This window comes from Podarcis bocagei, assembly GCF_964188305.1.
Source record: "Podarcis bocagei genome assembly, chromosome: 11".
NCBI lineage: Eukaryota > Metazoa > Chordata > Lepidosauria > Squamata > Lacertidae > Podarcis > Podarcis bocagei.
Window position 1 is genome coordinate 9,304,763 of NC_138136.1, and position 144,179 is coordinate 9,448,941.

At 44.1% G+C, this 144,179-nt stretch overlaps 4 protein-coding genes and 1 long non-coding RNA gene across 13 annotated transcripts in view; 1 reads left to right on the forward strand and 4 right to left on the reverse strand.

Moving 5' to 3' along the window:
- Nucleotides 1-5,798, reverse strand: part of ZNF367 (zinc finger protein 367) — a 7,540-nt gene extending 1,742 nt beyond the window's left edge. Inside the window, exons 1-2 of the mRNA XM_081213843.1 lie at nt 4,706-5,798; nt 1,791-1,941 (exon numbers count right to left, since the gene is read on the reverse strand). Coding sequence (XP_081069969.1) covers nt 1,791-1,941; nt 4,706-5,080 — 526 coding nt within the window. The 5' untranslated portion in view covers nt 5,081-5,798. The remainder of the gene's footprint in view (nt 1-1,790; nt 1,942-4,705) is intronic.
- Nucleotides 5,799-12,317: 6,519 nt separating this feature from the next.
- On the forward strand, nt 12,318-31,501 carry HABP4 (hyaluronan binding protein 4). Its single transcript, XM_081213767.1, has 8 exons — nt 12,318-12,767; nt 20,480-20,630; nt 23,831-23,992; nt 24,161-24,232; nt 25,779-25,862; nt 28,121-28,289; nt 29,850-30,035; nt 31,186-31,501. Exons 1-8 carry the CDS (start codon nt 12,449-12,451, stop codon nt 31,240-31,242), a joined length of 1,200 nt encoding a protein of 399 aa, XP_081069893.1. The 5' UTR covers nt 12,318-12,448; the 3' UTR covers nt 31,243-31,501.
- Nucleotides 31,502-37,011: 5,510 nt separating this feature from the next.
- Nucleotides 37,012-91,309, reverse strand: CDC14B (cell division cycle 14B). 9 transcript variants are annotated; one of them, XR_014013119.1, is made up of 16 exons: nt 91,114-91,309; nt 75,187-75,280; nt 72,858-72,933; nt 70,206-70,298; nt 59,449-59,525; nt 57,539-57,605; nt 56,784-56,846; nt 56,327-56,414; nt 55,526-55,756; nt 53,751-53,889; nt 50,631-50,784; nt 50,044-50,144; nt 44,524-44,640; nt 37,914-38,011; nt 37,581-37,637; nt 37,012-37,297 (listed from the first exon to the last, which is right to left on the reverse strand). XR_014013119.1 is itself a non-coding variant. In XM_081213747.1 (15 exons), exons 1-15 carry the CDS (start codon nt 91,292-91,294, stop codon nt 37,261-37,263), a joined length of 1,575 nt encoding a protein of 524 aa, XP_081069873.1. In that variant the 5' UTR covers nt 91,295-91,309; the 3' UTR covers nt 37,012-37,260. The 9 variants fall into 9 exon arrangements, 5 of the variants coding, with proteins under 5 accessions (XP_081069873.1, XP_081069872.1, XP_081069876.1 ...); XR_014013120.1 differs by having other exon boundaries at nt 37,012-37,300; XM_081213747.1 differs by lacking the exon at nt 37,914-38,011.
- A 3,651-nt stretch (nt 91,310-94,960) lies between these two features.
- On the reverse strand, nt 94,961-95,425 carry LOC308597855. Its single transcript, XR_014013210.1, has 2 exons — nt 95,395-95,425; nt 94,961-95,357 (listed from the first exon to the last, which is right to left on the reverse strand). It is a non-coding gene; the product is annotated as an uncharacterized lncRNA (long non-coding RNA).
- Nucleotides 95,426-95,487: 62 nt separating this feature from the next.
- On the reverse strand, nt 95,488-104,931 carry PRXL2C (peroxiredoxin like 2C). Its single transcript, XM_081213885.1, has 6 exons — nt 104,725-104,931; nt 103,800-103,868; nt 102,834-102,887; nt 101,144-101,249; nt 98,290-98,421; nt 95,488-95,996 (listed from the first exon to the last, which is right to left on the reverse strand). Exons 1-6 carry the CDS (start codon nt 104,914-104,916, stop codon nt 95,869-95,871), a joined length of 681 nt encoding a protein of 226 aa, XP_081070011.1. The 5' UTR covers nt 104,917-104,931; the 3' UTR covers nt 95,488-95,868.
- Nucleotides 104,932-144,179: the final 39,248 nt, after the last annotated feature.

Genomic DNA, 144,179 nt, shown 5'->3' on the forward strand with positions numbered 1-144,179 from the left:
TTTTAAAATGTTTTTAGTTGCTTTGAAATACAATTAAGGGACAACAACAAAGATGTACATAAAATTCAGAATGGACCAAGTGCTGATGCTCTAGCTGGCATGCTACTTGATTACACATCTTTAATTAATCTCTCTGATATACATTCTCTGCTTCTAAGTTACTGCAAAAGGTACATCCTATCACGGGCATAGGCAGGATTTTTGTTGCGGGGGGGGGGGGAGAAGCTCAGTTTGCTCTTTTTATTGCTGGGGAGCAGCTGCCCTTCTTTGCCCCCCACCCCCCGGGCTGGCTATGCCCATGCATCCTATATTTCTTCATTCAAACAATTCAACAGAATGGGCATCATTCAAAGTTAAGATTCTTTGAAGTCCCATTGGTTTAAAGTTCTCCCATTGAAAGGACAATCCTATAGCCCATGGGTAGGCAAGCTAAGGCCTGGGGGCTGGATTGGGCCCAATCGCCTTCTAAATCCGGCCCACGGACGGTCCGGTAATCAGCGTGCTTTTACATGAGTAGAATGGGCCCTTTTAATTAACATGCACCTCTGGGTTATTTGTGGGGCATAGGAATTCGTTCATTTCCCCCCCTTCAAAATATAGTCCAGCCCCCCACAATGTCTGAGAGACAGTGGACCCGCCCCCTGCGGAAGAAGTTTGCTGACCCCTGCTATAGCCCTTTGGAGGGTGCCAGAGATCTGACACAGCGGGGAGTTTTGCTGTTGGATTTCCCTTCCGCATCACCCCTGAAATCTCAAGTGTGTTAGTCCAACATATGTCAGAGCTTTGATGCTGTAGGCCTGATACGAGGCTTCTTGGGGGCATGCCAGGGGAGGAATGAGAAAATGCAGAATGCACAAACATTCCTCCTTCACTTCTGCTCTGCTGGGTTGAACCTAGCAAGCCTTTGTATTGGGCACCTGAACTGCCTTAGGTTCACTCCCAAATCTTAGCTGGCTAGTGGCCATAATTCCAAAGCAAGTGTCAAAAGCTTCAGAGTGTCTTGTTGTCACCTTCTGCCTGGATGAACTTGAAGAAGCAGAATCCTTGTGACCAACTTAGGAGTTTAAGGAAAGAGGAAAAAACAGAAGATTCAAACCAACCACCTACTTCCCACCTCAAAATGACAGGTCATCATCTTGTGTTTGTTCACTTGGAAGCAAGACCTAGGCCTATTATAAATGTAATTAAAAGACTATCACAGTATTTCATACTGCCGTGAAGCTACACTGTTTATTAAGAGACAGGTTTACAGAAGAGCAACAAGGAAATATGGAACACATGCAGTTCAGGGGAATTATTTGAGCCTCCCCACAAATTAAATGCATCTCTCACAAAAAGTTATAAGCAAGGAAGAAACTAAAGAAGCCTCTATTACATGATTAAATGTGTGAAATACTTGCTCTCATTTCTTTAAGTGTCAGCGATCACAGAGTTGGAAAGGGACCACAAAGGTTATCTAGTCCAACCCCTCGCAGTGCAGGAATCTTTTGCCCATTGTGGGGCTCGAACCCACAACCCTGAGATTAAGAGTCTCATCCACTCCCAACTGATCTATCCCAGTCGACACCCTAGGAATGAATACTTCCAAGACTACTTCACCTGGATTTCAGATTGTTGGTGAAATGCGATTGTTGTACTATTACAAACTGTAATGTCATGTTATGAAACTCCACCCTATCACAAATTCCAATTAGTTCATAACAAACACCTTAGCCTATTTTTCTCCAGGACCCATGCTTTGACAGAATATCCATGCTTGATCTTCCCCCTTCTTGACTTGTTCCACTTACCAGTGTGAGTTCTTTTGTGGGCCTGTAAAGACTTCTCTCGTGGGAATACTCTGTTGCAAACACTACAACGAATCCTGCTTGAAGAGTGCTCTCCCTCGCTTATTAGATCTCGGACGGTGTCTGCTCTTGGTCGACCTCTTCTAGTCCCATCCTGGTACATAAACAGGCCATTATCAAATGCTTCCCAAGAACTACTTTATAAAAGGTGGTGGGGCATTAGACCTCAGCTCATAGGCCAGTGGAGCTGTTGCAGGCATTTCCTGGCACAAATCTACGGTATTCATCCGTCACAACCTGCTAGAGCCCAAAACACTGGCATTTTTGTCTGCACCTGTTTGCTGAATGTGCGATCAATACATTTAATAGATACATTATATCTAATTGTGCTTGGTATCTTACTGGGCACTTTGCACAATGCCAGTCTGGCATCGCATTGCATACTGTCCAACATTTCTCCAATGAAAATAGGGCCATATTATTCTATAATGCTGCCGATAATTTTTTTTATTTATACCACGACCATCTGACAGGGTTGGCTCAGCCACTCTGGGTGGCTTCCAATATAAATAAAAACTAAATAAAACATTAAACTTTTAAAAACTTCCCTATACAGGGCTGCCTTTAGATTTCTTCTAAAGGTTGTATTACTTATCCCCTTAGTTAAATGCTTGCCTACAGCTGAAATAAACAGATTGAATTGTATCTCCTTAGTTCGGGGATCACATTTCTCCATACCCTCCAACACAGGGGGACTTGGAGGGACTGGCATTGTGAAGATGCTCGCGCATAGGTCAGCATGTGGCTCCCTTATCCCTGCCTTTCTACTAGTCTCAAAAGAAAAAGAACAGTGTTAAATTGCGGCAGCGTTCGCAACCACTATCCAGGGGTATGTGTGTGCCACTTATTCAGGAAACGTGTTCTCTATCAAGCTGGTGTGGTGTAATTTTACACATTACTTGGAAAGACAGGCGAACTAATTCCAGCGTACTGGAAGAAGCAAAGATCATCAGTGTTGAAGCAATGATTCTTCAGCATCAACTTCGATGAACCGGTCATGTTGTGCGAATGCCTGATTATTGTCTTCTAAAGCAACTACAGTACTCTATTCTGAACTTAAAAATGGAAAGCGTAAAGCTGGTGGTCAACAAAGGAGGTTTAAAGAACAGCATTTGGAGAACAGCATTGACCAAAGGTGTCATGGGCTTTGAAGACGATTGAAACATGCTAAGAGGAAGGCACGCTTGGCAAACCCTCACCATGATAAACTCGCGCCTGGAAACCAATGTGCCTACTGTGGAAGGACGTGTGGATCCAGAATTGGCCTCCACAATCACTTACAGACTCATTGTTAAGACTGTGTTAATGGAAGAATGCGGCAGCTAGACTGGTGACGGCCGCCGAGACCACATAACACCGCCGAGACTTGAAAGACCTACATTGGCTCCCAGTACGTTTCCGAGCACAATTCAAAGTGTTGGTGCTGACCTTTAAAGCCTTAAATGGCCTCAGCCCAGTATACCTGAAGGAGCATCTCCACCCCCATCGTTCTGCCTGGACGCTGAGGTCTAGTGCCGAGGGCCTTCTAGCGGTTCCCTCGCTGTGAGAAGCAAAGCTACAGGGAACCAGGCAGTGGGCCTTCTCGGTGGTGGCACCCACCCTATGGAATGTCCTCCCACCAGATGTCAAAGAGAAAAACAACTACCACACTTTTAGAAGACAACTGAAGGGAAGTTTTTAATGTGCGGCATTTTAATATTTTTGATGTTTGTTGGAAGCTGCCCAGAGTGGCTGGGGAAGCCCAGCCAGATGGGCAGGGTACAAATAAATTATTATTATTATTATTATTATTATTATTATTAGGATCACCAAAGAAGAAAGAAGTGAGCATCAGGTTGGGACCTGGGAGGTCTGGGTTCAAACCCCAATTCAGGTGGGTTAAAAATGTAAAACGTAAAAATAAAACGTGTCTGCCAAATATTCAGGAAGCAGGAGTTTGCCGTTTATTTAGGAGTTGTATCAACCGGACATAAGGAGGCGAAGAAGAAGAATGGCAGATAAAGATGATGGATTTTTTGGAGCTAGCTGAACTAACCGGAAGAGTCCACGACCAGAAGGAGGAGGAATATCAGGAAGATTGGATCAAATTTAATGATTAGTTAAACATGTTAAGTTAAACTAACTGAAAACAGCTTACAGATACTTAATTGGCTTAGGATTTTGTTTAAGTTAAGTGATGAATTAATAGGTTTAATTTCATAATGTGAAGATCTAAGGATGTTAATGTTTAGGTTAAATCATTTTAAGAACTATGATTTGGAAAACCGTTAAAAGGACATGCAATGAAATTCAACCAAGGGGAAGCGAGCAAGTCACTTAATAATGTTAATAAGTGTAATTTTTAATAGGGTTATGATTTATTTATTTATGTTTGTTTGTTTATAAGGTTGTAAAAATCAATTAAAAAAATTGGGAAAAGGGGGGGACATAAGGAGGGGAGGTTGCTACCGTCGTTGTTGTTATTTAAAGGGCGCAGAGAGCGCGCGCGCGCCCCCTTGAGCACCGCAGGTGCCCAAGGGAGCTGCTCCTGCGCGCCCAGCCGCGAATTTCGAGCGTGCGCGCGCGATACCACGCGGAGGCGCGCGCGGGGGGGGACCTCTCAATACACACACCCACACCCGCTTTTGGCGCGCGGAGGTGTCGTCACCCAGAGCGTGAATCACTCGCGGAAGTGACTTAACTGCACACATACATACCAAAAAAAACAGAGCCCCCGAGGGGGCGGGGCCGGCCGTTGGCCAGAACCCTTTAAAAAAAAAAAAGGATTCGGGATCCCTTTCCCCTCAACCGCCGCCGCGCGCGCCTTTCCCTGCACCGCCCCCTCCAGGGGCTCTTAACCCCTTCGGCGCCGCACTCACCCTCAAGTGCCCGCCGCCCCCGATGCCGCTGTCCGGGCTGCCCGCCTCCTCGTCCTCTCCGCCCGAGCGCCCCGCGGCTCCACGGACGCCGCCGCCTGCTCCTCCTCCACCTCCTCCGCCATCGCGGAGAGGCTGCGGCGTGGCCGACGGGGGGCTGAGGGTGACGTTGTGCGCGTTCTCCCCCCAGCGCCACGGGTAGACCATGAAGTCGCTGAAGCCCGGGCTGGTGGGGATGGGCGGCGGCGGCGGGGCGCGGCCGTCGGCTCCGCGGGGCGGCTTGACCGGGGTGGTCTTGATGACCGAGACCAGGACGCGCTTGGGGGAGTCGCCCGGGCACAGGAGGACGGGCGCGGGGAGGCCCGGCCGCTCCGACATCCTGCGCCGGGAGTCGCCCTCTCGCACGGTGCGCTCCGCCGCCGCCCTCGGCTCTTCTCCGGTGCCTGAGGGGACGCCTCAGGGGCGCATGGCCGCGAAGCAGGCAGAGCTTTTCCCCTCAGGGACGCCGCCAATCCCCAAGCAGCCGCGGCCTCTTCCCACACGCGGCTTGTCGCCCAGCAGCGGCCGCAACCCTGACCGCCGCTGCCGCCGCCGCCACCGAATCCAAGACTTTCCCGCGTTACATTTCGCGCCTGGGCGGAACCAATCACCAAGTCGGGCGCCGACGTCAGGAGAGTGGCGGGCTGCCGCGGCCAATGACGTGCGGGGAAAGCGCCCAGCTCCCTCACTTCAAAGGCGGGCGGCTGGGAAAAGGTGGGACTTAGCCGTAGCGGAGCTCAGCCATTGGCTGGCGCTTGGCCGTCTCCGGCCAACAGAATTCGAAAGTCTCCCAGGGTGGGTGGGCCGCCGGCATCCCACCAAGGCCCGCCCCCGGCTGTCCTCATGTGAAGAATTGTGCTTGGTGCTGATTGGCTGTGGGCAGGAAAGAGGCGGGTTCTGTCGCTGGCGGTTAAATGCGCAGTAAACAGGCTTTGGGCGCGTTTGGCGCGTTATTTAGTCCCAGGCGTCTGGCCAATCACAACTGCCGACGCAGCTCTCTAGGCGCGCTAAGCAAGAGGCCACCTGAGCGCTTATCACGTGACAATCTCTATTTAAATGTAATTAATGAATCAGAATAGGGACGCAGGTGGCGCTGTGGGTAAAAGCCTCAGTGCCTAGGGCTTGCCGATCGAAAGGTCGGCGGTTTGAATCCCAGCGGCGGGGTGTGCTCTCGTTGCTCGGTCCCAGCGCGGTCCCAGCGCCTGCCCACCTAGCAGTTCGAAAGCACCCCCGGGTGCAAGTAGATAAATAGGGACCACTTACTGGCGGGAAGGTAAACGGCGTTTCCGTGTGCTGCGCTGGCTCGCCAGATGCAGCTTTGTCACGCTGGCCACGTGACCCGGAAGTGTCTCCGGACAGCGCTGGCCACTGGCCTCTTAAGTGAGATGGGCGCACAACCCTAGAGTCTGTCAAGACTGGCCCGTACAGGCAGGGGTACCTTTAATGAATCAGAATAGGAAAATGTGCAGTTGGACGGAAACACGCTTATGTTATTAGCTAAAACTGTGATAAACAAGAAAAGACGTTGTGCCAGTCTAATATATATCTTTAAAGCCCTGGTTCTCAATAGAATGGAATTATTCCCCAAACCTAGAAGGAAATTGTTGTGGGTGAACATATCCGACGACACAGCTCTTATTTATTCACAGAACAGAACTGAACTGAAGGGTTCAGCCAACCTGGTTATATAGAGCTCCACTAGAACGCAACTGTAACACTTTCTGTAACTATCCAATCACTGAATGTCACTTTCAATCCCTTATTTGCATATGTGGACCAGAGTGAAAACTATCTACAGTATCCCCCTGATGGCCCTGGTTGAGAACTTCAGTACATAACAAAAATACGTGTGCCAAAGTACAGTGGTACCTCGGGTTACATACGCTTCAGGTTACAGACTCCACTAACCCAGAAATAATACTTCAGGTTAAGAACTTTGCTTCAGAATGAGAACAGAAATCGTGCTCCAGTGGCGCGGCGGCAGCAGGATGCCCCATTAGCTAAAGTGGTGCTTCAGGTTAAGAACAGTTTCAGGTTAAGAACGGACCTCCGGAACGAATTAAGTACTGAACCCGAGGTACCACTGTACATTCATCGCGGAGGCAAGATAACAGCCCAGCTGGATCAAACCAAAGGCCTGTCTAGTGCAGCCAGGGATTTGCTAGCATGCTCAGGCACGATTCTGTCAGCTCTTTGTTATATGCTTCTGGGACAATGCACTCTCATAGTCATGTACTGTATAAGAAAGTTGAACTTAGGATTTATGTAGCACATTTGTAAAGGTGTTTTTTTTTTTTAATGAATACAGTCATAGGTTTTTTTTTTCATCTGGAACGCACCAGAACTCAGTTCCAGCACCTCTCAACCGGACTCCATTATAAGAGAACAAGGGAGGCATTCATGATGAGTTCCTGCACCTCTTTTTCTAGAAAAACAGCGGTGAAGACAGTATTGTCCGGATATTTATTGCATTTCCTTTCTGTGGATAAGCCAAGCAGAAATTCATTAAATATGTATCTGTTTAAAATCACCACATTTATATTTACATTTCTTCCAAGGAATTCAAGGTGACAGGCATGTTTCTCCCACACCCCATTTTATATGCTGAAAAGTCCTGTGAGGTAGGTTAGACAATCATTATTTGCCATGGCTGTGCTCAGCTTTTAGTACGCTTTTGAATCCCAGTGGCTGGAAAGCAAGGAGAGAGTGCTATGTGTTCAGGTCTTACTTACTGTTACAGATCTGGGATACCAGAGTTTGAGGGTGCAAGGGCACCCAGAACTACTAGAGTTAGTGAATGTTAGAAATCAGTAAAGGGGTAGAATTTAGCTGATTTTTGGAGTATGAAGGAACAGTGCCAGAAACTAGATTCAAAATACAGGCCGAACCAGTTCTCCTGTTCAGGAGATTGCTGTTAGCGATGACATTAAGAAAACAAGAAGAACTAAGTAGCGGGCCGTTAAAGAACCACCCAGCTGCTGTCCTTCCACCTCAGCTGTGTGTTACTTATAGCACAGTTGGAAGAGGCTGCAGGTGGCGTGATGTCACACAGGGAAAATGTGCCCTTTTTGGAAAACAGGTCTCAAGAAGGGGAGCGAACAAAGTGAAGGGGAGGTGTTGCGCTTTGCAAGGTGTTCTGGGAACAAGGAAGAAGTAGAAAGAATTTCATGCGCTGCTGGCTGGAGGAGGTTCTGCCGAGAGACTGGAGGCCATGACTCCTTTTTGCTTTAGACCCAAAATCACCGAAGATATGAGAGGAGCAATGAGGGACACTCTTGGGGTGCAATATTCTGTGTCCCATCTGTTGAAGGCTTTAGGTGTAAATATCTTTAAAATAAACCATACAGTGGTACCTCGCAAGACGAATGCCTCGCAAGACGGAAAACCCGCAAGATGAAAGGGTTTTCTGTTTTGGAGGCTCTTCGCAAGACGAATTTCCCTATGGGCTTGCTTCGCAAGAAGAAAGCCCATAGGGAAATCTCCGGGGACCTCTTTTAAATGCTGGTGGTGGGGAGCAAAGCCTTTCCCCCCCTCCGGCCTTCAGAAGAGGTCCAGGAAGGCCGGCGGGGGCCGAAAGGCTTTGCTCCCCACCGCCAGCATTTTAAAAGCAGTCCGGGATAGCAGGGAAGCGCTTCCCGCTATTGCGGACGGCTTTTGAAGGCAGGCGGGGGGGAGCAAAGACTTTCGCCCCCCGCCCGCCTTCAGAAGAGGTCCTGGACCTCTTCTGAAGGCGGACGGGGGGCGAAAGTCTTTGCTCCCCCCTGCCTGCCTTCCCGGGAGAGCGGAGAAAGGCAGCGCGTTTCTCCGCTGTCCCGGACGGCTTTTGAAGGCGGGCGGGGGGCGAAAGTCTTTGCTCCCCCCTGCCTGCCTTCCCGGGAGAGCGGAGAAAGGCAGCACGTTTCTCCGCTGTCCCGGACGGCTTTGGAAGGCAGGCGGTGGGGAGCAAAGACTTTCGCCCCCCGCCTGCCTTCAGAAGAGGTCCAGGACCTCTTCTGAAGGCGGGCGGGGGGCAAAAGTCTTTGTCCCCCCTGCCTGCCTTCCCAGGGGCTTTTACATCGCCCCGGACAGCGGAGAAGTCCTCCGCTGTCCCGGGCGATTTTAAAATGCCGCCCGCCAGCATTTTAAGATCGCCCCGGACAGCGGAGAAGTCCTCCGCTGTCCCGGGGTTTTTTAAAATGCTGGGGGTGGGAAGAAAAGCCCTTGTCCCCTCCCCCCAGCCTTCAGAAGAGGTCGGGGGACAGACTGTCCCCGGACCTGGTCTGAAGGCGGTTTCCATAGGAACGCATTAATTGATTTTCAATGCATTCCTATGGGAAACTGTGCATCGCAAGACGAAAAACTCGCAAGAAGAAAAAACTTGCGGAACGAATTAATTTCGTCTTGCGAGGCACCACTGTATTTCTTAAAGGCACTAGTCTATGCTGCAGCGTTCAAAACTCCCATTGTTCTAGGCGTGTTTTGAGACAAGGAATTTCATTAGCGAGAGCAGTTTCTGAGCTCTGAGCGCAGTACTGCGCCTATGATCTCAGATTAAAACTGCAGAGTGGAAGGAAGGGAGGACATTTTTCTGCCACCCCACTCCAAGCCACTCTCTGAAAACTGGAGAAGAGACCCTCTTAAGTATATTAGGGGGACAGACAGGGGAAGCATGGCTTTGTTTTTGCAGTCTTCATATGAGGACTAGTCTATGTGAAAAATGAATATAAGATTTTAGTTGCAGTTCATTCATTTTCAGCTTTGTATTCTTGTAAAGAAAGTGTGTCTAGACATTCCGTTGTTTCACCCATAACCTAGGTTTAAGGTGCCATTTAGCTTCTAGCTTTCATATCTCAGTTTTTAACATTGCTATGCTGTGCCTCGATTTCCCAACACAACCCTGTTGCAGAGTTTGGGGGTGACATGCAGCCTTAGTAACAATACATTGCCTCACACATGCTGTCATCCTCCACACCTTTAGGGAAGGATTTTCCCCTCTCCCTGCCTGAAAGGAAATTGTACTCTTTTCACCCCAAGTTACAAAACATGCTCTGCATCAAATAAATAGTATGGAGTGTGTTGGTTAAGTTCATATTTCTTATAAATGCACTCTAGCCTACTTATTTGCACAGTGTGGCATCCATTGAGGGCTTTGTACTAGCAGAAGCACTTCTGCTAACACAACACTTTTACCAATCCTCCTTTTTGCATTTGCTGTCCTCCGTGTCATATGTACCATATATTTAGGAGTAGGTTTCAGGGAGCAGGAGCAGATGCGCTGGTAGGTGGGGACAGCAGCAATCAGGTGCAGAAGTGGAAGCGCTTCTAATGCAAAGCCACGGTTGGAGACAAGCCCTATATTGGCTTATACATGTTGGGCATGAGAACTAGAGGAGTAAGGAAAAGGCATCATAGAAAAGATGGGTTCCGAAATGCGACTGAACGAAAGTAAGAAACATAGTATTGCACAGGTGTTCTGGGAAGCAGTTCAAGTACATGGAGCAATAAGGAGGAGAGGCAGATTTTTTACCCTAGATTGTAGGATTAATCTACACTGGTGAATTATAACATTAAAATATGTTATAAAAATGTGACACCAGAGAGTGCTGTAGAGCAGCGATCTGTGGCCAATGGGAAATTGCACTGGAAGCTATATTTTTAAATAGTATTTTTAATAGCGTTTTCCAGATCAGTGTAGATGCGGCTGTAGTCTCCCTTCCATATATTATAACAGAGACCTTACGTACCATTAGCTGCAACTGAACCTAGGAACTCAGTTTTTATTTCACCTTCACCACATAGCCAATGTCAAGTATTGGTATATACCAAGTTTTACAGCAAACTAGAGTCTATGAAATACTGAGTTGACATCAGGGACCAAGCCTTGGAGGAATCCCTAGTCTGCTGCAGCAAAAACAAGTCTTGTGGCACAGTAAAGATTAACAAATTTATTGTGGTATCTGTTTTTTCAGATCAGATTCTCTATCAAATGACCAAAGGTTTTCCTTAGTAGGCAGTTAAATAGGCACAGTGGGGGGGGGACTGTAAGCCATGTGTCTATGAAATGCAAGAGCTACAGTTTGTGATATTCAATGTAAAAGTGTATATAAGTAAAACACAGTGTCTATTTACAACAGCATTCATTTGTGATATCTTTTTTCATAGCTTTTAAATGTTAATTTAACATCTGAAATGGATGGGAAGCAATTATCATGAGCCAGGGCTAAACAAATATAATTAAAAGTTACTGATAAACTCTAGTCCAGCAATTTTTCATTAGAGACTTCCTTTGAAGTGGTTATACTAAGTGTTTATACTAACTTAGACAGTATAGAAGCGCTAGGACTGGGAACTTCCAAGTTCAAAGCCCCACTCATGGATGAGGCGATGGGCTGTAGCTCAACAGCAGAGCACAAGTTTTGTGAAGGAAAGGTTCCAGGTACAATCCCTGTCATTTGCAAGAAGGCCTGAGAAAAGACTCCAGCATGACAGCACAGAGAGCTGCAGTCAGTCAGTGTAGACAACACCAAGATAAATGAATGGTATTTATAGTATTTTCCTATTCACAATGGCCTTCGGTCTTCAGGGAAATCAACTTAGTTATAATCCTAAAAAAGCAGAGACATCACCTTGCCAACAAAGGTCCGTATAGTAAAAGCTGTGGTTTTCCCAGTAGTGATGTATGGAAGTGAGAGCTGGACCATAAAGAAGGCTGATCGCCGAAGAATTGATGCTTTTGAATTATGGTGCTGGAGGAGACTCTTGAGAGTCCCATGGACTGCAAGAAGATCAAACCTATCCATTCTGAAGGAAATCAACCCTGAGTGCTCACTGGAAGGACAGATCCTGAAGCTGAGGCTCCAATACTTTGGCCACCTCATGAGAAGAGAAGACTCCCTGGAAAAGACCCTGATGTTGGGAAAGATGGAGGGCACAAGGAGACGGGGACGACAGAGGACGAGATGGTTAGATAGTGTCTTCGAAGCTACCAACATGAGTTTGACCAAACTGCGGGAGGCAGTGGAAGACAGGAGTGCCTGGCGTGCTCTGGTCCAGGGGGTCACAAAGAGTCGGACACGACTAAACAGCAACATAATCCTATCATTTGCTACATTAGCACTTTAATATCCAAGCTGTCACCTACAGATATATATTCCAAAATATTCCATAGGCCACATGGAGGATTTCTGATAGATTTTTACCCATCAACTCTAATGGGGCCATTCTAGTTCATTTGCTCATGTACAGTAATTAACAGTTACTAATTACTGAGACATCTCTCCCCCCCCCCCCAGTGTAGTCCTATCCATGACATTAAAAAAAAAACCCGGCCCTCTCTGCTTTTGCTTCCAAAGCCGGGCACGTGACGCCACAGACGCTCTCCGTCATAAGCCAGCGGCGTGGGAAATTGTGCGAGCGGAAGGGGGATCCCGCCTTTTCATTGGCCGGCCGGGGAGGGCCCGAGCTCCCTGATTGGCCGGTGGCTCTGAACGTCGTCGAGGTGCATTATTGGGTAGGGCCATGAGGGACGGAGCGCGCGGATTGGTCGGCGGCCAGCGCTTGCGGGGGGGGGGAAGGGGCCGACGCCTGCGCGCGGATTGGGCAGTGCAGTCGGACGGGGCGGGCGAGCGGCCATGGCGTGGTTACTTGGGCCGCGCTGAGGCCGGCTCGCTTCTTTCTGTCGCATTCGGGGAAGGGGCGGCCGTCGGTGCCGCCGCCGCCGCCAGGGCAATGATGAAGGGCGCGCTGGCCAGCCCCGTGGCCGCCGCCACAGCCATGCAGGAGACTTTCGGCTGCGCCGTCGCCAACCGCTTCCACCAGCTGCTCGACGACGAGTCCGACCCTTTCGACATCCTCCGCGAGGCGGAGCGGCGCAAACAGCAGAGCAAGAAGCGCGAAGAGGCGGCCGCCGCGGCCGCCGCCCCCCCGGCCGGGAGGAAGCCCGGCCCGGGAGGAGCCGCCGCTGCCGCCGCCGCCAAAAGGGAATCCCAGAAGGAGCGCAAAGGCGGCGCCTCTTTCCCGCAGCCGGAGAGCCCCTCAGCAGCGCCCGGTAGGGAAGGGACCCGGAGCGGGGGGGGGGAGCGAGGCTTCCCTCGGGCTTTGGGTCGGCTGCGCTGCCCGCGACGCCCTTTGGACGAGGGAGCCCTTCGGAATGAATGGGCCGGGGCGGGGGAAGGAGAATCCGATTTCGCGACTGCGAATGACATTGGACGGGGCGGGGGGCGGTTCGGATTAATGGACGCGATCCCCGCGGCGCACCTGCCCTCCTCTCGCCCCAGGCGGCTGCCAGCGCGCGCCTTCCGCGCTCGCCTCGTGGTCGGCTTCCGACTCCTCCCTGCGCGGGCCGTGGGCGAGTCTTGCCGGCTGCGGAAGGGCAGGGCCGGGCCGCCGCCTGCGTGCAAGGCGATTGTGGCGTCGGGCGGGGAGAGCAGGCGCTTGGGATGAGGGCGCAAAGTTGCGGCCGCGGCGCCTGGGCTCCGCCTTCCCGTTCCGGTCCCGCGGGCTGGCCGGCGCCAAGAGGCAGCGAGTCTTTCCCCCGCCCGGCCTTGTCCCCGATTAATTCCGTCGCTTGACGCCGAGCTGTCAGAAAGGGCTCGCTGGGCTGCCTTCAGGGCTCCTTGATTCCTTGGGGATCAAGCCGATCTCCCAAGCCCTGAGCTCAGCAGTGCCCGGAACGAGGGGTGCTCGTGCTAGAGAGCTTTCTTTGCTGCTCTTCAGCTGAAGGTTTTGGAACAGGCTCCAATCAAGTTTTTGCTCTTCGCATTCCAGACCTCACGTGTGGCAGGAGTGCCAACTTGAATAAAAAATGGGGGAAGGGGCAGATCACAAGCACACACCAGTTGAATTGTAATGCTATAATAATAATAATAATAATTTATCATTTATACCCAGCCACTCTGGGCAGCTTCCAACAAAATATTAAAATGCAATATTCCATTAAACATCAAAAGCTTCCCTAAACAGGTCTGCCTTCAGATGTCTTCTAAAAGCCTGGTAGTTGTTGTTCTCTTTGACGTCTGGTGGGAGGGTGTTCCACAGGGCGGGTGCCACTACCGTGAAGGCCCTCTGCCTGGTTCCCTGTAACTTGGCTTCTCGCAGCGAGGGAACCACCAGAAGGCCCTCGGCACTGGACCTCAGCTTCTGGGCAGAATGATGGGGGTGGAGATGCTCCTTCAGGTATACTGAACTGAGGCCACAATGCCCATCAACTTGGGGGGGGGGCAACCCCCCTCAGATATTTTATTGGAGGGGCTGAAGGGACCTCTGCCCCTAGGAGTTGGCTTCTGTGATTTGTGAACAACTCAGTTTGTGCAAGAGCACGTATGAGTCAGTGGGGGCAGTTGTATCCAACCCATGTGCCTGGATTGTGCTGAGAACCTAAGCTAAAACTTGACGATTCTCAGAGCAGGGCCGAGTCATGAAACATTGGTGTGTTTTCCACCCCCACTTGCCAATTTATGAATAATGGCATTATTCCAAGGGAAAGATGCACCAGGTTCTTTGATGTAGCCCGCGTTGTCATTGCCCACAAAAGATTGGCCATTCCAAGTGATTGGGCAGAGGGGATGTCTTAAGCTGGCATCAGAAAATCATTCATGAGGAGATGGTCGTATCTCTGTGGTGAAGGAGTTCCACAGGCAGGGTGTCACCTCAGAGAACATGCTATCCTGTGTTGCCACAAAGGCTGTAGCCATTGGTGGAACCATACAGAGGGCCTTTCCCATAGATATCAAGACCCAGGCAAGCAAATGTAGGTGCTCCCTCAAGTACTGCTGATGAACAAAATACATGTATTTCTGTGAGCCTGTCTCCAATTTTAATCCAGAACAAAAATGTGTGCCTTGTCAATCACTTGAAAAACATTGCAGCTTGGGATAACTAGCGTAGTAAAACCTAATACGTATTTTTACTGCACACAGCTTAATATAAAATTTCCTGATGTCAAGATTTAGGTAAAAAAAAATGCACTGCAGAATGGTTTAGCAGGTCACTTAAATGTAAAATTGGGTGTAAGACAAATTCATTCATGCTTCGGAATACTTCTTGAATGTTCAAATTACATACACAATATATATTTTTGCTGGCTGTCCCCAGTCTCTCACTTTCTATATCCTGACTCTTCAATTTAACCAATTTGTACTTGGGACTGCCCAAAATCTTCATATGCCATGTCTCTCCCTACAGACACATATATGCAGAGAGATGGGATATCCATGGACTATGGCAATTGTTTCATCACAGCAGCACAGTTTTTCTGTCACACAATAACATGAGTTGCTGCAGCTGGCTATGGTAGTGTGCTGATTGTTTTCTGTCTGAACCCGGGACAACTGGGGTAGATCAGATGGAGAACATTTTATCATGTCTGAAGTGTCCTTCCTTCATTCTCCGTTAAATTTACTGTTCACACAGAAGAGCAAAGGGGAAAGTATGCAGACTCCTCTTTAGAGATTTGAATGCCTAAACTGTCTAGGTGTAAACTAGAGGCCGAGGATCACATTCCCTTCTGGTTAACTTTTTTGGGGGGTCCGGAGGCTGGTGGTGAGCAGCTGATGCAACTCTTAATATTTGTTCAGTGAGGTACAATCCCCCCCCCACAAGTGAAGGGCTTCCAGGCAAGCAATAGGTGTTATCAGACTGCAAGGACACCTTTTAGCCAGGCAAAACAAAAGACTGCATAGGTTGCTTATAAGGTAATGTGGTTCTGCAGAGTATCCAAAAGGGCTGGAGAGAGATGGCTGAAGGGCCACATTCAGCCGCTGAACCTGAGGTTTGTCACCCTTGGCCTAAATCATTGGTGTCCAAACTTTCTTCAGAGAGGGCCAGATTTGATGAAGTGAAGGGCCATAGGTGCCGACCAAAGTTGCTGACTTTTTAAAAGGATTTTACCCCAAAGTTACTGAGTTTCTTTTTGGATTGAAGTCGTTGAGGTGTTTTATAGGATTTTACCCCAGGAAATAAACTTCCACAGGGGCCGGATTAAACTGACCGGCGGGCCAGATTAGGCCCCCGAAAAGGACTTTGGACATGCCTGGTCTAAATGGTAACATTGTCCAAAATCTGCAGGATTACGATCTGCTCTCTTCCCCTTTCCACAATGTGTGACCCAATTAGTAATTGCGTCATATACGTGCTAACGTTGGCTATGGAACTGCCTAGCACAGCTGACTGATTGGCAGCTGCTGTTGAGAATCCCTGGAAGAGCATGTTTCTGAGACTTGCTACACAAGACTGTTGAACTGAAAATCGATTGATTGATTGCATTTATAACACACCTCCCCTCCCCCCACTGAGCGCACAAGGTGACATACATGGTACTTAGTCCCCTTCCTCATTTTATCCCCACAACAGCCTGGTGAGGTAGGTTAGGCCAGGAGGCCCAAGATCATCCAGCGAGTTTCTCAACCGAGTGGGAATTAAAACCGTGGTCTCCTAGGTCCTAGTCTGACACTCAGTAACCCTGACACCACACTGAAATGAACCTTGGAAGCAGATCTCCCTGCAAATCACATTCCACTTTAGGTTAGGTTGATACCTCTTAAGTCACACTATGTTCATTCCCCCACCCCCTCGAAATGTTGACATGGTGAAAAGGGATTTGAATATTATTGGCTAAAAAGCAGTTGGGATTTGGTCATTTTAGAACTTTGTCCATTCTCTGTTAGTGCTGCTTTACTAATAAGTTCCCTTATATCTTCTCCCATCATATCAACAAGATGGGTGTTAGTCTTTGGTAGCTGTTTTCACATTTAATTTGTTAACTTTTTGTCTGTTTCCCTGGGTCGTTTTTCTCCCTGGAAATTAGTGGCTCTGTGCTGTTTTGATCCTTTCAGATGACGACAGCATCTGAACTATCTCTTTCTGCTATCAATACATTTACATACAGGTTTGATAAATCATGCAACTAGGACTGTTTAGGTAGCGCAACACTTCCTTCCAGCTGCAGTGTTCATCAGAATTTGGAAAGCGTGGGATATATTAAAGCCTCATAGTGTTACAAGACTTCTATACTGGTTTACTGGGATAGAATCCTCTCCTTAGAAATGGCTGGGTTAATATTGGGTTTTTGTTTTGTGAACTACCATGTGCTCTGTTGGATGAAGAATTGTCTAAAAATTCAACAGATAAATAATAGGTTTTGGCCCTAGTCCGAACAGTGGTCTGAAAGAGATTTGGGAGAAAAATGCTTCAAATCATCTCTCAATATAATGGCAAATTCAGGGGGGTCTTTTCTTTGTGAATGCAGTTTACCTGGTCACATGCAACTTTAATCCAGACATCATTGCTGATTTCTCCTTCCCCCCTCTTGTTTTTGCTGCTTTGCATTCTCCGTGTGGAGGGTGGTAAACATTTGAAATCTAGGACTGCTTAGGTTTCTTTCTTGCCAGTAGTTGAGATGCTAACTTACATTAATGATAAAAACTGCAATCCTTTTTCAGGGTTGTAGAATTGGTTACACGTTCAATTTCAGCTGTGTAGTCATAAGCACAGGCTTATTTTACTTGTAAAAATTACAGTCTTTAAAACATAGCTCTGTGTAATTATCTTAGGGTGTGTGTACACAAGCCTTTTAATATGTATGAGATTCAGCTAACTCAAATAGGAAACCATATAATTATAAAAGTAAACCTCTTGGGTTGTAGAAGAGCCCTTTGCTCGCTAAAGAGCTCTTAGTTCATTAAAATGTTTCTTCTTTATGGCTTAAAATGCAGCTTCCTACATGATTATATAATGCAATATTATAGTGGGTATAATACATACTGAAGACTTTGAATGAATTGTTTGCCAGGACTTATTTATAGTAAACACACACATGCTATTTCCTTAATTTCTTTAGACAATTTGTAGGTCTTAGCAGGGCTGGCCCAAGGCATTTTGGCGCCTGAGGTAGACCCCAAAATGGCCCCTCTCCTCGCTGGGGAAGAAGGGGCAAGGGAAAAATCAAAATCAGGAACAAGGGGGAAGAAAGGTTGACATTTGGATCTGCTGCCCCAGTGGATCCTGCTTCCTGAGGCAGTCGCCTCACCTTGCCTCGTGGGTGGGCTGGCACTGGGTCTTGACATCCTTTGGACTACTGCAGCTGATCAGCCATTGAAATAAAATGGCTTCTTTTGGATTCTAGAAAAAATGGCTTGGCTCTGCTTGGTCATCAGTTGTTGATTCTGTGAAATGGCACTTTAGATGCCTTCATTCCAGAAAATTGCTGGGCTACAGAAAATGCTAGCACTGTGGAATAAGCCTTTCTACATGCTGCTGCTTGGATTGTGGTCATTGGTAGCATGGCAGGATTCCTTTATGAAACATCTCTGGAAGAACAAGTTTTTCTTCCTCACATCGAAGGCTTGTAGGTAGTCACAGAAGATGAGAGATCTAACAAATTATGCAGAGAGGCCAAGATGAGGTAATGTCTCCCAACAGCCATTCCCATTATTTTTTCCATATATTGAAAGCTCCAAGTTCACTGGGAACAGGTCTCTTTCAGCATGGTATCTCATTATGTCCTTCCAGTTGTTTTATGACTCTTTAACTATCAAGCAAATAAATAAATAAGGAGGGTGTGATACTTAGCTGGCTGAGTGGTGATGCTGTAACTTCTGATGCGTGATCCATAAGAAATCATTCACAGCAGCTGGCTCAGGGCACTGATTCAGAAGTTGTTGTTGTTATTATTATTATTATTATTATTATTATTTTCTTTATACCCTTCCCATCTGGCTCGGTTTCATCAGCCACTGGGCAGCTTCCAGCACATATAAAAACATAATAAAACATCAGACATTAAAAACTTTCTGATAGAGGGCTGCCTTCAGATGTCTACTAAAAGTCGTGTAGTTCTTTATCTCCTTGACATCTGATGGGAGGGCGTTCCACAGGGAGGGTGCCACTACTGAGAAGGCCCTCTGCCTAGTTCCCTGTGACCTCACTTCTCACAGTGACAGTGAGGGAACTGCCAAAAGACTCTCAGAGATGGACCTCAGGGTTGAATGATGGCGGTAGAGATGCTCCTTCAGGTATATCAAGCCAAGGCCATTTAGGGCTGTAAAGGTCAGCACCGACATGTTGAATTGTGCTTGGAAACGTGCTGGGAGCCAGTGAAGATCCTTTAGGGCCTGTGTAACCATTCTTGGCTTGCCCATTAAAAGTACAGATTTACCATATTTTTCGTCCCATAAGATGCACTTTTTCCCCTCCAAAAATGAAGGGGAAATGTGCCTGCGTCCTATGGGGCGAATGCAGGCTTTCGCTGAAGCCTGGAGAGCGAGGGGGGTCGGTGCGCACCGACCCCTCTCGCTCTCCAGGCTTCAGGAAGCTCTGCGCAACCCTCGGGAGACCGGCTCCGAGGGTTGCGCAGAGCTGCCTGCAGTCCTGGGACCAGCGCAGCTCTGCGCTGCCATCCAGAGCGGGGCGCTAAGCTCCGCCCCGCTCCCGGTGGCCGCGCAGAGCTGCCTGCAGTCCTGGGACCAGCGCAGCTCTGCGCCGCCATCCGGAGCGGGGCACTAAGTCCCGCCCCGCTCCGGATGGCGGCGCAGAGCTGCCTGCCATCCCGGGATCAGCACATCTCTGCCCATCGCCAGCCCCACAAGCTCGGGGGACAGCGGGGAGGCAGAGCATGCCTTCCCACTGTTCCCCGACCTGGTTCTTCCAGCCCCGCACCTGGGGGGGGGGAATAATTTTTTTTCTTTATTTCCCCCCCAAAAAACTAGGTGCGTCCTATGGGCCGGAGCGTCCTATGGGGCGCAAAATACGGTATTTCCTGCATAATCACTAGCACATCTTCCTTGTAACCTTCAAACTTTCCTCATTTTCTTGCTAAGATTTTTGCTGTGCACCAATACTTGTATTTCCTAAAAGGCGTTTAGTATTGCTTGTTGGAATTGTTGGAATACTTTCATGCATCCGTGGGAGTATGAATTTTATAGGGGTTTTCACAGTTGTCCCCACTAGTTGTGATATCCGCAGCTTGTATATTTTAGTTGGGAGTCCTACATTCTGAATATTGGGTATGCTTCCTCTGTTTTCATATAAATTGCACAAAAACTGCCCCCTTTGATAGCTGAGCTTTCTTGCTGAGTTGCTTGTATTGAATTTGTAAAGCCCAGTCAACAATTGTGAATGTCTGTTTGCTGTCAGTGGTACCTTTGAACCAGATTTGGGCTTGAAAATAATTTTCCTTTTTTTATTATCAGTTGCATACTGTCAAGCTTTATGTTGTACACTGAAAATTGTAACACTTAACAATGGGCTGTGAAATGAAGCTGAACAATCACTTTTTCCTATACATTTTGAAGTTTTGTTTAGCTTAGTTTATTATTTGTACCTTACATTTTGACCAAAGGTTAAACAATATAAAATGGTAATTTAAAATAATTCAAAATTATTAATTTAATTTAGCATGAAACTAAAAATGCATTAAAACAAATCAATATATTGCATATTTTATTTATTTTACTTTGTAAAGTATTTATTAAGTATTAAATGTTAACAGATGGTAGAAAACAAACTAGCAGACACAGTTCAAACTACTGTACATTACAACAACCTTCACTAACCTGATGCTTTCCATTGTGTTGGGCTCAAGCCTCCATGCTGACTGGCGCTGATGGGCTTTGTGATCCAGGATATTGGAGGGCACTAGGGTGATGAAGACTGCTTTCAAATACCATTGGAATCTAGGTTTCTCGGTTACTAACAGCCAGTAGCATTGTGTGATTCTCATAGTTCATCTGCCTAACAAAATCATGTTTTTTCTGTACCCCACAGGCCAGAAGCGAGCTCCAAAAAGGGGAGAACAGCAGGGATGGAATGAAAACCGAGGCACAGAGGTAAAGCAAGATAAAGCTGAATGGAGACCTTCTTTCAGGGAGTACCGTCCTCATGAAATGGAAAGACAAGCGGAGTTAACACTAGAAAGGTATGCGCTGTTGGAGGAGGTATAAAAAAGGCACCCGAAAGGACTTTCCGGGTTCATTTTTCAAGCCACCAGTTGGCTAGACCTGTGACTGATGGTTCCTAGAGATGTTCAACCACAAAGCCAAGTCTTTGTTTTCATTCTGTTCTTGGTTGGGTGTCCCCACGTGCGTGAGTCTTGGAATTCTAGACTGCATTATTCCTTTTCGTGCTTCAAACTTGCTTTCAGCTAAATTGATTGCTTACGTGACCTGGACTCGCTTTGTCTTGTAAATGTGACTCTGGTTTACGTATCTGGAGCAGAATGTTCTCTTGAAAAGACAATAAATTCAGGCGGTTGTTTTATCACAGCAGTATGTAAAAAACAAAGAGAAAGCTCTTGGCTTTCTGAATTGCTGTATCATACTTTGTGGTGGTGGGACCGCACCTAGATTTGTGGGTTGGTTTTGTTTCTGTTTAAAGCGCATCTTAGTGGGAGGGGAGTGAAATGTTCCGCAACCTCTCTGAACCACTGGCTGCTTATTAGAAAAGAATTCAAATAGCAGCTCAGAACCAGAGTTGTCTTATGTGAGAAGAAAGGACTTGGCTGCAGCAGCATGTATCAAGACATCCCAATTTGCTTGTATCCTTGCAGGCCTCCATGCCCCCATCACGCTCTGTTCCAGAGGGTTCCTTAACCTTTGAGAGCAGATTACAGTAGGGTAGAAGAGCCAAAAAGGATAAACGTCACAGGCAGAATTCCACTTCTTAAGATTGTGGCCTTTGGAAGAAATCTTCACATTTGCTTATGTTTTCTAGGTAATAGCAGCTGTGGCGATCACACACAGGGCCCCGGACGTTTGACGGTCTATTGACCCTGTGCCGCCACTGCGATTGCTTTTTCCGCTGCCACCACCCCGTATCTCACGGGGACACACGGAGTCCAGTCAGTTGTTAACATAAACAAATGATCAAGTTTATTTTTAAATGCAGGAACAAGCTTATGGTTTCAGTTAGTTTCTCTTGACAGTTTCTTAATCTTAGTTCCTAACAACTCCAAACTGATTATTCCAACTATCTGTCTGACTCCACCTAACAATTCCTCTCACTCTCTCACAATACAACTGTACCAACCCACACCTAAACCTCTCTCTTCCTTCTCCAACTCCCAAACCTCAACTGACTTTCAAAACCTCCCACTCTAACTTTTATTCCCCCCTTGCATTCTCACTGGCCAATCACATCACACCCATTTTAACCCTTTCCTATGACCCATCCTAGGAGGCAAACGCCACAGCAGCAAAATGAAATCTGCTCATTACCACATTGGACAAAAGGAATGCAGTTGCAGCTTTGATTTAGTTTTGTGAACTTTCATGAGGAAATCAACGTGCTGCAATCTGCCTTATTGCAGGGCAGATATGTGGGTAAACCACATACGGAGCGAGTCTGTCCCTGCGGCCTGATAGAGGTGGAAACCGTCTCCCATGTCTTGCTACAATAGCGTTTTTATGAGGATTTACGCTCGGTCTTTATCACCCCTGTTATACAGAAAATTCCAAGTGGGTCTGAACCTCAATGCTTAAAATCCCCGATAGAGTATAAGGATCCAGAGATCACGCTACAGTTGGCCAGATTTTGCGTGGCTGCCATAAAACTCAGGGAACAAGCCTTGCTGTTAAAAAGACTAAGGCCTCAGATGCAAACCCTAGATAATATTTTAGAAACTAAGACCTAAACCACATTTCTAATGGATGTCATATTTGTATTGTTTATTGTTATACAGTGGTGCCCCGCAAGACGAATGCCTCGCAAGACGGAAAACTCGCTAGACGAAAGAGTTTTCCGTTTTGGAGGTGCTTCGCAAAACAAATCTCCTATGGGCTTGCTTCGCAAGACGAAAATGTATTACGAGTTCCTGCGGGTTTTTCCCCCTCCCCCCCTTTTCTAAGCCGCTAAGCCGCTTATCAGCTGATCCGATAAGCCGCTAAAAGCCGCTAATAGCACTAATCCGCTATTCCGTCAATGGGCTTGCTTCGCAAGACGAAAAAACCGCTAGACGAAGAGAATCACAGAACGGATTCTTTTCGTCTTGCGAGGCACCACTGTATTTGATTGTAAATTTGAACTTAATTCTGTTGTGTTTTATGTTCGTTTAGTATGGTATGTGAATCTGGTCTGGGACCACAATAAACTTCGTTTCATTTCCATGGGGAAAACATCAGAGCTGTAAGGTTAAACCCTGCTGGATTGGGGCAAAGGCCCATGTAGTCCAACATCCTGTTTTCACAGTGGTCAACCAATGAGAAACCTGCAAGCAGGAACTGGGGCCAACGCTGCTTTGTGGTAGCAGCTGTTACTCAGAAACATACCAATGATGGTCATCTTTTCCTTGGATTTGTTTAATACCCCTTTAAAGCCACCCAGGTTGGCAGCCACTGTCTGTCCTGAATCATCCAATTTCATTGGATGGCCCTGAATTTGAGTACAGTCAAACCTTGGTTCTCGAATGGCTCCATTTTTGAACGTTTCGGCTCCCGAATGCCGAAAACCCGGAAGTAAATGCTCCGGTTTTCTAACGTTCCTTGGAATTCGAATGTCTGACGTGGCTTCTGCTAGAATGCAAGAAGCTCTTGTAACCAATCGGAAGCCGCACCTCGGTTGTCGGAACGTTTCGGAAGTCGAACGGTCTTCCAGAACAGATTACGTTCGACAACCGATGTTTGACTGTATAATGAGGCCCTATCTGCTTTTTCAGTCTACGCTGTGTATAATTTTAACGCAATTACAGTGGTGCCTCGCAAGACGAAAAGAATCTGTTCTGTGATTCTCTTCGTCTAGCAGTTTTTTTCGTCTTGCGAAGCAAGCCCATTGAAGGATTAGTGGATTAGCGCTATTAGTGCTATTACAGGCTTTTAGCGGCTTATCTGCTGATCGGATCAGCTGATTAGTGGCTTAGAAAAAGGGGGGAAAGGAAAAAAAAACCAGCAGGAACTCGCAAGACATTGTCGTCTTGCGAAGCAAGCCCATAGGAGATTTGTTTTGCGAAGCACCTCCAAAACGGAAAACTCTTTCGTCTAGTGAGTTTTCCCTCTTGCGAGGCATTCGTCTTGCGGGGCACCACTGTAAATGTCTTGCATGTAACGCTTTGCTTTTCTATTGGATCTCAACGGTGTTAACCTATTGAAGATACGCTGGGTCAAGCTAAGGTGAATTGTATTTCAGACCGATAGACCGATTTGATCGGGAAAGGCCAATGAGAGGTCGTGGGGGAGGAAGAGGTGGAATGAGAGGAAGAGGAAGAGGTGGTGGAATGAACAGGACTTTCAACGGCTTTGATCAAAGAGGGAAGCGGGAATTTGACCGACAAAGTGGGAGCGACAAAACGTAAGTGTGCTGGTCTAGTACCTTAACAGCATCTTAGTAATACTGTGTGTGTGTGTGTGTGTGTGTTGTGAATTTGCATCTGTAACCAACCTTTTGGACAACCATTGTATACAAATATTTTTAATTTCCAAAAACGGGGACTAAAAAGAATACGATTTATGTCTCTAGAGGAGTCCGAGCAGAAGACAAAAGGGGTGGAAGTGGACCTCGCAACTGGGGAGCAGTTAAGGATGATGTGAGGTATGACAGTGTTTTAGTAGTTATATCTGGATTGTAGTCTTGTTGGAACATAGTTTCCGAGTTGTATGGTCATAATTTATCATGTACGAATGCCGCCTCCCAGCTTTCAGATCTTGCATCTAAGAAACTGGCAAAAATTCCAAAATCTTGATGCTAGTGTCAGTTGCTGAGTTTTTGGATTCTGTTTAACGTCCCTAAAATCTCTGCTAAAAATATTGTGATATTTCTGTCATCAAGTTACTGGCATACAATGCAATGTGCTAGTTGTCAAGACTGATGTTGTTTGAGCATGCCCCCATCTCTCCAGTGAGACACTAAGTAATAATATAATAATAATAATTTATTATTTATACCCCGCCCATCTGGTTGGGTCCCCCTAGCCACTCTGGGCGGCTTCCAAAAAAACACTAAAATACAATAACCTATTAAACATTAAAAGCTTCCCTGAACAGGGCTGCCTTTAGATGTCTTCTAAAAGTTTGGTAGTTATTTTTCTCTTTGACATCTGGTGGGAGGGCGTTCCACAGGGCTGGTGCCACTACCAAGAAGGCCCTCTGCCTGGTTCCCTGTAACTTGGTTTCTCACAGCGAGGTAACCGCTAGAAGGCCCTCGGCACTGGACCTCAGTGTCTGGGCAGAACGAGGTGGAGGTGGAGACGCTCCTTCAGTATACTGGACCAAGGCTGTTTAGGGCTTTAAAGGTCAGCACCAACACTTTGAATTGTGCTCAGAAATGTGCTCGGAGCCAGTGTAGGTCTTTCAAGATCGGTGTTATATGGTCTCAGCGGCCGCTCCCAGTCACCAGGTCTAGCTGCCGCATTCTGGATTAGTTGTAGTTTCTGGGTCACCTTCAAAGGTAACCCCACGTAGAGCACATTGCAGTAGTCCAAGCGGGAGATAACTAGAGCATGCACCACTCTGGCGAGACAGTCTGCGGGCAGGTAGGGTCTCAGCCTGCGTACCAGATGGAGATGGTAAACAGCTGCCCTGGACACAGAATTGACCTGCACCTCCATGGACAGCTGTGAGTTCAGAATGACTCCCAGGCTGCGCACCTGGTCCTTCAGGGGCACAGTTACCCTATTCAGGACCAGGGAGTCCTCCACACCTGCCCACCTCCTGTCCCCCAAAAACAGTACTTCTGTCTTGTCAGGATTCAACCTCAATCTGTTAGCCGCCATCCAACCTCCAACTGCCTCCAGACACTCACACAGGACCTTCACTGCCTTCACTGGTTCTGATGTGAAAGAGAGGTAGAGCTGGGTATCACCCGCATACTGATGAACACCCAGCCCAAACCCCCTGATGATCTCTCCCAGCGCCTGCATGTAGATATTGAAAAGCATGGGGGAGAGGACAGAACCCTGAAGCACCCCACAAGTGAGAGCCCAGGGGTCTGAACACTCATCCCCCCCCACCACTTTCTGAACACGGCCCAGGCGGTGTTCAGAAAGGTGTAGTTATTCTGAACAGCCTGTATGAGTACCCTGCAGAGTATAGTTTTTTGTTTCCAACGAGTTCACTTGATGCGCTTAATGTTTCTGCAGTGAGCTGGAACAGACTGCTCCTATGGAAGAGACCGCAGAAACAGAAGAGAACGCAGGAGCACCTGAAGGAGAATCTCCAACCAAGTATGGGCTGGTTTTGAACATCTTGCTCTTGTTGTTAAGTCATTATTGGGAAACACGGCCCATTGTCTAGCATCCTGCAAGTGGTGCAGATATTTGGGCAAGCTGCACCTTGCATAGAGTGTCAATGCAACATTCTGCAACAGGCTTGCCCAAGTTGTGACCCACACTGGGTGACTTCATAAAAAAACCACGTATAAGTACCTGGCAATGTTACATTTGTAGCTGATCTTAGTCCTATTTGGACCCCTTGAAATTAATGGATATGAGTAATGTAGGTTCATTAATTCTAATGGACCTGGCTTGAGTATGACTTGAGTTAGATACAAACCTTGGTGCATATAATTCCTTGTGCAAATTCTGACTTTATAAGACTTGCATTTCTTTCCTTGGCAGCTAAACCTAATTTCCTGTTTTAAAGATTTTCTGATAACTGAGTTTTCATGAAACAGTTAAGGCAGATAATGCATCATCAATCAATCAATACGCCCCAGCCACTCTTCTCTGGTTGGTGAAGATTGCATTTAGTGTCACATTTGATAAGACTCCTCTCCCAGTTAGCTATTTCCATTGTGTAACTAGCAGCTGAATTACTGCCACAGCCATAACATATCCATGTTCTATTCCATCCAAGTACTCTATCAAATACCTGTATATATTGTTCTGCAAAATATACCCATCCAATAGAATATGTCGAGCTAATTGCCTGCAGGGAATAAGAACTATTGTCTGTTTCTCTTTCCTGTGACAAATGGTATATAAGAGCATGCAAGCTCTTAAAGCGGTTTGTGGGTTAGATAGATATCTCAGATGTTTCTTGGGTGTGCTTGTGTACAGCTAGTAAACCTAATGCACTTATAACAGTTTTGATCTTGGACTCGCTATAGCAATACTGAACAGCAAATGTCAGTGTTTTAGAAACTGGTGAAACGATAGGCGTCTGCTGCTGTTGCAGTATGGAAAAAGCAAGGTTCAGGTTTATCTTTGACTTGTATAGTAGGTTAACAATAGTGGTGGAATCCTATAGATCAGGAGTGGCTAACCTTTTGGGGGCCTGAGGGCCATATTTACTTTTGGCCAACTTTCTGAGGGCCTCATGGCATCAGAGGGTGTGGTCAAAAGTTTGTGGATGTGAACACTTACACAAACATACAGGCACATGTGGGTTGAAACCAAGGTGGATAAAAATCAATGATTTTTGAAATAAATTCCGTTCCAAAACCAAGGCACGCTTTCCCATAGAAAGTAATGCAAAGATGGATTCATCTGTTCCAAACTTTTAAAAACAACCCCTAAAACAGCAGTTTAACATGAATTTTATGATCTAATGCGAAACCATCGTTCCATAAAATGAAAGCAATAATCAATTACTGCAGTCACACAAGCAAGCAATCAGTAGCTGAACTGGGTTCCACAGAGTCACAAAAACGCAAAATAAATAGCAAAAACAGACAGACCTCAGCATAACATTCAAAACGGAAGCATGGCACTCAAAACGGAAGTGTAACACTCAAAACGGAGCACATTTGGCTTCTGAGAAACGTTCACAAACTGGAACACTTACTTCCGGGTTTGCAGTGTTTGGGTTCCAAGTTGTTTGAGTACCAAGGCGTTTGAGAGCCAAGGTACCACTGTACAGTGGACGCTCGGGTTGCGAACGTGATCTGTGTGGGATGCACATTCCCAACCCGCAGCGGCGCGTCTGCGCACGCGTGGGTTGCGATTCAGCGCTTCTGCACATGTGCAAAGCACAATTTAGCGCTTCTGCGCATGCACAACCGCCAAAACCTAGAAGTAACCCATTCCGGTACTTCAGGGTTTCGGCGGTCCGTAACCCGAAAAAACACAATCTGAAGTGTCTGTAACCCGAGGTATGACCGTATTGGAAATCATATTTTGAGTTCCAGAAGTTTGAACGCATGAGGGAAGTATTGACATGCTCAGGGGAACTTCAAGGTCTGCAGGAGTTGAAAAGAAAAATCTTCAGGATTCCGTTCAAGTTACCCTATGAGTTCTCTGGATACTCAATGGAGTGCAGTCTGTTGTGGTGGAATGGAGTAGCCTGGAAGGGGGAATGGCTGGCTGGAACAGGAGCATTCCATACTGCAATAGTTTGTAGCATCTTCCACTCACTGGCGCAAGCTGTGCTTACCATTGCTTAAAAAGGGAATCTCCACTTTCAGCGCTCTGTGCGTTCAATTTTCCTCTGCCTTTCCCTTCTTGCCATCCTAGAGGCTAATGGTTTTTACTTAAACCCTTAGAGTTGCTGAAGGAGAGCCTGTGGAAGAAGTAGTTCAAGAGATGACATTGGATGAGTGGAAAAATCTTCAGCAGCAAAGTCGACCAAAGCCTGAATTCAACATCCGGAAGCCTGAAACCACTGTTCCTTCTAAAGCAGTGGTGATTCACAAGTCAAAATATAGAGATGATGTAAGCAAAAATTTAGGTTTTAGAGGGTTATTCCTTTCAACCCTATGTTTTTTTAAAAATGGCTTTATTATGCTGAATCATACTGAGAGATAGTCTGAACAGATGAAACATTATTAGAATTCTTTGGAATTGCTCAAGTTTGTTTAACTTCCAGCAGTAGATATTTTTCCGTTCTTGATGGCTCGGTCGTATTGACCAAACAAGCTTTTTTCATTTGTCTTGTTTGCTACTTTGAAGACTTGTGATCCAGAGTATGAAATCAAAATTGAAATATTGGGGTTTTCTGAAGCTTTTTTGAGTGCCAGGTGTCTTCATGATTTGTATTGTGTGACTGCCAAAAATTATGATAGGCACAGCCCCTACATATTAGATGTTTCCTTAGCCCAGCTTCATGAGGGTTTTTCTTGCATTAGTCACTATAACAGTGTCATTGAAAATAAAATGGTTGTAATTCTTCATAGTTGCATTGAGGATTAGATGATAGGCAGATTATTTTCGAAAGCAACAAGATTTAAGTTTATAAGACCCAGGTAACATCCTCTGCAACACTTGGTAAACCACAACACTTTGATTTAAGGTGACTTTGTCTTTTGCTTGTATTGCGCTTGGAGCCCAAGAAAAAGCGTTATGTGAATTGTCAATGAATATTAATAAAACATATATTTTTTTAAAAAACAACAACCACCAACAATTTATCAGCATTCATTTCTGTGTTGTACAAACCATGGTTAAAAGTATTTACAGTGTAGCATCTTTGGCAGAGCACATTGACTACTCTTTTTGCAAAGGACAAAAAGTTGGCTATGAAAATGCCAAGATAATAGGCGTGTTGTCGTCTCTGTAACATAGAGACAAATTATTGTGACCACTGTGCTAGTAAGGTGTGATATTGTTATACAGTGGTATTGTGGTTTTTTAACAGAACGCGTTCTGGGAGTATGTTCGATTCCCGGAACCATTCAAAAACCCAAGCGTGGCTTCTGATTGGCTGCAGGAGCGTCCTGCAGCCAATCAGAAGCTGCACAGGATGTTTGGTTTCCGAAAATCGTTCTAAAACTGGAACACTTGATAGTTCAGGAGCCATTTTGTTTGGGAGCCAAAGTGTTTGGCTTCCAAGGTACGACTGTAAAATGTTTAACGGTATTAGTACACTTTTCAGAACGACTTGTCATTAGTGGCAATTTAAATAAAAGAGCTGTCTTCTCTCAAATACAGGCATAGGCAAAGTCAGCCCTCCAGATGTTTTGGGACTACAACTCCCATCATTCCTGACCACTGGTCCTGTTAGCTAGGGATGATGGGAGTTGTAGTCCCAAAAATATCTGGAGGGCCGGGTTTCCCTATGCCTGCTCCAAACCCCCTTATAGGTCTCCATGGGTCAAAAGGTGTGGTGAGAACATTGTAGCAATTTTTTGGTTGGTTTTCTTTTTTTTAAAGCTGCAACCGTTTCCTTTTCATGTCCCCCTTTCACAGCTCCTAGGATGCGTCTGGTGGGTGCTCCTTTTCGGGGGGGAAAGAATTCAGGTTGTGTGTTTATAATCTAGATCAATTCTGTTCCAGGTGCTGAAGGAGGATTTTGAGGACGATGCTCACTTTTTCCGGAAAGCAGCAAACGACATCACTTCTCAGCTGGACATTAATTTTGGGAACCTGCCTCGTCCGGGGCGTGGAGCCAGAGGAGCCCGGGGAGGTCGCGGGCGTGTCCGGAGAGTTGAGGACTCAGGAGGACACAGGCCGGAAGTGATGGTAATCATTAGTGTGTTGTGTTAAGCCCTCCTTCCCAGATCTAGCGAATGCAGACTGACCACTTCCCTACAGTTTAGGCCAGGGGTCGGCAAGGTTTACCTCGCCTGGGCCGGTTCACTCCAGGCAGAGATCTCTCCGTGGGCCAGATTGCGTGTGTGCCCGCGATTTCTGACATCTGTGTCTGCGCAGATGTGATTTCTGGCATCTGCAGAAGCGAGTCCCTGCGCTGGGCTAGTACAGCGTGTGGGGACTTGCCAAGTGGGTGACTCGGTTTGGGGGCGGCTCGTGGGCCGGTTAAACGACCCCTTTGGGCTGCTTGTGGCCCATGGGCCTTAGGTTGCTGATCCTTGGTTTAGGCAGATCACGAACTCGATTATGTAGATTTGTCAAATTCTCATGAACTTTTTTAAAAAAACAAACAACCCATTGGAAATAAAATGGGTTAGGAATTCATCTGAGTTCTCTAGTAGTTTGGAGAAAACAGAGCGACCTGTCTGTAGACTCAAGAGGCAAGGAAATCTAAATTTATGCGCCCGCTGCTCTTTCAGGACCACAACCACCTGATGGGCTCACCTGTGTGGGTGGAAATTAGGAGTTCTAGTTGGGAGGATGCCATAACGTGCACTGTTGGTGGGGAAAAGAGCAATATAGGAGGCAGAATTTAGAATAAAATGAATAATTCCACTTCTATCCTGCCATTGCAAAAGTTTGGCCATAGATCTTCCCCCCACTTTTATTCCTACAGCTGTTGAGGTAGGCCAAGAGTGATTGACCTAGGGACACCCAGTTGAACTTCTTGTGGTTGAATTGTGGTCACTTTTAGTTCTAATTCAAATTGAAATGCTATAGTTGTGAATTTTCAGACTCTTCAGAATTTAAGAACTTGGGTTTTACAAGTATTTTTATTAAAAATAATAATAAGCTGAACATGCAAAAGAAATCCTGTATGCCTAATGTACACAGACACTGCCCATCCATTGTTTAATAGAGGCTTACAGTAAATAATATTTGGGTTTGAAGGTTGCGGCGCCAAAATAGAAACTGAGATGAACAAGAGTCAAATTTTATGGGCATCTCAGGATCTAGATAACACCGCCAGTTATTACCTAGCTAGCAGAAAGGTTTTGAGATGTGCTCTTCTTCCTTTTAGATGCACGTCACTGCTCCAAACCCCGACGACCCTGAGGATTTCCCTGCTTTAGCTTGAAAGAACTGAATAATGGCGCCTCAAAAGTAGCTGTGACGATAACAGCTCTATGTTGCTGTGGAAGAATATCATCCAAGCCTACAGAGAGATGACTTATGTGTGTGAATTTTGCACTTCTATTGTGTTAAGCGCCTAGACCTATCCTGTGGGCTAGGAGGCAAGGTTGAGCACCACTGTTTGGGGATTAGCTTTGTGAAGGCTTATGGTATCGTATGTGAGGGCTTTCAAATAAAGGTTCAAGGTGATGGTGTCAAAACAAGTACAGAGGGGTGTCTCTTTGTCTACGGTGTCACAAATGTAAGCTAAACCAGATTGGGTGGTTTTTGGGTGGTTGTTTTTTTGAAAAGAGAGGATTGTTTTGAGACTTGATGGCAAAACCCCATAGGCACTTGGCAGCTGTTTTTCTGACCTGAGTGAAATGTACCTTCGCCTATGCAAAGCAATTGCACAATTTCGAGAGGTTAGCAAATAAACAAAAGCCTGCTCATTGGTTGGGGTGTGAGGTGGTATTTTCACAGCGATAACTCTTCTTACTCCATAACCCTCGGAAGCTGCAAGCTGTAGTGTTTACGGTTTCCTTTCCAGTTTGGAGAGTGGGTTTCTTGGGAGTGAAGTGTGACCAGAGAAATAACTGAGAAGCCCTGTGGGTGGGCTGGATCCCTGCAGACTGCTGGCAAGGTCCCGCAATGCGGGAATGTTCCCTCCATCAATAAACATTCATACACGCAGAAACTTATCTAGTTAAGTGAGTCCAGGTTAGAACTCTTGTTCTCTGCGGAGGGTGCTTTTTTGGGGTATGGCAGTGTGTTCCTTCCTGTGAAACCATACTTGAAGCTATCTGGCCTTAGACAACTTTATACCACTTCAGTGAGGCTACTGACATATCAAAGTTTTATACAGGATTAATCTACTGGATCAAGCCATCACTACCTGTTGGCATTTAATCTACAATTGTAATAGCTCCCATGTGCTTTGTTGACCCTTCTGAAATTCCACCAGGTTGTGTTCATCCAGTTTGGGACTAGACTTGAAGGCTTTGCAGCTTCCTTGCCTAATTAATGAAAAAAATGGTTTTTAAAAGCCCGTCTTACTTTGCAAGAGTTGCACTAATCACTGTAGATAATTTAGGTGTGGGTACTTGTGTGAGTGTTGTACTTGGGCATTCGCTTTGAAATACAGAATTCCTCAAGTAGCCCCAGGTAAAAGGGTTATTCTGTAATGCATGTGAATTTAATTATGGCTCCCTTGCAGCTAAGGCATGGATACAAATTCCTCCAGAGAGAGACAGTCTACCAAAAAATTGTTTTCCCTTGTATGGAAAGGACCAGTGCCTTTTTATACCAACACTACACATTGCAGAGCCTGATATAAGCAATATATTTTATTTGTATACAGTTCTCTTATATGTCAGTATTTATATAATCAAATTACACTGGTTTAATAAGAAACACACACACTATCAGATCAAATTTCCAAGATAGTATTAATTTACCCTTAAAATACCTTTAGCAAAATAAACTTCCTTTCTTGATTTCTTTAAAAAATATCATTTTTTGCTTTAAAAAAAGATGAGCAGTATTGATTACACCACATATTTGGAACAAATGATCTGTACAAGAGTTTCCAAGGCAATACATGTAAAAACTATAGGGCAACCTATATGGGAAATACAAGTGGTGACTTAGGTGGGTTGGGGAAGGCTATGTTTTTGTCCAGTTTTGAAACAACACAGCTGTTGTCATAGCAGGTGGATGTTTGAGAATGACCTTGCCCTAAGTTGGCAAGTTTGAAAATTGTGCCGCAGTTGCGATAAACCAGTACTGACTTGGAATAATTTCAGGGGGTGGGGGTTGGTGTGTACGTAGAAGGCAAAGCCAGGAGCTGAAATGGCATTCATTTAAATAGCTCTATAAAAGCCCAAACTAAAGCAAATGATGCAGAAGAATTGTGAACCCTCTTTGGTTTACAAGCCTGGAAAATGCAACAAGCCCCACTGTAGGCATGCAAAAGGCTTGAGAAACACAATATATTTTCCAGCTGACTTACCAGACTGTGTCCCTCAAAGATGGTTTGAGATGTGTAAGACCTGGAACTAGAGCTCTGCAAAAACTACCAAACTTAACATGAAATAAGAGGTGCCTTAAATTGGAGCAGTGGTTGTCAAGTGGCTGTTGTTGCAATGGCGCTCCCATCATTTATATTTGGGTTATTAAGGAACAGGAGAATTGTGTGTATAGTAAAATGTTCAGGGCTTAAGAGAAGTCCTCTCTCCAAAGTTTGGTGGCTAATAGCAAATGCAATTCTGTACACACATGGCAGTAAATACCGCTGAAAACAGTGTTGCTTCTAAGCAAACATGCCTAGGATGGGGCGGTTAATGATTGAGCTTCTCCATGCAACTTAAAGGTCTTCTAATCTTTATAGGCCAACATTTAAGGTTTTGAGTGTGGGGAGTGGAAGTGTGGCTGAACAAAATTTGGAGAAAAGCCAGCTAGTAAAACAGTAAGTTTTGTGGACTAACAACAGTTGTGGACTGTTAAGTAATCTTTTCTTCCATCAAGGCCTTGCTGCTAATCTAGTTAAGTGAAGGCTCAAGCATACCTTGCAATTCTGTCTTTGGTGTCAACCTCCCAGGATCGGTCTGTCATCTCCCATGGGACATCTTAAGCATTTCCTCTTAAGTTAAAGCAAAAGGCTGACATGGGTCTACCCTACACTGCAAGAAGCTACCAAATAACAACTTACGTTCAGGCCTCCGATAACTGAAATATTGCCACTTGTCTGTTTTTAGTAGTATTTGTATTTTCTACATCGGCAATTAGTGCAATATTTTGCACTAATTAAACTAGTGCAATATTTTCAAAGACAACAGGAGGAACTCTTCTAAGGTTATGTTGTAGAGAGGAATTACAGTCCCAAAGTTCAAGGGAATATTTGAGTCACTGAAGGAGAAACCCCACTAAGTAAAATGGGGGGGGCATTGATTATCTCTTTTGAAGATGAATACCATCCCTATGCCTTTTGCAGTCCCATAAGATCTGAATTGGCCCCAGACTGATTAGTAGACAATAGTTTCTTTTTCCCCAGCAACTCAGAGAATTGACAAGCCAAGGCTATATATCTAGTAGGATGAGATCTTGGCTAATCTTCATCCCCTGCCTAATGGGATTCAATAGGCTTACATTTTGGAACTCACAAGGTACCGTAATTAACAGAATCATAAAGTTGGAAGAGACCCCAAGGCTCATCTAGTCCATGTACTGACCATAACTCTTTGGAAGCAACACCCATTGTATGGAAAGGCCAGAGTTGCTGTTCTAAAAGCAAATTATATTCCCATGAAGCAACTCAGCTTAGTTTTTATATATAGAAAGTAAGTTATGGTTCCAAATAAACTTCCTTCTCACACCCTAAAATTCAGGCCCCTATGTATGTATATACTGATCTTGAGTATCAGTCCATTTGACACGATCAGGGGTTGGCAAACTTTATCAGCAGGGGGCCAGTCCACTGTCCCTCAGACCTTGTGGGGGGCCGGACTATATTGGGGGGGGGAATGAACGAATTCCTATGCCCCACAAATAACCCAGAGATGCATTTTAAATAAAAGGACACATTCTACTCATGTAAAAACACACAGATTCCTGGACCGTCTGCAGGCCAGATTGAGAAGGTGATTGGGCTGCATCCGGCCCCCGGGCCTTAGGTTGCCTACCCATGCTCAAGATTAACACGGCACATTTTCTCATTACTTTTAGCAGACTATCTATTTGGATCCTTTTACTCACCTAGCTATACTAGACAAGATAAATGCCCAATATGAAATGAGTAGGAGCAGGCGACTAGACCTTGGGAAGCTTCCCAGTTACTTGCTGTAGATCCATTGGGCAGAAGGTGGTTTGGTCCCATGACCAAATAGCTGGGGATGATGAGAATTGTAACCCAAGCACTGGAGGGCCACAGAGACATTACAAAGTCCTTACTCATAAAACACTTTTGCAAAGTAAGAGGGGTGGGAACTGTAGCTCACCTTTTGGTAATTCTAGTATTTGGTACCATGTACACAGGCTGTGAAACCAAATATTGGCTCTATCAGTCCAGCATGATGTGGAAACATCACATTCTTTCAAATATTTTCCACGCATAAAGTCTGCAGATTCTTAAATGAAAGCTGCTACACCATGGAGAAATTTTGTGGTCACATGAAGCAGCACAGTGATTTAAAGTAAAATGCTGGAAGTTACAGGGCATGAATAAGGGAACCAATTTTACCGAATGTGTCTGTTGTGGCAGTGAGAATTCAATCATAACATATTCATGAAACTATAGTTGCATTTCTTGGCAACTGTTAGCAGCAACTTCTTCACTGAAACTATGATGGTTAGCAGCTTGCTCAATGTCAAGTGGCTAGCAGTCTCTTAGTTTTAGGTTTCTTTTGCTAGCCCCACAGGGGCAACTACCCCCACCCCCAAGCCAAATCCTAAGGCACAAAGCCAACGCCCTACTTAAAAAGTAGTAGCAACTGCCCTCAAGTAGACAGGTGTTCTTGTGCCACTTTCTTGCTCCCACAGCAATTTTTCCCTAGGCAGAAAAGAGCCGAGTGGAAGAAAGACAGCATTCCTGGAGCAGGATTGTACTGCGCCTCCTGTCCCTTTAAGATCTAACAAGGTGGCCAATGCAGCTGTCAAAGTGCTATGTCCAATAACAAAAGGGCAGAAAGCAGCATCATGGTGCTTTGGCCCCATTCTTCCAACTTTTTAAAGCCACAAATGAAAATTAGCTTAGGATGCTCCGGGTACACTTGCCTCCAGAGCTGCTACTACTGCTTCTCCATTAAAAAGGTAATTTAAAACTGCAGTGTGTCAGACAAGGGATGCAAAGAGGCTACTGCAACTCCAGTCAGAGCTCAGTGTTAGAGCCCATGCAATTCTATTCAGAAGGTCCAGGTTCAATCTCTGGCTTTCCCAGGTAGGGCTGGCGTATAGACTTCTGTCTGAACACCTAGGTAATGCTGTAGGCCAGGTAAGGCCAAACTTGGCCTTCCAGCTGTTTTGGGACTACAACTCCCATCATCCCTAGCTAACGGGACTAGTGGCCAGGGATGATGGGAATTGTAGTCCCAAAATAGCTGGAGTACCAAGTTTGGCCATGCCTGCTGTAGGCTGTAGGAGATCTTGGAGGCTGCAGCAGCCCTAAAGGCTTGGAGAGAGACATCCCTAGCATTGCTTTTATAGACATGAGATGGTGTGTGTAAATATCTGCCCCCCCCCAAAAAAAGAAAAGTTACTAGGAAGCTCACCGTGTTAGGATAGTTTTTCTCTACCTGCACAGGAGGACAACTTTCCAAAGTGGCCCTAAAATACGGCACATGCAATCTTTACATTTAAATTAGAAGCAGTCTAAACAGACAGTGGTGTAACTTGGAACAGAAAAAAATAGAAACCCCAGAAAACAAAAACATAAAAATAAATCACAATTTGATGGACGCTAGTTTAGTAGTCTGTTACCACTTTATAAAAATCCTACTAAAATTAGGATAGTCAAACTTGTATGGAGCTGTTTATGGGGCGGGGGGAAATGAAGTATCACTTCTCTCCACCTAGGGAGAGAAATTACATTGATAACTTACATTTGTCATTCCAAATAGCTGAAATGCCACAGTTGTGGTGGTGGTTGACAGAAGCTAGATGATTGCCATCACATTTTAGACATGAGCGCTGTACAGAAAAGAAAGCTCTTTTGATAAGAAGAGTTATTCAGACCGAAGGCTAAAATTTACACGCTGCTTTTTATATTTGGGAATAATTTCCTAGCATTAAAAGTAAAAATGGTACAGTTTACAGTAATTTAGGGTCCTCACACAAAAGTTCTCTTCACAAAACTAAAACGTCTTCCAACTAAATATAAAAAATAGACCACCGCTTTTTTTATATATATACAAAAAAGTTTCTTCCAATTGTTTTAATTGGCAGTCATGTCCTTTTGTTTCCTTTGAATCCTCTTCCACTCTGATTGCTTTTAACGCAACACAGTTCTGGTTCTTGGGTTGGGAGCACTGCTGAAATGATAAAAATGAGGTGTGCAAGATGTCAGATACACATGGCAAAACACAAACCAGTAATTTGAGGATTGTTAGCCAATATAAAACTAAGCAAGCAAACAAAATAGGAGCTCGGGGACGGAAAGGATCACTCACAGACGGCATTTTTGAAAGCGATGCAACATCTGTAGTAAACAAAAGCACAGGCCAAGCAACTCAGATTACAAACAGTGAAGCAAGGGAAGGGGGGGCAGGGAGAGTTCAGGTCTATAAAGGGATAGCAGTGGGAACAAAGTACCATAAGCGCATTTGTTGTAAAGCATCCCTTTTCCTCCTTTCCCTCTGAGGCACCAGACTGTAGGAAAAGTAGAGAAAGAAAAGGTAAAGGGAAAACAGTTCTTTCAAGACCAGCCAGAGTTTAATGCATGAAGTACTGTCGTTTTACTCAGCTTTCAGTTTAAACAAGGAAGACCAAATGCAACTAATGATATTAAAAGCAGATGGAGATCTTATAAAACAAGGTGCGCGTGTGTGCCGCCTCCCCGCCTGTTTCTCATGGTTAAATGGTTAAACTATCCCTGAAAGAAACTAAAAGTATTTCTTACTATTTAATTAATAGTGTAGGACTTACGGTGTATTTGATCCTATTCTTCAAGTGCCTTTTAAAATCCATTCTCTCTCCACTCATCGTGCTCCCTAAACTGCTATCTGTAGCAACATGGGACGACTCTTTCATTTGTAGCAAAGGTTTCCAGCCATTTTCAAGAGAAAGAGGGGAGGGAGTTACGTAAGCACTCTTGAAAACTGCGTAGGAACTTAAGATCCGGGTTGTTGCTTTTTTGAACTGGCTGAGGCAATCAGATGCACCCGCCCCGTATAAGCGCTTGTGAACAACCCCGATATAGAAGCAGTTCTACATATATGTAAAGTACTTTTCTAACAACGGTTGTTTCCCTTACGATAGAATTTCTATGCTGTCACGACCCAAAAAATGCCTGGTGGTAGCATAGGGCTTTCTCTGTAGGGCACTGAGGGACCTTACACAGAGCACCTGCTAAGGCTGATACCGTATTTTCCGCTCCATAGGGCGCACCGGACCATAGGGCGCACCTAGTTTTTCGGGGGGGGGGGAATAAAGGGGGGGAAATTATTCCCCCTCCCCCAGCCACGGGGCCGGAGAAGCCCAAGCTTCTCCCGACCCCAGCCCCCAGAACAGGTTCAGGAGCAGCGGCAAGATTGCGCGCAACCTCGCCGCCGCTCCCAGAGCTTGCAGGGCTGGGGATGGGGGAAGCCCGAGCTTCTCCAGAACAGGCTGCTATCCGCAAGCCTTCAGAGCCCGAAGGCTTGTGGATAGCTGCCTGAAGCCCCGGGTGCGCAGCGAAAGCCTGCATTTCAGCGAAAGCCTGCATTCGCTCCATAGGACGCACACACATTTCCCCTTCATTTCTGGAGGGGAAAAAGTGTGTCCTATAGAGCGAAAAATACAGTAAATGTGGCCTAAGGCTACCTTACAAGATCTGTCACACAGGTGTGTCTTGCGTATGTACAACGGATCAGTGTCCTTAGAGGTTCAATCTACTGACCAGACCAAGGACTGTGGCACAATGCAGATTATGAGACGGGGGTATGGAAGGAGGCAAGGCTTCCAAAGGAAACACACTTATTTTTTACCACAGGGGCATTTGCTTGCACTGCACCAAGGGATACATAAAACTGCTCTGTGGCCAACACTGCAAGTTGCTTTTGAAAACAACTCCCTCTATGCCCCATTTGGGTCACCTGTAGTTTCTAGGGTTTGTTCTGACTTTTCCAGAATTATAGGAGTCAGTTCCCACATCTCCAAAATTCACTTCTGTGTGCCTTGCTTACTTCTGCGTGGGGAATACAGTGTGCAAAACCCCCCTCTGTATATAGGACTTGAGAAAACAAGTTATAGAATTACTGGTCTTCACCCTTTACTGAAGAGAGGTGTGATCATCACTAAGTTGTATACCCTAGTCTAGAATTCCAGAGTATGGGCTGTAGCCAATGCCAGTTCTACTCAGAAAACACCCACTGCTATTCCCTCTGCAAAGAGAAAATAGTCCTTCCATTCAGGAATCTGGACACCTTGGCAAACTATTGTTGGGAGAAACCTGGAAACGGAAGACAGAGGGCATGATTTTGCAACCCATAATCTTCCAACCTGATTTTAATTTTTTTTAACGCAGTGAAGCATAACAGATTCGTTTTTGTTATCTTCTCACTTATCGTATCATTTCTAAAATTATAGGATGAGCCACATCGCAAGTGCACCTTGGTGCCTTGGCTGGTTCCTGGATTTCCATTCTCTATTAAATGTTTGATATTATTTGACTGAAACAATTGTCCAACAGGCTGAACAAGGGGAGTGTCCATCACTATTCAAGGTGATGTAGAAAACTGAGGCGAGGAATCATTTTAGACCCGAAGGCCACATACTCTCACAGGCAGCCAGGGGTAATATTCATGTGAGTCTTACCACTGTGCAACAGATTACAGTCCAGCTGCGCAAAAAATCAGGTTTCTACACATACACCTGCCCATTCAAATTTAAGCCAAACAAGAGGCATTATCACAGTTTGAGCACACATTCTTGGCAAAGCACTTAGGAAGAGGGTGACCTGTTGCAGGAGGGCAGCTGGAGGGGGGGGGGCATCGTGAGGGCCAAAGAAAGAGGTCCAGAGAGCCACATTTATGCCTAGGCCTGAGGCTCCTCACTCCTGATGTAAATGACTAATTTCTGCTACTCAAACACCAGTGTACAATTCCTCTCTAACCTCGGTTCCACTAAAGTCAAAAGAAATATGGCTACCACAAAACTACAGGAAACTACTGGGCGATACTCTATATCGATATATTATCCATAACTGGTTTGAAGTTGCTAGCGGTTTCATAATTTTTGACCTGGGAATATATTGCAAATCACGATGTGTGTGTGTGTGTGTGTGTGTGTGTGTGTGTGTTTGGGTGTGCGCTAAGCAAAAATCATAATGTGGGGAAAAACCATGAAGCCAGCCAATGCTCTCGATTCCTGCAGCCCGTTAATTCTGCCCGCTCAGCTCTCTCCTGCTTCCTGCAGGAGGCAGCAAATCACAAGAGCAGGTGCCAGCAAAAATTACAATGGGGGAAAAACATGAAGCTGGCCAATGCCTCTACATAGCTCCATCCTTATTTCAGACGTTGTGATTTATCAGTATATCGCAATGTTTAGCCGGTGATAAATCATGATGGTGAAAACCAGATATTGCCTGGCCCTACTGTGTACTATTTAAATCACAATTATCCAATGCCTAAAATATCCAATTCATGCAACGATTTAGCCTGTGGGCCCTTAATCTACTGACCCAAGATATCTTCTAAGGAAAGGGCCCGTTCAGATGCAACTAGGCTTGAGCCTTGTGCCTGCCTGTTCTGTTCTTGCACCACTTTTTCTCTCCTTGGCACATCAAGGTTGAAGACTTTCTTTGTTAACCAAACCTATAGGGCAGAATCCTTGTTGCACAGCAGAAATCTGCTCATGTAAGAGACTTCACCTTCTCTTCTCCCCCTGCAGCCTCCCTATTTTCTTCAAAGGGTCCTCACAGAGAAAAGAGAAGGGAAGGGGTGGCATGTTTGTGTATATGGTCTGTGCATATCTTGCCTTAATAAGGCAAGATGTAATATCTGAATCTGGTCAAGTAAAAAGTGTGGAGACTGAAGGCAGAGATCTATTAGAGTGCAATGGAAATATAATGTTAGGGATATTTGAAGACAAAGAAGTTCAGATAAAGGCATACCAAAGATAATAGTAAGACTATGCAGAAAGGAGGAGGAAAGATAGCCAGCGAAATCAGCAGGTTTTGAGAAACTGGTTCATTGTTCATTCTGCTTCAACAAGCTGAGTAAATAGTTAGTGGACTGTGAAAAATTGGAAATGTGAGTAATTTTGAAACAAGCAAATATTAAAAGTAAAAGCAGGAATTATTTCTGCTGAAGCAATTTAGAAAAATAAGTATTGTCCAGATAAAATTTCATTGACATTGTAAGGATGGATGGCTGATACTGTCATAATGTGTTTCATTCACTACTCTTCTTAAAAACACAAGAGTAAGACTGTTCAGTTGTGGCCTATGTGGACCTGAGTGAAACCAACCACAGTATCCCCCCTGCTGGCCCAGGGTGAGAACTTCAGTACATAACAAAGACCATGCGCCTTGATAGCACAAAACAATAGTGCTGCAGCAAGTGGATTCAGGTGAAGGGCTAGTAGAAAACAGAAGAAAAGAACAGCTGGAGAAGGGGAATGAAATGCTGGATAGAGGTGATAAAGCGTCTCAACAAAAGGACTCTCACCAAATACTTCCAAAGAGGAACGTAAATCTTTGCCAAGCCAGGACAACCCTGCTGCCTTGGAACTAGATTGTGTGGTTGGAGGGGAAAGGGGAGCACAGAAACCCAGACTAGTATCTCTACTGCAAGAATACATTTCAGAATGCACCATCAACAACCAAATTTACACCCCCAAAAAATAACATGCATTTTTTCAAACTTTGATGTAATACAATTTCTATTTCCATCTGTTAAACTAATGGCCAGTCTAATCTCAAGTGCTTTGTTATAAAAAACAACAACAACCCAATAGTTCTAAAATAAATGGCATAGCTACTTGAGTGTTTTGTTTTTGATGATGTGAACTTATGCACCAGGAGCCATCATCTTATAAGAAATGTATTCCCCTTCCTTTCTCACACAGGACACAATACCAAAATGGCGCTTGCCATCTACAGTTCTTTTTTCCTTTTTTTTAAAAAAAAGTAGCACCTGTATGTTTTTCAAATTGGTGATTAATCATGGGCATCTTTTAGTCATTAAAAATATATCTTAAATACACTAATTAAGCAACAAAATCTTGCAATCCTGTATGTCCAAGTCTCCCCAACTCCAATCGCTTTCTATAAACACCATGCCTCCTGCTCAGTTCTTTAAGGTCTTTGCATCTAAGTAGAGGAGGCATTTATATAATTTTCATATTCTTATATCTAAGAGACTCTCTCACCCTCACAGAAGTCTTTTAAACTTGTTTTACAAGGGGAGGCTGATGGTATAAAAACATCTTTTACTGATTTACTTCAGCTTACATTCAACCTTCATACGTGGCTTCTGAGGCTGTTACCCATTCAGGCAGTGGCCAGAGTTGGACCTGCTTAGCTTCACAAAGATGGAGGCCTCATGTGCCTTCATGATACATGTTATTCAAAACATCCACATTTAACTCAAGTAGTTCTGTCTTACACTCAATATGCCAGCAAGTTTGGAAAACTCAGCAGTGGCCAGAGGATTGGAGAAGATCAGTCTACATCCCAATCCCAAAGAAAGGCAGTGCCAAAGAATGCTCCAACTACCGCACAATTGCACTCATTTCACACGCTAGCAAGGTTATGCTTAAAATTCTACAAGGAAGGCTCAAGCAGTATGTGGACCGAGAACTCCCAGAAGTGCAAGCTGGATTTAGAAGAGGCAGAGGAACCAGAGACCAAATTGCAAACATGCGCTGGATAATGGAGAAAGCTAGAGAGTTCCAGAAAGACATCTACTTCTGCTTCATTGACTATGCAAAAGCCTTTGACTGTGTTGACCACAGCAAACTATGGCAAGTTCTTAAAGAAATGGGAGTGCCTGATCACCTCATCTGTCTTCTGAGAAATCTCTATGTGGGACAAGAAGCTACAGTTAGAACTGGATATGGAACAACTGATTGGTTCCAAATTGGGAAAGGAGTACGGCAAGGCTGTATATTGTCTCCCTGCTTATTTAACTTATATGCAGAATTCATCATGCGAAAGGCTGGGCTGGATGAATCCCAAGCCGGAATTAAGATTGCCGGAAGAAATATCAACAACCTCAGATATGCAGATGACACAACCTTGATGGCAGAAAGTGAAGAGGAATTAAAGAACCTTTTAATGAGGGTGAAAGAGGAGAGCGCAAAATATGGTCTGAAGCTCAACATCAAAAAAACGAAGATCATGGCCACTGGGCCCATCACCTCCTGGCAAATAGAAGGGGAAGAAATGGAGGCAGTGAGAGATTTTACTTTCTTGGGCTCCATGATCAGTGCAGATGGTGACAGCAGTCACGAAATTAAAAGACGCCTGCTCCTTGGGAGAAAGGCGATGGCAAACCTAGACAACATCTTAAAAAGCAGAGACATCACCTTGCCAACAAAGGTCCGTATAGTAAAAGCCATGGTTTTCCCAGTAGTGATGTATGGAAGTGAGAGCTGGACCATAAAGAAGGCTGATTGCCGAAGAATTGATGCTTTTGAATTATGGTGCTGGAGGAGACTCTTGAGAGTCCCATGGACTGCAAGAAGATCAAACCTCTCCATTCTGAAGGAAATCAGCCCTGAGCGCTCACTGGAAGGACAGATCGTGAAGCTGAGGCTCCAATACTTTGGCCACCTCATGAGAAGAGAAGACTCCCTGGAAAAGACCCTGATGTTGGGAAAGATGGAGGGCACAAGGAGAAGGGGACGACAGAGAATGAGATGGTTGGATGGTGTTCTTGAAGCTACCAGCATGAGTTTGATCAAACTGCGGGAGGCAGTGGAGGACAGAAGTGCCTGGCGTGCTCTGGTCCATGGGGTCACGAAGAGTCGGACACGACTAAACGACTAAACAACAACAGTTCTGTCTTAAATACATTTCCCCAATACATTAGAAAAGGATACTTGGGCCCCGGCTGGATGCAACACCAAATCTCCATTTTAGCTTCATGTGTGTGAGCAGCCATGGAGTCCTGGTCTCACATGCCCCCTCTTCCTCTCTTCTCTTATGAGTCATGCCATAAGGAGAACATCATCAGCATCCATTTCTACTTTTAAACTAACCGGCAAGAGCTCTGATTAGTTTAAACTATAGTTTTAAGTATGCCAGGATCACAATCCACAATTTGACGTGGGCTCTCAAAAGCTAAACGTAGTTCTTCCCACCCCTCAAATTCAGATACAAAAAGAAACAGGTTAGTTCAAAACTTAAAAGAGGATGCTTCTGATCTCATGGCTGTGCTGAAGGAGGGAAGGGGGAATCTGTGAACTCAAAGCTCACTGCTACTTGCACTAAACTACGGTTCAGTGTTTGTCTGAAAGCAGCATTTAATTCAAGAAGCAGAAGCCTGAATTTTATTTAAAGTTCAGTCTTCATTAATTGACAGTGTCTGCAGGGCAGCACAGTAGTTCTCACCTTTTAAAACTGCCTTTTCTTGCAGTAGACCTGGTTGTTCTTTTAGAATGGCCTGAAGTGTCAGAATTGCTAGTTTCAGGCGGTTTACTTTTTTGAACACTGGACTGCAGAATTACCCTGAAAGGAGTAGGAGAAAGAAATTACTTAAAAGTAAACTGAAATGTACATAATGTACGAAGATAAATGTGGCATATAGTTTTCTACCTCAAAACATCTACCTAAGATGCCTAAAAGACAGGATTTTGTGGACAACTGTTTTTGATCTTTCCTCATTGAGTGTGAGGTAGTATTCAGATATTGGCTCTGTTTTAAATCCACTAAAACTTTTCATTCAGAGTATTAATACAGCCAACCATTTTGGGCTCAAGTTTTTACTTCCAAAACAGAGAAGCAAAGGGTTCTTTCTTTCTTTCAAGTGCAAGAAAAGTGCCTTTATGGATCCTACCATACAAACATCTCTGCATTACTCCTGAATGTCCCAGACAAGGCACGGGCGACCACACAATCCAACATATGAACTGATACTAAGAAATATCTAAATATTATAAAGGAGCAGTGATTGCCTAAGCTTGACCACTGGAGTTTATAACCAAAGAAATTGGTTTTTACACGCACGGAAAAACCAACTGTGAATCCCTTCATTGGGGCTCAGAATTTGAAATGAACTCTCTAGTTTTCAAAAAGTTATGTGAACCAACACTTTTTTAAAAAAAACAAGGTAATTTCTGCTTTGCTGCTATCCTGTTCTCCTAATGTCCTTGTTTTGATTTCATGCTTTCCATAGGCGGTGAAACAGGAACAAACGTCTCCTTAAATTCCTCCACTTCACTACTCAGTTATTACTGGAAAGGGGAGAGATTTCATCAGCATACATTACCCAACTGTATTCCCTCCCCTCCTAGCTGGTGAACGCTCACACAGCATCTTGGAGAATCATTTCCAGAGGGTGATGTTTGGGGAGTGCTCTTTGGCCCCGTGGAGCCTTCAACGTAGGGTTCCTCAAGGTTCAATTTTATCCTCTATGCTATTTAACATCTACATGAAACCGCTGAGTGAGGTTATTATTCAGAGTTTTAGAGTACGTTGTCAGCAATGAGCTGATGACACACAACAATTTCTCCTTTACATCTGCAGGTGAGGCAGTGGATGGACACGACCATTGTCTTGCCTCGGTCATGGACTGAAGCTCAATCCAGGTAAGACCAAGGCATGGTCAGTGGGCGGCTCCCTAGACCGGATGCCTGCTCTTGATGGAATTACACTCCCTCGGAAGGAGCGGGTGGATAGCTTGGGGGGTAACTCCTGGATCCTTTGCTTTCGCTGGAGGCTCAGGTGGCCTCAGTGGTGTAGAGTGCCTTCCATCAGTTTTGGCTGTTGACCCAGCTGCACCTCTATCTGAACAGGGATGACCTAACTTCTATGTTCTGGTAATCTCTAGGTTGGATTACTGCAATGTGATATATGTAGGGCTGCCTCTGAGGATGGTTTGGAAACTTCAGCTGGTGCAGAATTTGGCATCCAGGCTCCTCACCAGGGCAGGACGGTTTGAGCACATTATGCCAATCCTGGCCTGACAGCACTGGCCGCCGATTAGTTTCCGGGACCGATTCAAAGTACTGGTTTTGACCTACAAAGCCTTAAATGGCTCAGGACCACAATGCCTCAAGGACCGCCTCTCCCTATTTGAACCACCCTGGACCCTGCAATCATCATCTGAGGCCATTCTTTGTGTGTCTCCTCCATGAGAGGTTCAGGGGGTAGCAACATGAGAATAGGCCTTTTCTGCAGTGGTTCCCAGTTTGTGGAATGCTCTCCCCAGAGAGGCTCGTCTGGCACCTTCATTATACCTCTAAAGGCAGCAGGTGTTCTCTTCTACCAAGCCTTTGGGCTGATTAACAATTCTATGTCCTTTTAAATGTGTTTTTGGGAGGGGGTGTTATTGGTTTTCTCTTTTTCTGTTCTTGTTTTTATTACGTATTTTGTGCTTTCATTTGGTATTTTTATGCTGTGAGCCACCCTGAGATATACAAATTTAAACAAATAAATCCCATATCTTCATGGAGCAAGATTCAGCTCTGATACTATAGAAGAACTTCCCCCCATCTGTTCCTGTAAGCAATTAAGTGGGCTGCAATAATAGTTCTGTTCAGTGAAACTTTCCAGGAGGGACAATCACTAGGTGACTATGGATTTCTTTATTCTTACTTTTTTAAAAAAATTAATAATAGTGCTTATATTATTGATATGCTTTCAGTTTATTTCTATTCTTAGCCACTTTAGATATATAAAAAGGCATTCCTGGAAACTTTAAAAGGACAGTAAAAATTCAGGTCAGCTATTAAAAAAACATTTTGCTCCACAAGGGGTATGAACCAGTCATTGAGAGGACAATTAACAGAGTAATCCTAACTTACCTTTACACCAGAATTGGGGAAGAGGGAAAGAGTGATCAGCTGTTACAATGGGAGCCAGCTCCACTTCTCGGCTATTTCATAGTAGCCAGAGCAGGAGGTGGGGGACAAGAGATTTAATCCCCCTGCCAGGGGCTGCAATAGGAGGGTATTAACTTTGGCCACCCCATGACAGGCATTCAGTTTCAGTGCTTCTGTGGGCATGTGAGGGAAACAAAGCATCTATGGTTCTGGTGTATCCACAACTAGCCCCGATAAGCCCCCTTCTTACCTCCTCCACCCAACATCACTGGTGGAAGGTCTAAGCCAGTGGAGATCTAAGTGTCTTCTCACTGGTACACCTCCATCTCCATCACAGCAGCACTCCCAGGGACAAAGGATTGCTCCATTAAGATGCTAAACCCCTCTTCTACAGCAGTGGCCCCTCCCTCTCCCCCCACATTTTGTAAGTGGGTGCATTTCAGATAAGTGACAGGTTCTGCAAGACTGCAACTGTAGTGGCAACTGCAAAGGGAAGAGACAGTTTAATTCCTCACTGTAATTGTCTCCTTCGCTTTGTGACACCAATTCATTTCACTGGTTGCAATGCATAGCTCATCGCTTCTATTGTGAGACAAGAAATGTGTCTCAAGTCTCCAGGAGTTCATAAAATGCAAGCTATTCTAAGCACACTAAGGTCGATGTGTATACAGTACAGTGATTTACTGCATTTTTAAAGCTAAAAATGCAGGATATGCTAATTTCCAGAAATAACACAGAGCAAGACAATGGTCTTCAGCTATAAAGAATGGGAACGGGCATCTGTATGAAATGGCTAGGAGCTGCTATCAAGGTTCCAGCAATATGTGAATGACATCCTGCTCTTTCTCTTTATTGCCTGCATTCTAGGGGGTTGGGACTAGAATGCCCTGGGAATCACTTCCGGCTGTACAATTCTATGATTCTATATTTATCAAATTAAGGAAATCATCTATGCCTCATTTCTGTAGGTTTAAATTGGGTGAGCAGAGTTAAGGACTGAAAGTTGCAATGAAGCACAAACTGCTCAACACAAGACCTTCTTGTTAAAGATACAAGGGAAATGTGAAATATTCCAAAGTATCACTAGGGGGCATAAGGCCTCGTTCCTTAAATCGGCCCAGTACAATCCAAGACACAACAAACTTTCCTTTTTCATAAACTATTTTACATTTCCATCCTAAATCAGACAGAAAGGTGGGATTTAAGACTTTCATATGTGAAAAAAATCAAGAATACCTGCAATCCAGAAAATAGTTTGCCCTTTTACATTCCTTCACTTACAGCACAATCCTATGCAGCCTTGTTCACAGGGGAGCATGCATAGGATTGCAAGTTTCAGTGTCTGACCTGTACTGCACTGACAAAGCACTGTCCACATCTTTTCAAATCCATAATCTGAGAATCAAAACCCAGCACAGATTACTGTGGCAAGGCAGCTATTCAAAACTAGTCCAGAACTAGGAGATGAAGAAACCCCAAACGACCTTTCATATGCCGATAACAAGAGAGCACCGGACAAGAAAAGAACACCGTCCTGCAAATGTCTGGCAGTTTTTGGAGGGCAATTCTATAAAGCACACAAATCACAATCAGTTTTTCTTGTAAAAGCAAGTAGCCCAAGTTCCATGATGCCTTGCAAAAAAAAGGGGGAGGGGAAGGGGAAAAGAAGAAGGCTGTAAAAGCTTGGTGCATGCATTTATGAAAGAGGAGAGAAGGTGAACTTCTGTAAAGAATGTAATAGGGACACACTTACACTATGACTCTGTCAAGGGAGGTCCTGCTGGACCTAGGTTCTTAACCCATCTAGACAGAATAGGAGGTTGGGAAGAAGGGAGCCACACACAATCCACCAGATGACAATGCTACTCAGGACAGACACCAGCATAGCTAGGAGACATCTAAAAAGGGGTGAGGGTGGGGAGGAAGAGATGGATATGAAATCAAAGGGGAAAATCAAGAACTCTTTTTTTTTTTAAAAGAAATGAGTGGTACATTTCAGCCAGTTGCAGTTGAAAAAAAAGGAAAAAAAGCTCTATCTGTGTTTTTTGGTGCTGTGGGGGAAAATCCCTTCCCTGTTCAAAGGCCATGCTGTATTTTTAGGGAGATTATTTTAACCTTTGTTTGATTTACAGGGTGAATCTAGGAAGGATTCTGCAAATCACTTTTCATCTAAAATACCCCAAACTCTGTCTTAGCTAGAAATTAACTGACAGATTTGTCCAAATGCCATTTAAGAATACAATTTAAGAGCCTGTGCATCAGGCCAATGGTCCATTTAGTCTAACATCCTCACAGTGGTAACCAGGTACTTATGGGAAGCCAAAAAGGAGGGCCTGGGTGCAATCTCCGCTCTTAAAAACACACAGACACAAAACCTTGTTCATAATATAGCGTACCAATATTAAATGCTCTCTGTGGGAGGGTCCATCAATTCATAGCTGTCAATGTTTCCGTTTTTAAAAGGGAAATTTCCTTATTCCAAATAGGATTCCTCGCAAGAAAAGGGAAAAGTTGACAGCTATGCATCAATTAGGCTACATCTGCTTCACTAATATTGGTCTGCCTGATCTAACAGCAACATCAGCATCAAAACATACATACACACACACTTCAAACAAAACACACAGAGAGATGTGCTGCTTTTCTACATTAAAATTATATTTTAAAAGTATTGCATACTTTTTACCCAATATGCTTTTTTTTCTAACCACAATGCACATGCAAAGGAATTTCTTTTGGCCAAAAGCCTTCACACTCACACACACAAACACAGGGAACTGCCTCAGCAGGAAGGGCCTTGTTTTGTTTTAAAAAATACACTGAAACAAAGAAGCTTTTAGGCATTGATGTAATGTTCGGTTTAGTAAGTGTTTTGTGATTTAGCCAATAAGCCTAATATGTTAGGAGATGCGGCAGAGAGGAGAATTTACTAATGATAAGGAAATGAGAAGATTTGGACATCAAGGTGACAGCTAGTGGCAATGAATTAATTGTGTGCAACTTTTAGAGTACCTAAAGACATACAGAAGAAGTCAGTCTTTAAGAAAGAGGCTTTTGCATTTACAGATGCAAAATGAAATTAACTTACGTTAGTGGAACTGAGTTTCCTTTTGACTGCCGTTTACTTTTCAGGGCACGAAGCTTATCTCCTTGTGTAACTGAGTGCATTTCTTCTTCATCATCACTGTACTGTAAATAAATGGCAAGTCATTGGAATAATTTATAGTATACTTCAAAGTCTTGATGCTGAAGCATAAAACTTGATGCATACCAGACCCCCAGTGAACTAATGAACTTTTTACCTAAAGTTGCAACAGATCTCACGAAAACATTTCTTTAGCATTTTGGTGTGTATCTGTTTATTTTCTTGTTAACACAGGCATAAAAACCCACAGGAGGAACGCCCTCTCCACAGCAACAGAAACCTGTGTGTGTATCTCTCTTCTGCTACTCAAAAAAGAATATCTAAATTCAACTATATTATGCCCATACCTCACCTGTAGAATGTCCTTTCAATCTTGCTCATTCGTCACACATTTTCCCCTACTCTTAGGATGCTTTTCAGGAATAGGAATACAGAAGAGCATACAAAAAGAATCCAACCACTTTTGCTTTATTATACCCACATTTAGCAATGCCCTAAGATTTACAACAGCACGATGTTCGGGTGATTACCGGTTCAGAATCTTTACTGCTGCCAATCTGACTTTTGGAGTCATGAATTGAAATGTCATCTACTCCTGAAAGAATTTTTGTAACAGTGTATTTTGCTGTCTTCCTTAGCTTTGCACGGAGAATATCACCTTCCAACCAAAGTTCTGACTGTTTCCTGTTACGGAGAGAAAATACAGTAGAAATTGCCAATATCAATTTTTGACTACATTTATAAATCCAAATTCATAAGTTAAGCAGAGTCCAGTAGCAGGTGTGCCATCCTCTAATGTGGTACAAAATGGTCTCAATATAGTCATGTAAAATATTTATCGCATTGCATCCAACTATGCCCTTCCATTTGCAGAATTGCTTTGACCTAGCAGTGGTTTCCAGTAATTGGAAAATGAGGTTATTTTTGGCAATTCCTCCTCCTCTTTTCTGCAACACCCTCCCCACCAACAAAAAAGCAATCTGCTCTGGAGGATTGGTAGAATCTTTGGAACAGCATGGGAAGTAGTGTGGAGGGATGCCGGAGGAACAATTAAAAATTGTCTCCCTTACATTGTCACCAATGGAAGCTAACGCCCGGAAAAGACTCAATATGGAGGCCAAATGGCTGAAATATTGGGAAATTCTAGAAAAAGATGGAGATACTTGGAGATTGCAGAGTTTGGAGAAATTAAAGGATAAAGTGCGAGATTGGTTACATTATGCTCAGATTAAGGAGGTTTTCAACTTGGATAAAAAGATAGGATTCCAGGTGGAAAAATCGAAACTAGAAACAGAACTGTTAGAAGCTAAGACTAAGGTACTTTCCAAAATGTACAACTTGCTGTTAAAATGGAACACACAAGATGAAACGGTCAAATCAGCTATGATAAAATGGGCACAGGACATTGGTTACAACATTATGTTTGCTGACTGGGAAAGGTTATGGACCACCGGTGTGAAGTTCACGGCATGTAATGCCTTGAAAGAAAATATTATGAAAATGGTATATAGGTGGTACATGACCCCAGTCAAGCTTGCAAAAATATATCACTTGCCTGATAACAAATGTTGGAAATGTAAGGAAACTGAAGGAACATTCTTTCACCTCTGGTGGACTTGCCCTAAGGTTAAGGCTTTCTGGGAAATGATTTATAATGAATTGAAAAAGGTATTTAAGTATACCTTCTCTAAGAAACCAGAGGCCTTCCTTTTGGGTATTGTTGGTCAGAGGGTGTTAAAGAAGGATCGAATTTTCTTTTTGTATGCAACAACAGCAGCAAGAATACTTATCGCAAAATACTCGAAGACCCAAGATTTGCCCACCGTGGAAGAATGGCAGACGCAACTGATAGACTACATGGAATTGGCAGAAATGACTGGCAGAATCCGAGACCTGGGAGAAGAGGCAGTGGACGAGGACTGGAAAAAGTTTAAGGACTATTTACAAAAACATTGTAAACTGTATGAGTGCTAAGAAGGGTGCAGGACTGAAAACAACATGGCACCAGTAATTTAGTTGAAAGAAAAATGAGAATAAGTGAGATTTGAGAAATAAGATAAACTTTGGAATAACATTATGTCTAAATTAAGTATTTGAGTTCTTGACAAAAATGTTTAAAGTCAGGGAAATAATATTTGAACATTACATAATAAGAGTTGAAAGAAGGCGATAAATTGCTGTTTATAATTCTATAACTGGGAACGCAGAATTGGGAGATGTGAGGAAGTCCAAAAGCTTAAGAAAAGATGGATGTTGGATATCTGATTTTGTTGTATGTTTTTTATTGTATGTTAATCTTTTTGCTTTTTTCTGTTTATTTCTGTTTGTTCTGTGTTTGGAGAATTTAATGTTTAAAATTCTTAATAAATATCTTTAAAAAAAAAAAATTGTCTCCCTTACATTAGAGGAGTGGATCTCAGCTAAATCAAAAGCCCTTTTGTGAACAGATGGATGCCAACCAGAGTTATAATTTTATTTCTACCTTGAAAGTTTTATTGAAAGGCAGGAGACAAACATTTTAGAGAGCTATTGCTATTGTTTGTTTAAAACAATTAGATGTATTAGTAGATGAAAAAGTTGCTTTCAGTCTGCTGGCAGGCTTAATGAGTGCCGAGTGAAGTCTTGCAGTGTAATTGCTTTGTCATACTAATCTGATGCTAAGGCATCAATCAATATCGATATTTTAATCACCGCATTTTAGACATTTCATTGCTATGTCTTGTGCATGTTCTTCACCTTAAAAAACAATAGTTTCATTTCATTTTTGTATACACTTCAGTAGTAATTCATATATATTGATGTTTCTACCCAATTCTGTACCATAGTCTATAATTTTGAGGTTGAGTTTTCTGTTTTCCTTCCCTTTTCTTTAAGGCTTAGTCCAGGCAGAATGTGTGTGCAACTGTACAGGCTCTGTGATTTCAGCTTCTGTCAGTAATGCACATTCAGCTGCTGAATTCTACTGCATACCCGGCAAGTGTCTCGGGGGGGAAAAGGGACATCCCATTTTTTCTCACGATATAACAGTGGCCATTTGGGTTGCTGCGATGTTGTGCAATTTCTCCCTGAAAAAAGCACTTTTGGGGGGCTGCAATATCGCATGGTGCCCCAAAACATGGATTTTGGGGCGCTGTGCCTCAAGAAAGCAGTTTTTTGGGGGGGAGCTGCAGCACAAAATCACATGAGATCACAGCAACCAAACTGGCTGGTGTGCTCTCACACACAAATATGGGAAGATGGTGTCTGTAAAGAAGGCATCCCTGATTTGGGCTTCATACGTGTTGGAAGGTATGCTACTGATGGGAAAGCACGTCAAAGACACACAGCTCTAACCAGATGCCGGTGATTGTAGGCTGCTTATACTGCAGTTTCTGATTTACGTGTAAAGCAGCAAGCAGCAGACCAAGCCAGCGGTCAGAATTACCAGTGTCTTCAGAAGGCACACTGCCAATCCCTGCTCTCTATGTGGGTAACTGCTGTTTTATGGTCCTAACCTCCTTTAACCTATATTTAATATAACAGAAGGCAGAATGGTCATTACCAATTTGTGTGAGGCCAGGTCCCGGTCACAGCATGCAAATAATTAAATAGTTTCAGTACTGATTCAATCTTCTGGGGGGGGGGGAGAATGGGTTTAAAGGCTTACTTACTCTAACAGGAAGTGCTGCTGTGCTCCAATCACAGAGCCAGGTCTGCAGATTCTAATCCAGGCAATAGCTTCAGCAGCAGTCATCCTGTAATGCTTCATAATGTAACAGGCTATAAGTGTGCCAGTTCTGCCAAGTCCAGCTGCGTGGAACACAAATAAGCTCGTTCTTTTTTCTGGCTTTTGCAAGCAGATCTTCATTCACAGTGGCGTAGCGTGGGTTGTCAGCACCCGGGGCAAGGCAAGTAATTTGTGCCCCCTAACCTGTGGATTTGCGCCCCCTAACCCGTGGATTTGCGCCCCCTAACCCTAACCCCCAGATGTTGCGCCTGGTGCAGCCGGCCCCCCCTGCATCCCCCACGCTACGCCACTGCTCATTCAGGCTTTATCATGCTTTTATGCTCCCTCTGCAAACCACAACTGCTTGGGCCCTACATTTCTTAGGCCAGGCCTTCACAAAAAGGAACCCCAAGCACATCAGGCCATGTATTGGGTATGTGTGTGTGAGAGAGAAACACACTATATAGCTCAGTCATACATCACATGCTCTACATGCAAAAGGTCCCAGATCAAATCCCCAGCATTTCCAGTTAATATTGGGATGCAGATAATGAGGTTGCCCCTTTTCTGCTTCTGGAAAGCCATTGCCAGTCAGAGCAGACAGCCCTGGGCTAGATCCACCAATAGTCAGACTTTCTATGAGGCAGTTGCCCATGTTCCTATTCTGGCTTGAGATAATACTCTTTTCTGCAACTGACAGTATCCTCTGTGGTCAGCTCAGAGTGCCCTGTTGGTGTATTTTATAAACAAATTTAAACAGCAAATGCTTGAGCAGATCCAAGCCTGGATGAGGCTCCTCAACTTTCACCAATCTCTTCCAATGGTATGGAGATGCTCCTGAGCTGAGCCACCTGTGGCCCTCTGGGGAAATGGGGGGGGTACCCAATTTTCAACAACTCTGCTCCCTCCTAATCCCAAATTGCTCACAGCTCACCCCATTCAGGAAGTGCTCTCCAACCTGTTTGGATTCAACACACTGTATCTGTAATCGAAACTTTCTAAATTGCACCAAAGGCATACCTGGACATAAGGTGGCAGTCGAAAGTTTGTTCTGGATGGGATCTTTCAAAGTGAGCTTAGCTTTCAATCCCCAGATTTGTAATATACAAAAAAGCAAACTGAAATATATCCATGTTATTCTGTAAGGATGTGCACCTTTATTATTACTTCTAAAGGCTTGGGCTGCACATTGTCACTTTTCTACCATAAAAAACTTTCATAAGTTATCACTACTTCCTTAGTGACTTATGATGAGGCTTACCTGTAGCAGCTGGCCTCACTGGGATGCTCTTTACTTACTACACATTTATGCAGGTAACTTATTTATTTCACATTTGTGCTTCTTACAGTTTAGTGGAATCCACTGGAACACAGGCCGAAAGCAGAATGTTTAGAGGCTTACTGCTTCCATTTCTCTGTCTCTAACTAAGCTATGTATGATTAGCAAGATTCCACATGGAAGTTGGAAGTAGTAATCTCGCAAGAGGCCACAGCAGTTAGGGATGAGATGGAAGAAAAAGCAGACTTCCAACATTCTAATGACAGAGATGTCAGAATCCTTGCACTACAAATAATTTTAAAAAGAAACTGGTGTGATTTTGGTCAAATTGCTAAAAAAAATGCTGCGCAATGGCTGAACTAAGTGATGGTTAATAATGCATGCTGTGAATGCTATCCCAAAAAGTTAGTGTCAATTACTTTAACGCATGATTCCTGTACCTTTGCAATGAACTGCTATAGCACCTTCGGCATTTTCACAAATGCTTAGGAATGTTCTGATGATGGCATCATTAGGTATACTTCCATCAGCAAAGAAGAGTTCATAATGCTCAAACCCTGCATCTTTAAATCTCCTTGCATCATACACTCTCTTGTTTAGACGGATTATAGTGGTAACATTATGTCTTCTGAAGTAGGGAAAATAGGCCTCGGGGGCGTGGTGTGGGTAACCTGGAAGAAAGGAACCAATGAACATTTATGGTAGTGTAGAACAAAATATCAAGCAAGCCACCCAAATACCCCACCAAAACCTATCAACCCAGCCTGTTTTCAAATACTGATTTCTATAGTTCAGTGATGTCCAACCGGGTGACCGCGATTGACAGGTAGATTCCAGGAAGATCGCGGTTGGTCGCGGGATCCTTATCAATCGCAGGATTTAAAGCAATGCATAATGAATTTTGCGCCCCCTGCCCCATTCCTACGTAGCTTCAAAAGGGCGATCGTTTCTAGTCTGCTGCTGACATTAGTTGGCTTTATTGTTTTGTGTGCTTGTTAGTGTTGTAGTTAATGGTTAGCCTCCCCCTCCCCCCAAAAAAATCTCAACAACTCTGGCCTTTCCCCCCTAAAATAAGTTCCTCCTCCCTCCAATGACTATGGGTAGATCACAGCCAGTTTTTTTATACTGGGAGTAGATCGCAGTCTCTTGGAAGTTGGACGTGGCTGCTATAGTTGGTAATGCAATAAGTAACAGAATAATGTATTGTTTCCGCCACAAGTGCCTCTATCTTTTAAACATACCATTTTCAGTTTTACTTCTTGAGTGTGGGCCACTGAAGGCAATGAATTTTTTTGGTATTATCCAGTTAAAGTCTCCATTTTCAGCCCTCTGTTAAGAAAACAGAAGAATTGTTTACTTCATCCCTAAAACATCCCTGACATTAGTCACATTTGCTTCGGCGAACATAGTGAGGATGACGAGGAATGCTGATGTAAGGTTTTGCAGAATAAGAATGTGTAATTCCGATTTCATCTGGGATTATAGACCACATGCTCTCACACTGTCATGCGACAGCCTTAAGTGTATTGAAACATCTTTTTGTTATTTACCTTACTTTCCTTGACTCCACATACTTAGATATAGACTTATCTTGAAAACAGAAAAAATCAAGAGCTATAAGTAATGCATGCCAATTTTAAGCAAAGACAGTCTCAGCAGTAATTATAAGTAGACATCAGTAAACAGAATGATGCTTACCTCATAGTGTTCATATTCATCTACATCAAATGAATTGAAATCAAGGAAGCCATACTGCAAAGCCTAAAATTTGCAAGAGAGTAACTTTAAAAACAACAACATAAGCCTTGTAGAATGGACCATAAATGATCACTTTTACTGTGTCTCTTTTACCATTCCATATAATCTACATTGTCTGAACTAAAACTTTATTTATGTAAATGATACATGCAAAGCACTCAGAAATTGCTATGTAAGTGTAATTACGACTACCATTCCTGCTCACACAATGGAACTTTCCCAACACTTTATATTATTATTGTTATTATTATTATTATTATTTCCTTCTTCTTCATCATCTTCTTCCCCTCCTCCTCACTGCAGCCTCCCCCAAATCCAGTCACTTCAGTTTAATGTACTTATTTAAAATCATGGGTCACCACAAAGCTAATAAAAATAAACAACAGCTGGCTTACTGACCAGTGAAAGCCCACTCCTGAGGGTCAGAGGACCCTGAATGATGCATTGTTTGGAATGAGGGGCTGCAAGAAGAGGGGGATTGATAGAATTTGGGGGGTGGGAGGCCTCTTACAAACACGGAAATGGAGTCTGATTTCACTATGGATCCAAACCATAATTTTGGTTTGGCTTATTCTCTTCTTAATTATCCAATCTTTTGGAAGAGTAATCTTTCATATTTCAAACTGTCCAGAATCCCATAAGGTTCTGATCAAAGTACAGGGTTCCAGATCACACATGGAATTTATTTTACTAACCTTATTTACCGCCTGAAAGCAGTCGAGCAGTGTTAGATGAAAACTGCAGGTACCAAACGCAGCATCCCTGCAAGGCACACAAGTGTGAACTCAATGTTGGCCAACTTTCCTAAGGAAAATTTTGTAGGCTTCCTGACTTGGCTACAACAACACACTCTAGCTTGTGATTTCTATTAGAGTCATACCTCGGGTTAAATATGCTTCGAGTTGAGCGCGTTCGAGTTGTGCTCCTCGGCAACCCGAAAATAACGGAGCTCGTTACTTCTGGGTTTCACCACTTGCGCATGCGCAGACGCTCAAAGGGACGTCACGCACATGCGCAGACGTGCCGTCGCTAGTTATGTTTACCTCTAGATGCGAACAGGGCTCCGGAACGGATCCCGTTGGTATCTAGAGGTACCACTGTAGTTAACAGCAAGCAGATAAATACATGTCAAAAGGACATTTGAACCGTTTCCGAGTTTTGTGGCACACAATTACTGCTTTTCCAGCAAAAGCCAAATGGTCTCAATGTATGGGCGCTGGTTCCCTAAGCCACACCAGTGGAGCAGTGCAATGGCAAGTAAGGATCTTGTTGTGGCTGGCTGCCTTGCTCTCTTGGGTCAACAGCAAATGCGAGAGAAATGGCAGAGAGGTCAGGCTGGCTCACTCCACTAGCTGGACTCTGCCCATCCTTGCTGCCCACGGCCAACCTGCCCCTTTCTTGAGAGCTCTCCAGCCAGCAGATGCTGCAAGCTTCACTGAGGCTCACGCTGACCACCATGATGAGATGAGAGGAGTATTCAGGTCAATGCGGGGAGCATCCTGTGCCAAGCTAAGTCCCAACTGCTCGATTCATTTTCTGGAATGATCTGCCCTGCATGTGTGTTGAATTCTCAGCTCTGGGTTCATTTGCTATGCTAGGCACTAGTCGGCCGCAGGTGGGAAAATAAATTGCTGCACTTGGAAGCTGTTGTCATGGGGGCAAAATCCACTAGCCACTTAAGTAAGTAGCTAGCTTGGTCCCCCATCAACCTTGAAGCCTGTGGCTGGAATCCAATAAACACTTATGGGGGGGGGGAGCCTTGCTGAACTCAGTGCAGCTTACTTGATATGAATAGGATTGCACTGTGTGTGTGTGTCTACATGTAGAGCACTCTAATCTATCATATGAGAAGTGTTCAGCTGGTGTAAACACAAAACTATATTTTAGGGATCAGTAACTAAACAACAGGGACGCGGGTGGCGCTGTGGGTAAAACCTCAGTGCCTAGGACTTGCCAATCGTATGGTCGGTGGTTCGAATCCCCATGACGGGGTGAGCTCCCATTGCTTGGTCCCTGCTCCTGCCAACCTAGCAGTTCAAAAGCATATCAAAGTGCAAGTAGATAAATAGGTACCGCTCGGGCGGGAAGGTAAACAACGTTTCTGTGCGCTGGCCACATGACCCGGAAGCTGTACACTGGCTCCCTCAGCCAATAAAGCGAGATGAGCGCCGCAACCCCAGAGTCGGTCACGACTGGACCTAATGGTCAGGGGTCCCTTTACCTTTACCTTAACTAAACAACAATGTTAAAAATTGTTTCCTTAACACATTTTGCCATAGCAAATTGCATGGGGCTCCCTTATCTGGTTTATTTTTGTTTAAGGATAGTAAGTCTTGAGCACACATGTAAAAAAGATCTAGAAAAGTCTTCACCAATCAGGTGCTCTCTAGAGGTTTTGGAGTTTAACTCCCATCCTCCCTAACCACTGATCGTATTCTTTGGGGCTGATGGGAGCTGGATTCTAACAGCATCTGGAAAGCACTAAATTAGTGAAGGCTGAGGTAGGAATTCCAAATGGGCAGGGGATCAGTTTCTCCCCCTGCCAAGAAAGGGTAAAATGAATATTTTTAAAGGATGGGTGGTTTCAATACATGCTTTCATTTACCTGAAAGGAAGATATGTCACATTTTCAGACACTAAATGCCTGTATATGTTTTCTGGAGATTCTCTCAGATATATTATCTATTTTGGAAACAGAGAGGAGAAAAAGGGGGAAAAAACATTCATATGGTACTTTTAAGTTAACTACAAGATAATATTCTCTGCAATTCTCCCACCCACCAAAGCAAGGCATACAGTAGGACAAAGGATAGTGTGCATACAGTGACACAGAGAACTGGCTATAAAGTAACATGGCGGTCAATACAAAGCCAGAAAAAAGGCAAATAGAATCAATAACCATTCTGCATACATAAATGCTGTTCAAGCTCCAGAAAGTGATATTGCAGTAGAATTGCAGATCAGAATTAGATTCCAGTTCAAAACATTGCTACTTTTCTTCATGAGCCATTAGAATGCCCCAAGAAATTTTCAGAACCATCAAATGGGTCAGTTTTTAAGCTAACAGGATTGGCTACAGAAGACTTTGCCTGCACAGCACTCTGGCATGTAAGCAACCCAAGCCCAGTATTATGGTTACTACTGGTACAACCGTGTTGGAACCAATTCACACAAACTGCTTTTACCAAGGAGCACAGCACCCACGTGATTTGACAACTCTGGTGGAATCCACACCATGTCCACAATATATCAGCTAGGCCTGACTCTCACAACCAGCCTACACCTGCTTGCAAGGGTGAGACTCCTATCTGTACTGCTTATTTTTATAGTGTGGTAAACAAATAACCTTTGGAATCGTACACCTAACTTTGCCATACAGGAAATGCAAATTATTTTAAGCCTCCATCAGCACAAGACACGAACTGTGACTGTTCTCAAACCGCCTATTTAATCATTATTTTAAATACTAAACAGTTTGCAATGAAAATTTATAGAACTATGCTTCATTAAAAATGAAAATAGAAAATATAGCATAAGCAAAGTTTAGCAACTGTACACACTTCTATCAAGTTCCACCCTCCCCAGTTTTTAATCCTTAAAATATTAGAAATGCTAGGTGATACAATTTTGCAATCAGCCTTCCTAAACAACTGTGCTCTCCGAGTAGACAAAACAAAGGATAAAATTATAGGCAAAAGATAATTCAGCAGCTGCAATTCTTGATTATCCAATTAGCATTCCCAATACAATATGGCTGTACACAAAGCAATTATCCATTGCATGGACTGAAGAGACATGTCATGTTTCAATAACATTCAAGTCCTGTTTTGATGAACAGATGCTACACAAAGTAGTACAGCTGAGTAGTTTTAGTCTCTGGAGTTACTGGTCTTAAGAGGAGACCCCTGCTTACATGGCAAACTGTAGTCAGTTACTTCAAAATGTGGGGGAAATGAGTTGCACTTGGGGGCCCTCCTGCACATTCTGATTAGTAGGGCGCTGGAATCGTGTCACAACACCCCCAGTGGCTTGTACGTTCAACAGCACAAGCTATTACTGTTAATCTTGAAGGAGAGCTTTGCTGGCTATATGCACTGATGGAGTGAATAACAGGACCCCCACCCCACCCCTACAAGGGCTTGGAAATTAGAAGCACTGCACTTGGAAAACTACCTTGCTTAAATTTCTTTTCAAGAAATGCAGCTTCAAATTGCTTTGAACACAATGCTGTCCTATAAACAAGTAAAATACTATTGCAGAAATGTGCGGGTTCTTCGGGAGTTGCTTCTACGTAAAGTGGGACGGAACATCTGCTGTAAAACTTCCCAGTCTCAATTCATGTACCTCTGCATCTGCTGGGCGAGAGCTCTGGACAGTAAGGCTGGAAGTTCTGGTATACTTCATAAGTGATAACCTATTAAAACCATGTCCTAACAAAGACCATCTCTTCCGTAAGGATGTTGCAATGGTATCATAAGGTGAGGGTGGGGGGAATCAGTGGAAGAAAGCACTTTTCTAATGGGGGACACATAAATTGTTAAGGTCTCTCCCGGTGGAGTACAGGGTCAGGTTTAAGGTGCTGGTTTTGACCTTTAAAGCCCTATGCGGCCTAGGACCCACATGCCTATGGGACTGCCTCTCCTGGTATGCCCCGCGGAGGACCTTAAGGTCCACAAATAACAACACTTTGGAGGTCCCGAGCCTCAAGGAGGTTAGATTGGTCTCAACTAGGGCCAGGCGTTTTCAGCACTAGCCCCGACATAGTGGAACACTCTGTCACAAGAGACTAGGGCCCTGCGGGACTTGACATCTTTCCACAGGGCCTGCAAGACAGAGCTGTTCCACCTGGCCTTTGGTTTCGACTCGGTCTGACCCTTATGCTTCCCTCCCCTTATGGTCTTGATTTATCAGCTACTTTAAAATGAGGCTGCATTTTAAATTGCATTTTAACCTGTATTTTAAATTGGTCCCCCCCCCCTCTTTTCTCCCTATTATGTTTTTACTGTGATTTTATTGGTGTTAGCTGCCCTGCCACCCTCTGGCCAGGGAGGGTGGGGTATAAATAAAATTATTTATTATTATTATTATTAGTCATGATTTATCTGCCAGAACTGTCTCCTCACCTTGCTCTAAGACAGGGGTGAGGAATCTCCAGCCCATTGGTCCATCTTGGCCTGCCAGGTCATTTCCCTTCACAAGCCACACCCACCTATCCATCAGCTGACAACACTAGGTGGTGTCCGCAGGTGTTGTGGGGCCAATCCTGCTGGGTTGTTGCTTTCCCACTGCCTTCTTTTCAGGAAATGTGTTGGTGAAGCAGACCTTTCCACCCGCCACAGTGGGCCTGTCATGGCTAAAAATTGGCCGCTGTTCCTTTAATGCTAAAAGAACTAAGTCAGCATGAGTGAGCGGTCTACAATGACTCATGCAACTTTTCACTAAATTGTACCTGTATATATATGGAGTGGCCAATGTTAGTGTTGGGTGTGGGTTGGTTGGATGGTAGAAAGCTAGTTGCGTTTGGTGTGGGTAAAAGCTGTCGGTCGTGGTTGGAGAAAACGACTTTTTAAGAATAAAAGCAGCATTCTGCAAAGTACTATTTTCTTAAGGACTCTTTGTGCCAACCAGCGGCGTAGCGTGGGTTGTCAGCACCCGGGGCAAGGCAAGTAATTTGCGCTCCCTAATCCAGGGCAAGGCAAGTAATTTGCGCCCCCTAACTCCTAACCTGCCGCCGCTGCCAGCTTCTTCTTGCTGCTGCCTGGTCTGGTCTGGTGTGGTTCTCTCCAGTGCTCAGTGCCGCGCTGGGCAGCCGCTGCACTGTCCCTCCCCCAGATAGTCCCTCGCTCTCTCTCCGCACCGCACGCCTGGCACCCACCCCCTCCACAGTGGGCGGCGACCCGGCGGCTCGGATTGGATTTGCGCAGCCAGCACTGCAGTGAGAGAGAGTAAGCCAGGTAGGGGCAGAGAGCTGCGAGTGCGAGCGAGCGCCCCCCAGATGTTGCGCCCGGCACCCCCTGCACCCCCCACGCTACACCACTGGTGCCAACTAGGGTCTGAGGACCAGGCAAAGGAGGCAAAGGAGGTCAGAACCTTTTTCTTTTTCAAACACTGACAGGGTCAGCTGAACCCATGGATTCAAGTTACAAGAAAGGAGATTCTGACGAAACATCAGGAAGAACTTCCTGACAGTAGGAGCTGCTCAACAGGGGAAGAGACTCCCTTAGGAGGTAGTGGACTCCAGTTTTTAAGCAGAGGTTGGATGGCCATCTGTCATGGATCCTTTAGATGATATTCCTACATTGCAGGGGGTTGGACTAGATCAGTGTTCCCCAACCTTGGGCCTCCAGCTGTTTTTGGACTACAACTCCCATAATCCTCAGCTAGCAAGACCAGTGGTCAGGGATGATGGGAATTGTAGTTCGAAAACAGCTGGAGGCCCAAGGTTGGGAAACACTGGACTAGATGACCCTCAGGGTCCCTTCTAACTCTACAATTCTATGATAATACAATTCTAAGTCTAATAACAACCTCCCTACCAAGCACCAAGTCCACAACTACTTATTTTCAACAGTACTTCAGCAAAACAATCTCCCAGATCATTCAATGGCCCACTGACACGAGCCTATTTAGCGTTATTACTTTCCCCAGTCAGACACAAGCATGTAAAAACATTACAAATCTTCAGAACAGGTGATGCTTTTGTTTTAAATGGTTCTGGATGCAAGTGCGCGCAAGCTTGTGAATGCATCATCAACCAATAGCTTTATTTTCTTCAAAACTCAGCCCAAGGTACCGTGCAGACAACACTAGCTGGCTGTAACCCTGGTTAAAGGATTAAGAGTGGTTCATCAGACTTCATAATCCCTGCCCCAGCCCTTCCCTGCTTCGGTGTGTATTCCTTCTCCTCACTAAATCATTGGTACAGATACCGAATCATTGCATAGGCAGGACAGAGGTTCAAGTGCAAGAGGGAACGTCCATTCCAGATTCCTTAACCATGGTTAAGAAATGGGTAGCAGTTCATCTGCTCCTGTCACAGGAAGTATAACTGAATTGGCATTTCTATACCCTATCAGTCATGCAATATTCTGGGGAAATATAATATACAACTGATCTGAGTTAAAGTTAAAACAGTTGACTTGTGGTCAAGTGTGTGTGAGAGAGAAACCTGTGGAAGTTAAGTGCATATTTTTATTTTTAGAAAAAGTAGAACTTTAAGCCCTTGTATTATATAGATTTTGTTTTGTTTTTTAAATAGCAACTCTTCATCAGCTTTACAAAAGAGTGGGAAAGAAAGCATCACAGAAGGACAGAAAATAAATAAATACAGCAGAAATGACTTTCCTAAGCCAAGGCACAAACATAAGTCATAAACTGTTTACAATAATAACAATGTGTAAAAACAGACTACAGAAGCAACTTGCCTAGTCGGCAGAACCAGTGCCCTGGCTTCCTGGCAGTGGGTTACTATTGCTTTCAGGGAGGGTTGATGTGGTGGGGAGGTCAGCTCAGTGCAAATCCACTGGTAGAACCAATCTGGCACTCCTGCCAGTGTGTTTGCACTGCACCGACCTCCCAGCTGCCTAATGCCTCTTGGTAGACAACAGCAACCCACCTGCCAGGAAGCTAGAGTAGCAGCTGCACTCTACCAAGAGACAGCTTCTGTAAACAGGTATAAAAGTGAAAAGTCACAGGAGCAGGCAAACATTGAGATCTTGCAGAGATCAAAGAAGAAGATTGCATATTATTCCTTGGGGAAATGAGACACAACCACACTGGTGAAATATGCACCCTTAGAGGGAGAGAAAACATTGTAAGGGGGAAAAACCCAGCACAACCCAATACAGGTTTTAGAAAAGAGACAGGACACAAATACACACACGCCTGTTTGCTTAAATGTAGAGAAGGCTATGAAAGCCAACACAAGATACACAAGAAACCCTGTTGGTATCAAATCCCCATGCATTAACGTAGAAATTTTTAATTTAATTTCAGGTACTACTGGAAGTACTAATGGAAAGGTTAGATATTTGAATGGTACATCAGCAGTGATGATTCTGCTTCGGCAGCGCCATCTAAAATAAGGTTACATCTAGAAAAGTTGGCAAACTGAACCTAGGAAGGATTAAGGGAAAAAAGCAAGAACACAAGAGGTGAAGGAAACTGCTTACCCTGAAGGAAGAAGATGAGAAAATAAAGTACAGAGAGATGAGTCCTGGAGATGACCTGAATTACAGCAATTCTTGAGGGGAGGACCCTAGAAGGGTAGCCCTCCAAAAGGACATAATGAGTGCCAAGCCTGAGAAAAAGAAACACTGTTACTAAGTTAATGCAGGATTTGGGATACAGAGCTGAGATGGAGGCAGGAGACAAAGGAGGACACACAGGAGCTATTTCTGAATTAAAACAGACAAAGAGAGTCAGAAGAAAGGATATTAACCCATGAAATAATAGAGGAGATCAAAAGCACCCACTTCAGAAGTAATCTCAAAGTATATTTCCATCTGCTAACAAAGAACTATAAACCTCTCTAGATAATGCAGTTCTGCCTTCTAAGTATGAACAGCTTGGTATTTTAACTGAGCAAAACGAAAGCTATGACGTCTTATTTCACAACACTTATCATTACTCCGCTACCAAATATTCCATGTATCAGCCTTAGGATGTTTCAGACTACAGCTCCTCTCAGTCCCAGCCATCATGATGACCAATTTTCCAGCAGCACACACATGCTGCTCAATTTTATATATGTCACAATTACATACAGATAGTTAGTGACGAAACCTACCCGAAAATTATGTTCAAGGCACTAACAGATTGTTTAACCGTCCCATTCATTATTTTGAGTTATTGCACATTATTTGAAACACTTCTTTCTTCTGTTTCTAAAGTTCAAGTCCCCAAATAACCCAGTTTATGATACGGTATACCACAAGAAACTCTTATTGAAAGATCCAAGAGAGCAAATGGCCTGATAGGAAAAGACAAACGGAAGAAACTATATGACCTACAAACACTGAAAACATAAATGAAAATAAAAAAATTCCTTCCAGTAGCACCTTAATGAAATGAAAATGCCATTAATGATTCATGATCTACATGGAATGAAGGAACAGCACATTCAGATTCATTTTCTGAAAACATTCTAGATACAACAGGTATGATAAACAGTTTTCTTAATTTGAGATTTTACCTTATTTGGCTTAAGGTTATATGCGGTAATTTGAATTGTAAACCCAATTTTCACTGCAGCATTCAAGGACCACTGATTTCAAGGCATGTCTAATATTTTCTCAATAACACTCTCACTATCCTTCAGTTCTATGGTTCTATGTTTATTTCCAAAATAAAACTTGTAGGAATAGCACTATTTGCAGTGCTGTAGTCACTTGCATAATTGATGTATCTGAAATCAACAGCGCTAGAGTAACATCTAAAAATGCATTTAATACATTCATGCAGGGGTATGTCAAATATGTCATTTCTTTTTGTGAAGGGGGGATGTCAAGGTATCAGAAGGTTAATACAACCACCTACAAAACACTGAAAAACAACAACAAATATTTTATTGTAACTCCTTTTACCATTAGAGAGTATACTCGAAAGCATTAACATTCTGGTGATAATAAATAGATAACTCTACAATGTTTGTTTATTTATTATTAGTTTCATACAGCTGCAGTCATAGAAATCAATAATAGGAAGACAGTAAAACTTGCCGTATTAAGAATTGTCAAATTCTCTGTGCGTAAAGGACACCACACAATGTCTAGAAGAACAGCCACAATGACAGGGCAATTAGCACAACAGATTTACTACTTTCTGGTTAAAATCCCAGTCCCACTGAAAACGTTCAGGTTGTCCTCTATAAACATCAAGCAAAAGTTTAAAGCCAAACAGTGAAAACAGCTTAGGAATACAAAGCTCCACTAGGTAGCAGTGATTCAGCACTAAAACGACACATTTCTTACATTAAATACAAATGCTACTCCTTCCTGAATTTGTTATAATTACTCCCACAAAATGGAAACACTGACAACGCTTCTATATGACAAGGCAAGCCTCGAAAGCACTGGCTCTTGTATTTTCTGTATATTTTTTTAAAGAACAGTGAGCTAATTTTCAGTAGCTGATAAAGAATCTCTCCCTTTAAGTGTTGGTGTAGTTTTGGCAGCAGCAACAACGGCTGCTTTAAGAAGTACAGAAAAGCATTACTGCTGTCACTTAATTTAAAAGACAGCACTTTATTGATAAATGGATGTAGTGCAATTAGCTAGTTAATGGATACATATTTTCATATGAATTAGGGGAGTTGTTCAACATGTGATCGTTCCAACTGGGCAAGCAATTCAGTTTGCCAGGCTGAATGGTCCCCCTCTCTTCCCCCTACACACCGTTCTGGGGGTTCTTCCGAGCTCCCTGAGCCAATTTTGGGGGACATGAGAGAGAAAGAAGAAAGGCTTCCACTGACATGACTCATAAATTGAATCCTGCCCAAAGAAAACAACCTTTTTGTTTTGATTTGTTTTGTCTTAAATGGTGTATGTATGTGTTGCAGCAGGAATCACCCAAGGAGTAAAGAAGGGATACCTCTTTTTTAATTACACCTGCTATCTGAAGCTTTTATATTAATTAACATTAAAAAGTGTTGCAATTAATTGAAGAGACGTTTTTAATTAGTCAAAATGTGTTTAGCAAATAATCTAACCAACTGACCAAACACTTAAGAAATCTAAAGGCAAATAAAATCAAAGAATCGCATGGGGAAACTATGTTCAAGAATACAATATAGCAGGCACCCCCAAATTCAGCCCTCCAGATTTTTTTTGAGACTACAATTCCTATCATCCCTGACTACTGGTCCTGTTAGCTAGGGATGATGGGAGTTGTAGTCCCAAAACATCTGGAGGGCTGAGTTTGGGGGTGCCTGCAATATAGCAATTGCAAGGATAGTTCTGGAAGGAGAAGACCACACATACAGTTGCATTCATGTCTGCTTCTAGCTCTAACTTCTCCTGCTTTGTGATAATTTTGCTTTGTGATAAATGCACCAGTGTAGGGCAGGGTTTGTTGCTGTAAGTTGGACAGGACCAATCAAGAACCATATCCATGCCAACGTGTGATCATTGCTTAAGAGGGTATGAATAGTGCAGCTCTTTGGATGGAAATCCTGCTCAAGCTGAACTTCCACCCAGCTGGAGAAGAATTCTGGACACACCATGCGACTTTCAGAAACTGCAAACCAAGCCACACTGTACAGAGCAGCTTATATCCCTTTGAAGAGTGGAGAAAGAAGGATCCAAACATATTGTCTACAAAAGGTATCTTCGGTATGAAAAAAAGTAAAGTTACAATTCAAGAAGCTTTTGAAGCAATTTAAGCTTTGTGCAGCCTGGACATATCGGAAGGAGCATTATTGTTGAGAAAAATTATTTTCCAACTTTCTACCTTCAGCACAGAACTTTTTTGAGATTGGCATGCCCATTTAAGCAGTTCGGCACATTGCAAGGGATTCTAGAGTACACTATAGAGAAGGAAGTTGTCCCTAACCTGGTGCTTCCTCCTTATGTTTTGAACTAAAAGTACAGCCCACACAAATAACTTGCTCTCTACCCCAGGGGTGGATAACATTCTTCAGCCTAACAGCTGGAGTTCCTTGTGGAGCATCTTTTGTGATGGGCAGGGTCAGAGGTAAAAGTGTGGTCCATTCCATCCGCGCAAAACTCAGAGCATTCAACCCTAATTTCCTCTCCCTTCATCCAAGCAAGCAAGAGGCCTGGTTACACAGTTCAAGTTCATATTCCGGACTTGAGGAGTATGTACAGCAGTGCCAATAATGGATGTGCCCTGGGGAAGAGGGAGAGCGCATGGTTCCAAGGGCCAGAGAGGCATAGAGGGCCACATTTAGTCCCAAGTCTGAAGCTCCCCGTGCCTGCTGTACCCATTGCTGGACCTCTGTGGTTACTTGAAGGAAATGTACTTTCCACATACAAATCTTAACTGAATCATATACTAGAAATTACACTAAGGCTGCAATTCTCAGCACATTTACTTGAATGTGAACACCATGCCAATCAGCAAGACTTATTTCAAAGAAAGCATGTTTATGATGGGAGTGTTAATGTGAAATGTACCATTCTTTTCCAGAAATATGATCTGTGAGAGAAAGCTTACCCCTCACCCTAGAAATCCACATTGCCCCTTCTGTGCCACTGCGCCCATGTGCCAGGAGGTAATCATGACCAAGATGCCCTTCAGGAATGCATGTCCACCATTACTGATTGGCTCACTGATGTACCCCTTTGTGTCCAAGGAAACCCAGGATTTCCTTGAACAGAGTTTGGTTTATTACATGGTTCCCATTCTTTTTCCTTCATTAATACTGATGCATGTGGGATTACGCTTCCTGTCATACAGGGTTCATTCTAGAAGAATGCTTTGGTCTGGTGCCATGGATATGTGTCAAAGCTATTCCGCCTTCCCAAGTCTACACCTGTGTGCTTTGTGGGTTATGTTTTTCGTTATGCTCACTTTACGCTTTTGTATTTGAAATGTGCCAACAAAAATAAATTAAAAGTAAAAAACACAACTATTCCTCACGGGCATGGTTTGTCCTCCATTGTATTTTAACACTGCTCCCTCAAACTAGCCCCACTTAATTCCCAGTTGTCCCAATTCAATTAATGTTTTAAAAAGTCTTTCATCTTCTTCGAAACTTCAAAACCCTGGACTGTTTATAATAGGGTATAACTAGATCTACCAGTGGGCCTGATCAGTGTGTTTTTTCCTGGGGGTACTCAAATGTACACAGTACTGGCACCTTTTTTTCTAGAAAAAAAAGCACTGGGCCTGATCCTCATCTTCCTCACAACCCCGCTTGTCAGGTTGATGCCCCTGACTCATCTGTCAATCACCTGACATCACAATGACCATCAGGTGACTAGTTTTTGCACTGATCTGTGCATGGAAGCCAGGACGGATCAGCTGAGCACTGGGGCTTGCAAAGAACTGCACTTGAGGCTTTGTAGGTCCAGCGACTTCTTCACCTGTCTCACATGGTATCATATATGACATCTGGTTTAGCAAGGCAGGTGAGCTTGCCAAAATGGTCTGGCAATAAATAAATCCATGTATCTAGTAATAAGAGCAACAGCAGCAACAAGTGAGGGGGAAATGGGGAAAGAAAATGGGCTCAGGGATAAAACTGTAAAGCAGTTTTATGCTATGAATGCATCCCTTTTCCTAAACTGGGGGCAAAAGGACATGAACCACATGTTACTTGATCACTAGACATGAGGGGGCAGGGACGACATAGGCTTGTGGGTCTTTGACAGTTTAAAAGTTAAACATTAGAATACTTACTGCGTAACAGCCTATGAGGAAGGCTGCGTTGACTTGCTTTTTCTGCTCAAAGCCAGTATAATGAACAATCTTCTTTCTTAACATGGTAAAGGACTGTACCAAGGAAATAAACAATGGAGTTATAACCCAACTCCTTGCATTATAAAAAGTTGCATTTGAGTCATATTTAAGTAGTAAGCACAGATAGAAAACAGCCTCATTTGGTAACACGTAGTTACATTGTTACATTTTATTTAAGACATAATTCAAATAATTACTTCTTTGTCAAAGCCTTTCTACAACAAAGAGGGACATTGGGACCCAGCATACATAGTAATGAAGGTTGAAATGGTAAGAAGAAGAAAATTAAACGAGCTAGAAGATCAAATATCCAAAGCAAAAATACAATTTAATGAAACAATTCTGAAGTCCACAATATAACATAAGTGTTTGAGTCAGGAACAAAAGAGCTTGTGTAAACATGAGGTTATTATGAGAAGCAATTTCCTCAACTTTGCTGTTTTAAAGGGTCTTTTGTAAACTTTAATTGTACCAGACAATGTGAAATTTATTTACACACCTCAGAGATGCATTAGTCATTTATAGAAGAGCAATCAAAAATACACACCCTAACATAAATTTGAACCTATAGTGCTGTCCTTCTCTAGACATGCTCTTATAAACCTCTAGCTCCTGAGCACACAACTTCCCTGTTCACTGAAAAATAATTACTACAAGGCCACATTCACACCATACTTTTAAAGCACTGCGATACCACTTTAAACTATCATGGCTTTCCCCAAAGAAACCTGGGATGCGTCGTTTGTTAATGGTGCAATGACTGTTAAAAGTGTTTTCACAGCACTTTAAATGTATGGTGTTAATGTAATCCAAGCAGAGTAACTGGAATGTGAAGATCCAAGAGTAATCCCATAATCAGCTCCTCCACATAGTACTTCAAATTCCAAACTTATAATTTATCAGATCTCCACAGCAAACATCACTTTAAGTCTTGCAGCTGTGTGTAACTGCACAAACTTCAGTTTTCACTGTTTAACTTTGCAACAGCATTTCAAAGACTGAATGAAAACATATTTGCAGCTTCTGGTTTTTTTTTTTATTCTGCAATGTCTTCCCAATAGGCATTTCCCCCCATCTACTATCAGATATTCTTGAACTAAATAACTTGAAAAAATGTGGGAAAGCCTGGGAAATAGTATGCCTTGTTTGACTAGACAAGCCATTTCTTCAGCGTGCTGGCTACTCCAAGATCCCTCACACTACTACATAGTAGTTTTAAGGCTTAATTGCCATTATATACTACTACAGTTCTATAAAACACCCGAGGGTATTATTTTTGTAAAAACTTGGAAATAACAGATTGCCTTGTACACTGTTCCATCTGATCATAAAGGAAAAAGAAAACAGATTACAGGCTTGTGGTGTCTACCGATCTGTAGCAGGGAGGAACAGCAACTAGATGTATTTAACCTTCACAGAATCCATGAGGAACAAAACTAGATTTACTTCTTCTAGTTATTTGTTCCAACATTACAGCAGAGGTGGAGTTTGGGGAGTTGGTCTCCTAATTATTTTAAAGGGGAGACCACAGCCTACCTCTGGGGGTCTTAGGGGGGTAATCCAAGAAGCGCTTCTGCTAGGACTTTTGGCTGTGCAACATAATTTCCCCTCCCCCTCCTTTCCTCACACACCTCCTAAATTTGCTCTGGGTTCCCCGCCCCAACTCTCTGAAACATATTTGGGGAGACAGAGCACAGGATGCACAGGGAGAGTTGAGTGTGGGGAATATTCCATTACGTAAGTAATTTTCAATTTTATATTGATCAAAAGATTAAATATCATGCCGCTGAATAGACTAGGGCAGAGAGCCTCAGAGCTTTTGTCATGTGTTTTTATTTGGCTTGTCTCTTGCTCAGGGTGCGTAATGCTGAATGGTGGTCCACAAGGAGCTACAACTTGATCCCTTGGGTGCCGCATGTCATCTATGGGGGTCCTATATTTGACTTAGGTTAGAATCCCACCCATTTCGTTACAGTACAAGATACATTTTCCTTAAAATGTTAAAAACAACAGGGTATGTTTATTATAAAGAACCAGTATTTTAATCGTCAAGAGGTGCTGGCAAGCATTGTTAAGATTTTATTTTTTTAATGAAAAAGATAAAACCAACTGAAATACATATTATCTTCAGACACTGGCAGGTTGCCAGAAACAAGGAATTCCTTGGGGGAGGGGGCACTTCCACTCCAAATAGTGTTTCCTAGTAAGTTTATTTTGTCTGTGATACCACGAGGACTTTTAAGTTCCATGGTTTTCAGCTTCTTGCCTTCGGCCTTTATCCATTAACCACAGAATGAATTCCCTGTTATTTGTACTCCAAAATAAAAGCAGGCAAGTTCTACCACATTATTCTTCCCCACCCTTTTGCCAAACACAAACACAAACACAAACACACACACACCACTCTCTGGACTGCACTACCTATATGAACACCAACCTAAATCCCTATCACTTTAAATATTTTCTGCCAGTGATTATAAAGTAGTAAAAACAGTGCACACATGAACTTCAAGTGAATAATGTTCACTCCCAGCAACATTTTATAAAGGAACATAATAACATACAAACCATTGAGTACAAATTCATTTTTACCTTCAATTTTTTATTTAGCTTGCAACAGTATCTGTAAATCATTGCCAGATTGAGTGGGCCAAAATCTGCATAGAAACTTGGGGAAAGGGGGGGCGGGTGGGTAAGAGAGGGGTGAAGAAGAAAAGAAGTTCGCTTAAACTGAAATACTTCGGTTGAAATGGCTGTTCAAAAGAACCACATCCCTCCTCAACTCTGCCAGCACTGCCCACATAAGCAGGCATTATAGCTGACATGCCACTTATTCAGATTCACTTCTAGATTACTGTTCGAATACGTTGCAATTATCGGTGGAAAAACAATTATGTAACCCTCATACATCTTGTAAAACAGCTCTGCGGTGTCTACTGGATTACAATGTCAGTGTGTGTTGGAACAATTTGGGAATTTTCTCTAAAACAATTTGCAGACATTGTTCTTAGAAAAGTCAGTCTGAAAGGTAACAATGCAGAAATTACAAAAGCTTGTTAGCACCCTGTTAAAACCCTTCAAAACCTTCCAGCTGCAAATTAAAATATATACTGAAGGTGACAAGAACTGAATAAGGTGGAAGTTGCCCGCTGGATCTCTGAATGATTCTTATTCTGTCCTTGCCTCCTACCAATCAGCCTCTGTTGTGGGTGTTTAATTCAGGAATATCTACCAAAGGCAACCCACAAAGGATGCTGCCTGTTTCTTGCTGAACAAGTCTCTGATCTGAGCCTGTCTTTTTTCAGAAAACAGGATGCTTGCAATGACGTAGCAAAGATACAGAATCTTGACTAAGCAGTTTATACTGGCTACACACAGTTTCCCCTCAAACTGTAGCCTATTCAGGGGATCCACAGAAAGGCTGATGAACAGTTGAGACCATCTGTTCTTGTATCTGCATGACTGCTTTTTTTCTTTAAACAAGGGAAACTGAAATTGTTTTCATGAAGACCGTATTATAAAAAGCAAGCTAACTTATGGTCCATGGACAACCAATTTTATAATATGGCACTGGCAACATCTACAATCGTTTTCTGATATGTACCAGTTAAAGGCTATTTAAAATATGATCTATATATGTTTTGAAAGCCTGTTTGGTGTAGTGGCTAGGGTGTTGGGCTAGGACCTGGAAACCAGGGTTCAAATCTCCACTCAGCCAATATGTTTACTGGGACTCCCACTCTAATCTACTTCACAGGGTTGCTGTGAGGAGAAATTGAGATGAGAACTCGGTGTGTGTGTGTGTGTGTGTGTGTGTGTGTGTATAAAATATTAAGTGGTCCCTCAAGAACCTTGCTAATTTTTAGTTGGGCATATGCAATTTGCTGCTATAAGACCTAGTGATGGCTACTTTCTTGGTTAAACTAATTACAGTCATACCTCGGGTTGATGTTGCTTCAGGTTGAGCATTTTTGGGTTGCACTCTGCGGCGACCAGGAAGTAACGGAATGTGCTACTTCCGGGTTTCACCACTCGCACATGCACAGGTGCTAAAAATGACGTCACGCGCATGCGCAGAAGCGGCAAATCGTGACCTGCGCACGTGCAGACGTGGGTTGCGTTCACTTCAGGATGCGAACGGGGCTCCGGAACGGATCCCGTTCGCATCCAGAGGTACCACTGTGATGGAATCATCAATGGTTACTAGTCATGGTGGAGACAACAGAGGCTCAGAAGCAGTATGGCTCCCCAGCAGTAAACCATTGGTGGGGAACAACAGTGGGAGAGGGCTTTTGCCTTCACATCCTGCTTATGGGCTTCTCATAGGCATCTGGTGGGCCGCTGTGGGGAACAGGATATTAGACCAGACAGTCCTTTGGTTTGGTCCAGCAGAGATGCTCTTTACATTGTTTGGTTACCTTCAGCCATCTTGCTTGATCCTATGGGCCAGATTCAACTGATCGAGTCCTGCTAGCGGAAGGAAGCATGCACAAGGACTTCTGCTAGTACAAGGGGGCTTTTCCTCCGTCTCTTCCCCTGTGCCTCCCCCAACTGACTCAGAGGGTGGGTGGGAGAACACCCAGAACAGTATATAGGGGGAGGAGAGGGGAAATGGTTTGTCTGGCACAGTGGCGTAGCGTGGGCTGTCAGCACCCGGGGCAAGGCAAGTAATTTGCGCCCCCTAACCCGTGGATTTGCGCCCCCTAACCCATGGATTTGCGCCCCCTAACCCCCAGATGTTGCGCCTGGTGTGGCACTGACTGAATGATTGCCGTAGTGCTTTGCTGAATTTCTCCCATTATATTTTCCCTTCAGGGACAGGGATATTATAATAATACCTGTTATGATAAAGATTCCTATTACATCCTCATGCTGCTTTATTTCACTGTGTTGAAGAACAAGGGAATAATATTATACTTACTTCTCATATACATATTCATCATCTATGCAGAAATAATGTGTGCTTGAGCTACCACTCTTTGGTTTGTGGAAGAGAATGGCAAAATAAACACGATCTGAAATTGAAAAACAGGCATGAAACTAGTAGTCATGAAAGCCAATATATTTGCCTACAAATATGTTGATCCTATTTGAACTGAGTTAAAACTGCAGATATAAAACCCCCCAGATATGCTCTTGTGCCAGGCAACATAAAACATTAACAACTGGTCATGGTGGTGAATTAAGTGACCAAAATGCTGTGTTTGGATGTAGGAAGCTCAGGCTCAAACCCACTTTGACCTATGTCGCTCAATGGGCGGTTTTAGGCAAAGTTCTTCCAATCTACTTCACAGGGTGGTTCAGAGACCAGACCACCACTTACTTTCACTGTGAGAAGGAAATAATACATTACTAAATCAGCCCTCAAGTATGCGTTTTATTAAGGGGAACGATGTGTAGAACAGGGCTGTGTGCTTGTGCATTGCCACTGGCTCCACTCCAGCATCCACGCATTATAGGAATGGACATTTGCAAGAAAAAGCCTAGGCTTTTCCTCCCTCTGTGCCTCAATACCACTACATGCAGAGACTTTCCCTGGCAGATATCCACACCTAATAGGTGGACATTGTGGTGGTTCTAGAAACCCTAGTCTTAGTCTAGCAAATTCCCCTTCACATCATTTGCATGTAATCAAACTTGCTTAAAATGTGTGCTTTGGGCTTTGTTTTGTTAAAGGCAAAGAGGAGGGGGAAACAAAGAAAATATGTTATTATTCACTTAAAACTCTGCTTGGGTCAGAGCACAGGTCAAACTAGTGGCTTTGATCATACCCTTACGGCTATCTCTAAATTACTGGAGGAAGTATGAAATGCAACTGCGAAGGAAGAATGAGGAGGTGTTTTTTTTTTTTAAAGTTCTCTTTTGAATGAAAAGCAATCATTTCACAAAAACCTCTTGATTAACAAAAGCAGCACTCTAAAACATTTCCAAACCAAACAGATGAGCATGCCAGCCTGTAGCATCCCAGTGGATTCTTTGCCACATTTATTTAAATCAACTAGTCTTTGCCCCACTAGAAAGCCCTAGCGATTTCCAAGGGGACTTCCAAGTACCGTATTTTTTGCTCTATAAGACTCACTTTTTCTCACCTAAAAAGTAAGGAGAAATGTGTGTGCGTCTTATGGGGCGAATGCAGGCTGCGCAGCTATCACAGAACCCAGAACAGCAAGAGGGAATGCTGCTTTCACTGTGCAGCGATCCCTCTTGCTGTTCTGGCTTCTGAAATTCAGAATATTTTTTTTCTTGTTTTCCTCCTCCAAAAACTAGGTGCGTCTTGTGGTCTGGTGCTTCTTATAGAGCGAAAAATACGGTAAATACCTGTAAGGCCATGGTGCAACACAGCAATAAACATGTTTTACTTGGAAGAGCCACGGGCCTTGAATTATATACATCCTAGCCTTAGAGGAGGGAAGAAAACCCTCCTGAAGTCAAGGGAGCTTACATAGCTAGGATTGGGTTGTATTCTCAGATTCACCGGTTTTGTTCTCTTGAGGTTTCTGTTTTATTTCCACTGCAATGGGGTATTGCACCAGCAGATTTGCTTGCTCGCGTGTGCACAGTATTTACAAACGCAGTCTACCCAGCCACCCACCCCCATGTGAAGACAGACAGCTGCCGGCAGCCTGCAGTTTGTATCCTTTTGCAAAGCAGCTAATAACCACAAACCACTTGCATTTAATGCCAAATAAAGATGCCAAATTTAAACGGCTTATATAAAAGACAAAGCTCGAGGAAAGGAAAGTCCGGGGCTCCTTTTGTTACACAATGACACTCGCTGCGAGATTGTCACTTGTATTCCACCCCCGCCAAACTTCTCGCAAACAGGGTATAAACCCCAGCGGGTTTATGAAGATGATGGATTTATCAGAGCTAACCGGAAGAGTCCGCGACCAGAAGGAGGAGGAGTATCAAGAGGAATGGAAGAAATTTAAAAATTATTTCATTAATATGTTAAGATAACTTAAATAGAATGACTTGCGAGTAACAGATTGGCCTAGGATTTAAATATGTGATGTTGTCGAATGATAAAAGTCAAAATGAAAAGAAAGAAAGATGTTAATGGATCAAGTAAATTTTATGTGAAACTAGTTTTGGAAAACTGCTACAATGATTTATAGGGAAACTCAGCCAGGGGGATTCGAGGAAGTCACCCAACAATGATAACAAAAGTGGAATTTTTACAGTTAGGATATATGTATGTTTGTTGATTTTTTTAATATGTTTGTGGATATGTTTGTTATAAATTCGGAAAACCAATTAATAATTTTTTGGGGGGGAAATAAAGCCCGGCGGGGCCTGATCCACGCCACGAGCAGCCGAGGAGTCGCCCTGCTTGCTTGCCCGGCGTCCCGGGTTCACACGCTGGCCGGGAAACTTCTTTAAAGGGCCAAAAAGTCGAGCCCAAGAAACCGGCCCGCCGCCCGCCCTCGTTTCCCGAGCCTTGTTTCCCCCTCCTCACCTTTCGCCACCTCCGCGCACAGGCGAAAGTCCTTCCCGGCGTTCATTGTTTACAGGCATGAAGCGAAGGCGGCCGAGGCTGGGGAAGGCGAGGCAGAGCTCGCTGGCAATGGCTGCGGGGAGACAGCCAAGGGCTCCTCCCTCTCCGGAAAGTTTTCCTCAGAAACACGCTGCGGAGCCTCCTCCGCCGCCGCCCACCGCTTCCGCTGCAGCGGCCGAGAGCGCGCCCGGTCCTGAGCCCGAGGGGTGGGGGGAAGCGCCGGCGACTTGAGGAGAAAAGCCAGCCCCGTCGGTGAAGCGGCTCTCGAGGCCTCCCCGCGGCTGCCATTGGCTGGCGAACGGGGCAGAGCCGCTCCCGCTAGCCGGAGGCAGCAGCAGCAGCAGCCGCCCTTCGCCTTCCGAGCGGGGCACGGCCCTTCTTCCCCCAGCCCAGCAGCCGCCAGGAGAGCTGGCCCGGCCCGCGGGGGGATACGCAGTAGCCGGGCTCGCCCAGGGACTTGGCAGGCCGAGCTCCATTCCTTGGTGGGCGGCCGCCCGGTGGCTCTGCCTCGCCGCCTGAGGCCAGAAACCTCTCCCCTCCACGGCGACATTTGAGGCGCCTCGCCCGCTTTCCCCCCTTTCCCTCGCCCTCTTCTCTCCGCGACAATATCTGAGGCAGGCTCTTGCAGCTTTCAAGGGGCCTTGGACGAAGCCACAAAACTCAAAAACAGCCCCCCGCCCCCGCCTCTTTGCTTCCCTTGGCCCGTGCTAAACCAGCGCGAATTTCAATTAAGTTAGGCAGCCATTCTGGAAACTTCTGTCTTGCTTTTGCACTGCTGGGATTTGCTGATTTGAATGGAAGCGGCTGTGGGAGTCTGTGACATTTTGATCGCAGCCCCGTAGCCATCTTGTGTCTCCTCAGAGAAATAGGTGGGAGATGGTTTGTTCCAGACTAAAACAGGAGAGCAACAGATGGCTAAGGTTTCACGAGAGGAAACGTTGGGTGTGTTTTAACAAAATAATGGGTTTTTTAAATAATAATAAAAAACAGAAGTAAGAGTTCTCATATCCCACCTTTACGCAATATGAGGTGCTCAAGGCGGCTCCCAAATACAGTGGTACCTTGGGTTACATACACTTCAGGTTACATACACTTCAGGTTACAGACTCCACTAACCTAGAAATAGTGCTTCAGGTTAAGAACTTTGCTTCAGGATGAGAACAGAAATCGTGCTCCGGCGGCGCAGCAGCAGCAGGAGGCTCCATTAGCTAAAGTGGCGCTTCAGGTTAAGAACAGTTTCAGGTTAAGTACGGACCTCCGAAACGAATTAATAGTACTTAACCCGAGGTACCACTGTACCCTCAAAACATTTTAGCTGGAAGGCATTGTTGGAGAATAATGCAACAAAACACCACCACCACAAACTGGCTTATAAGTATGAAACCAAATTTACTAGAATAATAGCTAGAATTGGGATAGACTTGTAACCATTCAAGCAACAAACATACTGTACTAAGGTGCCATGTGCAAAACAAAGCCTGGAGATACTGTAAACATGGAGTGGATAAATGTACAGCTTGTTTCTCCAGTATCTCCAGGCTTTGTTTTGCACATAGCACCTTAGTACAGTATGTTTGTTGCTTGAATGGTTACAAGTCTATCTCAATTCTAGCTATTATTCTAGTAGATTTGGTTTTATACTTACAAGCCAGTTTGTGGCGGTGTTGTTTTGTTGCATTATTATTACTGTCACCACATTTGATACTTTGTGTATATTGTTTGAGAACACTCTTTCACATGCTCCAGCATAGCTTTGGCAAAAGTTGCAATGCACAAGTACAGTTTACATTTACTTCTGTGGAACCATGCACAGGATTGCACAATAAAAAGGGGGGGCAGTGCAATTCCTAGTATGGTTCCTTGGAAGCCACACAAGCGTCTCTCTCGCAACCTCAGCCCCTTCTGTAAAATGGGGGCAATAATCCTAATTTAATTTACAGGTGTATGGGGTGTCAGGGGAGGGGTAGTACCTTTGGGGTGATGACTCCTTCTGGGGTAGGCACTGAAGCGTTTTTGACTTCACACCCCTCCCAAGCACACTCCATTGTCTCTAGAGACAGTTGTATGCCAACAACAAAGTTACAGGTTTGCTGAAACTGTTACAATATGGTTAACTTCTGAACAATTCATAGCACTGTATAAACACTAAGTATCACCTCTTTGGCACCTCAACACGAGCAAAGTGCTGTGCAAAACCTCAAGAGTTTTATGGTATGGCTTGCTAACGTTTCCATTTTAAGGGAGCAAAAACATAGGGAGTAATTTGCTAAGCGCACCCAGACGTTTGGACTAGTGTCCTAGTCCAATTCTCTGTCTATCAAAGCTTCCACGCGTGAGCTGCTTTCCCATAAATCAGACTCCCACCTGTGTATCTCCTTTACATGTAGAAAGGAGAAGAATTGATAATGCATGCTGAGATTTACAGTGCATGGATTCCCCCGGAAAAGAAAATGGCACTCGGGGGTGTGATTCCATAGCTAGGAAATCTAATAAATGAATTGGCTTTTTGTCAGCAACAGGGAAACTGGTTTGTGTGGTGCTTTGTGTTTTATCTCAAGGGACTGTCAAGTGTTTATCTCGTGTTTTTACTGTTCTGCTGGGAGCTGCCCAGAGTGGCTGGGGAAACCCAGCCAGATGGGTGGGGTATAAACAACAACAACAACAGTTGTTATTTCAGATTAAAGAATGATGCACACATGCTGAGAAAACCTATAGAAGTATAATGCCACACAATGTGGCAAATTGTGACCTCAGAGGGGCACAGGGAAGCTTTCACACTATAGAACTTTGCTGTGAGACTCGCCACGGATGAATGGAGTATTGTCAGGATCTGCCCTTCCCCATAACTCATGGTGAAGATCCCAGTTTCAATTCTCAGCATTTCCTGGTAGGGTTGGAAAATATTTCTGTCTAAAACCTGGGAAGCTGCTGGTGGCCAGCATTGATAGAAGCTCAACTGATTGGTGGTCTTAGAAACTTGCCTATGTTCCTAAACTTTTTATGGGGAGGGGTATACCATTTGCGGACTAGGGGAGAAATGCACGTGAGATGTCTCAGTTCTGAAAGCACAGCCTTTTTAGAATTACATCTTTTAGTTTTCTTCACTTTTGCATGTTACACACTCTTCCTCATTTTGCTGCTCATCAAAGGGAAAATCCATGGGTAAAAAGAAAACATTGTGTGCTTATTTGTCTGTAAGCTGAGGATTTGCTTCTTCCCAAGCTAGTGGCAGAATATTATGAAAGAAGTATTAGCAATTTTAAGACGTTAATTGCAGGGTGTGGAGATGTTGTTTTAGGGTGCTAACTTTAAAGGAATGCTCATGGCAGAACATTTTTACAATTCCTTACCACACCTATTACTATGAAAGAAACCAAATGTAGAAATAATAACATTTAAACCCTTCCGTAATAGATGTGTCCACAGAGGACAGTTTCAAAGGGCGAGCCAAAAATGGACACTTTTCTTCAGGAGGGGGTCAATGTTTTTTTACAATTTCTTCAGATATCAAATATTTGTTTTAGCATGCTAACTGAAAAGTACTGCAACTCGCTTTATATATCACCATACCATAAGCTAAAGGCTTGGCACGATCACAATCTCTTTCATCATTACAACCACTTTCTTATGACTACTCTGAGTAACATCACCATTTCTATTTTAGTTATCCAAGATAACTTGCCCAAGGTCTCTGTTCCCAAGTAATGTCACCCCACTCAGGGATCCAGGGTCCATATTTAAAAAGTAAGTGACTTTAATGCATTTACTGAAGTGTGGATGTAAGCTACAGTGTTTGTGATAACTATCACAACATTGATAAAATGGTATATGACCCCACCTTTACCTATTAAGATACATTCTACTTCCATAGTGCAACACATCTGAAGCCTAAGAGGAACAAATAGTTACATTCCTTATTTCACTAGTCACTCCATTTTGCATCCATCCACAGCTAATTCTGAAAGTTATTTAATTTCGTTACACATTTGGGAAGAGCTCCAGCTCATTTTGTGCCTTTCAGACTTCAGCACTTCTGTAAAGCAGTTATCAATATTTACAGGGTAAGTGCTGCAGTTAAGAGAGTGACTAATGGGTGTCATGAGAAATCCTTGTAATAATCAGAACAGACACTTAAAGAGCAATATCCTTGAGTTATGGAACACTTTGTACTAAGTAAATATTCACAAATGGGAAATGCACTCTGACCCAAACCTGGGCACACTTAATTCAGCAATAAGCCTCACTCAGTACATTAGATGTACTTCAGAGTAAAGGTGCATAGGATCAGGCTCCATTTTGGGGGGGAAGGGCAAGACTGTCAATATTAAAAGACTTCTTAGCCCTCTTCTTGGGGGAAGGAACCACCAAATATTTTGGTGCACTTGAGGTTTAGTTAGGATCTACACAGGTCATGTTCCTTTTCTTTCTGTATGTTACCTGTTCCATACATATATTTTCAAACCCTTGTAAAAAGCCCCACCAGCTGCAACATAATTCAGCATTCTACACCGCAATGCCCAGTTTTTTTGGCAAGCCTCTACAATCTACATCCATTTTTAAAAGGTCAGTGGAAATTTGCCCATTGATTTCAGCAAAATGGTGCTTATTTTGCAACTCGGGTGACTTGCTGTAAGTATATTTGATCAAATCAGGGTCTCCAGCCCCCTTGTCCTCTGTGCCACCAGTTCTGGTTCCTCTGCAAACCAGGTACATTTGCCTCTGTTGATGAAAAGATGCCCTCTAGGCTGCAGCTCCAGCCTGGATGACCTAGGTAGGATAATGATACCTGGCACATTCCTAGTCCACCGAAGCAGATTTCAGAGGAGATACCTCTCTGCCTTTCCTGCCAGATGTGCTTGTGTACTTCAGGCAAAGCTCAGAATTGCATGATTTGCTCATCTTGCTGTTACGGAAGTACAGGTCCTTGGAAGACAAAGAATTCTTACAGGGCTAGAAGGTTGGAGCTGTGATTTTTTTTTTTGTCACAGGACTCTCTACCATGTACTTACATAGTAAAGGTAAATTCTGACAGGCCCAGGATGATTCCCCTCATGTGGAGGAGCTTTATGAAGGTATGCCGATATGTGTGTGGAGCCCTGTTTCGTGTGTTGAAGAAAAAGATGGTGAGAGGTGGAGCATAGCTGCTGGGTGCATAGGTCAGGGGGGCTAGCCCTTGGAGCCCCACGACCCCCTTACACGTCCTTTGAACACCTGAGGAGGTCACATGAAGATTCCCTTATAAGCTGATGTTGATCTCCTCTGAACCATGTGGTGCATCCTACAGAAACCAAGAGGAGCAACAGTATCTTGCTGTGTTACCATTTCAAAAGCCCATCTTAACAGCTTACTTCAACATATCAGGCAAGAGGCCAAGACAGAGGGCAAACTCTGCAGTGAGCAAAATGCATTTGATCCAATATTAAAAGGCCTTTAAGATAGTGCTCAGAGCAGTCTGCAGTCTGTGACACAGGGTGGCTGCCTGCAGTCTTTCGGTAGGTGACACAGGGTGGCTACCAACGGGCAGTGCAAGTCAAGATGCCTCGGGTACAAATCTTGACACTGTTTACATACCTAGGAAGGCCATTCTCAGCCTCCCCCTATCAATAGCATAAGGATAATACTGGTCTTTCGTACAAAGCGATGGTAGACGTGAAATAATTTGAGCAAAAGCTGCAAATCTCCCCCTTTAGAAATGCACTGGCCGGTCCCTTTCTAGTCCCAAAATCAAAACAACAAACACTTAGAGCAGGCTTCCTCAACCTCGGCCCTCCAGATGTTTTGAGACTACAATTCCCAGCATCCCTGACCGCTGGTCCTGCTAGCTAGGGATCATGGGAGTTGTAGGCCAAAAACATCTGGAGGGCCGAGGCTGAGGAAGCCTGACTTAGAGGAACAGGGGAGAATAGATGCAAGGGAGGGCATCTAGCTAAAGCATACAGGAGGATATAGAAGCCAGCTTTCATTGCAGCAAAAGTAGCATGTTTTGATGCCAAGTGATGCAGATTAGCCTCTTAGAAGCATCCCCTCAAAAAGCTAAACAACTGGGGTTGCTTTGTGCACCCCGTTATAGGAAAAGCGATTGATTGATTGATTGATTGTCAGAGGGATCTCTTCAGAGAATGTCTGGGTTGCACACGACTGACATTGCATCACCAAGTTATAGGTGAAGCAGTTCATGAACCTTCCTTGGAGGTTTTTTAACAGAGGTTGGGTGGCCATCTGTCCTGGATACTTTAGCTGATATTCCTGCATTGCAGGGGTTTGGATTAGATGGGCCTTGGGTCTCTTCCAACTCAAAGATTTTATGATTCTATGACTTTGTGACTTCATTGAATAAACTCAGATGCCACAGGCAAGAACCCAGCCTTAGGGGTACAGCTGAACTTGGGTTTGAACTTCTAAAATAAATGTGAAGTTCTAAAATAAATGTGAAAAGGGAACCTTCATGCCCTGATTATTTATAGTCCATTAGCAAGATGCCCTTTGCTCCCCCAGCTGAAAGGGAAAAGGCTTGACTTTCCAAAAATAGCAAAATAAGTATTGATAAATTTAGGCAGTTGGGTACCATTTCATTTACAGAGCAAGATTCCTAGCCAAATTTTAAAGTTCTTCTTTTGCATCAGATTTGTTATTGGATTCTGGAATAACTTATGTCAGGGAACATGCTGCTGAGCGACATGTCTTGGGATTATCACGGAGACACACTTTAGGGCTTTCCCTGTCTACCATTGCAATCTTCTATTACCAGCTCAACACCAAGAAAAATCAGAGACATATTCTCAGGACATGTGCAACGTCCCAGCTATACTGAGCTTTTTTGTAACATTTATTCTGACACAGCAACAATCAGTGAACTTACACACATAAGAGAGTCATGCATTGTTTAGGCCAGGGGTCAGCAACCTAAGGCCCATGGGCCACAAGTGGCCCATGGGATCTTTTAACTGGCCTATGGACCCCCGCTGCCTGTTCAGTTGGCTCCCGTGCACCGCGCTAAACTGCCGCAGAGCAGAGACCACCTTCCGCGACGCTGACCAAGCTGCGCATGCCTCCTCTGCGCTGGAAAGAAAATAGTGCATGCATGTGCGCTCCTGCGCGCACTCCGGCCCACTGCGGCATCTGCCAGACTGTGAACGGGCCCAAGCCACAAAAACTTTGCCGACCCCTGACTTAGGCTCTCCCAAGTTGAACAAAAACCACTAGCTATGTATTGTGGCCTGCCAAAGGATTTGGCACACAGATATACAATCTTTTTTTTATTTTTTGTGTGATGTGAAATAAGCAGCAAATTGGGCATACCTAGTCCATGGCTGCTGTGCAGCATGTTGATCACAACTTATCTAGGCTGTCACAGGATCAGACTGACATAACAAATGACCTTTTTATTTGGACAGGACAAAGTCACTTTTAAGTGTCAGTATGCCCATTTGAGGACGCGGGTGGTGCTGTGGTCTAAACCACAAAGCCTAGGACTTGCTGATCAGAAGGTCGTGGTTTGAAGCTGTACGCCGGCTCCCACGGTCAATAAGCGAGATGAGTGCCGCAACCCCAGAGTCGATCACTACTGGACCTAATGGTCAGGGGTCCCTTTACCTTTACCTATGCCCATTTGAAGGAGTGCTGTAAATATCCAATGCAGAAAGTATCCACAGTAAACACTGTACTACCATGAACAAGCAATGCAAAGCCCTGTAAATGAAAACATAACTTTCCAGCCAAGCAATGCAAAGAGAGAGAGAGAGAGAGAGAGAGAGAGAGAGAGAGAGAGAGAGAGAGAGAGCTGTGAGTAAATAATGCCTGGGCTTTTTCAAAAATTGTTTTGGGAATTTAATTCACAGACTGTTACTTATTGTTGTTACTAACCATTTATGCAGCATCACTTTTAAGAGGTAATGTGCTTTACAATTATCTCCCATATGCCTTGCATCCCTTTTCAGAAAGTAACATTCCTGTTCTATGGATGGACAACTGGAGAGACCTGACCAAGGCGGAGTTTACAACCAGGCTATAATTTTCTGAAAAGGTTCCAATATATGTAACATATATCAGGGATCTGAAACCAACTGCACTTTCTAAACCCTGTGTTTATTAGCATGCATAATACAAGAGCATGATGAGAACATAATAGATGTAACAGGCTTTAGATGTTCCTCCATCATGCCATCCCGCAAAGTGAGGGCTTACAAAGAACTGGGGAAATGAAGGGAGAGAAATGTTAAAAACCAATAGTATTAGACTGGGCACTAGGAACACTGGGACTAGAATGAGTAGCTTATTGCTTATCCAGCCCTGAGCCTAGCACTATGGTGCAATTGCCCTACAACCTACCCATTGCTACAAACATTTTTCCTTAGACAAGCCTAGCCAGACATGCAGTTGTTGACAGACATTGATCTTTTTTCAATCTTAATTGTTTTAAATGTTTCTAATTGTTTTAAGTGTTTTTCATTGATAGTTTTAATATCTCTTGCAAACCACCAAGAGGTTCTATTACAATCAAGTAGTATAAACATTTTGTTAAATAAAAAATAAAGCACCAAGGAGCTTGGGGCTTCAAAAGCCCTACATGATTTAAAATATCCAGCTCTAAGCAATATGCTAGAGTCTGCTGTTCATAACTCTTGCACTATTTATATGGGCATTTACATGTACCATTGATTACATGTGGTTCATAAAAATCAAAACATTATTTACACCCTCTTTCAAAGAACAATAAAAGTGGAATGATAAGAAAACACAAAGCTAGCTGTCAACAGCAAATTCGATTCAGCAGCTATAAGCAGTCCAAAGTTTAGATAGAAAAAGGCTTTTAAGACTTTGGGTGGAAATAAAAGCTACAACAGCAGTTTAAGGGATCTTTTAATGCCACATCTTTAGTTATGTTGTATTCCTAATATTTTGTATTTCCCCCTCATGTTTGATTTCCACATCCACAATGTAATATTATATTGAATTCAATCCTTCACTGCTTTCTTGCAAGAAGATAAAAAAAATAGGTGCATGGTGCTGATAAAGCACATTTCCTGGACTCAAAAGATTTTCAGTTTAACTGTAGTGAAAACTTGTGCAATTATTCATCATCCAGATGAAGCCTTCTCAATATAAGTGTTCCATTTTGTACCCAGGACTCGGCTATACAGCTGCAAATAAAACGTTTTGGGTGTGTGCGTTATACAAATGTGACACTAGATGGCAATGGTGAGCTAAGGCAAATTCAATATATTTTTCAAATCATTTCCCTCCAAAAAAGCATTTTCACAACATTTTTTATATGTGTATAGATTCCACCCAAGATGCAGAGACATGCTGAATTTAAATGCTTTGTATGTTAGATGGATTAAATCGAGTCAACTTAACTCATGATTGAAACGTTGATTTAAAACTGCCAAGGAAAATGTTTACATCAAATCACTGGTTTCAGCCTAATTGTCCAACTTATATTTTTCTTCAACAAGCCCACACAATAATTGGTTGAAATGATAATCAAAGCAGTATCCATTTATAACTAAGCAGAACCTTTTAATTACTAAGGAGTATAATCTGAAATCTCTAGGTACATTAGTCTTCTAGGCTTTTGCACTGCAGAATTTATATTTGCTTAGAGACAGAGGAACAATGGTGAAATTGGCTCTCTTTGCACCAATATAGGTGCAAGGAAGATCACTACTTGAAGAATAAGACCCAAACTACATTTGCTATTTAAAGTGCTTTCCTGATCACTTGGGAATCTTGCCACATAGGTCGTGGCTTCAGTTTTCAGATATCATGGGCTGGATCCAGATAATTCTGCACACAGAACAGGGCTTTCCCACCTCTTTCTTACTTTAGCTCCCTGCTGCTCCTAAGAGTTGGGGGAACCTATTCAGAATGGCACAGGATCAGGTTCTAGAAGGGAAATCTGCAGAAATCAAGGCAATCCACTGTGTGGGGGGAAACTGCCATTGATTCATGCAAGCAGACCTTTGGGTCTGTTCTCATGAGTCTAAACTTTCACACATGTTTCTGGCTTTCAGAATTTCACTGAAATGACTGTAATTGAAGGCTCAATACAGCTGAATGTGTGTTAACATCCAATTTAAACTAGAATTAGCTTCTTTATTTTGATTTTTAAGAATCCACTCCATTTTGTGCAGATAAATTATGTATGCATCAGATCAGAACAATACACAGCGTTTCCAGGAAAAAGCTGTAGGAAAAAGAAAGCAGATCAATCAAATAAGGCAGAGATGCTGTTTAGTAGTAGTTTGCTGGCGGCCTTTGATGATTCCCCATCTATCCAGCATGACAGGCTGAGACAGAAGAGCAACCATGTGAGTGGAAAGAACCTTGAGTGTTATTCAACTCCAGAACCCTGTCCAAGCCTTTGTTTGCCTCCTTAAAATATGTTTTGTAACAATGATCAGAATCTAGATTCAAATTTATTTTTTATCATGAGCTTTCTATACTACCCTTCAGCAAAAATGGCTGTATGGTGGTTTACAGAAACAAGGTAGTATGAAAACAATAAAGCCTAAGAAATAGAAACAAAAAATAATAGTTCTCATCAGTTACATAATTTACAGCATTATGAAAAGGGGACTTCCAATCTATCTGCCTCTAAAAGCCCGGCAAAAAGGTGTTTGTTTACCTGGCTTCTAAAAGAACATAAGGGAGGGCATTCTACAGATTATAATTTTTGTAGATGTATTATATTATCATACTGTAGGTATAATTTTATGCACAAACATATATACACGCAGTAAAATGTTGTAATCTAAAATATGCAGATGGAGAATCATGTTGTGATTCATAAGGTTACGGCATCTCTTAACTAGAAAAGAGGAATTGCAACCTGGCATTGTTTTAGAATGTTCACGCTAATGTGATAGCCTGTGTAGTGCCATATTGTAATATATCTATAATATATCTACAAGTAGAAATGTTTACCTGGATACTGCCCCAACAAACAACTAGTGCAGGAAGGTATGCAATGCAACTTCCCGATCCTTTTCTCTCCTCTCTCCATGCAACCCCTAAATCTGTTCTGGGTCCCCCCCCGCCCCCACTTTCAACCCACCAGACTTAGGGGTCACCCAAAAGTCTTTGTGCTAGCGGAACTGTTTAGCTGGATACTGTCCCTGGGTTTGCATCTCTCTGCTCAGCCATGAAACTCCCTGGGTGATGTTCAGCAAGTCAATTGCTTCAGACTAACCTACCTGACAGCAGTGGCGTAGCGTGGGTTGTCAGCACCCGGGGCAAGGCAAGTAATTTGCGCCCCCTAACCCGTGGATTTTAGCAGGGGGCAGAGAGCTGCGAGTGCGAGCGCCCCCCCAGATGTTGCGCCCGGTGCGGACGGCCCCCCCTGCACCCCCCACGCTACGCCACTGCCTGACAGGGTTGCTGAGTAGATAAAATGGGGAGAAGGGAGGACTATGTATGCCACTTTGAGCTTCTTGGAGGATAGATGAGCTTTACATGTAATAATGAATAAATAATAATATACTATTGGAAGGATGTGGGTGGCGCTGTGGTCTAGGTCTAAACCACTGAGCCTCTTGGGCTTGCCGATCAGAAGGTTGGCGGTTCAAATCCCTACGACGGGGTGAGCTCCCATTGCTCGGTCCCAGCTCCTGCCAACCTAGCAGTTTGAAAGCATGCCAAAAAGTGAAAGCAGATAAATAGGTACCACTCCGGCGGGAAGGTAAACAGCGTTTCCGTGCGCTGCTCTGGTTCGCCAGAAGCGGTTTAGTCATGCTGGCCACATGACCCAGAAAAACTGTCTGCGGACAAATGCCGGCTCCCTCAGCCTGTAAAGCGAGATGAGCACCGCGACCCCAGAGTCGTCTGCGACTGGGCTTAACTGTCAGGGATCCTTTACCTTTTAAAAAATATACCGTACTGAGAAGCTTAGAACTACTGCATTACTCGGAAGAGTGCTACAGAGTGCTTCCCACCATAATGACCACCAAGGTGAACAAGGGTCTGGAAAGCAAGCCTTATGAGGAATGGTTGAAGGAGCTGGCTATGGTAAGCCTGGAAAAGAGGAGACTGAGTGGAGATATAATAGCCATATTCAGACATCTAAAGGGCTGCCACATGGAAGATGGAGCAAGATTGTTTTATCCTGCTCTGGAGGGTAGGACTTGAACCAAATTACAAGAAAGGAGATTCTGACTAAATGTGGCCAGCTGTCATGGATGCTTTCGCTGAGATTCCTGCATTGCAGGGGATGCACTCGATGACCCCAGAGGTCTCTTCCAACTCTACACTTCTACAAAGTAGGGAGCTAGTGGCAAAGCAACCTGGAGGTCCTTTTGCCCAGGATTTGTATCATCAGGACAGTTTTGAGTCATGTTAAGCTTCCTGTACAAAAGGTGGGGAGGAAAACAAGCACCCATTGAACAGGCAACAATAAAGAAGTCTTGTTTATCCCACACAGGCACATCGACTCTGCGGAGGCAGCAATTTCCCCCAAAGGCTCATAACTAGCTGCAGGAGGGGAAAAGACATTCCCCCCCTATCTCTATACAAAAGGCAATGCACAGAATTCTAAGATTTGATCAGAAATCAGGATAGCACCCACTCTTCCTGATACTCCTCCTCCAGGAAGAGTGGATTAAATTGAATGATTACTTAGTTAAATATGTTAAGTTAAATTAACCGAAAACAGCTTGCAGATACTTACTTGGCTTAGGATTTTATTTATGTTAAGTGATGAATTATATTAATTTCATAATGTGAAGATTTAAGGATGTTAATGTTTAAGTTAAATTTTATAAGAACTGTGATTTGGAAAACCGTTAAAAGGGCATGCAATGAAATTCAACCAAGGGGAAGCGAGGAAGTTGCTTAACAATGTTAATAAGTGTAATTTTCAATAAGGCTATGATTTATGTTTGTTTGTCTTGTGTGTTTGGTTGTTTATACTGTTGTGAAAACCAATAAATTTTTGGGGGGGAAAAAAGAAGAAATCAGGATAACACCAGGGGGGTGGGGTGGAGGAGAACGTCTGACCTATTTGCATTCGGAGGCAAAAAGAACAACAACATTGAGAGGGGATCAGGCGCATCAGATTTTCAATCCCAAGGGATCGCGGGTAGCGCGCAACGTTTGGAGACGCGAAGGAAGCCCCGGGCATTGTTTACCCCGCGCCTCGGCGGCGCGCGCGGACGCAAAGGAGAGCCGCGGACGCCGCGCATCTGGGCGAGGAAATCCGCGCCGCGAAGTAACTCGGGAGGCTGATTTCCAAGCGAGGGAGGCGGATCTGCGAGTCCCCACCCCGGGTTGCACCCATCCCAACACGCCCCCCAAAAACAGGCGCCCCATCCATCCCAACGCGCCCACCCGCCTCCCCGATCCGCGCCCCCTCACCTGTGATCTGCAGGTAGAGCTCTCTCCGGAGGGGCCGCGGCGCCGGCTCGTCCGCCTCCAGGACGGCGGGCAGCGTGGCCGAGCTGCGCGTCTTCTTGACGGCCGGCGGCGGCGGCGAGTCGGGCAGGCTGGCCGGGGCCGAGTTTCGCCGCCCGCCCGCCGCCGAGGTCTTCCGCTTCATGGCGGCGGCGGCAGCGGCGGAGGAGGAGGCGGCAGCGCACCGGCGCTCATCCCCGCCGCTTACCCCCCTCGCGGGGCTCGCGCAGCCCAGCGGGAGCAGGAGGCAGCGGGCGGCGGGCGGCGGCGGCCAAAGCGCCGCCCCGCTCGGCTCCCAACCGGCCGCGGGCCGCTGCTGCTGCCGCTCCCGCGCTCGGGCGCCGCTCCCGCCTCATTCGGGCGCTCCCTCCGCCAGCCCGGCGCTCATTGGGCCGGGCAGAGTGACGCCATAATCCCCCAGGCTCGGCCCCGGTGATGTCATAGTGAGAGACGCCTGAGCACCTGCGTCAGGTGGGGTGGGGGTCAAGGCGACAAAGGCCTCGACATTCCTCTTTTTCTGTCCACGCATTCGTATAGAATAGGGGTCAGCAAACTTTCTTTTTTTCAATTTTTTTATTGGTTTTCACAACATTATAAACAAACACATAAGACAAACAAACATAAATCATAGCCTCATTGAAAATCACACTTATTAACATTATTAAGTGACTTCCTCGCTTCCCCTTGGTTGAATTTCATTGCATGTCCTTTTAACAGTTTTCCAAATCACAGTTTGGAAATTATATTTCCAAGTTAAATTATAAAATTTAACTTGAACATTAACATCCCTAGATCTTCACATTATGAAATTAAATATACTGTATTAATTCATCATTTAACATAAATAAAACCCTAAGCCAATTAAGCATCTGCAAGCTCTTTTCAATTAATTTAACTTAACATATTTAACTAAGTAATCATTAAATTTAATCCACTCTTCCTCCTCCTGGTCGCAGACTCTTCCAGTTAGATAGGCTAGCTCCGAAAAATCCATCATCTTTATCTGCCATTCTTCTATTGTTGGTAATTCTTGGGTTTTCCACTTTTTAGCTAACAGAATACGAGCAGCAGTTGTGGCATACAAAAATAATTTAACATCTTTCTTGGGCAATTCCAAACCTGTTATTTCAAGAAGAAAGGCCTCCACTTTCTTTATAAATGTATATTTCAACATTTTTTTCCAATTCATTATAAATCGTTTCCCCCTTCCCTCAGACCTTGTGGGGGGCAGGACTGTATTTTGAAAAAAGAAGAACGAATTCCTATGCCCCACAAATAACCCAGAGATGTGTTTTAAATAAAAGCACACATTCTACTCATGTAAAAACAAGCTGATTCCCGGACCATCCGCCAGCCAGATTTAGATGGCAATTGGGCCCGATCTGGCCCCCGGGCCTTAGTTTGCCTACCCATGGTATAGAAAGCTATTGGCTGGCGTCCTGGCAGACAAAGAAATCATATATAATTGTAGAGTTGGAAGGGTTCTCCACCCCACAAGGGTCATCCAATCCAACCCCCTGGAATGCAGGAATCTCTAGGAATTAACACGTGAGGAGTGTGCTGTTGCCCTCAGGTGCCTGGAAGCATGCCTCATAATTTCCATGGCGTTCATGTCACAAACAAGGCATCAGTCTGAATTGTCCGTAGCTCGCCCTCCATTCCTCCTATTCATAAGCACATCAACATATAATGCTTACTCTCTGCTCCTTTTTAGGATATGTCTGCCATCTGCTGGATATTAAAATGCTATGTTTTCATCTCATTTTCAAGCATCAGAGTTTAAAAATTCAAGCATAAATGCTGCAAGGATAACTATGCTTGTTACAGCAAAAATGAAAATGAAAAGCAGTCTTGTGGCATCTTTAAGGAACAGAGCAAACTTCATCAGATGCATAAAAGGCCCTCATGGGTACACAGAAAGCAATGAAGACATAAAAAATGGGGCCAACCAGTCTTAATGTGGAGTCACTAATTTTCTGGAATTTCTATGCAAAATTCAAGCAGTGTGTTTTTGTGCCCATCCACAACAGCTGCATCTGGTGATTCCACAATCACCCTAGCTTAGCCAGGAAGAAAGTATTATACCAATTATGTTGCTTTAGGCGCCGTTATTGGTGCCAGATTGCCCTGTGGCTTTTGCTGCAAAGGACTTAACAAAGCAGCACCTCTGGAACAGAGGAAGCAGCCTTAGACCAAGTGAAGCTGTTGGTCCATATAGCTCTGCTGAATTGGGTGACCAGCTGCAGATCTCTGGGAGTTCAGATAGGAGTCTTTCTTTCCAGCCATACCTGATGCATGGATTGGACCTGGGGGCTTTATCATACAAACATGTGCTCTGCCACTGTGCTATATCCTGTGCAAACATTTGAGTTTGCAGAGAAATGTCAGACATTTAACCCTATTGTTTACTTTTTTTTAGGACCCATGTACTGACAGGACTGCCTCTCCTGGTATGCCCCGCAGAGGACCTTAAGGTCCACAAATGACAACATTTTGGAGGTCCCAGGTCGCAAGGTGCTTAGATTGGTCTCAACTAGGGCCAGGGCCTTTTCAGTACTGGCCCCGACTTGGTGGAACGCTCTGTCACAAGAGACTAGGGCCCTGTAGGACTTGACATCTTTCCGCAGGGCCTGCAAGACAGAGCTGTTCCACCTGGTCTTTGGTTTGGACTCAGTCTGACCCTTATGTTTCCCTCCCCTTAAGGTTTTGGTTTTGATTTATGGGCTACTCTTAAAATGAGGCTGCATTTTAAATTGCATTTTAACTTGTATTTCCTATTATGTTTTTAGTGTAATTTTACTGGTGTTAGCTGCCCTGAGCCCGGCTCTGGCCGGGGAATAAATAAAATTTATTATTATTATCTGCAGCAAGGTATGTGGCGTTTGTGATACACATCAATAGATGTGTGTACGTGTGCGCACACAGTACACTCATGGTGGCATTTCTCTCTCTCTCTCTCTCTCTCACACACACACACACTCATCTGGCATCTACAAGTTTGTTGCACTGTTAGATGACCAACTCCAGGAGGAAACATAACCCTGACAATTATCCTGGACCTGTCAGTGGCTTTTGATGTCATTGACCATGGCCTATTTCTGGATCAGAAATATATGTCTGCAGACATTTTGCTCCAGTGGATCCATTCCTCTTAGGCTGGATCTATGAGATGGTGCCATTAGGTTAATTAGCCAGATAAACCGCTATCTGACTTTTAGAAGACATATGAAGGCAGCCCTGTTCAGGGAAGTTTTTAATGTTTGATGTTGTTTTGCATGGGTAGGCAACCTAAGGCCTGGGGGCCAGTCACCTTCTAAATCTGGCCCATGGACGGTCTGGGAATCAGCGTGTTTTTACATGAGTAGAATGTGTCCTTTTATTTAAAACGCATCTCTGGGTTATTTGTGGGGCATAGGAATTTGTTCATTTTTCCTCCAAAATATGGTCCGGCCCCCCACAAGGTCTGAGGGACAGTGGACCGGCCCCCTGCTGAAAACGTTTGCTGACCCCTGTGTGTGTTGTAGTTTAATTTGTTGGAAGCTGCCCAGTGTGGCTGGGGGAACCCAGTCAGATGGGTGGTATATAAATCATAAATCATATTCTTATTATTATCCTTTTCTACAAGCAGCAACATTCATTTTACTGTATTGCTGTATGGGTGCCCAATTTTCACGTCATGTAAAGTAGTGAGAGAGGGCTCTGCCTTATTGTTGCACGTTACCGATAGCAATGTAAATAGAAGGGGAAATGCTATTTAATATGTAGTGAAAAATCAGGCCTCAGGTCTCAATGACCACCCCTCTCAAATAAAAACTGAATAACAAGATTTATTCCACACATGGCATGCATATTTTGTGCTATCCTTCCTTGTATTTTCCATGGTGAATCCACACATTATTTTGTATTGAACCTTCTGGGGACCAAATTGGGCAAAAGGTATGAAAGTTCATAGCCCTAAATGCTTACTTGGAGTACAATATTTGATGTTACAGGTTTTCCTACCCCCCCCAAAAAAAAAAACACCCAGAAGTTTTAACTCAAGGTCTGGAAGTAATTCCCTACATAGTTCTGAGGGACAGGACACAAAATTACTTTTCTTTGCACGTTTCAGTTCCTCACAGCCTATCAGGTGGTATTCAATTAAGTTTTATTCACAGCAGACAAATTAATTCATTTCTTAGAAATTACTCTGAATAAAACTTAGTTGCCTACTACCCATTGAGTCCATGAATAAAACTTAGTTGCCTACTACCCATTGAGTCCATGTCAATATTGTCTCCACCACTGGGTCCAAATCATAACCATTTTGTTTTGACTCATCGAAGAAGCTGTTCTACAGATAGTAGAAATTTACATTTTTATTTAATCTGTAGAAAAATATGTCCTTTTATTAAGTCATTGTGAGACAGGGGTTCAGAAGACAAAACTCACTAATAATAATAAAGGCTGTGATGGAATAAAACCTATACACTGTATGCCAAGTATATATTTATGCAAGTTTAAACATCACTTTTTTGTTGTTAAACACATCACAACTTAACTTTGTGTTCAATGAAACAATAAAGTGTGACGTCCATTTTTACCCACCGGAAACCGAACTATTCAGTAGCCTGGAATCTTCCAATGTTACAGTAACCTCACCCAAAATGATTTGCTGAACACACTGTTGCCATGTTATCGTTTAACTTGCCCCCTGGATTTCTTCTTCTTTTGACAAAGTCACACATCAATAACTGGAGATCTGTTGGCGAAGTTTACTGTTTGAACTCCAGCAAGCTGCAAAACATTGTTAATGGGAACATGGTCCAACCTATTCTGGTCAAGGTGCACATGGTGGATTTCATTCCCTGGGGGGGTGAAAAAAAATAAGCCTGTTACTGCCTATCTACAAAATATTGCTACCAATATTCACAATCACCTATCTTTCAGCCAATGCGGTCTGGTGCCTTGGTTGAGCTGGTTGTTCATATTCTCAGAGCCGTCTTTCCCATACGGCTTAGTGGTTGGTTGCACCAGGGCGGTGGTCTCTCAGGGGCGCCCCAGCGAGTGGGGGAGCTGTGCGGCTTTGCCGGCGGCCTCCCCTTTCCCTGCACGCCCGCCAGCTGCAGCCCGTCAAACATATGGCTGGCAGGCGTGCAGCTTGGCTCCCAAGCCTCTGTGGGGATTGCTCTCTTGCAGCGGAATGGGGGAGAGTTGCGCACCCCCCCTATGGCTGGCAGTGCGCAGCTTCACCCCCCCCATCCATGGTAATTTGGGGGCGCTGACTGGATATTTGCACCCCAGCACCGCATCTGCGAAAGATGGCCCTGCATATTCTATATCAGCTATGGATTTTTTTTGGGGGGGGAATACTTTGCAGATGACAAAACGCCCCATTTACTGATTACTATACTCCGATTATGCTGCAGGGGAAGAGAAATTGAGATTAAGTGTTGCTACATCAGCACAATGACCGTCATATACAGTGGTACCTCGGGTTAAGAACTTCATTCGTCTGGAGGTCTGTTCTTAACCTGAAACTGTTCTTAACCTGAAGCACCACTTTAGCTAATGGGGCCTCCCGCTGCTGCCGGAGCACAATTTCTGTTCTCATCCTGAAGCAAAGTTCTTAACCCGAGGTAATATTTCTGGGTTAGCGGAGTCTGTAACATGAAGCATCTGTAACCCGAGGTACCACTGTATGTGCTCAAACTAGGAGCGGAGCAACCAGAAAATTTCCAAACAGCACAACACACACCCCCAATAACCACAGAAAACGCCACCAAAGCCCACCAGCCAGGGACTGTGCTGTTGATGACACCCACATGCAACCCACTCACAACAAGGAACTTGCAGCAATGTAGGCATGTCCCCAGCACAACTCCCTGTACCACAAAATAGGAGGTTTTCCCCCCCACTGCCGCAAGTTCAAATCTCCCCCAGCTGGAGAGCTCAGTTGGTCCGAACATAGTGCGGATTAATTCCAAGCTTGCAGGTCTGATCCATGCAAGGGACAGCTGTATATTCCTGCACTGTGGAGGGTTTGGACTTCCAACTACAGCAGTGCCCCGCAAGACGAATGCCTCGGAAGACGAAAAACTCGCTAGACGAAGGAGTTTTTCGTTTTCTTAGCCGCTTCGCAAGACACATTTCCCTATGGGCTTGCTTCACAAAATGAAGCTTGCCCCGCAAGCTCCGGGGATAGCGGGGAAGCGCAGCGCGTCTTCCCCGCTGTCCCCGGACCTCTTTTGAAGCAAGGGGCGGCGGGGAGAAGATCGCTTCTCCCCGTTGCCAGCCCCGCAATCTCCCCGGACCCCTTTTGAACCAAGGGGCGGCAACGGGGAGAAGCGATTCTCCCCGCTGCCCCTTCCCTTGCTTTAAAACAGGTCCGGGGACAGAGGGGAAGGCGCGCGGCGCTTCCCCTCTGTCCCCGGACGGTCTCCATAGGAACGCATTGATTGATTTTCAATGCATTCCTATGGGAAACTGTGCTTCGCAAGACGAAAAACTCGCAAGAAGAAAAAACTTGCGGAACGAATTAATTTCGTCTTGCGAGGCACCACTGTATCTAGCATCATTTCTTGAGCATAGCACATTAAGGGAAGGAAGGAGAGGTCACACAACAAAATAACCACATAGCACCAGGGCCAAGTCAGAAAGAAGACCCATTAACATCATTGATAGTTGTGAAGTGGGGAAGAAGAAGAGTTTGGATTTGATATCCTGCCTTTCACTCCCTTTAAGGAGTCTCAAAGCGGCTAACATTCTCCTTTCCCTTCCTCCCCCAAAACAAACACTCTGTGAGGTGAGTGGGGCTGAGAGACTTCACAGAAGTGTGACTGTCCCAAGGTCACCCAGCAGCTGCATGTGGAGGAGTGGGGAAGCGAACCCGGTTCACCAGATTACGAGACTACCGCTCTTAACCACTACATCATACTGGAGGGCACAGATTGGCTGCTCTCCCTCCACCCATTAAATCCATGCTATCTGGTGGTAGCATGTTTATCTGCTAAGTTCCTTGAGTGTGTGCATGTGTGAAATCTCAATGGTATGAAGAAAAGGAGACAAGTGCTCGGAGACTTTTCATCAGTATGTCCAGGAGCACAAATGCATCATGTAAGCATAACCAAGGCAAAGGTTAATTTTAACAAACAGCTTTACCTGGACCTAAAATCAAAGTGCCCCCCTGCTGAGCTGGATCTCCTTGAAAATCAAATGCAGGGCTCGTCATTGCTCTCCACATGCTCTTGATGCTTCCTGACAGCAGGTTGGATTTTACATGAGGACTTTGCACTGAAATGGTATGATATAGAAGAGAAAGCGTACTTTGCATGAGGAAATTAAGTTTGCTCTGCAGATCTTGCAAGCATATCTGGCTACAATCTATGCACAGTTTTGTGCAAGTCAGTCAGCTGGAATTAATAATAATAATAATAATAATTTATTATTTATACCCTGCCCATTCTGGGTGGCTTCCAACAAAATATTAAAATACAGTAATCCATCAAACATTAAAAGCTTCCCTAAATAGGGCTGCCTTCAGATGTCTTCTAAAAGTCTGGTAGTTGTTGTTCTCTAAATGTGCTGAGGAGAGAGCAAGCCATTTGACTATCCAATAAGAAAACGGAAGTGATCAGACTGAGGAGGAAAAGCAGAAATTTCTCTACTCATAAACCAACAACAACAATGGACTTTTCCTTCTAAGGCCAGCTACCTTCCCACCCAAGCCTAACTATGCAAACCGGTCTTTGTGCTTACTCCGAAGTCCCAATGGGACTTAAAGGTAAAGGTAAAGGGACCCCTGGCCATTAGGTCCAGTCATGACCGACTCTGGGGTTGCGGCGCTCATCTCGCTTTATTGGCCGAGGGAGCCAGTGTACAGCTTCTGGGTCATGTGGCCAGCATGACTAAGCCGCTTCTGGCGAACCAGCGCAGTGCACGGAAACGCCATTTACCTTCCCACTGGAGCGGTACCTATTTATCTACTTGCACTTTGACATGCTTTCGAACTGCTAGGTTGGCAGGAGCAGGGACAGAGCAACCGGAGCTCACCCCGTTGCGGGGATTCGAACCGCTGACCTTCTGATCAAGTCCTAGGCTCTGTGGTTTAACCCACAGCGCCACCCGCGTCCCGGGACTTACTACCTAATAATACCTAATGGGACTTACTACCTAATAATTGTTTAGGATTGCAGCCTTCCTCTCTTGTTCAGTTTTCAAGTAGGGTGACTTATGCAAGAATAGGAATCTAACGCAGACTGCTAGAAAAAGTATTACGTAAATTGTTTCTCTGTAAACCCTACAGTCCCCATGATTCATAGGGGAGTGAATCCAGATGCAAGGTTATCGCAAAGCACTGCAGCTATTAAGGGTCATTCTGCATATATTTAAGCTCTAACTGGATTGTTACAGACTGTATTTTTTCCCATTCAGTTGTCATTTAAGTCCAAGCTTAAAACACACACGCCCTCTACACACATGTTGATATATAATCCATCAACAGAGGATCACACTGCTTTTATGCTTTCCTCCTTACCTGGGTTGCGCAGCAGCACCCGTGAGATGGCAGCGATAGCAGGTTCTGGCAAAATCCACAATATGTCACTGAAATCTCTTGTGAGATTTCAGTAAGATTTGGGGGGATTGCAGTGAGCTCTCACAAGAAACCAGGGCTGCTGCTCCAGGGGAGGCAGTGGGGCTGGGGGGGGGGGTTCGTTCAGGGTGCTGGCTTCATGGGCTTCCACCACCCGAGGCAACTGCCTCAGCCCCTCATGGCTGGGTTGGCCCCAAATCCACACCATATAGTTAAAGCACATTTATACTACTTTAACAGAGATCTGGGAGCTGTAGTTTACTTACCACGGAGCCACAAACTACAGTTCCCAGGATTTTTGGGGGGAAGCCATGTGCTTTAGATATGGTGTCATATGGAGGTGGTTGGAGGATGGATGACGGCTAACAGATTGAGGTTGAATCCTGACAAGACAGAAGTACTGTTTTGGGGGGGCAGGAGGCGGGTGGGTATGGAGGACACCCTGATCCTGAATGGGGTAACTGTGCCCCTGAAGGACCAGGTGCGCAGCCTGGGAGTCATTTTGGACTCACAGCTGTCCATGGAGGTGCAGATCAATTCTGTGCCCAGGGCAGCTATCTACCGGCTCCATCTGATATGCAGGCTGAGACCCTACCTGCCCATGAACTGTCTTGCCAGAGTGGTGCATGCTCTAGTTATCTCCCACTTGGACTATTGCAATGCGCTCTATGTGGGGCTACCTTTGAAGGTGACTCATAGAATCATAGAGTTGGAAGAGACCACAAGGGCCATCGAGTCCAACCCCCTGCCAAGCAGGAAACACCATCAGAGCACTCCTGACATATGGTTGTCAAGCCTCTGCTTAAAGACCTCCAAAGAAGGAGACTCCACCACACTCCTTGGCAGCAAATTCCACTGTCGAACAGCTCTTACTGTCAGGAAGTTCTTCCTAATGTTTAGGTGGAATCTTCTTTCTTGTAGTTTGGATCCATTGCTCCGGGTCCGCTTCTCTGGAGCAGCAGAAAACAACTTTTCTCCCTCCTCTATGTGACATCCTTTTATATATTTGAACATGGCTATCATATCACCCCTTAACCTCCTCTTCTCCAGGCTAAACATGCCCAGCTCCCTTAGCCGTTCCTCATAAGGCATCGTTTCCAGGCCTTTGACCATTTTGGTTGCCCTCCTCTGGACACGTTCCAGTTTGTCAGTGTCCTTCTTGAACTGTGGTGCCCAGAACTGGACACAGTACTCCAGGTGAGGTCTGACTCGGAAACTACAACTAATCCAGAATGCGGCAGCTAGACTGGTGACTGGGATCTAGCACTGGGTATAATCCTTAGTTATTCATTGCCATAAGTAATAAACCAGTTGTATGTTTTTCTGTGAGTATGGAGGGGAAATTGCTTGTGATCTATAGTTCCTTACGTGACTACATTTTGTGCTGTGGCCTCTGCGTTTACAGTTGGTACCACAGCTTACCTGTTGTAGCGGATGCTTCACCCCTTTTCATCCCAAGCGTCCTGTAGATTTCCCTTTCAGGATCCACATACATTTCATGAGGATAACCTGTCAAAGTGCAAAATGGCTGCAAGAAACATTTGTAAATATCAAAATAATGCTTTGGAAAGCTGCCCAGAGTGGCTGGGCAACCCAGGCAGATGGGCAGGGCAGAATAATAAAAATTATTATTACAGTGGTACCTCAGGTTACATACGCTTCAGGTTACAGACTCCGTTAACCCAGAAATAGTAACACCCGGGGTAAGAACTTTGCTTCAGGATGAGAACAGAAATGGCATGGCAGCAGCAGGAGGCCCCATTAGCTTAAGTGGTGCTTCAGGTTAAGAACAGTTTCAGGTTAAGAACAGACCTCCGGAACGAATTAAGTACTTAACCCAAGGTACCACTGTACTAACTACTTGGAAAACGAAGGCTGCACATGTGTGTGTGTGTGGGGGGGGGGGGTCCAGTCTCATTACATTCAGTGGGACTCATTTCCAGGTCTGTGTATTTAGGAGCAGAGAGTAATTCTGATCTTGAAAACCTTTAAGTTCCACACTTAAAATGCCTGTGGGCTTAGATGTGTGCATTCAAGGACAAGTTCCTCTTTGGTGGGACTCTACAGTTTCCCCTCAAGGACACTTACAAATAAGTCCACTGGAAACCAATTGTCCTTATTCACGTATATTTTAGTAATGCTATATTAGACAAACAGAAGTGGTAGCATCCATGCTATACATTTAAAGCACACTTGTGCCAACAGTCTTGGTTTCCTCCCAAAGGATACTGGGAACTGTAGTTTGTTAAGGGTACTGGGGGTTGTTAGAACACCCCAAAAAACTATTATTCCCAGCACCCGTAACAAACTACAGTTTCCATGATTCTTTGGAGGAAGTTGTGACTGTTCAAGTGACATAGAGCGCTTTTAAATGTATCATGCAGATATGAACATGGCTCATATAACTTTTCTCTTTATTTATTTAAGTGCAAACCTATACAGTGGTACCTTGGGTTAAGTACTTAATTCGTTCCGGAGGTCCGTTCTTAACCTGAAACTGTTCTTAACCTGAAGCACCACTTTAGCTAATGAGGCCTCCTGCTGCTGCTGCGCCGCCGGAGCATGATTTCTGTTCTCATCCTGAAGCAAAGTTCTTAACCCGAGGTACTATTTCTGGGTTAGCAGAGTCTGTAACCTGAAGCGTATGTAACCCGCAGTACCACTGTAAAGCCACCAAGACTTACTTCTTAGTAGATATGCACGGGATGGCACTATTATTTATAAACTTTAAATCCCACCTCATTGCCCAATACTTGAAGGCAGTTTTCAATAACAAAATTAAAAAAATAAAATAATAATAACGTAATATTGCAAAAGCAGTAAAAAAAAATTTCCACAGCTTTAGTGCCACCTGAAAACAACAACACTTCTCTGTGGTGCCCTCCAAAGATATGGGCACCTGGAGAAGGTCTTCTGATGCAGACCTTATTTCAATCTGCTCCCAGGTATAGATGATGCCAGTTACATCAGCACCTGCTTCACACTGGTTGTGAAGAGAGAGGGAAATGCACAAAACTCCATTTACCAGTTTGCTTCCCTGTGCCTGCTCAGAGGTGAAATGAGCTGAGTTCAGAATATGCCAGCAGAATAACTCCGACTTACATGGACCTACCTTAATGTGATGGTGCGATGATTGTCCAATAACCACAAGTCTGACATTTGCATCCTAAATGGGGAAGGTGTCGGGGGAAACACACAAAAGTATATATAAATCTTTAAACTGCAGCTAGTACTTACAACACGTTCATTGTGGCAAGATGATAAACGCTTAAGGTGGAGCTCACAACAGCTGTGCCATCAGAGACTCTCAAAATGGGATGATACGATGGCAATTTATAGTGATGATACAACGGTGAAAGAATCAGATAGGACGGCAGAAATGTTTTTGGATTGTGCAGCCAATTCTGGAATGTTATTAATTACAGTAGTGATTAGTTTTCTAAACTGATTATTTGAACATAACCTTTTTAGTGCTGATTGGCACCACTTCTATGTACCGTATTTTTCGCTCTATAACATGCACCTGACCATAACACGCACGTAGTTTTTAGAGGAGGAAAATCCGTAGGCATGCCACCCGTAGGCATTCCCTTCATAACACGCACAGACATTTCCTCTTACTTTTTAGGAGGAAAAAAGTGAGTGTTATGGTGCAAAAAATATGGTAATCCTGTACAGTGGAGCCCCGTGCAGGATTCCTGAAGCATAGGCCTTTTCAGCTTTTTAAGGAATTGCCTCTTAAGAGAGGAGGTTGGGGGCTGATGGTGGTCTACATCTTTATCACAAGAGTTTCCTCTGAAACCTCACCTCTGTCTGTCTGTCTTTTTTGTTCTGTTATTATTAATAGAACAAATTAGTGCATACGTATTCTTGCAAACCAAGAAGGCACTACTGTTTGCGATACTGATTCTTTGGCTTCCAGGCTGCTCAGCTGATACTGAATATTTAAAAAGAATGACAGAAAGCAAATTATTCACTGCATGCATTATAAAGTAATTGAAGATATTTGTAAATACAGTAAAAAATGCCCTATATTGGAATTCACAATATAATACTTCTTTTAAAAAAACTTACTTACTTGTAAAAATGTCTTGGGAATTTTGCCCAGATCTTCCACATATTCCTTACAGGCGTAACACAAGAAATGCTGAAAAGAGACAATGAGGAGTGTCAGAACAACTGTAATAAAAGTGTTGAGGTTTCAAAATTGGGGGGGGGGGGAGGAATAGGTAAGTACGCTGAGGCTTAAATAGCGTTGATCAGAAAGCCATCTATAGTAGAGTTGAAGGCTGGAGGTCTGGATCCATCACACTGCTTTTAATGATTTCATACTCGTTCACTCAAAGGTCAGAGCATCAAAAAACTAAAAGGAAGAAAAATCTTTTTGGGGGGAGGGCCAAGAGATAAAGATAATTGCGTGCTTTCTGGGAGTTTTGTACACAGCCCATTGTGTTTTTTTCTTTTCTTTTCCAGAACAAAACCAGCAAGTCCTTTATTTACTAGGTGGAACGGCAGAAAATCTCCGGTGAGCGAATTAAAATTCCTTTAATTTGGCTACAGCCCTGTTTTAAAGTCCCTTCTTTCGAATTATTGCTTCAGTCATGCACAAACGTGTTGCGATTGGATCCATTACAACTCGGGAAGCGTGATCAAGATAAGATTCCTTTCCTCTTTAGTGATCAGCCACTCCACTGAAGTGGTAAGAGCGCAGCGCTACTGAAGCGCGATCCTTGCCACGTGTCTACGAAGAAAACAAAAGTCCTACTGAATTCAGCAAGGATAAGTCCCAGGTAAATGGGGTGAGGAATGCCTGCCTAAAACGAATGTGCAACGGACGGCCCGGTTTCCTCCAAGGCCTCGGCTGCAATCCGGACCGCGATCGCAGCTTCCGATTTCCTGTTTGCAAGACGAAACGAAAGTCTTGCAAAAAAGCGCAAGGCTTTTTAAAGTTCCCTTTAAAAACGAAGCACTTTTGGGGGGGCGGATCTCCCACCTCGGCTTACCCGCACAAACACCACGATGGCCTTCCGCTCCCGGTACAGGGATCCGAAGGGAACCGCTTTCCCGGCCGCGTCCACCACCAGGCGCCGGGCGGCGTCTCGCAGCTCCACGGGCGCATCGACGAGGGGGCGAACCCGGGCGCCCACTTGGCGCGTGACGGGCAGCGGGGCCCCCGGGGCGCCCTGGCCTGCCATGCTGGGACCCCGGGCAGGGAGGCGGAGGGGGGAGGCCGGCCGGGGCGGAGAGCCTGAACGCCTTCCCTTGTTTTGGGCTAGGGAACTCCGCCCAGAGGAGGGAAGGGAAGGCGAGGCCAGCCATCGGGGCGCTTCGCCATGTTCCCATTTGGGCCAAAACGCGCGCGCTGGCTAAGTTCTCCTGGCAGAAGAATTGGCTAGACGTCACTTTAGGAGGTCCTGTGTCCGTGTCTGGAGGTGGTTGGAAGGTGGATGGCATCTAACGGATTGAGATTAAATCATGGCAAAGCAGAAGTACTGTTTTTGGGGGACAGGGGGCAGACTGGTGTGAAGGACTCCCTGGTCCTGAATGGGGTAACTGTGCCCCTGAAGGACCAGGTGCGCAGCCTGGGAGTCATTCTGGACTCACAGCTGTCCATGGAGGCGCAGGTCAATTCTGTGTCCAGGGCAGCTGTTTACCATCTCCGTTTGGTACGCAGGCTGAGACCCTATCTGCCCGTGGACTGTCTCGCCAGAGTGATGCATGCTCTAGTTATCTCCCGATTGGACTACTGCAATGCACTCTATGTGGGGCTACCTTTGAAGGTGACTCGGAAACTGCAATTAATCCAGAACGCGGCAGCTAGACTGGTGACTTGGAGTGGCCGTCAAGACCATATAACACCGGTTCTGAGAGATCTGCATTGGCTCCCAGTACGTTTCCGAGCACAATTCAAAGTGTTGGTGCTGACCTTTAAAGCCCTAAGCGGCCTCAGTCCTGTATACCTGAAGGAGCGTCTCCACCCCCATCGTTCTGCCCGATCCAGCGCCAAGGGCCTTCTGGCGGTTCCCTCACTGTGAGAAGTGAGGTTACAGGGAACCAGGCAGAGGGCCTTCTCGGTAGTGGCGCCTGCCCTGTGGAACGCCCTCCCAGCAGATGTCAAGGCAATAAACAGCTATTTTACTTTTAAAAGACACCTGAAGGCGGCCCTGTTTAGGGAAGTTTTTAATGTCTGATGCTGTATTGTTTTTGATATTTGGTTGGAAGCTGCCCAGAGTGGCTGGGGAGGCCCAGCCAGATGGGCAGGGTATAAATAATAAATTATTATTATATATTATATTATATAGGAGCCCTTCGGCGTTCCCCTCCTCGGTCTTCTCTGCGTGGAGAATGTGTGGCTTTTGCCCTGTAATAAAAAATTTAAGGTCTTCTATATATAATAAATGTTCATCAATGTACCAACCACCCGCACTCACCTTTCCCCCCCTCCACCTCTTTCCCCCTTCCTAATGTCTCAACAAATGAAACTGATCTGTAAAAAATGTTACTTGGAGAAAAGAGAGAGAGACATTGCACATACTTTTGTAAACCAAGGAAATCTTTAATAAAAATACATTTTTAAAAAACCCAAGCGCATAAAGAAATGTGTGTTGATGGGGAAAGTCTGAATAGAATACGATATATATTTTTTTTAAATAGAAAAATGTATGGTACGGTGTTAGTGGAAATTACTTGCAATATTGTGTCTATTTTAGGAAGAATTGCATTTTTTAAAAAATGTACCAACCAAGCACGTACATATATGTGGACCACATGTCTGGAGCAGCACAGGAAGACCGCCCTGAAACCATTTTGACTCCCAAACTGACCAAATGTTTTCTCTGCAAGGAGGGAGGGGGTGAGGGAACCTTCCCATTGTCTCAGGACCTGGGTAATCACCATTTCAAAGGAATGGCCAGACTACCAGGAAAGGCAATCAGATAAGGCATTATCAGATAACCTAGCAGACAGGAAAAATGACAACATTCAAATTTCTGTTGTAGACCACCTTTTCTGTGATGTATGTATGATTTATGGAGGGGTGGTCTTGAGCTCCAGGGCAGGGAAATTTAAAAGGGCAGGCACGCCTCCCCACCTTTCACAGCTCAGGTGGAATCTAGACACATATAAAAAACGCTGTGAAAATGATTTTTTTAAAAATGTTTTGAAAAATATATTTAATTTGCCATAAGCTCACCATCGCCATCTAGTGTCATGTTTGTATAATGCACTTAAAACACACTTGCATAACCAGTTAAAAAGGCAGTGGTGAGATGACGGCAACAACTAGGGGTGAGGGGAGACTTGCCTGGGCTGCCCACCTGCTATGCACACTCAGCCACCAGTGTGATGATGAATGAACGCAAATATAGTGTAGAGAAAAATCCTCTTGCCAGTGATGAATTAAGATTCAATGCTCATTCCGGCCAGTTTCTTTAGGGAGGGAGAAATAACATTTTTGCTTCTTCACCCCAGAAGCAAAATTTCTCTGTTTGGGCCTTGCTGGATCTGCAATCTGATCTACGGTAACTCTGATAAGAGTTACTCTGAAACATGACCTCCATGACCAGAAGAATATTATCTAGAAATGGGCATTCCCACCCCGAAATTGCTGCATTTTATTATCCTGCTTTCCTCCCCTGTTGTCAAGGAGACTTGGAGTCCTGCTTGCTATGGGCGGCATACACATTCCTGAATCTGTTTAGTAAGACCTGGATTGGCCCTCTGGAGATCTTATCCAATACTCCTGTTTAAAAAAGTGCTGCAGAACGATAATGTCAAAAAGATATGGGGCAATTCAGTGTAAACTTTATCAGTGAAAGGGACTCTTTGAGTTTTGCAGTGAACACTAAAGAGAACAACTACAGCCAAATGAAGGCGAAATACTGTGCTTTAAAAATAGTGCTACTCCAGACCATGTGAATAAAATTAACTTAAATAAAACAAAAGAGTACAATAATTAAGCTCAGCTGACTCGGATGAATGTTTGGCGGTATTCGGATGCCTCAAACAAATTGCATTAGAGATAAGATTATTTGCTTAGAGGGAAATCCATTTAAATGATCCATATTTGAAGCATCCACTTGGAATGCACAAAATCCCACTATATCTTGCCCTTTCTAATTGGCTTCAGGAAATAAACCTACACACACACACACACACACACACACACACACACATCAGCAAACATGGCTCAGTCACTTCTTACAAGGGGCTTGCACAGTGTTGGAACGATTTCCTAAACCCTCTAGTTTAAAGTATTGTTAACTATTCTGTGATATCTTAACATGTGTGAAGCTAGGAAACTTTCTTCTCAACTGGTAATGAGTATTTGAACTGATAAAGATTCTTGTCACGGTCAGAATATAAATTAACTGTCTACTTTGGGCCAAAACTTATGAGATATGAGATCTATGATAAGATGTGAAGGTGTAGTTCACAAACTATATACATAGATATATATGTATATATATATAGACATAATAATAATAATACATTTTATTTATACCCTGCCCTCCCTGGCCAGAGCCGGGCTCAGGGCGGCTAACATCAAAAAAATTTCAGTAAAAACATAATAAGAAAAAATAGAAAAAGGAAAAAAACAACAAGTTAAAATACAAGTTAAAATGCAATTTAAAATGCAGCCTCATTTTAAAAGTTAAAACCATAAGGGGAGGGAAACATAAGAGTCAATGTACACAAACTATATACACAAACTCTTTGTGTGTGTGTGTGTGTGTGGTGATGAGCTGTAGATACAAATCTACATGTGAATTTCTAAGAATTGGGGATTCTAACAGCTTCATCTAGAAGTTTGAGGACGTGGAGTCTTTTTTGTTTTTGCTATTAAAAAACCCCATTGAGAGTCAACAATCTTTGCAATTGCACAGCAAGCCCCATTGTACTATGCAAGTGAAATTCTCTTAATCTAGCCCATCTAGTCTGCTGAATGCACATAACCCACAACTTTGTAGCATGCATAGTGACATAGATGAACGTGCATGCTTAACACATGTTGAACTATGAACAATTTTCACAGTTCTTCCTACACATACAGGTTTTTTGTGTGCAGCAAACTGATTATTTATTTTTTCATTATAATGTTTCCTACCTGCACTTCACCATAAAATCCCTGGGCAGGCTGCAATGATATAATATACAATTATGAAATGGATAATACAGTGGAAGACTGGATATTCAAAACTTGGAAGTTGTAAATATAAACTTAATGGATCTCGCCAGAGTAAGAGAAGGGAGGCAGCCTTAAAATTGCTTTGTGGGAAAGTGGAGTATGTATTAGTGCAACATACAGAAAATGCAAAATTATGCATACTTTTAGAGATGTTATGAGTCACTTCTGTAGCTATGTATTCTGTTCAGGTAAACAGTATTGTTGGAATTTTTTGTTATTCTCAGAATCACTTTTGTTTACTGTACGCATTTTTGTATGATTCATGTGTCTCTTCTTTGTTATTGTAATTACGTTTCCACTGGTTTGTACTTTGATTGATAACAACAACAACAAAAACCTATGATAAGAAAACAAGTTACAATTTTATATTTATGTGTGTGTAAACTGATTAAGCCAGAACAGAAAACTATAAATTCAGCAAACAGGTGGATCCCGCAGAACAAAGTGCCTTAACTGTTACTGGCTAGGCTAAAGAGGTGCATTTTTGGTATATGACAAAAGCTAGTGGGACGCGGGTGGCGCTATGGGTTAAACCACAGAGCTTAGGACTTGCTGATCAGAAGGTCGGCGGTTCGAATCCCTGCAATGGGGTGAGCTCCCATTGCTCAGTCCCAGCTCCTGCCAACCTAGCAGTTCAAAAGCATGTCAAAGTGCAAGTAGATAAATGGGTACCGCTCCGACGGGAAGGTAAACGGCGTTTCCATGTGCTGCTCTGGTTCGCCAGAAGTGGCTTAGTCATGCTGGCCACATGACCCGGAAGTTGTACGCCTGCTCCCTCGGCCAATAAAGTGAGATGAGCGCCGCAACCCCAGAGTCTGTCACGACTGGACCTAATGGTCAGGAGTCCTTTTTAAAAGCTATACAGTGGTACCCCGCAAGACGAACGCCTCGCAAGACGGAAAACCCGCTAGACGAAAGGGTTTTCCGTTTTGGAGGCGCTTCGCAAAACGAATTTCCCTATGGGCTTGCCTCGCAAGACGACAGCCCATAGGGAAATCTCCGGGACAGCGGGGGAAGCGCAGCGCGTCTTCCCCACTGTCCTCGGACCTCCTCCCGCCGCGCGGCATCGGAACGAAGCTCCGATGCCGGGCGGGGGGCGCCTCCTCCCGCCGCGCGGCATCGGAATGAAGCTCCGATGCCGGGCGGGGGGGGAAAGCCTCCTCCCCCCCCGCGCGGCATAGGAACGAAGCTCCGATGCCGGGCGGGGGGGGGGGAACGCCTCCTCCCGGCGCGCGGCATCGGAACGAAGCTCCGATGCCGGGCGGGGGGGACGCCTCCTCCCGCCGCGCGGCATCGGATGGCTTTCCTGAAGACTTGGGGTGGGAGGAGGGTTTTCCTTCCCACTGCCAACATTCAGAATGCTGTTCTGAATGTTGGCGGCGGGGAGGAAAAACCCTCCTCCCACGCAAGCCCTGGGAACAGAGGGAAAGCGCTGCGCGCCTTCCCCTCTGTTCCCGTACCTGTCCTGAAGGCTTGCGGTGTGGAGAAAAGCCCTTCTCCGCACCGCCAGCCTGGCAAGCGGTTTCCCTAGGAACGCATTAATTGATTTTCAATGCATTCCTATGGGAAACCGTGCATCGCAAGACGAAAAAACCGCAAGACGAAGAGACTTGCGGAACGAATTAATTTCGTCTTGCGAGGCACCACTGTACAATGAAAACGTTAAGAGTTCACAATCTAAAGGCTGCTACAGAGAAAGCTCACCTTTACTCACCCTTCTCATTCCCTTCTAATTATCTTAACACCTGAGAGGGATCATAGCGATGGAGGCAGTCTTTCGGATTTTGGGGACCTAAATCATTAGAGCTTTAAATACAGGAGAATGTCTGAAGTTATCCTGAAGCTCTATAAGGGATAATTCTTTTCCTAGTGTGTTCTAACATCTCACTGGATTCCACCCCACCCCCCTCATTTCCCCTCTCTCCAATTTGGTTCTATTTTTAAAAAATTGTTTATCTGCTGCAAATCCTCAGCATGAGCTTGACTAAAACCTAAACCAATTAGCAAAACAGTTGTGACAAGAAACACACACACACACTGACAATTATAGATGCATAGTCTAATCAGAATTAAACTCAACTGAATTCACTAGGGCTTACTCCCAGGTAAATGCCTTTGCAGCTCTTAATTCCTGGAGGCACAGGCCGCAATTGTCATAAAAATGATGGGCACTTTCATAATGCGATCAGATTTTGTGCCAATTATTTTCGATGAATGGCTGGAGGACGTGCAAAACATTCCGTGTGCAAATGCAACTTTACAGATTGGCCACTTGGTGTCAGAGATGTATTACACATTTGCTGCTCATGTGCTATGACACAGGGCTTCTAAAATCAGACATGCTGTCTATTGTAACAACTGCTCTCCCATTTATTTGTGAGATGGTTCTTGCCAGCACAGTGCCTTATCCTTTTTATTCTGATTTCCATCCTCTCTGACATGCACTGCCTGCCTCATCAGTTTCCATTTCTCCCTCACCTTCCATTTTTTAAATCTGTATATCCCCGAATGCTAACACAATACTAACTACGCAGCTGACTGAAAGGTATCTGACACAAAATGTTAATAAAAGATGTACTTGCTTCCCCTGAGGATGTTCTGTGTGCTCATAATTAGGCCTGTTTTGAGGGAAAACATTCATCAAAAAAGCTTTCAAATGGAAAAGGTGGTTTCTGCCGAAATGGTAAATCCCATCATGAAAAGATTGCTTTTGACTTCATGTCCCATTTGGCAAAATTAAAACTTCTGGTCAGCAAACTGAACGAAAGTTTCAAACTGAAGTTTAAGTTTCAATTTCTTCACTAAGGTGAATAGTTTTTCAGATTTTGATGGAAACTGGAGTTTTGCAATGGATCTTGACCATCTTCCCTGGTGCAGAGTTCTGGAGTGCTCAAAAGCTCGCAGGCCAATTTGTGACATTTTCATTAACCTCATAAAGACATTGCTCCAACATGGATTTCAGAATGTTTTAATTGCGCTTTTTAAATGAACTTCTAAATTGTTTAATACTATATTTAATACAATGTTTAGTACTATGTTAAGCATTTTAACTTTTTGATTGTTTGTTCTAGCTGTTTTACCTTTTTAATTTGGGGGGGGGGGTTGTAGCTTATTTTATTTATTGATTTATTGAATTTATATAAGTTCCTATACCCAGGGGTCTCAGGGCAGTTCACCGAATAAAATGAAGACACAAAATACATAATAAAAATAGAAGTAACAACAACCCAATAACACCCCTGTTGTAAACAAAATCTGCCCTTCTTCCCTTATGGGGTATCCAAGAACCCTTATAGAGTCCTTAAGTGGGTTCCCTATCAGTAGGAGAAAATAACAGAGGCCAACCAGAGAATATTGAGAAGCAAAGCAGCTAGTAAGCCTGATCTTTATTAAAGCTGTTGCAACGGGGTGCTCCCCTCACACGCAGGAAGACGGAGGAGGACCCAGAACAAAAGTGTGCCCGCCCTTTTAAATTGCCCACCCTGCAGTCCAAGACTACCCCCAGAAACATCATACATACATCACAGGAGGGGTGTAGCCCAAGACCACCCCCCAGATACATCATACCTACATCATAGAAAAGGCGGTCTACAACAGAAATCTGAGTGCGTTGTTTATCTCCTGTCTGGCAGGTTACCTGTTAATGGTCACTTGATTGGATACCCTGGGGAGCCTGGCCAGTCTTTTGCAATGATAAATACTTAGTTCCTGAGCCAGGTCACAGGCTCACCCTATTCATACACAGACATACCCTTAAGATAGGGTTTGTGAATGAAAAGACAATGGGGAGGCTTTTCCATTTCCCTTCAACCTTGCAGAGAAATATTTGAGGTCAATTTGGGAGGGGCAAATTGGTTTCAGGACTTTTTCTGTGGGGTTACTTTCTTTGGGGGACCCCAAAGTTGTTGACCTTTCTAAGGAAAGGCTGCTCCTGCCCTCACACTGCTGCCCCATGCTGCTCACGCACGGCTGGACATCGGTTCTCGCAGTGGGATCATGGTGTGGGACTGGGCAGCCGGGCGTGATGGGGGCGGCACGGGAGGCAGGGGTCTCGTCCGGGCAGGGACAGGCGAAGCAAGCTGGGCTGTCCGCATCGCCGCAGCAGAGAAGCACGCGTACTCAGCCGCAGTCTCGTCGTCCTTGCTTGGGGAGGAAGGGAGGGGAGGAGAGAACGTGTCTGGGAGGGGATCGGGTAGGGGAAGGAAACATGGTTCGCGTGAAGGAGTGTGAAGGTGGTGGGGGCAGCGGGAGGAGGCAAGGTGGTGGAGAAGCAGGGGAAGGAGGGAGGGGCACCGGGGCCAGCAGTTGCAGAGCGTAGCCTTGAGCGTGGGAATCTTTCAAGGTAGAATGGACGGGGGGAGCGGGAGTCACGTTTATGATGTGCAGAGTTTGGATTTGATATCCCGCCTTTCACTCCCTTTAAGGAGTCTCAAAGCAGCTAACATTCTCCTTTCCCTTCCTCCCCCACAACAAACACTCTGTGAGGTGAGTGGGGCTGAGAGACTTCAGAGAAGTGTGACTGGCCCAAGGTCTCCCAGCAGCTGTGTGTGGAGGAGCGGAGACACGAACCTGGTTCACCAGATTACGAGTCCACCGCTCTTAACCACTACACCAGAGCTTGGGATGCAAGCACACACCATGCAGCTGAGGAGGTGGTGTGTTGCGGAGCCAGCAGAGAGAGATCCAGACTGCAGGAAAGCATCCGGAACCTTCCTGCCTCTGACGGGTGCTGGAGGTGCGCAGGCACCAAGGCCCCGCTCCACCTCACTTACCTCCCCGCTCTCCCCGGACTCTCCGCCTGGCACCCTCCACTGCTTGGCGCCCTGGCTCGCCGCACCACTATGCCCAATGGTAAAGACGTCTCTGGCTGTGTCCTGTGATCAGAAAAGCCATGCCTCTAATCTGTTTAAAAAGGTAAATGGGATTTGAACCGCTGACCTTCTGATCGGCAAGTCCTAGGCTCTGTGGTTTAACCCACAGCACCACCCGCGTCCCTCTCTAATCTGTTTACTGTGGCACAATTTTCCAAGATGGCAAAGCACTGCTGTGTCTGATGCTAGACTCAGTGAAATTGATATCACCAGGTATTATATTATTTCTTTCCTGATGAATTTTCTGTCACATTTGTTTGATTTATACTGGATGCCCCCCTCCCCCCAGGGCTGTTCATGTTTACTCATCTTAGTATATTAAAATCATGTTATTCCTCCCTCTTCCACCAGGACTCGTAAATGATTCTGCAATTACAATGTAAACTACAAACACTCAGAGACACTCCCACCTTTTCCTCCACGCATACAAAATTAAAAGATACCATAAAAAAAAACTAAGAAAAAAGATGACGTGTTTGTTTTATTATTTCATAATTTGAAAGGCAAATCAATTTTTCAGGTAAACAGATGAAACATTTGATTCACAAAATTGCCGTCCATTTTAGCAGTTCAGCGTTCCTGAGTTAGAGATCTATCTAATTTTAGTTCGTCATACTATCAAATGTGATCATTTTAAAGTCCATCCTATCATATCCCCTCATTCCACGTTGACTGTTGCGTGGTGGTCTGATGGCTGCCTTTAAAAACAAATTTTAAGGAGCTGTATTGCTACAATAAAAAAATTCCTTCCAGTAGCACCTTAAAGACCAACTAAGTTAGTTCTTGGTATGAGCTTTCGTGTGCATGCACACTTCTTCAGATACACTGAAACAGAAGTTGCCAGATCCTTCTATATAGAGAGAAGGTGGGGAGGGGTATTACTCTTAACGACTGCAGGTCTTACAGGAAAAGGCAAGGGGTGAGAAGGTGAAAAATGGCTAAGTCATGTATAATGAGATAAGAATCCAATGTCTTTGTTCAGACCAGGTCTCTCCATGGTTTTAAGTTTGGTAATGAGTTGCAATTCAGCAGCTTCTCTTTCCAGTCTATTTCTGAAATTCCTTTGTAGTAAAACAGCTACTTTGAGATCTCGTATAGAATGTCCTGGGAGATTGAAGTGTTCTCCTACTGGTTTCTCTGTTTTTTTCACCTTCTCACCCCTTGCCTTTTCCTGTAAGACCTATTGCAGTCGTTAAGAGTTGTCAACAGGCTCATCTCAGCTATCTGCCAATCTCCCATTCCCACCACCATTCTGAGTAATACCCCTCCCCACCTTCTCTCTATATAGAAGGATCTGGCAACTTCTGTTTCAGTGTATCTGAAGAAGTGTGCATGCACACGAAAGCTTATACCAAGAACTAACTTAGTTGGTCTTTAAGGTGCTACTGGAAGGAATTTTTTTATTTTGACTATGGCAGACCAACACGGCTACCTATGTGTAACTGTGTTGCTACATGCATTGAAAATGGGGCCATAAATACCCCTAGGAATGATGTGACATGATGTTTTCTTGTCTGCCCATCTGTCTCCAAGATATTGTATGGAAGAAAGATGGTTGCCTCCATGGACAACTCCCATGATCCCTAGCTAGCAGGACCAATGGTCAGGGATGATGGGAATTGTAGTCTCAAAACATCTGGAGGGCCGAGGTTGAGGAAGCCTGATGTAAACACACACCACAATGCAATGTCTCCCTGGAGCATTCAAGGGAGTTTTTGCATTATAGTGTGCTTTTCACATCACTCTTGGCTTTCTTCAAAACTTGTGGGTATCAGCTGAGGCATCCCAGTAAAACTTGACAGGCACAGGTAGCAGAATTATCTGTTTAAAGTTCAGGTGCTAGCTCGACCCATTGCACCCATTTAATAGGGTCTGGGGAGAAGAAAAGATGCAAAATACATTGCAATGTCATTATAAGGCCACTTAAACATGGTATTTCATTGGAAGAATATGTTGTCCAAATTCAACCCAGCTTCAAAACTGCACAGACCCTGTTAGATTAAACCAGAGATGAGCAGGGAGGGAAGAATATGAATATTCTGCCAACAGCGTCTATCAGTTCTATTGTAAACTGCCCTGTGATCCTCAGGTGAAGAGTGGTCTAGATATTTAATAAATGAATAAAATAAATAAATAAATTGCTGATACTTTTGCTTGTACATCCTGGGCTCTTGGTTGTAGAGGTCTGTGCTTTAATGCTCCATGCCTGAGCATTTTTTATTTTTTGTTTTGCCCTGAGCTTTCCTTGTGAAAACCCGCTCTTTAGCGCTCAGTCAGAGCAAATGCCAATTTGGGTTTTCCATGGACGGATGTTTGCTCCGATTGAGCTTCAGAGAGTGGGATTTTGCAGGGAAAGCTCTGGAGCATAAAAAGGGTGCTTGGACATGGAGGTTCAAATTGCAGCCTGATTGGAGGAAAGAGAGAGGAATGGTCAGTAGTGCTCTTAGTGGTGCAGCAATAAAACTGCTAGCAGATTTGCAAAGCTAAGCAGGGTATGGTATGGTTTCAAACTGAATGGGAGACCATGTGTTGAGATTCATGCATTGCCAGCGGTTGGACTAGATGACCCCCAGGGTCTCTTCCAGTTCCACAAGTCTATGATCATCTGACCATAGTTACATCACTTAAAGCTTTCATATTATAAATGAACAACAAAATATACGTGCAGCTCTTGCAATATGAAAACCCACTAGATGGTGCTCTTTGTTAACAAGATGTTTCCTTCTACACAGCCGGGCAAGTTTAAGTTCTCCCACCAGTTTTGCTGGTGGAGAGTATATGGGAGTAATTCATCACAAAGCCATTAATTCAATCAGTCCTGATTATGTTGCAAAATGAATATTTTATATGATCATATTTTATATTAACAGATATGCTCTCATAGAACTGGTGATTTTGCAAAATTGCTTTTTAAACTTTATGGATCTTTGCAGTATTAACAGGATCATCCTTGTATTAGAGCAGCCATATCTGGACTATGGTGAAAGGGCAACTGCAATCATTAATTAAAAGGGGATAGCAGCTATATAAAAACAATCAACTAAACAATTATGCTTTACAGCTTAAGCACCAGGAAATTAGCAGTGAAAAGAAACACAGGAAAAGGGGGCAAACATTTCAAAGGGTGGCAACAGATAGCACAAACCAGGATGTGTGAGAGCCCAGGAGTCATGTGATACAAGACAGTCAATCCCACTGTATGTCGCAAGAACAAATTAAGATCCCCACTGGATCAGGACCATTTAATCAAAGGCTTACCTAATACACAGTGACAGCAGTCATGAAATTAAAAGACGCCTGCTTCTTGAGAGAAAAGCCATGACAAACCTAGACAGCATCTTAAAAAGCAGAGACATCACCTTGCTGACAAAGGTCCGTATAGTTAAAGCTGTGGTTTTCCCAGTAGTGACGTATGGATGTGAGAGCTGGACCATAAAGAAGGCTGATTGCCGAAGAATTGATGCTTTTGAATTATGGTGCTGGAGGAGACTCTTGAGAGTCCCATGGACTGCAAGAAGATCAAACCTATCCATTCTTAAGGAAATCAGCCCTGAGTGCTCACTGGAAGGACAGACCGTGAAGCTGAGGCTCCAATACTTTGGCCACCTCTTGAGAAGAGAAGACTCCCTGGAAAAGACCCTGATGCTGGGAAAGATGGAGGGCACAAGGAGAAGGGGACGACAGAGGATGAGATGGTTGGACAGTGTTTTCGAAGCTACCAGAATGAGTTTGACCAAACTACGGGTGGCAGTGGAAGACAGGAGTGCCTGGTGTGCTCTGGTCCATGGGATCACGAAGAGTCGGACACGACTAAATGACTAAACAGCAACAATACACAATATCCTGCCTCCAACAGTGGACCCCCAGATGCCCCTGGGAAGTCCATACAAGCAGGGCCTGAAGGCAGTAGTGCCTTCTTCTTTCTCTGGAGATCACTCGTAGCTGAGTAAGATTGTCTTCCATAAACACGGTTTTAACAATGAGTCCGTAAGTGACTGTGGAGGCCAGTTCTGGATCCACACGTCCTTCCACAGTGGGGACACCGGTTTCCTTTTTTTTTTTTAATAAAATTTTTATTGGGTTTTCCGCTTTTATAAAGACAGTACAAACACAACAATAACACAAGACACAAACATGTATAAATTCAGCAGATCCTCTTCTCATAACCTTGTTCCCTGACTTCCCCCCACCCACCCCTCGTGCATCCCAATTCCCAAGATTATATCAGCAAGTTGGTATTTCTCCTCTTAACCATCTTATTCATTTTGATGCCTCTTTTCTAATAAAAAAATTTGATTTTCCTAAGTTGGACTTAAGTTCTCTTCCATCGATTTTTCATTTTGTCTTGAATAAAAGTCATATTAACCAAACATGAAAGTCTTAAGAGTTTTTAAGAATCTCCTCTTCCCTCCCTCCCATCCCCGGTTTTTGTCCCTTCCCAATAAAAATCCAAAGTCAAGATTCTCAGCCTGGGTTCCTCACGTCCGAGGCTTTCAAGTCCCTTTCAGTCCCTCTCCGCCGGTCTCGTTGGTAGTCCTTTATGTCAGTCGTCGAGTCTAGAAAAAGATCTTTCACCATCAAAACATATTCTCTTCCCACAAGGAGATTTGAAAGCAACTGCTGGAGTATTTCCACAAGGCCTGTATCCTCAAAGTCAAAGTCCAAACGGAGGCCCCAATCATATTTCTTTATTTTAAGTTCCTGTACATATTGTCCCAGAACCTCCTCCTTCTTCTTCTGCATCTTTCGCAGACTTGTGGTAGATGTGTTCCCAGAGTCTCCTTGCTTGTGTTCCACAGATGTCAGCTTTTGGTTGTTGCTTCCCAAGGTTACTTTCTCTTTTTCTTGTTTAGTCTCTTCCACCTCTGTAGACATTGTTTCCCATTCAGCTGTGGATTCTTTCTCATTCAGGTCCTCAATACAAACAGCAGAGTTGCCTGTTCCCAAGGTCATAATGTTAAGTTGTTTATTCATGGCTAAGCTCTGCTCTTGTAAAATTCCCACCAATTGAAACATCCTTTCGATTTCCACTAGTAACTTTCCATCCACAGCCATTGTATCCATTGTATTTTCACAGAATTCCCCCTAGAGGGAATCTGGTTACTTATTAGTCTTTTCTCCAACAGTCCTTTAGCTCATTATTGTTACTTTGTTTCCAACAATTTTAACTCAATTATAACTCGTCTTAATCCAGAGGGATCTTAAATAGTGATTTTTCCGCTTTAAACTGCCCGTTTGACAGCTTTGACAGCTGTCAAACTCCGCAGCTCTTACACAGGCACAAAGGCAGGACGTTCCCGAGCCCGGGAGGGGGGGTTGTTCAAAACATAAAGAGGGTCTCCAAAACTCCACTCTCCAGCACAAAATTTCCTTTAACTAAATCTTGAAAGTTAGTGTCCTTTTTAACTCACCCCACCAAGGGTAGGCTCTCCAGCTTAGCTCTTATGTCGTTGCTTAGATCGTCTGCAGGGGGGGGTGCGGACTTCCTTTTAGCACACCCCCCGGTCGTCTCCAATTCAGGGAAAAATTTTTAAAGTCCCAATCCGTCTTACTCACGGGTAATTCTTTCAGTCCAGATTTTCAAGGAAGCAAGTCAGCGCTCTTCAGCCATGGCACACGGCTTCGCTCCGCTGGGGTAGCGGTTTACTCTCAGCACCACGCCACTCTCCGTATCCTCTCCGTAGCCTTTAAAAAGGCTCTTCGTGAATCGGGGAGGGCGCTTAAGGTGCCCACCGAGTCACCAGGTCCTCAGGCATCCGCGCCTGAGGTTTTTGAGGGTCCCCGCGTCGCCGTCGCGGCAGGACCCGTCCCCAGCGGAGCCGATTCCCTCCGGAGCTTGGAGGGAATCCGCCATTAGCTGTCCGCGCCAACCCGGAAGTTCTCGGGGATACCGGTTTCCGGGCAGGAGTTGATCACGGTGTGGATTTGCCAAGTGTGCCTTCCTCTTAGCACGTTTCTCCCTTGCGTCCTGAGTTCGAGTGTCTTCAAAGCCCATGACGCCTTTGGAAAAGGCTGTTCTCCAATTGGAGCGCTAGCAGGCCAGCGTTTCCCAATTGTTGGTGTTTATACCACATTTTTAAAAATTTGCCTTGAGACAGTCTTTAAACCTCTTTTGTTGACCACCAGCCTTACGCTTTCCATTTTTAAGTTCGGAATAGAGTAGTTGTTGGAAGACGATAATCAGGCATCCACACAACATGACCAGTCCAACGAAGCTTCCAATTATTCCAATTAAACCTTTTATTGCACTAGCCATGGGCAATGGCATCATTCAGAAGGAGAACAAAAAACAAACAAACACAACAACAACCATAAAAATCACCAGGCACCACACATACAATAAAACTACGGTCACGGCAGCTAAAATTATTTGTTGCATTAAACAGAATAGAATAGCAGAAGATTCTCAGGTAAGATGTGCCAAATTAAATATCCGAATCCCCTTTGCAGTTGACCGCTATTTTATCTAGTTCTTTAGTCCAACAAAGTTGATGTTGAAGAATCAACACTGGCAATCTTTGCTTCTGCCAGTACACTGGTATTAGTTTGCCTGCCTTCCCAAGCAATGTGTAACATTTTTCGGAGACACAATTGATGGAATCTTTTGAGGAGTTGGAGGTGGCATTTATAAATGGTCCATGTTTCACAAGCATACAGTAAGGTTGGTAGTGTACCAATAGCTTTGTAAACAACATAGCTTTTTAAACAAAGCAGAGCCTTACCCCAGGGATGAGTGTCCAGTGTCATACTGCCTCTGATCTTGGAATTAGTATGCAGCTATTATGACTCATAGCCATTGATAGCTGCATATCATCCAAAATCCTGTTATGTAGCTCAGCCTTGACATTATCTGCAATAATGCTAAGCTTTCTATGATAATCTGAAATGGTCAAGATGAAGACAAGGCCTTTTTCACTCTTTCATCATACTTCCTTTTGAGGTAGTAGATACTTGACCTATATACAAATAAGTATTTGAATTTAGGACTTAACCAGAGGGCTGCTATTTTCCAGGGACAGTCCCAGATTTACAGAAGCTGTCCTGGTTTCTGATTTGATCCCAGAATGTCCTGCTTTTCCTTAGGACGCCCCTATTTTCATCAGATAAATGTTGGGTGGTATGGAGTTATGTGACCCCCGAGCCAAAGAGATAAGTACTGTATTTTCCCCTCTATAACACACAGATTTTTTCTCCTTAAAAGGAAGGGGAAATGTCTGTGCGTGTTATTGAGCGAATGTGTGGTCCCTGGAGCCGAAAAATCAGGCAAAAATCAAATCGCGCTTCACGGAGAAGGGAAACCTGAAAAGAGGAAGCGGCTGCTTTCCTGCATTCTGCCTCAGGGTCTTACTGCCCACCCTCCTCTGTTTCGTTGCTGTGTTTGCTGAAACGGAACAAAGAGCAGGGAAAGCCCCTCCCCTCCAGGCAAGCAGAGGGGAAAGCAGAGTGTCGTTCCTTCTAATTCCTCTCTGTGCTCCGGTGCTGCTGGGGGAGAGGGAGAGAGAGAGGGGGAGGGAGAGAGAGAGAGGGGGGCGGGAGGGAGAGAGAGGGGGGTGGGAGGAAGAGAGAGGGGGAGGGAGGGAGGGAGGGAGGGAGAGAGAGAGAGAGAGAGAGAGAGAGAGAGAGAGAGAGAGATATGGCTGGCTTGGGTGGGGAGAAACTTTTGCCTTTCTTTCCTCCCTTCCGTTAAATCCCTCTCCTGCATTCTTAGCCAGCTGCTTCTCTGCACACCCCTCTCATGTCCCTTCTTTGTTTTTCCTTCGCTCCCCACTTAAAATGTGGTTACAAAGCATAGATCCATATGGATCCTCAGGATCTTTGCATTGGGTCACCCCAAATTCACCATCAGATCACATAGCATGTCCATGGCTACAGCCTGCACCAAAAAAATCACGCACCCACTGTTGCCTGGGGCTGCAATGGTGCAAAAACGTGGTTACAAAGCATGGATCCACAGGGATTCCCAGGATCTTTGCATTGGGTCACCCCAAATTCACCATCAGATCACATAGCATGTCCATGGCTACAGCTTGCACCAAAAAAATCACGCACCCACTGTTGCCTGGGGCTGCAATGGTGCAAAAACGTGGTTACAAAGCATGGATCCACAGGAATTCTCAGAATTTTTGCATTGGGTCACCCCAAATTCACCATCAGATCACATGTCTGTGGCCACAGCATGAAGCACAAAAATGATACGTCCACTGTTTCATTCAGAATGCTTTTTCCCTTGTTTTCCTCCTCTAAAAACGATGTGCGTGTTATGGTCAGGTGCGTGTTATAGAGCGAAAAATACGGTAACTATACAACCTTTAGAAGACATCTGAAGGCAGCTCTGTATGGGGAAGTTTTTTAAAAAATGTTTAATATTTTATTATGTTTATATATATATATATATGTAGGAAGCCACCCAGAGTGGTTGGGGCAACACAGTCAGGTGGATGGGGTATAAATAATAAAATGATAACAATGATGGATTAGGATGTCCCTATTTTCAGCAGAGAAATGTTGGAGGGTATGGGGCTCTTTACAAGCATTTAATGATCAACTAGTCTTATAGGTTCTGAAAACCCTGCCCAACCAATAAATATATGTGAAGGCTTCTTAAAATAAGCAGAGAGGGATTTTGACATGTTTCACTGAGCAATACATTCCAAAATGTTTGGGGCTGTAACCAAGAAGGCCTTGTCCCTTGTATTTCTTTCTTCCCTCTAAATATCAAAATAAAAAAAATTCCTTCCTGTAGCACCTTAAAGACCAACTAAGTTAGTTCTTGGTATGAGCTTTCGTGTGCATGCACACTTCTTCAGATACACTGAAACAGAAGTTGCCAGATCCTTCTATATAGTGAGAAGGTGGGGAGGGGTATTACTCAGAAGGGTGGTGGGAATTGGAGATTGGCAGATAGCTGAGATGAGCCTGTTGACGACTCTTAACGACTGCCTTGGCTGGGGAGGGCGGGGTATAAATAAAAAATTATATATAATTATATATTACAGGAAAAGGCAAGGGGTGAGAAGGTGAGAAATGGCTTAGTCATGTATAATGAGATAAGAATCCAATGTCTTTGTTCAGACCAGGTCTCTCCATGGTTTTAAGTTTGGTAATGAGTTGCAATTCAGCAGCTTCTCTTTCCAGCCTATTTCTGAAATTCCTTTGTAGTAAAACAGCTACTTTGAGATCTTGTATAGAATGTCCTGGGAGATTGAAGTGTTCTCCTACTGGTTTCTCTGTTTTGTGGTTCTTGATGTCAGATTTATGTCCGTTTATTCTTTGGCGTAAGGTTTGGCCTGTTTGTCCAATATAGAGAGCTGAAGGATACTGTTGGCATTTGATGGCATACGCAATGTTAGACGATGAGCAATTAAATAGTCCCGAGATGGTATGTGTGATGTTGTTGGGGCCAGTAATGGTGTTGTCCGGGTGTATGTGGCAGCAAAGTTGGCATCTGGGTTTATTGCAGGCTCTGGTGCCAGTGTCCGTGTTAAGTCTGGTTGTAGTATTATTGTGGGTTAGGAGTTGTTTAAGATTGGGTGGCTGTCTGTAGGCAATGAAAGGTCTTCCTCCCAGAGCTTGAGAAAGAGAACTGTCATTGTCCAGGAGAGGTTGTAGATCTCTGATGATGCGTTGAACTGTTTTAACTTGGGAGCTGTATGTGATGACTAGTGGTGTTCTGTTATTTTCTTTTTTGGGTCTGTCTTGCAGCAAGTTCTCTCTGGGTATCAGTCTGGCTCTGTTGATCTGTTGTCTAACTTCATCTGCTGGGTATTTTAGTTCTGAAAAGGTTTGCTGTAGATCTCTTAGGTGAGAGTCTCTGTCTGTAGAATTGGAACAGATGCGGCTGTAACGTAGTGCCTGGCTATATACAATGGACTGTTTGGTATGTTTGGGATGGTAGCTAGAGGCATGTAGATATGTTTGTCGGTCAGTTGGTTTACGGTATAAGGTGGTGTCTATGCGTCCATCCTGTATTTTTATAGTAGTGTCCAAAAAATGTATTTCTTGCATAGATTGATTCATTGTAAGGTTGATTGTGGGGTGAAAATCATTGAATTTCTGGTGAAAGGTGTCCAGGGTCTGTTGACCATGTGTCCAGATGATAAAAATATCGTCAATGTATCGCAGGTACAAGAGAGGTTTGAGTGGGTAGGAGTTTAGGAAACGTTCTAAATCTGCCATGAAGATGTTGGCATACTGTGGGGCCATGCGGGTGCCCATTGCTGTGCCGCTGATCTGAAGGAACAGGTCATCACCGAATTTGAAGTTGTTGTGGGTAAGGACAAATTGGCAGAGTTTGGTGGCAAGGTCCGCTGTGGTTTTATCTGAAATGGTGTTCCTTATAGCTTGTAAACCATCGTTTTGTGGGATGTTGGTATACAGAGATTCCACGTCCATAGTAGCTAGTGTAGTATTGTTGGGAAGAGGTACTACTGTATTAGTAACTTTGCATTAATGTAACATTTTATATGTAACTGTATTTTTGCAATCTTTTGTTAACGTTATCTGTTGTTGCTTCAGTTTTTTGAACACCGCTTAGAGATATTTTAAAACATATTAGCCCATACCACAGTTAAATCATAAAACCCCCGAAATCCTTCCCACTTGAGCCCCTATATTGCACCTGGCTCCAGCTGGTGAATCTTGGAGGTGTGGTGAAAAGCAGCAAAGCAGGTAATACAAGCAGAAGTTGGCCTGCCTCTTCTCTACACGGATTGTGCAGGTGTCAGGTGAAAAGAACAAAGTGAATCTCGAGAAGGAAGGCTAAGAAATGATCAGAAAACAAGTATGATAAATTTGCAGGGCTGCACTGACTTTGCCTTGAAAAGAGCACTGGCTGCGCTGTGCAGTGCTTCATATCAGTCTTTTTCAGCTGACACCTTGGTAAAATACACTTTTCTTTTTTAAGAACAGCACCTAAACTATCCTGTCGTTTCATCTTCAGTGGATACCCTCCCCGCTCTCTCTGAAACTGTATATTTGTGATACCGGTAGCAAGTTGCAAAAAAAATGATTGGTAGGGATTCTTTAAAGGTTTTCAAGGAATTAAGCAGCCTAGTTGCAAGTATTTGATACCTCAAACACAAGGAAGAGGAGAGAACCCAATCAGACAAGCATCCTTATGGTCTACAATGTTCTCCAAAGGCGTTCTGCTGTGCTCTCACTGTTCCCCCACAAGCACGCAATATTGCGGACTGTCATTACAGAGATGTGCTGTTGGTTTTCTGCCTTACGCACCAGTCAGAGTGAAAATAGGCAGCGCGCCAACGCAACAACAAAAAGCAGAAGCCCTCATTTACAATCGAAAATGTTGCTGCTTCAAAAGCGCAGGCAGCATATGTTGCGGAGCATATGAATAAATCAAATGCCGTCCGCAGCTAATGAAACACGCTTCAATATGCTTAACTCCAAATTACTTTTGATTAAAAAGCTTACTGGGGGGACAAATGTAAACCACTGCTAGGTGTGCTCTCCTCAGAGTTATGTCCTGAATCTAATTTGAAACGGATAAGAACCAGCAATTCATTTCCTGTGCATTTTATATATATATATATATTATAAATAGCAATTGCAAGTGTGTCATTCAAACTGCTGGAAAGGCCTGTATGTTTAGCAGAGTCATCATGCAAATGAAGTTCAAGTGATTTAATATGCTCGCCATCTCAGGTAGATAACTTGATCAATGATGTGTTTTCAGCGGTTGAACAAATGGGCTACGTCAGGGAAGTGTTTCAAGCTATTCTGATTCTCTCCGCAAAGCGTTCAATGCAGGATATACCTTTAGCACAATAAGCAAACAGCAAAGAGTGATTAATGGACAGATTTCGGCATCGATGCTCATAAGAGTAGCTGCAGGGGTAGAACACACTGACAGACATGAGAGAAAAATTACACTGCAATCTGTATAAATGCACGGCTTAGGTTTGGGTACTCGGTGGGGTAGTGTAGCAACTCTGCCCCCCCCTTTGGAAAACCTGTGAGAATTCCAAAAAGCCTTTTTGGAAAACCTGTGAGAATTCCAAAGAGCAATGGAAAGAGGTAAAAGCTTGCTGGGAAATGATATATAGTGAGTTAAAGAAAATGTTTAAAAACACTTTTGTTAAAAAAACAGAAAATTTTCTATTGGGTATAGTGGGTAGAGGACTGGAACAAAGTTGCCGTATTTTTCGCTCTATAAGATGTGCCAGACAACAAGACGCACCTGGTTTTTGGAGGAGGAAAACAAGGAAAAAAATATTCTGAATCTCAGAAGCCAGAACAGCAAGAGGGATCGCTGCACAGTGAAAGCAGCAATCTCTCTTGCTGTTCTGGCTTCTGGGATAGCTGCACAGCCTGCATTCGCTCCATAAGACGCACACACATTTTCCTTTACATTTTAGGAGGGAAAAAGTGAGTCTTATAGAGCAAAAAATACAGTATATTATATTTGAAAGACAACTGTAAGCAATTAACATCATTAGCAGGGTTATCTGAAGATTTGTAAGATGAAATTGCTACCTATTCAGGTTGAGTGATATGATATTTTAGGTAATGATATAACAAGGATAGGAAATGAAGAGAAATGTAAAGATGTAAAGTTTAAATTTTGTAAACCATCAGACGGGGTGAGGTGGGGGGAGGGAAGTTGCTAGGCTCAGTTAGCCAAAGAGATAAAATAAGAGGGTACGAAGTTAAGTAATGTGATTATATGTAAAACCAATAAAAATCATTTGCAAAAAAAGAGAGAGAGTTTCAAAAGCAGCTGGGGGGTGCAAGTGTCTGGGTGAAATGTTTTGAAAACCCACAAACTTTTGGGGATGCTTAAATAATGGATCTCACTTATGATGACATAAGTGACCAGGACAACTGTGTCTGCCAAGACATTGGGCAGTTCCAGACTGTTGCTATTTGTGGATAGGATTCAATCACATCCCAGCAAATTCAAGTCGTCCAATTAAAAGTGATTTGGAGCTTTTGCCCCAAAGATCAGACTTTTTTTTGGGGGGGGGAGGTAAGGAAAGTGATGGGTGGGGAAGCAATGGAAAACTTAGGATGACACTTGCTTTGACCCAGCTGTCATCTAGCCTCCTCACAAACAAATGCGAGTCAATGCTCTTTTAAGCAGCCAACAGCATCTAATCTCCCTATAAGCAAATCAGGATAAATGTTCAGTAAACATGTCTTCTGGACGCACCCTTTCTGTGACATCAGCCCAATCTGTGACATCATCATATGAGAACAGTCACAGCCAGAGGGCTGACAAATATACTTGTGGCAAAAAGCCAATACTCACATGATGAAGCTGGCATGTTCATAACATGAGCTGAGTGGTTCTCCAGACTGTGTTGAAGCTGGCTAGGGAAAATTGGCATAATGTTTCTGGATGGCAGACCTAGCTTCTTAGGATCTTGGGTTTCTGGGCTGATGCTGCTTAAGGGCAATGATGATGATGATGATGATGATGATGATAATAATAATTTATACTTCGCCCATCTGGCTGGGTTTCCCCAGCCACTCTGGGCAGCTTCCAACAAAAGATAAATTACAGTGGTACCTTGGGTTAAGAACTTAATTCATTCTGGAGGTCCGTTCTTAACCTGAAGCTGTTCTTAACCTGAGGTACCACTTTAGCTAATGGGGCCTCCCGCCGCCGCTGCACCGCCGTCACACAATTTCTGTTCTCATCCTGAAGCAAAGTTCTTAACCTGAGGTACTATTTCTGGGTTAGTGGAGTCTGTAACCTGAAGCGTTTGTAACTTGAAGCATCTGTAACCCGAGGTACCACTGCAATCAATAACATTCCAGAATTGGCTGCACAATCCAAAAACATTCCTACCGTCAGTCATTAAAAACTTCCCTAAACAGGGCTGCCTTCAGATGTCTTCTAAAAGTCAGACAGTTGTTTATTTCTTTGACATCTGATGGGAGGTCATTCCACACGGTGGGCGCCACTACCGAGAAGGCCCTCTGCCTGGTTCCCTGTAACTTTGCTTCTCGTAGTGAGGAAACCGCCAGAAGGCCCTCGGCGCTGGACCTCAGTGTCCGGGCAGAATGATGGAGGTGGAGACGCTCCTTCAGGTATACTGGGCTGAGGCTGTTTAGGGCTTTAAAGGTCAGCACCAATACTTTGAATTGTGCTCAGAAGAGCATCCTTTTGCACACAGAATGTTCCTGGAAGCTTCAGGTAGGGTTAGGATTCATATCCACCCTGAACATATTTTGAAGAATCACAGCTTTCCCCAAAGAATATTGGGAACTGTATTATGCTAAGGGTGCTGACTTCTTAAAGTTACAATTCCCAGTACCCTTTAAAAACTGCAGTTCTCAGGGTTCCCCATGGCTGTTAAAGTGGTATAAGAGTGCGTTTCATCTTTGGTGAGGATAAGAATTGAGCTCAGATAGAATTGATTAGCACAAGACACATTGAGTCCCTTGGCCTTTTCCCACTTGCTGGGCAAAGTCACACTTTCTTGCTATGGGGTGGCTGCTGCTGCACACTCCAGAAGGTTAGAGTGACCCCAAGAAAGGTGATTTTTAAATGGGGAGCAGTCATACTTTGGTCTTGCCCAAATTGTACACATATATCCAACTCAGCTGGGGAGGAATCCATGGGAAATTTGCTCACCACAATCCCGTGGGATACTTTTGATTTGAAAAGCTGACTGGGGGAAATGTAAACCACTGCTTTTCAGAGTAATGTGCTGAATCTAATTTGAAATAGATAAAAACTAACAATTCATTTCCTGTGCATTTTATGTTTTTATGCTGTATCTTGAAATGCTCCTAGTCTGGAAATATTTGCACATTAATCCAGCTGTAATGAAACTGACTAGTTTGGTTATTTCAGAAATTCATGGCTAGAGCATTAGACTTGGGTCCCCTGCTTTTTACCCTTTCAGATTGAACAAAATCACTTTGCATCATTCAGTAAATGTATGGAAAAAGCAAGAGAAGCTAGGACTTACTACTCATATAAGAAATGTGGCCCAGGAACATCAGAGAAGCAAATTAGTGAATGGGGAAGCTGGTTTGGAACTGGGTTCAACAATATATTTGCATTAAAAGCTAACAATAGAATGCACTCTGAAAATGTCAAATTTCATAGATGGTTGTACGGAATTTTTTTCTTGTAGGTGTCTCAAAGGAAGCTGCTCACTGCTACAAATGTATTCAGCTCTGTTTAGCTGTCATGGCTCACAATGAACCAAGCAATCTTGGAATAGTGCATGGGTAGGCAAACTAATAGTGGAATAGTGCATGGGTAGGGACACGGGTGGCGCTGTGGGTTAAACCACAGAGCCTAGGACTTGCCAATCAGAAGGTCGGCGGTTTGAATCCCCGTGATGGGGTGAGCTCCCATTGCTCAGTCCCTGCTCCTGCCAACCTAGCAGTTCGAAAGCATCTCAAAGTGCAAGTAGATAAATAGGTACTGCTCTGGCAGGAAGGTAAACGGCGTTTCCGTGCGCTGCTCTGGTTCATCAGAAGTGGTTTAGTCATGCTGGCCACATGATCCAGAAACTGTACACCGGCTCCCTTGGCCAATAAAGTGAGATGAGCACTGCAACCCCAGAGTCGGTCACGACTGGACCTAATGGTCAGGGGTCCCTTTACCTTTACCTTAGGCAAACTAAGGCCCGGGGGCTGAATCTGGCCCAACTCTAAATCCATCTCGTGGACGATCCGGAAATCAGCGTGTTTTTACATGAGTAGAACGTGTCTTTTTATTTAAAATGCATCTCTGGGTTATTTGTGGGGGCTGCTTGGTGTTTTTACATGAGCAGAATGCGTGATTTTTTAAAAAAATGCATCTCCGGGTTATTTGTGGGGCATAGGAATTGGTTCATTTTAAAAAAATAAAAATGTCCGGCCCACCACATGGTCTGAGGGACAGTGGACCGGCCCCCTGCTGAAAAAGTTTGCTGACCCTGGAATAGTGTATACCAGGCATGTCCAACTCCCAAGAGACTGCAATCTACAGTGGTGCCCCGCAAGACGAATGCCTCGCAATGGGTAACTTTGCCTTTAAATCTCTCAGCCCTCTACTACCCCCAAACCTCAATGTAAAATGTAGCTCTGTACATACACATCTTTATGTGAAGCCTGAGGCTTTGGGATAGGCAAGACACACACTTAAATCAGTATTCAGGGAGAGTAAACAAGAAGAGCAGTGTCTGGATAGCATGCAACTCCCCAAGGCATAGAAGGACTGAGACATTCGCAACTGCCTCATGTCCTTTTTATAACACAAATGGAAATAGTACTGTGAGGATGCAAGGAAAGCAGAAACGTATGACTACACATACTTCAAAGCAGGGAGAGCCCAATGGCCTGGGCGTGAGGGATCCTTCCCAAGCCAAGCTTTTGGGAGGCTGGACTCCCCCAGGGCCAGATTTAGGTTGGGTGAGGCCCTAAGCCAGGCATCCCCAAACTCAGCTCTCCAGATGTCCTTCTTGAACTGTGGTGTCCAGTTCTGGGCACCACAGTTCAAGAAGGACACTGACGAACTGGACCGTGTCCAGAGGAGGGCAACCAAAATGGTCAAAGGCCTGGAAACGATGCCTTATGAGGAACGGCTAAGGGAGCTGGGCATGTTTAGCCTGGAGAAGAGGAGGTTAAGGGGTGATATGATAGCCATGTTCAAATATATAAAAGGATGTCACATAGAGGAAGGAGAAAAGTTGTTTTCTGCTGCTCCAGAGAAGCGGACACGGAGCAATGGATCCAAACTACAAGAAAGAAGATTCCACCTAAACATTAGGAAGAACCTCCTGACAGTAAGAGCTGTTCGACAGTGGAATTTGCTGCCAAGGAGTGTGGTGGAGTCTCCCCTTCTTTGGAGGTCTTTAAGCAGAGGCTTGACAACCATATGTCAGGAGTGCTCTGATGGTGTTTCCTGCTTGGCAGGGGGTTGGACTCGATGGCCCTTGTGGTCTCTTCCAACTCTATGATTCTATGATTCTATGATGTTTTGGGACTAGAATCATAGAATAGAATCATAGAATCATAGAGTTGGAAGAGACCACAAGGGCCATCGAGTCCAACCCCCTGCCAAGCAGGAAAACTACAACTTCCATCATCCCTAGCTAGCAGGGCCTGTGGTCAGGGATGATGGAAATTGTAGTCCCAAAACATCTGGAGGGCTGAGTTTGGAGGTGCCTGCCCTCAGCTACTGAAGGTAATGGGGCCGTTTATATGTCCAGCTGTCCTTTGTCAATAACAAATTGTCACTGTTTTTTTGTGTTGAATATATGCTATATGGTAATTTATGGACCTGATAAGTATCTAAAGCCATTTGCACACAACAAAATATGTGTTTTATCAAAGTAATTGTAGAACTGAATTACAATTAAGAAGAAGTATATTAATAGTGAAATACAATTAAGAAGAAGAATATTAATAGTGCTCACTGGAAGGACAGACCGTGAAGCTGAGGCTCCAATACTCTGGCCACCTCATGAGAAGAGAAGACTCCCTGGAAAAGACCCTGATGTTGGGAAAGATGGAGGGCACAAGGAGAAGGGGACAACAGAGGAGGAGATGTTTGGACAGTGTTCTCGAAGCTACCAGCATGAGTCTGACCAAACTGTGGAAGGCAGTGGAAGACAGGAGTGCCTGGCGTGCTCTGGTCCTGGGGGTCACGAAGAGTCGGACACGACTAAACGACTAAACAACAACATATTAATAGTGAAATAATTATTAAGCGCTAACTTAAAATGATTTTTTATTCACAACAAACTCAATAATGCAAACACACTGGCATTTGGCAATAACAAAAGTTCAGTTTAGAAGCACTCTTTAATATTAGATAACAGGTACAACAGCTTGACCTACATTCAGCTGTGCTGCAGTCTGCAGCTGCATGCTACATGTTGTATTGCAACCAGTCCATGCAGAATGTAGGTACCCTATATATAGAAATGAGCAAACCAGTGATATTTTAGGGAGCAGGCTAGCAGGCGGGGCCCATTACTTATGTCATAGAAGCCTACACAACACAAAATAAAACACTGTTGCTGTATGTAGGTTTTATTTTATTCATTTTTTATCTTATATTTTGGAAATGTGCATTCAGGTTTTTCCCCTTTAAATTTTTTGGGAGTCCCCAAGAGAGTGGGGCCCTAAGCTATAGCTTGTTTAGCTTATATGTAAATCCAGCACTGGGCATCGCCAACTATCAGGTCTCTGTTTTGTTTGTGTGAACTGAATACGGTCCAAAACTGAACTTGGCTTCCTTCTTCATATTAATATTTTTAAAAATATTTATAGTCCATCATATGGCTCAGTACAGTGGTACCTTGGGTTAAGAACTTAATTCATTCTGGAGGTCCGTTCTTAACCTGAAACTGTTCTTAACCTGAGGTACCACTTTAGCTAATGGGGCCTCCCGCTGCCGCCACACCGCTGGCACACAATTTCTGTTCTCATCCTGAAGTAAAGTTCTTAACCTGAGGTACTATTTCTGGGTTAGCGGAGTCTGTAACCTGAAGCATCTGTAACCTGAGGTACCACTGTACTGTTCTCCCCTCTGCCTGTGAATGTATCACTTCAGATGTGTGGTTGGGGAACAATGCGTGCAGATATCACCGTCATCACAATCACATTTATTACTCACCCATTACCTGCAGGTACCAGGGCAGGTTACAACAATTTAAAATTCGTAATTAAAAACAGTTCAAAAAGATCACAGCCGCAGGAATAGGGCGTGTCCTGAAAACACACAATTCAGGTGTCAAATGTTAGGCTTTTGCTGAAACCTGTGAAGGGGCTTTGAACCTACATCCAGTTTTATTCTCCCAGATATAAATTATAAGGAGGGAATGTATCGGGAAATTTTTAATGTTTGATGTTTTACTATGTTTTCATATGTGCTGTAAGCCACCCAGAGTGGCTGGGGAAACCCAGCCAGATAGGTGGGATGTTGTTGTTGTTGTTGTTGTTGTTGTTGTTGTTGTTGTTGTTGTTGTTATTATTATTATTATTATTATTATTATTATTATTATTATTCCACTACTTAGGGCTGGCACAGAGAAAGCCCTCTCCCAGGCCACCCCCCAAAAAAAACTTACGAAGATGGTGATACAATCAACAGTGCCCCCTGTGCTCATAATACCTGTGAGGGTCTGTAGGGAACAAAGTAGCCTGTCAGGTAATATTGGGGGCCTAATAAAACAATTTGCTCCTTGGATTCTGGCCTTGACCATCCCAACATGTTCCAAAGCTTACAATTAGTGAAACTGAAAAACTGGGAATGCATAGAAGAAACATAGCTCTTGATTGGATAAATGAAGATTTGCAGTCCTGACTTCAGCAGTACGAATATGACTATGGGATGCATCCAACATTATCCAACGTAATCCTGCTACTCATGTCCACATGTCCATTAATTTCAGGGGGGTCTACTCTGGGTATGACTAATATTGAATACAACCCATGATGATGTCATAAGTAAATAATATACATACATGCGTCACTTAAAGTAATTCCAGTGCCATGGGCATGACTGTTTATATATATATATAAACTGTTGTTAGGTCAAAACAATTGGGAGGATGCTATCATTTTACACAAATAAGTCATGCATGGGCTGCTACATTCACTGAATGGTGTGCAAAATTAGCACCAAGGGTGCTTTCAGACTGTTGCTATTTTCACACAGCAGCAAATTCAGCTTGCACAATTCATAGATTTCAATCTCTTGTGCAATTCATTGGCAGATGCGCTTTTTTGCGTGGAGGGGGTATTTAAGAAGGGAAGCCAGTTCTTAAGGTATCCCCTACACTTGCTTTACATAAAAACACCCAGTTTTATTCTCCCAGAAGTAAAAGGCAACACACAAACTGCTTACATTGCCAGAATATCCCATTTTGTTTCCTCAAATTACAAACCTCCCCCTTTCCTTATAGCCTCAACTTCTTGTAAGCAGCTTTATAATTATCCTGTACTCAGTATGAAATAACATAGTTTCAGTTCCTGGTAAGGTGGGGACTTCAATCATTTTTAATATGTCATGCCATCCTTATAATGCTACTAATAATAGTTCAACCACCTTGTTGAACATAATTTGAGGTTAAATTGTCTTAAGAATGCACAAGAAAACCACTGTGTATTAGAGTATTTAGGAGCTGCACTAGGGTTGTCATGAATGCACTTAAGGATATTTATTTCAACAGATCTGTTCTGAGTTCGACTTGGTTCAATACAACCTAAAGAAACTATTCCCTTGTATACATCCAAATAGAAAACAAAGCCATTACATATTCTGGGGAAGCCCAAAGCTTCTCCACTTTCGGTTGGGGAATGGTGTGTGTATGTGAATAACAAATAGAATTCAATACTATTTTTTAGCAAAAGAGGGAAAAGGCATTTGTGAGGAATGAAAAGAGAGAGTAGATGTGTACTTAAAGAGATGGGAATGGCAGTCTGGAGCTACAATACATCACGATTAGTATTGGGATCACTTTCAAAACAAATACATGAGCAGCGGCTAGGGAAAGCTATTTCTGTCCTCAAACACAATAATGAGGAGGAGAAGAAAAAGAACTGCATTCATTTCAGTTATAACGAATATAACGAAGTGCATTTCATCAGGACCATTCTTTGTTGTTTGTAATCTTATATTTCCTGGACAAGCCAGTAATTTCAAGGTGGGTAATTTCTGATCTAAACCGTGCAATACAGTTGATTCCTGTGTGCTGGTGAGGTCGAGGTTTTGAGTCAACCTATTCCTGCCCCCTTTAATTCAAACTTATAGTGCATTTCTTGTTAATACATAACATTTCTGTGCAATGTATTTTTATTTTCTTTGAAAGAGTTTGGCTATGACATCAGGGCACTGAGCATAAAATCCAGTGCAATACAGTCATACCTCATGTTACGTTTGCTTCATGTTACGTTCTTTCAGGTTACGTCCCACGGCGACCCGGAAGTACCAGAAAGGGTTACTTCCGGGTTTCGCCACTTGCGCATGCGCACAAGCACCAAATTGCACTGCGCACCTGCACAGATACGGCGCTTCAGGTTGAGCTCTTTTCATGTTGCAAATGGGCCTCCGGAATGGATCCTGTTCGCAACCAGAGGTACCACTGTACAGTGGAACCTCGTGTTACGTACCGTCCTCCTTGTGAATGCTTCAGGTTATGAGCTCTGCTAACCCGGAAATAGGTGCTCCCGGTTGCAACCTTTGCCCTGGGATGCGAGCAGCAGTGGGAGGCGCCATTAATGAAAACGCGCCTCATGTTACAAGCAGTTTCGGCTTAAGAACGGACCTCCGGAACGAATTAAGTTCGTAACCGGAGGTTCCACTGTAGTATCTCCCCTGCCTGTAACATTACATGATATGGTGTAAGCAGTGAAAACCAGGGACAAGGAAGGGTGGTAGTAATTGCCAAGGGATGCATGGCTCAAATGTCAAGAGGTGCAGGAGACTGGATGAGTCATCCAGGATCATATGTGCTCTGTACTCAAGAGGTCTCTTGCATTGCAACACAGATTTAAATTATTAGTATTTTGTCAGCCTCTGTCTCAAGAGACAACATCGTGTGGGTCTGGGGGTGAAGCCAAACTGCTGGGCCAGCAGCAGCACTCAAGTGATCTCCCCAGGGCACAAGCCAGGGCAGTGTGTATGGAGGCCCTGGGCTGCCCAGGTGACAAGACTCCGCTCTCGGCCCAATGGAAAGCAGAGCAATACGTTTGGTACCAACTTGGCTGCAGGAGCTGCCAGAAGGAGGCGTAGAAGAGGCAATCCAGCTGTCTTAGGGACTCCAGATCTGTGTTGGGTTTACTGCTTAGCTTTTTCTTCTCCCAAAGATATCCCACAAGGCAGCAGAGGTTTAGGACCAGAGTTTTCCTTCTCCTAGATGGGCTACCTTCCCATCTACCTTCAGACCAGGCACATTTTCAGTCTTGTCTAGAGATGCCAGGGGTTAACCTGAGTCTTCTCCATGCAAGGCAGATGCTCTTCCACAGAGTAATGACCCTTTCCTATTTCATGGTGTGCTGTTTTGAGGTGCTTAATGGGGAAATTACAGCATACTAACTGCACAAAGGGACACGGGTGGCGCTGTAGGTTAAACCACAGAGCCTAGGACTTGCCGATCAGAAGGTCAGCGGTTTGAATCCCCACGATGCGGTGAGCTCCTGTTGCTCGTTCCCTGCTCCTGCCAACCTAGCAGTTTGAAAGCACATCAAAGTGCAAGTAGATAAATAGGTACCGCTCCGGCGGGAAGGTAAATGGCATTTCTGTGCACTGCTCTGGTTCGCCAGAAGCGGCTTAGTCATGCTGGCCACATGACCCGGAAGCTATACGCCAGCTCCCTTGGCCAATAAAGCGAGATGAGTGCCGCAACTCCAGAGTCGGCCACGACTGGACCTCATGGTCAGGGGTCCCTTTACCTTTACCTTTAACTGCACAAAATAAGGTATCCTCTTTTTTCAAAAGCTGTCTGAATGTGCTCCTTGGTGTGCCCTTCAGATAATCTATTTCAGTGAAAGCGCCTCACAATATCTGATCGTTGGCTGTATTTGCCTGGCTGAATCTGTCACTTGTAGCTGAACAGCCCTACAGCTGTACGGTGTGTCGTAAACTTTATTTTTAGGGATCTAGTAAAGATTTTTGTCCGGTCTCAGGCCTTTGGGGAGGGATCATTGCTGGAGAGTCGTAATCCCAAGTTAAACCATATAATTTCTCCCACCCCCTAAATTAGCACTCACGAAAACGCAAGGGAGATTCAGTTTCAAAAGGGGTGGGCCGGGCTTCCTGTAGCCCTGCTTGTCCTTGGTTCATCTCGCGTACAGCAAATCTCCGACCGGGAAGGCTGTGGAAGTATTGAACTGTTGTCTGGAGTCATTGATGGGCAGGATGTAGGCGAACAAAGTGAAACTTAATCTGGACAAGGCAGAAGTGCTTTTGGTCAGGAAATGACCCCGTGATCGAGAGTCATCTTGTTCTGGATCAGGTTTCTCTCCTCTTTGATAATGCAGCGTGGGACCGCTCCTGGACCCAGCTTTGCTCCTGAATGTTCAGACAGAAACTCTGGTTAGGAACACTTTTGATGGCACCCGCTGCACTTGTTTCTGGAGAAAAATGACCCTGGACCCAATCAAACATGCCTTAGCACAGACCCTCCAAGTGTCCCTATTTTCCAGGGATGTCTCTAATTTAGAGAAGCCATCCCAGTTTCTGATCTGATCCTGGAATATCCCATTTCCCCTTGTTGTTGTTGTTTAGTCATTTAGTCATGTCCGACTCTTCGTGACCCCATGGAGCAGAACACGCCAGGCACTCCTGTCTTCCACTGTCAAACTCATGTTCAAACTCATGCTGGTAGCTTCGAGAACACTGTCCAACCATCTCGTCCTCTGTTGTCCCATTCTCCTTGTGCCCTCAATCTTTCCCAGCATCAGGGTCTTTTCCAGGGAGTCTTCTCTTCTTCTGAGGTGGCCAAAGTACTGGAGCCTCAGCTTCAGGATCTGTCCTTCCAGTGAGCACCATAGCTGTCAAGTGTCCCTTATTTGAAGGGACAGTCCCTTATTCCAGCGCCATGTCCCGCTGCTGTCCCTTATTGATGGATGTCCCTTAAATGATGTCCCTTAAATTTCAAAGGAAGCAGCTCCTCTCTCTCCCTCCCTGCCAGCCAGGGAGGAGGGAGGCTCCAACTGTGTTGCTTGGCTGTGTTGCTCACCCAATAAGAAGTCTAAGAATGACGTGGTGTGTGTGTGTGAAGCTTGCATGCCTTGTGTGTGGCTAGTTAATGCAAGCTGAGGGTTTTTTTGAATGCTGGACACCATTTTGATGCACGTGCTGCTGCAAACTTTGCAGTGCAAAGCCAGGCCGGGGAGCTATCTTAAGTTGAGGCTGCATAGGCCTTGTGGTGCATGTGATTCAGATTCTATTCAGTTGAACCTCTGGTTACAAAGTTGGTTGGACAGTGTTCTCGAAGCCACCAGCATGAGTTTGACCAGACTGCAGGAGGACAGGAAGACTGGAGTGCCTGGAACAGGTGAGGCTGCAGGTCCCTTATTTTGGCTGCTGGTCCCTTATTTTTCAAATCTGTAAGTTGACAGTTATGGTGAGCACTCAGGGCTGATTTCCTTAAGAATGGATAGGTTTGATCTTCTTGCAGTCCATGGGACTCTCAAGAGTCTCCCCCAGCACCATAATTCAAAAGCATCAATTCGGACGTCCCTATTTTCATTGGAGAAATGTGGAGGGTATGGAGTTACCCGACCCCCAAGCTGTCTGAAGGCGACCCTGTATAGAAGTTTTCTTCTAATGTTTAATGTTTTATTATGTTTTTATCTATGTTGGAAGCTGACCAGAGTGACTGGGGCAACCCAGTAAGATGTGTGAGGTTTAAATAGTAGAATTATCATTATGGAAAGGGACGTTCCTATTTTCATCGGTGAAATGTTGGAGGGTATGTTAGCTTAGTATAGCCTTGATAACTTCAGCTAGCACAAAAGGCTTCTAGGAGAGCTCTGACCAGTGCTAAATGTGTTGTTTTTGCATTGCATCATACCATATTGTTTGTGTTTTATGGTACTGCTGGGCAAACATGGTCCAGAATGGGAGCTTATTAACATTTAAAATAAGGGTAACCAATGCAGTACTCAGATTTTCTGGACAACAACTCTGCCTTGACTGTTGGCCGTGCTGGATGAAGCTGATAGGAGTTATGAGTAGCTGGCGGACACCAGCTGTCTATTTGGCTATATATGACTTCATGAATCTTTTCTCTGTCTTCCAGTCCATTTCTGCCCATTGTTTGACGTGCTGGTCATTACCTTTAAAGCCCTTAATGGCATTACTTGAGAGAGAGAGAGTGCAAATACTCTTGTAAACCAAGAAAAACTTTAATAAATAAAAACCCCCGCAACGTTATTGAAATTTAAAAAATGAACGTTTCCAGAAAGAATTGTTTTTGTTAGCTTATCATACGTAGGGAATATTACTGTATCTATACTGTGCAAAATGGGGTTAATCTGCATTTGTGGCTGAGGAAAAGTTGGTAAAAAGTATATGAATACTCTCAACAATAAACAAATCAAACACACAGGAAAAGTGTAAAAGTACAGAATGCCATCTGAAATAAAACTTGTTTTTCTCATTAAAATATAAATAAAAAAATAAATAAAGCCCTTAATTGGTTATGGCAAAGGTGGAGAACCATTTTCAGACTGAGGGAGACATACCCTTTGAGGTGTGGCCTGAGGCAAAAGGGGGTGGAGTTATGGAAGTAAATCTTACATTTGAACAGTAGGCTGGCTTCTCTGAACATTCACACTTTTAGCTCTGTGCTTCATGCAGTCAAACAAGATGCATTATTGGAATTCAAAGGCACTTCCAACCCAGGCAAGAAACATTTGGGGTGCAAATCTGTGTCCTCCTTTTGTCCTCTTCTTGTTTGGGTGCATCTCCTATTTCTTTTGCTGGCCTACTCTAATGGCTGCCTCTTCTAGGGAAAAGCAATTTAAAGGGGGGGGGGGGTCGTAGTGGCAAAGGGAGGGGATTAGTCACCTTCCCCCCCCTCCATCCCTTTTCCACTGCAACTATTCCCAGCCACTTGTTCCTCCCACAGGCTTTGAAGTAGGTATATTTATGATTTGCAGATTTATAATCACCTGTAATTCTACTGGGCTCAAAGCACCTTGAGGTACATATATTGTATTTGCAGGTAACATCAAATTTGGCTGGCTTCAGCATGGAACATTTTATTTGACTTTTTAAACACTTGGTCCATTTTGAGAAGCATGTATGTGTACAAAAACGGTAGCATAATGGTTAACTATAAAGATAATAGAATAGACCCAATAGAAATAATAGAATCTTAGAGTTGGAAGGGACCATGAGAATTTTCTAGTCCAACCCACTGGAATACAGGAATCTTTTGCCCAACGTGGGGCTCCAACGCATGATATTGAGATTAGAGTCTCATGCTCTACTGTCTCCCAGACTGAAGTATCCTCAATGTTGGTGAATTCTCATCCAGATTGTAAAATTCTGCATTTATTGAAATGGTTGTTCCAAATTCTTCCACCCACTATAATTTGGGTTGCAAACAGTTGTGCATAACGCTGCCACGTGGAGGTTGTATATCTACTGTTAAGTTGTGGGTGAACATATCAGACGACACAGCGATTCTTCAAACAGCTCTTGTTTATTCACCGGCCAGAACAGAACTGAACTGAAGGGTTCAGCCAGCCTGCTTATATAGAGCTCCACTAGAATGCAACAGTAACCATTTTCTGTAACTATCCAATCACTGAACGTCACTTTCAATCCCTTATTTGCATATGTGGACCTGAGTGAAAACTATCTACAGTATCCCCCTGCTGGCCCAGAGTGAGAACTTCAGTATATAACATCTACTGTCTTTTAAAACACTGGTGTCTGTAGTAAAGGTCTTGTTAAAACAATGTATGCTAACTATCTGTGGGATCTCAAAGGGTTGTGCTCACTGTCCTGTTGGTTTGTTTTCAATTATCATTCCCAGAACCCTTAAACTGCTTTCAACATTCTAGATGTTTAAAAGGGAGCTCTGTCATTAGGTACAAAAGATTTTGAAAAGGGCAAATTGTGCTTGCTTTTCCGTCTCTTCCAAATGTCTTCATTAAAAAAATATTGGGCTAGATCTTAAACTGTTTCTTGAACACAACGGACCTGAAAGGGTTGTCGGAGGCTACAACGAGAGCTCCTTTGAAGAGTAAGATTTCAGTGGAAAAAATGTTGCCTGAACATCTGTCATATAATTGGTCTTCAGCTGGTGGGCTGTTGCCACAGCACTGCTGCCAACATCTTCTTTTCCTAGTTATTTCTGCTTCTCTCAACTTTCTGCTGTCAGGAGAAGAAGCAGGATGCAAATAAAAAGACAACTTATGGTGTGTATATTTTGTGCATGTATCATAAAATGGGTGTCTCCAGAAGTGGTCTCAGATGGAAGGTTAGGGTTAACCCGGTTTCAGAAAAGTTGAAGACTATTGTCCTGTACAATGTATCATGTCATTTTCATCTGGAACAGATTTCACATCACTGAATGACCCCCACTGTTTCTCTCTGGTGCAAAACAAACCTATTCTGGACAGTTAATGCAGTAGAAAACATTATTGCATTTTTTGGATATATTTTTCTCTTTCTTTTGGGGAGTTCAATTTATGAAAAAAGAAGAATTTAATATCCGTGATGAAGATGTATCACAAGGTGAGATGAGAAAACAAGGATTTTGACCACAGAACTAATAGGCAAATAGAGAGGTGAATGAATTTTGGAATTAATATTATATCTTTATATTCTGCCTTTCCCCCAGAACCAGGACTGAATAAAACACTGGAAATGTTATTATTAGTTCTGAAAATGGTTTTTAAGGATATATTTTTCCTAAACGACTTGAGGTGGATTTTTGGAAAACAATCAAATGGTATATAACTTTTAGGAAATAAATAAATAAACACTATTGTTGACACACTTTAAGGAAATAAGTGGCTTTCTTTTAGATTGGGTCATACTTGGCCCAAGATAGAAATCTTGAAAATCTATCATTTAAAATTTATTGTCAAAGCATTAAACTTTCCAAGCATGTTGGTTACACCCTCAAACCCTTTCTGAAGAACGTTCCAATCAACTGTCAACCCCCCCCCCCCAAAATACGTGCCCTAATTGGGTCATTAGTCTGGAAAATGCTGAATATCTGTCACAAGTGCAGCTGTCTATAGCATAAATGGAACCTGAAGTGACTTAGTTCCAAGTTATTAGGTGTTTATTTGAGAGAATGGATGACAACTGCGGTGGCTGAGATCATTTAAGCTGTCTTGTATGCTTATTGTAGCTGTGGTTAATCACATTATTACAGATGGCTGCTTTAATGGCCCAATTAGGTGCCACAGCGCTGGCACAGCAGTGCACAGGGTCAGCTGGAAGAATCCCAATGCCTGCACACAGAGACGGCTCGTCCCCTTCCACAAGCACTTTGTCAGGAGCTCAGTCTACACTCGAGTAGGACCCTGGCAGAGACACATGCCTGACCGGCATGTTCCCTCCCTCCTGGTCGATCATTCGGGAGCTTCAAAGGCTTTCTTCTGCCCAAACACCACAGTGACCGATGCCAACAGACATCTGCACACTTAGGGATCCACAGAGTCTTCGCAGTTGCGTAACAGACCTCAGCAACTCAGCATTCTGGCTAATCTACTTTATTTACATATAAACACACACGGAGCACTGCAACATGGCTCCCTCTCTCTCTAGCATCAGACGGCAAAGAGAAAGAACAAAGGACAATAGTTCCACTTCACGGAACACAGTAACACAAACATCCTGCCTCCGTCACTTCCCACTTTGTGGAGTCAAAACATATACCCATCTGACTGGGTTGCACCAGCCACTCCGGGCAGCTTCCAACAAATATAAAAACATAATAAAACATTAAACATGTTTTTTAAAAACTTCCCAATACAGGGCTGGCTTCAGATGTCTTCTAAAGGTTGTATAGTTACTTATCTCCTTGGGTCGGGGGTCGCATAAACTCATCTCCTCCGAGATTTCTCTGATGAAAATTTGTTGTTTTTCTTTAGTCGTTTAGTCCTGTCCGACTCTTCGTGACCCCATGGAACAGAGCACGCCAGGCACTCCTGTCTTCCACTGCCTTCAGTTTGGTCAAAGGCATGTTGGTAGCTTCGAGGACATTGTCCAACCATCTCGTCCTCTGTCGTCCCCTTCTCCTTGTGCCCTCCATCTTTCCCAACATCAGGGTCTTTTCCAGGGAGTCTTCTCTTCTCATGAGGTGACCAAAGTATTGGAGCCTTAGCTTCAGGATCTGTTCTTCCAGTGAGCACTCAAGGCTGATTTCCTTAAGAATGGATAGGTTTGATCTTCTTGCAGTCCATGGGACTCTCAAGAGTCTCCTCCAGCACCATAATTCAAAAGCATCAATTCAGCGTTCAGCCTTCTTTATGCTCCAGCTCTCACTTCCATACATCACTACTGGTGAAAATAGTTATGTCCTAAGGAAAAGCAGGACATTCCGGGATCAAATCAGAAACTGGGATGGCTTCTATAAATCTAGGACTGTCCCTGGAAACTAGGGACACTTGGAGGGTCTGAGAGACATCCCCCAAACAAGCTAAACTGGGATGTGTTGAGGTAGTGGCCACCCATTCAGAATTCAGTGTAAATTATGAAATGGAGAGCTGCCCTCTCTGCTGTTTATGTACTGGGGGAGAGAGGCATCATGTCTAATAAGCATGCCTTCAGAAATCTCTGGAGCTGCCTTTTGATTAGAAATGAGTGCCATTTAGGCCTTCACACTAGTTACAGGCATACAGCTGTCTGTAATGAATGTTATCAAGAACTTGATTAATAATGGAACGTATTCTTTGTAGCTGCAAGAATAAATAACACTCCGGAGACTCTTCAGTGTTCTTAACAGTAGGTTGTCTGTTTACAGCATAAGTAATTTTTCATATCTGTCAGCCAGCTCTGAAATCTAAATGGTAAAGTCAGCTCTTAGGGGACCTGTTGACTAGCGATTACTCTGGAGGGGCTCCAACTCCATCTGCAATCCGCGGTCTGCATTCATCCATGCTATGTGAGCTTTCTTGCTGAGCCTCACTTAATACAAAGGTGGCAAGAAGCCTCTACAATTACTTTAAATAAGAAGTTGTCCTGTGTAAAACATTGAAATAGACACAGGTGATTACTCACCTACATAGTTGGCTATGAAAAGCCTCTGTCAATAAAATTAATCAGTGTTAATCAATAAAATTATCTGTGCTACAGGCAAATGGGCAGCAAGCCACTATGCCATCTGCTGTATCAATGTGGATGTTTTTCCTCTGCCTTGAAAAGTGTGTGTATACACTTCTTCTTCTTCTTCTTCTTCTTCTTCTTCTCCTTCTTCTTCTTCTTCTTCTTCTTCTTCTTCTTCTTCTTCTTCTTCTTCTTCTTCTTCATATGCCACACTATGCCCGTAGGTCTCAGGGTGATTCACAGAATAAAATCAAAATATAAAACTACAAAATACATATTGAAAATAAAATTAACAACCCAATAACTCCCCCTCAGAAAAACCCACATTTTAAAAAGGCATAGGATGTCAATCAAATCAACCAAAGGCCTGGTTAAAAAGGAATGTTTTTCCTGGAGCCTAAAGGTGCCAGGCAAACATCCCTGGGGAGAGCATTCCACAGATGGGGAGCCACCACAGAGAAGGCCCTGTTCTCGTGTTGCCACCCTCTGGACATCTTGTGGAGGAGGCATACAAAGGAGGGCCTCAGAAGATGACCTCAGGGTCCAGGTAGGTTCATATGGAAATAGGTGGTCCTTGAGGTATTGCAGTCCTGAGCCGTTTAAGGCTTTATAGGTCAAAACCAGCACTTTAATTTGGGCCCAGAAACTAATTGGTAGCCGGTGCAGTCGGACCAGGATCAGTGTAAT

Coding starts and splice junctions, on each gene's coding strand:
- HABP4 (XM_081213767.1), top strand. CDS start 12,449: ATGATGAAGGGCGCGCTGGCCAGCCCCGTGGCCGCCGCCACAGCCATG. Junction 20,631..23,830: donor GCGGAGTTAACACTAGAAAG/GTATGCGCTGTT, acceptor ATTGTATTTCAG/ACCGATAGACCGATTTGATC. Junction 25,863..28,120: donor GAAGGAGAATCTCCAACCAA/GTATGGGCTGGT, acceptor TTAAACCCTTAG/AGTTGCTGAAGGAGAGCCTG.
- CDC14B (XM_081213746.1), bottom strand. CDS start 91,294: ATGAAGCGGAAGACCTCGGCGGCGGGCGGGCGGCGAAACTCGGCCCCG. Junction 70,299..72,857: donor AGCTAAATAAAAAATTGAAG/GTAAAAATGAAT, acceptor TCCTTGGTACAG/TCCTTTACCATGTTAAGAAA. Junction 50,145..50,630: donor GCAGTAAAGATTCTGAACCG/GTAATCACCCGA, acceptor ATTTATTTACAG/TACAGTGATGATGAAGAAGA.
- PRXL2C (XM_081213885.1), bottom strand. CDS start 104,916: ATGGCAGGCCAGGGCGCCCCGGGGGCCCCGCTGCCCGTCACGCGCCAA. Junction 101,250..102,833: donor CATCGCACCATCACATTAAG/GTAGGTCCATGT, acceptor TGTTTCTTGCAG/CCATTTTGCACTTTGACAGG. Junction 95,997..98,289: donor CACTTTGATTTTAGGTCCAG/GTAAAGCTGTTT, acceptor TCACCCCCCCAG/GGAATGAAATCCACCATGTG.